The sequence below is a fragment of the Elgaria multicarinata genome, chromosome 10, assembly GCF_023053635.1.
Source record: "Elgaria multicarinata webbii isolate HBS135686 ecotype San Diego chromosome 10, rElgMul1.1.pri, whole genome shotgun sequence".
Classification (NCBI taxonomy): domain Eukaryota; kingdom Metazoa; phylum Chordata; class Lepidosauria; order Squamata; family Anguidae; genus Elgaria; species Elgaria multicarinata.
The window spans coordinates 13,336,652-13,480,830 of record NC_086180.1 but is presented as its reverse complement, the minus strand read 5'-3'; the positions used below and the strand labels follow the sequence as shown (position 1 = coordinate 13,480,830).

General features: G+C 45.7%; 1 protein-coding gene across 2 annotated transcripts; it reads left to right on the top strand.

Annotated features, from left to right (window-relative positions):
* Positions 1-71,028: 71,028 nt before the first annotated feature.
* CCNI (cyclin I) lies at positions 71,029-140,828 on the top strand. 2 transcript variants are annotated; one of them, XM_063135293.1, is made up of 7 exons: positions 71,029-71,653; positions 101,919-102,075; positions 127,334-127,468; positions 131,808-131,882; positions 136,453-136,593; positions 137,683-137,913; positions 138,902-140,828. In XM_063135293.1, the coding sequence occupies exons 2-7, from the start codon at positions 101,962-101,964 to the stop codon at positions 139,358-139,360; spliced, it is 1,155 nt and encodes a 384-aa protein (XP_062991363.1). In that variant the 5' UTR covers positions 71,029-71,653; positions 101,919-101,961; the 3' UTR covers positions 139,361-140,828. The 2 variants fall into 2 exon arrangements, with proteins under 2 accessions (XP_062991363.1, XP_062991364.1); XM_063135294.1 differs by lacking the exon at positions 71,029-71,653 and adding an exon at positions 92,554-92,689.
* The last annotated feature ends 3,351 nt before the right edge of the window (positions 140,829-144,179 follow it).

Below are 144,179 nucleotides of genomic sequence, written 5' to 3'. Positions count from 1 at the left end.
CCCTATGGGCAAGCGGTTTGCAATGAATCCCTATGGGCAAGTATGGTTTTTCTATGGAGAAGTCTGTCCCATGGATCCCTATGGGCAAGCGATTTGCAATGAATCCCTATGGGCAAGTATGGTTTTTCTATGGAGAAGTCTGTCCCATGGATCCCTATGGGCAAGGGATTTGCAATGAATCCCTATGGGCAAGTATGGTTTTTCTATGGAGAAGTCTGTCCCATGGATCCCTATGGGCAAGCGATTTGCAATGAATCCCTATGGGCAAGTATGGTTTTTCTATGGAGAAGTCTGTCCCATGGTTCCCTATGGGCAAGGGATTTGCAATGAATCCCTATGGGCAAGTATGGTTTTTCTATGGAGAATTCTGTCCCATTGTTTTCTATGGGCAAGGGATTTGCAATGAATCCCTATGGGCAAGTACGGTTTCTCTATGGAGAATTCTGTCCTATGTTTCCGTATGGACAAGCCCTTTTCAATGCATCCCTATGGGCAAGTATGGTTTCTCTATGGGCAAGTATGGTTTCCCTATGGGCAAGCATTGTCCTTTGTTTTAGTACGTCCCCCTTAAAACAGAGCTGCAGCACAATCCTAAGTATGTCTACACAGAAGTAAGCCCCACTGAGATCAGTAGGACTGACTCTGAGGTAAATGTGCATAAGAGTCAGCCTGAAAAAGAAGGGAGGGTGAAGTAAAAACAAGAGAAAAGGGTACCGATGAAGGCATTGTAGAAATAGAATAGCAAGATAGCTGTGGGATGTTTAACCATATTTAAAGAAAATAAGTACAGTAATGATTAGTGCCCTTAAAATTAGTGCCCCTCTCCTTTGTTCATGTGTAACTGTATTTTAGTCTCAATCAAATAATTGCAACAGTGAACCAGCTAGGTTTTCCATGAGAAAACTCTGTACCAGGTAACATAGGTTTTTTTTTAATTAAAAACATATCCTTTCCTATAACAAAATGGTGCTTACTCCTAAGTAAGCATGTTCCACTGCAAAAGGAAATCCTATTTGATTCCTATATTCATGCTAGTGTGGCATGATGAGTTAAAGGCACAATTTTATGCATGGTTAGGCAGAAAAAAGTCCTTCAACTCTTAGGGCATGCTGGCTAGGGTATGCTGAGAATTGTAGGACTTTTTTTTTCTTTCCAAGCATGCATAGGGTTGCACCTTAAATGAGTTTAAAATGTGAAACTCCTCACATGTGTTGAAACATGTTTTAAATGAGCCATGTATCCGCTTCTAAATCTTGTGGGGCCTTAATAGGAGCATGTACTTTGATCTTTTAAAATATTGTATAAACTTAATTATAGACTTTTTAAAAGTAATGTTTTAAGATTCATGTATCGTTTGTTTTTAACACATGTTTATTTTGTGTGAAATGGTCTGAAGACTTAGCCAGTAAACTTTTGATCGATTTTTTGATTGATATAATTGCTCTAGTATCAGGAATGTAGCAGCTGCCAGTGTGGAAGGTATATCTGCCATTTGAACTGAAGTGATACATTTTAAGATATAAAGGGGCCTATAAGTATCTAAAATTGCTAAACAACACCATTGTAAGCTACTACCTGATTATGCAGAAAGAGGTGCTCAGCCAATTACTGCACTTTGCCATTATAGACAGTGAGGGTCCTGGCAAGGGGAGGAGTGGGTGGACTGGCTTCTGCCATATTCAATGGAGTGCCAGAGGCCTTCTTTACCTGTTGCTTCTTCCAAGCTGCCCAGGCCCCTTATCTGGGTTAAAGAGACAGAAGTGGCACTGCAGCAAAAAGGGATGTGAGCAGCAACGTTTGGGCTAGGGGCAAGATAATATGTGGGTATGTAGTGTGGTTTGGCTTGAATTGCTTGTGTCTGGGTTTCCTTGGCTCTCAAAACATCTTTCTGGACTGTACCTGCTAGTTATATGATCCACAAGGCCAGGTTGTGGTATAGTCCTCCTTGGCAGGGGTTTGCACTTGCTAGAGAAAGGTGAACAGATGTTAAGAGAAGCATAGGGAACTCTTCTTCTTTTGGTTTCAAAAGCTATAAAGTGTCCTGTGACATCGTGAAGACTCACAACTTTATTAAGGCATAATAAGCTGTTGTCAACTGCCCTCAAGTGCCAAAATGACTTGACTGGCTTGTGCACTGTGACTTTTTTTGAGGGGGGGGCATCAAGTCATTTGCTATTCCACTTCGGGCAGCAAAATGTCTTCAGGCGGCCCTGGCCGAAGATGGCTGTAAGTTAGATACAGAACAACATGCATTGGGTTTCCTATCTGTACAGGGCCCAGGTGTCTCAGGCAGGATCTACACTACTGCTTTCATAGAAACATAGAATAGTAGAGTTGGAAAGGCCTCTAAGGACATTGAGTCCAACCCCGTGCTCAATGCAGGAATCCACCTCAAAGCATACCTGACAGATGGCTGTCCAGCTGCCTCTTGAATGCCTCTATTGTGGGGGAGCCCACAACCTCCCTAGGTAATTGGTTCCATAGTTGCACTGCTCTAACAGGAAGTTTTTCCTGATGTCCAGCTGGAATCTGGCCTCCTGTAACTTGAGCCTACACTCTGGGAGGATTGAGAAGAGATCCTGGCCCTTCTCTGTGTGACATCCTTTCAAGTATTTGAAGAGTACTATTCTGTCTCCCCTCAGTCTTCTCTTCTCCAGGCTAAACATGTCCAATTCTTTCATTCTCTCCTCATAGGGCTTTGTTTCCAGACCCCTGATCATCCTCATTGCCCTCCTCTGAACCCCCTCCAGCTTGTCTGCATCCTTCTTGAAGTGTGGTGCCCAGATCTGGACACAATACTCAAGATGAGCCCTAACCAGTGCCGAATAGAGGGGAACCAGTACCTTGCATGATTTGGACACTATACTTCTATTAATGCAGCCCAAAATAGCATTTGTTTTTTTGCAGCCACATCACACTGTTGGCTCATATTCAGCTTGTGATCTACAACAATTCCAAGATCCTTCTCGCTTGTAGTATTGCTGAGCCAAGTATCCCCCATCTTGTAACTGTGCATTTGGTTTCTTTTTCCCAGGTGTAGAACTTGGCATTTATCGCTATTAAATTTCATTCTGCTCCAGCCTGTCAAGATCATTTTGAAGTTATTTCTGCCTTCCAGGGTATTAGCTATCCCACCCAATTTTGTGTCAATTGCAAATTTAATAAGCATTTCCTGCACCTCTTCATCCAAGTAATAAATAAAAATGTTGAAGAGCACTGGGGAAAGGACTGAGCCCTGTGGTAACACCCCCCCCATTACCTCTCCCCAGTTTAAAATAGTTTATAACAGTAATGACAACTGTTGGGGCCCAGGACACACTACATGTACAGTTTTCAAACCATTTTTCAAAGTGTCATATCCTGCTTGGTGTAGATCTTGCCTCAGTTTGCTCTTACTTTCCTTACACTAGGAGTCTACCCTGTACTGGTTCAAAAGTAACTGTTTCCTAAAGAAAGTGTTCTGTCTGTCTAATCTGTATGTCAAGAAAATGTTTGTGTAGTGACTCTTAGCTTGTTTGAAAGCTTTTCTACTTACTGTAATTAGAATTTGGCTCATACATGCTAGATTAAAAAACAAACACCTACTGGGTAAATTAATCAATATATGACTTCAGAATATATGGTTAGGATAGCAGTTTTAGTGTGAGAATATACCATTATTTTTATTTCAGAGAACTTATGTGAGACACAGCCCGCTCACCTAGAAATATACTTTGCCCCTTCTGTGCCCCCCCCCCCCCCGGAGTTTCCTTTCTGGTGCTGCCACTGGCAGTCCCTCCCTGCAAGGGTGGGGGACCCATTAAGATGGTCTGTCCCCAGAGACTTATGAAATCCGAGTGGTTCCTGAATGCTTTGGGAGAATTTTCAGTAGCCAGAGCCAGCAATTCTGTCAAGGCCCTTGTCATGCTATGGAAGGATGCAGTGCGAAGGACCATTGACCCAATCACTCCTGAGTGCCCTTTTCAACACTGTAGGACTTGGAAGGTGCTGTGGCTTACTGGGGAGATCAGGGCAATGAAAAGGTCAGAAGATGGCTGGAGTGTAAGTGGCGTAAGACTAATCATGAAGGTGACCGAACATGCATAAGAGTGTATAATCATGCCTACTGCATGGTGGTGAAGGCAGCAAAGAAGGCTTACTTTGCTGCCTCCATTGCATCAAGCTGTTGTCTAGCTAAGCTTTTCAGAGTGGTTCAGGGATTACTTGCATCTAACCCACCCAATACTAGAACCCTCGAGGGCTCACTGTGATGAGTTTGCAAGACACATTGAGGATAAAATTGCTCACCTTCACGCTGGCTCAAATGCCACTATTGATTCAGTGTCTGTTGAGGTGTCCAGTGCATGGTCTTACCCTGTTTTGTGGGATCAATCCCAGTTTTGGGAGCCTAGGATGTGGACAAGACACTAGCATCGGTTCAACCCACCACATTTTCCCTTGACCCTTGCCTGTCATGGCTTATCTGAGCTAGCTGTACTGGCCTTCTCCTCCTGGCTGTACTGAATGGCAAATGAGCAAAGAATCCCTATTGAAATGCAGCTTCTGCTTGAGGGTCACCTGAAAACTAAGGTGTCTCTTTGGATATTGCAATTAGTAAGTTTTACCTTTTTTTTTTTTAGTCTTATTGTGTGTGTTTTGTTCTTGTACGTAATTGTACATTTTCACTTCTCTTCCCCAGCTTGTCTATCTGCTTGGTCAGCTTGCTTCAAAGAAAGGTAAGTGACTGGGATTTGATTTTATAACATGTTTTGTGGTTTGAATTGTTGGGAGTTGCATTTTACTTGGTCATGTATTTTGTGGTTTAAGAGTTGGTTTGTGTCATTCTTTAGCATTTATCACACAATCTTTTGTGTGTTTAATCAGAAGTAAATCCCAATGGCCCTGTTCAGAAGGCACCTTAAACCATGGTGGTTAAGGTTTTTTTGTTAACAAAAAAGCATTAACCACTGTGGTTTAAGGTGTTGGGTGTTTACTGAACAAGGCCAAGATCTTTGACTGTGAAATGGGAGGAAGCCAGGTTGGGGAAGGATGGTGTAGAGGAAGAACGGCTGGACGTGACAGGGTTAAACACACCTTACCAAGATTCCTTCATGGCTTTCTAATGGTGCTTTCGCATTTAATACTGCATTTTGTTTGTTGATGCATTTTGTGGATTGAATTGTGGATTGAATTTCATTTGATGATGCATTTTGTGGTTTGACATGTGGATTGAATTTCATTTGATGATGCATTTTGTGCTCTGAATTGTTGTGAACTGCCCAGAGAGATCAGTCGTGGGAGTTGGTTTGTGTCATTTTTAGGGTTTTATCACACACCTCTACATGTATTTAATTAGAAGTAAATCCCAACATCTTTAACTGTGAAATGGGAGGGTGCCAGGTTGGGGAAGGATGTTGTAGAGGAAGAACGGCTGGCCATAACAGGGTTAAACACACCTTACCAAGATTCCTTCATGGCTTTCTAATGGTGCTTTCACATTTAATACTGCATTTTGTTTGTTGATGCATTTTCATTTGATGATGCATTTTGTGCTCTGAATTGTTGTGAACTGCCCAGAGAGATCAGTTGTGGGAGTTGGTTTGTGTCATTTTTAGGGTTTTATCACACACCTCTGAATGTATTTAATTAGAAATAAATCCCAATGTCTTTAATTGTGAAATGGGAGGGTGCCAGGTTGGGGGATGGTGATTTAGGGGAAAACTGGCTAGCAGTGATAGGATTAAAAAACCCTTAACCAAGATTACTTCCTGGCTTTATAAATGTGCTTTTGCATTTTACATCATAATATATTTCGTGGTTTGAATTGCTGTGGATTGCATTTTATTTAAATTTATTTGCAAATATAAAACTTAAATATCAGCATGCAAGGAGTAAGTAGTAAATTGCAAATACTTCTTAAAAAAAGAAATAAAGTCAACTATAGAGTCCAACACTATAAATACACAATACAAATTTAACATTAGTTCTTGGGCAGATTTAAAATATAATTAACTAAAGAGAATAGGTCGCAAATCAAAAGGAAGGCTGTCAGTTTATTACTGTGTATTTTAATGTTTTCTCCTGAGAAACTATTGTAATGATAACCTATTAAAGACGTTTCAAAATCGTGTGGGTGCTTTCATTTCGTTTGTGCGTATAATAAAACACCGGCATTCTGTAACAAAAGTGTCATTTTTCTTTTCGCCTCTTAATACTCTCAGATGTTCAGTAAGTTTAGAGTTACTTAACATAATACATTGTACCATCTCCTTATGTTTAAACTTTCTGAGTACTTCGAACATTTGGCAATTAGCATTATAATTAATAATGTGTAATACGGTTTTAACAGTTGTTCTTAATTGTCCAAAGAACTTAGTTGTAAGACCTTGCTTGTGCTACCTTTGAAAATATTATGTTGCTTATTGCTTTCTCCCAGGTAAGTGTGAAAACGAATTATGAATTCACTTCTCACATGGTGAGAGTACAATTTGTAGGCATCCGAAAATAGAATCATGAAAACAAACACAGCAAACTTCCCATTCATGGGATGCCAGTTATTTAAAGTTACCCTGCCACCCGTTAAAGGTGACTAAAAACTGTGTTAGACACAGCTAGTGTCCCATTCATTGGGATGCCAGAGACTTAAAGCTACCCTGCCACCCATTAAAGGGCTGGTGGATTTAAAACTGTGTTAGACACAGCTAGTATCCCATTCATTCGGATCCCAGGGACATATAGCTACACTGCCACCCGTTAAAAGGTTGGCGGACATTAAACTGTGTTAGACACAGCTAGTACACCAGAGACTTAAAGCTACCCTGCCACCCGTTAAAGGGCGGGCTGAATTAAAACTGTGTTAGACACAGGTAGTGTCCCATTCATTGGGATCCCAGGGATTTATAGCTACCCTGCCATTCGTTAAAGGGTTGGCGGACATTAAACTGTGTTCGACACAGCTAGTGTCCCATTCATTGGGATCCCAGGGACTTATAGCTACCCTGCGACCTGTTAAAGGGCTGGCTGACTTCACACTGTGTTAGACACAGCTAGAACCCCAGGAACTTAAAGCTACCCTGCCACCCATTAAAGGGCTGGTGGATTTAAAACTGTGTTAGACACAAGGTAGTCTCCCATTCACTTGGAGCCAGGGAGTAATAGCTACCCTGCCAACCATTAAAGGGCTGGCTGACTTAAAACTATGTTGTTGTTGTTGTTATTATTATTATTATTATTATTATTATTATTATTATTATTATTTATTTATATAGCACCATCAATGTACATGGTGCTGTACAGAGTAAAACAGTAAATAGCAAGACCCTGCCGCATAGGCTTACAATCTGTTAGACACAGCTAGTACCCCAGAGACTTATAGCTACCCTGCCAGCTATTAAAGGGTTGGCGGCCATTAAACTGTGTTAGACACAGTTAGTGTCCCTGTCATTAGGATCCAAGGGACTTATAGCTACCCTGCCACCCATTAAAGGGTTGGCGGACATTAAACTGTGTTAGACACAGCTAGTGTCCCATTCATTGGGATCCCGGGGACTTATAGCTACCCTGCCACATGTTAAAGGGCTGACTGACTTAATACTGTGTTAGACACAGTTAGAACGCCAGGGATTTAAAGCTACCCTGCCACCCATTAAAGGGCTGGTGGATTTAAAACTGTGCTATACACAGCTAGTATCTCATTCATTGGGATCCCAGGGACTTATAGCTACCTTGCCACCCGTTAAAGGGCTGGCTGACTTAAAACTGTATTAGACACAGCTAGTACCCCAGAGACGTAAAGCTACCCTGCCAACCATTAAAGGGCTGGTGGATTTAAAACTGTGTTAGATACAGCTAGTATCCCATTCATTGGGATGCCAGAGACTTATAGCTACCCTGCCAACTATTAAAGGGCTGGCTGACTTAAAATTGTGTTAGACACAGCAAGTACCCCAGAGACTTATAGCTACCCCGCCACCTGTTAAATGGCTGGTGGATTAAAAGCTGTGTTAGACACAGCTAGTGTCCCATTCATTGGGATCCCATGGACTTATAGCTACCCTGCCACCTGTTAAAGGGCTGGCTGACTTAAAACTGTTTTAGACACAGATGGTATCCCATTCATTGGGGTCCCAGGGACTTATAGCTACCCTGCCACCTGTTAAAGGGTTGGTGGACATTAAAATGGGTTAGACACAGCTAGTGTCCCATTCACTGAGATGCCAGAGACTTATAACTACACTGCCAACCTTTACAGGGATGGCTGACTTAAAACTGTATTAGACACAGCTAGTACTCCAGAGATGTAAAGCTACCCTGCCACCTGTTAAAGGGCTGGTGGATTTAAAACTGTGTTAGACACAGCTAGTGTCCCATTCATTGAGATGCCAGAGACTTATAACTACACTGCCAACCTTAAAAGGGCTGGCTGACTTAAAACTGTATTAGACACAGCTAGTACCCCAGAGACGTAAAGCTACCCTGCCACCCATTAAAGGGCTGGTGGATTTAAAACTGTGTTAGGTACAGCTAGTATCCCATTCATTGGGATGCCAGAGACTTATAGCTTCACAGCCACTCATTAAAGGACTGGCTGACTAAAAACTGTGTTAGACACAGCTAGTGTCCCATTCATTGAGATGCCAGAGACTTTTAGCTACCCTGCCAACTATTAAAGGGCTGGCTGACTTAAAATTGTGTTAGACACAGCTAGAACCCCAGGGACGTAAAACTACCCTGCCACCCATTAAAGGGCTTGTGGATTTAAAACTGTGTTAGACACGGGTAGTGTCCCATTCATTGAGATGCCAGGGACTTATAGCTACCCCGCCACCCGTTAAAGGGCTGGCTGACTTAAAACTGTGTAAGACACAGCTAGTATCCCATTCATTGGGATCCCAGTACTTATAGCTACCCTGCCACCAGTTAATGGGTTGGTGGACATTAAAATGGGTTAGACACAGCTAGTGTCCCATTCACTGAGATGCCAGAGACTTATAACTACACTGCCAACCTTTAAAGGGATGGCTGAATTAAAACTGTATTAGACACAGCTACTACCCCAGAGACGTAAAGCTACCCTGCCACCCATTAAAGGGCTGGTGGATTTAAAACTGTGTTAGATACAGCTAGTATCCCATTCATTGGGATCCCAGGGACTTATAGCTACCCTGCCACCCGTTAAAGGGTTGGCGGACATTAAACTGTGTTAGACACAGCAAGTACCCCAGAGCTACCCTGCCACCAGTTAAAGGGTTGGTGGACATTAAAATGGGTTTGCCACCAGTTAAAGGGTTGGTGGACATTAAAATGGGTTAGACACAGGTAGTGTCCCATTTACTGAGATGCCAGAGACTTATAGCTACCCTGTATCAAAACTGTGTTAGATACAGCTAGTATCCCATTCATTGGGATCCCAGGGACTTATAGCTACCCTGCCACCCGTTAAAAGGCTGGTGGATTTAAAACTGTATTAGACACAGGTAGTGTCCCATTCAATGGGATCCCAGGAACTTATAGCTACCCTGCCAACTGTTAAAGGGCTGGCTGACTTAAAATTGTGTTAGACACAGCTAGAACCCTAGGGACTTAAAGCTACCCTGCCACCCATTAAAGGGCTGGTGGACTTAGAAATGTGTTAGACACAGGTAGTCTCCCATTCATTGAGATTCCAGAGACTTATAGCTTCACAGCCACTCATTAAAGGACTGGCTGACTTAAAACTGTATTAGACACAGCTAGTACCCCAGAGACGTAAATCTACCCTGCCACCCGTTAAAGGGCTGGTGGATTTAAAACTGTGTTAGACACAGCTAGTGTCCCATTCAATGGGATGCCAGGGACTTATAGCTACCCAGCCACCCGTTAAAGGGCTGTCTGACTTAGAACTGTGTAAGACACAGCTAGTATCCCATTCATTGGGATCCCAGGGACTTATAGCTACCCTGCCACCTGTTAAAGGGTTGGTGGATTAAAAACTGTGTTAGACACGGGTAGTGTCCCATTCATTGAGATGCCAGAGACTTATTGCTACCCAGCCACCCGTTAAAGGCTGGCTGACTTAAAACTGTGTAAGACACAGCTAGTACCCCATTCATTGGGATCCCAGAACTTATAGCTACCCTGCCACCCGTTAAAGGGTTGGTGGACATTAAAATGGGTTAGACACAGCTAGTACCCCAGAGACTTAAAGCTACTCTGCCACCCATTAAAGGGCTGGTGGATTTAAAATTGTGTTAGACACAGGTAGTGTCCCATTCATTGGGATCCCACGGACTTATAGCTACCCTGCCACCCGTTAAAGGGCTGGTGGATTAAAAACTGTGTTAGACACAGCAAGTGTCCCATTCAATGGGTTCCCATGGACTTATAGCTACCCTGCCACCTGTTAAAGGGTTGGCGGACATTAAACTGTGTTAGACACAGCTAGTGTCCCATTTATTGGGATCCCAGGGACTTATAGCTACCCTGCCACCTGTTAAAGGGCTGGCTGACTTAACACTGTGTTAGACACAGGTAGTCTCCCATTCACTGGGATGCCAGGGAGTAATAGCTATCCTGCCACCTGTTAAAGGGTTGGCGGACATTAAACTGTGTTAGACACAGGTAGTCTCCCATTCACTGGGATGCCAGAGAGTAATAGCTATCCTGCCACCTGTTAAAGGACTGGCTGACTAAAAACTGTGTTAGACACAGGTAGTGTCCCATTCAATGGGATGCCAGGGACTTATAGCTACCCAGCCACCCGTTAAAGGGTTGGCGGACATTAAAATGGGTTAGACACAGCTAGTGTCCCTGTCATTGGGATCCAAGGGACTTATAGCTACCCTGCCACATGTTAAAGGGCTGGCTGACTTAAAACTGTGTTAGACACAGTTAGAACGCCAGGGATTTAAAGCTACCCTGCCACCCATTAAAGGGCTGGTGGATTTAAAACTGTGTTAGACACAGCTAGTGTCCCATTCATTGGGATCCCAGGGACTTATAACTACACTGCCAACCTTAAAAGGGCTGGCTGACTTAAAACTGTATTAGACACAGCTAGTACCCCAGAGACGTAAAGCTACCCTGCCACCCATTAAAGGGCTGGTGGATTTAAAACTGTGTTAGATACAGCTAGTATCCCATTCATTGGGATGCCAGAGACTTATAGCTTCACAGCCACTCATTAAAGGACTGGCTGACTAAAAACTGTGTTAGACACAGCTAGAACCCCAGGGACTTAAAACTACCCTGCCACCCATTAAAGGGCTGGTGGATTTAAAACTGTGTTAGACACAGGTAGTGTCCCATTCATTGAGATGCCAGGGACTTATAGCTACCCAGCCACCCGTTAAAGGGCTGGCTGACTTAAAACTGTGTAAGACACAGCTAGTATCCCATTCATTGGGATCCCAGTACTTATAGCTACCCTGCCACCAGTTAAAGGGTTGGTGGACATTAAAATGGGTTAGACACAGCTAGTGTCCCGTTCACTGAGATGCCAGAGACTTATCACTGCCAACCTTTAAAGGGATGGCTGACTTAAAACTGTATTAGACACAGCTAGTACTCCAGAGATGTAAAGCTACCCTGCCACCTGTTAAAGGGCTGGTGGATTTAAAACTGTGTTAGACACAGCTAGTGTCCCATTCATTGAGATGCCAGAGACTTATAACTACACTGCCAACCTTAAAAGGGCTGGCTGACTTAAAACTGTATTAGACACAGCTAGTACCCCAGAGACGTAAAGCTACCCTGCCACCCATTAAAGGGCTGGTGGATTTAAAACTGTGTTAGATACAGCTAGTATCCCATTCATTGGGATCCCAGGGACTTATAGCTACCCTGCCACCCGTTAAAAGGCTGGTGGATTTAAAACTGTGTTAGACACAGCTAGTGTCCCATTCATTGAGATGCCAGAGACTTATAACTACACTGCCAACCTTAAAAGGGCTGGCTGACTTAAAACTGTATTAGACACAGCTAGTACCCCAGAGACGTAAAGCTACCCTGCCACCCATTAAAGGGCTGGTGGATTTAAAACTGTGTTAGATACAGCTAGTATCCCATTCATTGGGATCCCAGGGACTTATAGCTACCCTGCCACCCATTAAAGGGTTGGCAGACATTAAACTGTGTTAGACACAGCAAGTACCCCAGAGACTTATAGCTACCCCGCCACCTGTTAAATGGCTGGTGGATTAAAAGCTGTGTTAGACACAGCTAGTGTCCCATTCATTGGTATCCCAGGGACTTTTAGCAATACTGCCACCTGTTAAAGGGTTGGCGGACATTAAACTGTGTTAGACACAACTAGAACCCCAAGGACTTAAAGCTACCCTGCCACCCATTAAAGGGCTGGTGGATTTAAAACTGTGTTAGACACAGGTTGCTTCCCATTCGCTGGGATGCCAGGGACTTATTGCTACCCTGCCACCCGTTAAAGGGCTGGTGGATTTAAAACTGTGTTAGACACAGGTAGTATCCCATTCATTGGGATCCCAATACTTATAGCTACCCTGCCAAAAGTTAAAAGGTTGGTGGACATTAAAATGGGTTAGACACAGCTAGTGTCCCATTCACTGAGATGCCAGAGACTTATAACTACACTGCCAACCTTTACAGGGATGGCTGACTTAAAACTATATTAGACACAGCTAGTACTCCAGAGATGTAAAGCTACCCTGCCACCTGTTAAAGGGCTGGTGGATTTAAAACTGTGTTAGACACAGCTAGTGTCCCATTCATTGAGATGCCAGAGACTTATAACTACACTGCCAACCTTAAAAGGGCTGGCTGACTTAAAACTGTATTAGACACAGCTAGTACCCCAGAGACGTAAAGCTACCCTGCCACCCATTAAAGGGCTGGTGGATTTAAAACTGTGTTAGGTACAGCTAGTATCCCATTCATTGGGATGCCAGAGACTTATAGCTTCACAGCCACTCATTAAAGGACTGGCTGACTAAAAACTGTGTTAGACACAGCTAGTGTCCCATTCATTGAGATGCCAGAGACTTTTAGCTACCCTGCCAACTATTAAAGGGCTGGCTGACTTAAAATTGTGTTAGACACAGCTAGAACCCCAGGGACTTAAAACTACCCTGCCACCCATTAAAGGGCTGGTGGATTTAAAACTGTGTTAGACACGGGTAGTGTCCCATTCATTGAGATGCCAGGGACTTATAGCTACCCCGCCACCCGTTAAAGGGCTGGCTGACTTAAAACTGTGTAAGACACAGCTAGTATCCCATTCATTGGGATCCCAGTACTTATAGCTACCCTGCCACCAGTTAATGGGTTGGTGGACATTAAAATGGGTTAGACACAGCTAGTGTCCCATTCACTGAGATGCCAGAGACTTATAACTACACTGCCAACCTTTAAAGGGATGGCTGACTTAAAACTGTATTAGACACAGCTAGTACTCCAGAGATGTAAAGCTACCCTGCCACCTGTTAAAGGGCTGGTGGATTTAAAACTGTGTTAGACACAGCTAGTGTCCCATTCATTGAGATGCCAGAGACTTATAACTACACGGCCAACCTTAAAAGGGCTGGCTGACTTAAAACTGTATTAGACACAGCTACTACCCCAGAGACGTAAAGCTACCCTGCCACCCATTAAAGGGCTGGTGGATTTAAAACTGTGTTAGATACAGCTAGTATCCCATGCATTGGGATCCCAGGGACTTATAGCTACCCTGCCACCCGTTAAAGGGTTGGCGGACATTAAACTGTGTTAGACACAGCAAGTACCACAGAGCTACCCTGCCACCAGTTAAAGGGTTGGTGGACATTAAAATGGGTTTGCCACCAGTTAAAGGGTTGGTGGACATTAAAATGTGTTAGACACAGCTAGTGTCCCATTCACTGAGATGCCAGAGACTTATAGCTACCCTGTATCAAAACTGTGTTAGATACAGCTAGTATCCCATTCATTGGGATCCCAGGGACTTATAGCTACCCTGCCACCCGTTAAAAGGCTGGTGGATTTAAAACTGTATTAGACACAAGTAGTGTCCCATTCAATGGGATGCCAGGGACTTACAGCTACCCAGCCACCCGTTAAAGGGTTGGCTGACTTATAACTGTGTTAGACACAGCTAGTGTCCCATTCAATGGGATGCCAGGGACTTACAGCTACCCAGCCACCCGTTAAAGGGTTGGCTGACTTATAACTGTGTTAGACACAGCTAGTGTCCCATTCAATGGGATGCCAGGGACTTATAGCTACCCTGCCACCCATTAAAGGGCTGGCTGACTTAAAATTGTGTTAGACACAGCTAGAACCCTAGGGACTTAAAGCTACCCTGCCACCCATTAAAGGGCTGGTGGACTTAAAAATGTATTAGACACAGGTAGTCTCCCATTCACTGGGATGCCAGAGAGTAATAGCTACCCTGCCACCGGTTAAAGGACTGGCTGACTAAAAACTGTGTTAGAAACAGCTAGTGTCCCATTCATTGAGATTGCAGAGACTTATAGCTTCACAGCCACTCATTAAAGGACTGGCTGACTTAAAACTGTATTAGACACAGCTAGTACCCCAGAGACGTAAATCTACCCTGCCACCTGTTAAAGGGTTGGTGGATTAAAAACTGTTAAAGGGTTGGTGGATTAAAAACTGTGTTAGAGACAGCTAGTGTCCCATTCATTGAGATGCCAGAGACTTAGTGCTACCCAGCCACCCGTTAAAGGCTGGCTGACTTAAAACTGTGTAAGACACAGCTAGTACCCCATTCATTGGGATCCCAGAACTTATAGCTACCCAGCCACCCGTTAAAGGGCTGGCTGACTTAAAACTGTGTAAGACACAGCTAGTATCCCATTCATTGGGATCCCAGGACTGATAGCTACCCTGCCACCCGTTAAAGGGTTGGTGGACATTAAAATGGGTTAGACACAGCTAGTACCCCAGAGACTTAAAGCTACTCTGCCACCCATTAAAGGGCTGGTGGATTTAAAATTGTGTTAGACACAGGTAGTGTCCCATTCATTGGGATCCCACGGACTTATAGCTACACTGCCACCCGTTAAAGGGCTGGTGGATTAAAAACTGTGTTAGACACAGCTAGTGTCCCATTCAATGGGTTCCCATGGACTTATAGCTACCCTGCCACCTGTTAAAGAGCTGGTGGATTTAAAACTGTGTTAGACACAGCTGGTGTCCCATTTAATGGGATCCGAGGGACTTATAGCTACCCTGCCACCCGTTAAAGGGCTGGTGGATTTAAAACTGTGTTAGACACAGGAAGTGTCCCATTCAATGGGTTCCCACGGACTTATAGCTACCCTGCCACCCGTTAAAGGGTTGGCGGACATTAAACTGAGTTAGACACAGCTAGAACCCCAAGCACTTAAAGCTACCCTGCCACTCATTAAAGGGCAGGTGGATTTAAAACTGTGTTAGACACAGGTTGTCTCCCATTCGCTGGGCTGCCAGGGACTTATAGCTACCCTGCCAGCCTTTAAAGAGCTGGCTGACTTAAAACTGTGTTAGACACAGCGAGTATCCCATTTATTGGGATCCCAGGGACTTATAGCTACCCTGGCACCTGTTAAAGGGCTGGCTGACTTAAAACTGTGTTAGACAAAATTGTGTTAGACACAGCTAGAACGCCAGGGACTTAAAACTACCCTGCCACCCATTAAAGGGCTGGTGGATTTAAAACTGTGTTAGACACAGGTAGTATCCCATTCATTGAGGTCCCAGGGACTTATAGCTACCCTTCCACCTGTTAAAGAGCTGGTGGATTTAAAACTGTGTTAGACACAGCTATTGTCCCATTTAATGGGATTCCTGGGACTTATAGCTACCCTGCCACCCGTGAAAGGACTGGCTAACTAAAAACAGTGTTAGACACAGCTAGTGTCCCATTCATTGGTATCCCAGGGACTTTTAGCAATACTGCCACCTGTTAAAGGGTTGGCGGACATTAAACTGTGTTAGACACAACTAGAACCCCAAGGACTTAAAGCTACCCTGCCACCCATTAAAGGGCTGGTGGATTTAAAACTGTGTTAGACACAGGTTGTTTCCCATTCGCTGGGATGCCAGGGACTTATTGCTACCCTGCCACCCGTTAAAGGGCTGGCTGACTTAAAACTGTATTAGACACAGCTAGTACTCCAGAGACGTAAAGCTACCCTGCCACCCGTTAAAGGGCTGGTGGATTTAAAACTGTGTTAGACACAAGTAGTATCCCATTCATTGGGATCCCAGGTACTTATAGCTACCCTGCCACCTGTTAAAGAGCTGGTGGATTTAAAACTGTGTTAGACACAGCTAGTGTCCCATTTAATGGGATTCCAGGGACTTATAGCTACCCTGCCACCCGTTAAAGGGCTGGGTGACTTAAAACTGTGTAAGACACAGCTAGTATCCCATTCATTGGGATCCAAGGACTTATAGCTACCCTGCCAACCGTTAAAGGACTGGCTAACAAAAACTGTGTTAGACACAGCTAGTGTCCCATTCATTGGGATCCCAGGGACTTATAGCTAGCCTGCCACCTGTTAAAGGGCTGGCGGACATTAAACTGTGTTAGACACAGCTAGAACCCCAAGGACTTAAAGCTACCCTGCCACCCATTAAAGGGCTGGTAGATTTAAAACTGTGTCAGACACAGTTAGTGTCCCTGTCATTGGGATCCCAGGGACTTATAGCTACCCAGCCACCCGTTAAAGGGCTGGCTGACTTAAAACTGTGTAAGACACAGCTAGTATCCCATTCATTGGGATCCCAGGACTTATAGCTACCCTGCCACCCGTTAAAGGGTTGGTGGACATTAAAATGGCTTAGACACAGCTAGTACCCCAGAGACTTAAAGCTACCCTGCCACCCATTAATAGGCTGGTGGATTTAAAACTGTGTTAGACACAGGTAGTGTCCCATTCATTGGAATCCCACGGACTTATAGCTACCCTGCCACCTGTTAAAGAGCTGGTGGATTTAAAACTGTGTTAGACACAGCTAGTACTCCAGAGACGTAAAGCTACCCTGCCACCCGTTAAAGGGCTGGTAGATTTAAAACTGTGTTAGACACAGGTAGTATCACATTAATTGGGATCCCAGGTACTTATAGCTACCCTGCCACCTATTAAAGAGCTGGCTGACCTAAAACTGTGTTAGACACAGCTAGTGTCCCATTTAATGGGATTCCAGGGACTTATAGCTATACTGCCACCCGTTAAAGGGTTGGTGGACATTAAACTGTGTTAGACACAGCTAGAACCCCAAGGACTTAAAGCTACCCTGCCACCCATTAAAGGGCTGGTGGATTTAAAACTGTGTTAGACACAGGTTGTCTCCCATTCGCTGGGATGCCAGGGATTTATAGCTACCTGCTACGCGTTAAAGGGCTGGTGGATTAAAAACTGTGTCAGACACAGCTAGTATCCCATTCATTGGGATCCCAGGGACTTATAGCTACCCTGCCACCCGTTAAAGGGCTGGTGGATTAAAAACTCTGTTAAACAGAGCTAGTGTCCCATTGAATGGGATCCCACGGACTTATAGCTACCCTGCCAACTGTTAAAGAGCTGGTGGATTTAAAACTGTGTTAGACACAGCTAGTACTCCAGAGACGTAAAGCTACCCTGCCACCCGTTAAAGGGCTGGTGGACATTAAAATGGGTTAGACACAGCTAGTACCCCAGAGACTTAAAGCTACTCTGCCACCCATTAAAGGGCTGGTGGATTAAAAACTCTGTTAAACACAGCTAGTGTCCCATTGAATGGGATCCCACGGACTTATAGCTACCCTGCCAACTGTTAAAGAGCTGGTGGATTTAAAACTGTGTTAGACACAGCTAGTACTCCAGAGACGTAAAGCTACCCTGCCACCCGTTAAAGGGCTGGTGGACATTAAAATGGGTTAGACACAGCTAGTACCCCAGAGACTTAAAGCTACTCTGCCACCCATTAAAGGGCTGGTGGATTTAAAATTGTGTTAGACACAGGTAGTGTCCCATTCATTGGGATCCCACGGTCTTATAGCTACACTGCCACCCGTTAAAGGGCTGGTGGATTAAAAACTGTGTTAGACACAGCTAGTGTCCCATTCAATGGGTTCCCATGGACTTATAGCTACCCTGCCACCTGTTAAAGAGCTGGTGGATTTAAAACTGTGTTAGACACAGCTGGTGTCCCATTTAATGGGATCCGAGGGACTTATAGCTACCCTGCCACCCGTTAAAGGGCTGGTGGATTTAAAACTGTGTTAGACACAGGAAGTGTCCCATTCAATGGGTTCCCACGGACTTATAGCTACCCTGCCACCCGTTAAAGGGTTGGCGGACATTAAACTGAGTTAGACACAGCTAGAACCCCAAGCACTTAAAGCTACCCTGCCACTCATTAAAGGGCAGGTGGATTTAAAACTGTGTTAGACACAGGTTGTCTCCCATTCGCTGGGCTGCCAGGGACTTATAGCTACCCTGCCAGCCGTTAAAGAGCTGGCTGACTTAAAACTGTGTTAGACACAGCGAGTATCCCATTTATTGGGATCCCAGGGACTTATAGCTACCCTGGCACCTGTTAAAGGGCTGGCTGACTTAAAACTGTGTTAGACAAAATTGTGTTAGACACAGCTAGAACGCCAGGGACTTAAAACTACCCTGCCACCCATTAAAGGGCTGGTGGATTTAAAACTGTGTTAGACACAGGTAGTGTCCCATTCATTGAGATGCCAGGGACTTATAGCTACCTGCTACCCGTTAAAGGGCTGGTGGATTAAAAACTGTGTCAGACACAGCTAGTATCCCATTCATTGAGGTCCCAGGGACTTATAGCTACCCTGCCACCTGTTAAAGAGCTGGTGGATTTAAAACTGTGTTAGACACAGCTATTGTCCCATTTAATGGGATTCCTGGGACTTATAGCTACCCTGCCACCCGTTAAAGGACTGGCTAACTAAAAACAGTGTTAGACACAGCTAGTGTCCCATTCATTGGTATCCCAGGGACTTTTAGCAATACTGCCACCTGTTAAAGGGTTGGCGGACATTAAACTGTGTTAGACACAACTAGAACCCCAAGGAATTAAAGCTACCCTGCCACCCATTAAAGGGCTGGTGGATTTAAAACTGTGTTAGACACAGGTTGTCTCCCATTCGCTGGGATGCCAGGGACTTATTGCTACCCTGCCACCCGTTAAAGGGCTGGCTGACTTAAAACTGTATTAGACACAGCTAGTACTCCAGAGACGTAAAGCTACCCTGCCACCCATTAAAGGGCTGGTGGATTTAAAACTGTGTTAGACACAAGTAGTATCCCATTCATTGGGATCCCAGGTACTTATAGCTACCCTGCCACCTGTTAAAGAGCTGGTGGATTTAAAACTGTGTTAGACACAGCTAGTGTCCCATTTAATGGGATTCCAGGGACTGATAGCTACCCTGCCACCCGTTAAAGGGCTGGGTGACTTAAAACTGTGTAAGACACAGCTAGTATCCCATTCATTGGGATCCAAGGACTTATAGCTACCCTGCCAACCGTTAAAGGACTGGCTAACAAAAACTGTTTTAGACACAGCTAGTGTCCCATTCATTGGGATCCCAGGGACTTATAGCTAGCCTGCCACCTGTTAAAGGGCTGGCGGACATTAAACTGTGTTAGACACAGCTAGAACCCCAAGGACTTAAAGCTACCCTGCCACCCATTAAAGGGCTGGTGGATTTAAAACTGTGTCAGACACAGTTAGTGTCCCTGTCATTGGGATCCCAGGGACTTATAGCTACCCAGCCACCCGTTAAAGGGCTGGCTGACTCAAAACTGTGTAAGACACAGCTAGTATCCCATTCATTGGGATCCCAGGACTTATAGCTACCCTGCCACCAGTTAAAGGGTTGGTGGACATTAAAATGGCTTAGACACAGCTAGTACCCCAGAGACTTAAAGCTACCCTGCCACCCATTAATGGGCTGGTGGATTTAAAACTGTGTTAGACACAGGTAGTGTCCCATTCATTGGGACGCCAGGGATTTATAGCTACCTGCTACCCGTTAAAGGGCTGGTGGATTAAAAACTGTGTCAGACACAGCTAGTATCCCATTCATTGCGATCCCTGGGACTTATAGCTACCCTGCCACCCGTTAAAGGGCTGGTGGATTAAAAACTGTGTTAAACACAGCTAGTGTCCCATTCAATGGGATCCCACGGACTTATAGCTACCCTGCCACCTGTTAAAGGACTGGTTAACTAAAAACTGTGTTAGACACAGCTAGTGTCCCATTCATTGGTATCCCAGGGACTTATAGCTATACTGACACCTGTTAAAGGGTTGGCGGAAATTAAACTGTGTTAGACACAGCTAGAACCCCAAGGACTTAAAGCTACCCTGCCACCCGTTAAAGGGCTGGTGGATTAAAAACTCTGTTAAACACAGCTAGTGTCCCATTCAATGGGATCCCACGGACTTATAGCTACCCTGCCAACTGTTAAAGAGCTGGTGGATTTAAAACTGTGTTAGACACAGCTAGTACTCCAGAGACGTAAAGCTACCCTGCCACCCGTTAAAGGGCTGGTAGATTTAAAACTGTGTTAGACACAGGTAGTATCACATTAATTGGGATCCCAGGTACTTATAGCTACCCTGCCACCTATTAAAGAGCTGGCTGACCTAAAACTGTGTTAGACACAGCTAGTGTCCCATTTAATGGGATTTCAGGGACTTATAGCTATACTGCCACCCGTTAAAGGGTTGGTGGACATTAAACTGTGTTAGACACAGCTAGAACCCCAAGGACTTAAAGCTACCCTGCCACCCATTAAAGGGCTGGTGGATTTAAAACTGTGTTAGACACAGGTTGTCTCCCATTCGCTGGGATGCCAGGGATTTATAGCTATCTGCTACCCGTTAAAGGGCTGGTGGATTAAAAACTGTGTCAGACACAGCTAGTATCCCATTCATTGGGATCCCAGGGACTTATAGCTACCCTGCCACCCGTTAAAGGGCTGGTGGATTAAAAACTCTGTTAAACACAGCTAGTGTCCCATTCAATGGGATCCCACGGACTTATAGCTACCCTGCCAACTGTTAAAGAGCTGGTGGATTTGAAACTGTGTTAGACACAGCTAGTACTCCAGAGACGTAAAGCTACCCTGCCACCCATTAAAGGGCTGGTAGATTTAAAACTGTGTTAGACACAGGTAGTATCACATTAATTGGGATCCCAGGTACTTATAGCTACCCTGCCACCTATTAAAGAGCTGGCTGACCTAAAACTGTGTTAGACACAGCGAGTATCCCATTTATTGGGATTCCCAGGGACTTATAGCTACCCTGCGACATGTTAAAGGGATGGCTGACTTAAAACTGTGTTAGACACAGCTAGTGTCCCATTTAATGGGATTCCAGGGACTTATAGCTATACTGCCACTCGTTAAAGGGTTGGTGGACATTAAACTGTGTTAGACACAGCTAGAACCCCAAGGACTTAAAGCTACCCTGCCACCCATTAAAGGGCTGGTGGATTTAAAACTGTGTTAGACACAGGTTGTCTCCCATTCGCTGGGATGCCAGGGACTTATAGCTACCCTGCCACCCGTTAAAGGACTGGCTAACTAAAAACTGTGTTAGACACAGCTAGTGTCCCATTCAATGGGATCCCAGGGACTTATAGCTACCCTGCCACCTGTTAAAGAGCTGGCTGACTTAAAACTGTGTTAGACACAGCGAGTATCCCTTTCATTGGGATCCCAGGGACTTATAGCTACCCTGCCACCTGTTAATGGGCTGGCTGACTTAAAATTGTGTTAGACACAACTAGTGTCCCATTCATTGGGATCCCAGGGACTTATAGCTACACTGCCACCTGTTAAAGGGCTGGCTGACTTAAAATTGTGTTAGACACAGCTAGTGTCCCATTCATTGAGATGCCAGAGACTTATAACTACACTGCCGACCTTTAAAGGGCTGGCTGACTTAAAACTGTATTAGACACAGCTAGTACTCCAGAGACGTAAAGCTACTCTGCCACCTGTTAAAGGGCTGGTGGATTTAAAACTGTGTTAGACACAGCTAGTATACAATTCATTGGTATCCAAGGGACTTGTAGCTCCCCAGCCACCCGTTGAAGGGCTGTCTGTCTTATAACTGTGTTAGACACAGGTAGTGTCTCTGTCATTGGGATCCCAGGGACTTATAGCTAGCCTGCCACCCGTTAAATGGCTGTTGGATTAAAAACTGTGTTAGACACAGCTAGTGTCCCATTCATTGAGATGCCAGAGACTTATAGCTACACTGCCACCCATTAAAGGACTGGCTGACTTAAAACTGTGTTATACTCAGCTAGTGTCCCAGGGACTTATAGCTACCCTGCCACCCATTAAAGGGTTGGCGGATATTAAACTGTGTTAGACACAGCTAGTATTCCTTTCATTGGGATCCCAGGGATTTATAGCTACACTGCCACCTGTTAAAGGGTTGACGGACATTAAACTGTATTAGACACAGCTAGTATTCCTTTCATTGGGATCCCAGGGACTTATAGCTACCCTGCCACCCATTAAAGGGCTGGTGGACTAAAAACTGTGTTAGACACAGCTAGCATCCCATTCATTGGGATCCCAGGGACTTATAGCTACCCTGCCACCCATTAAAGGGCTGGTGGACTAAAAACTGTGTTAGACACAGCTAGCATCCCATTCATTGGGATCCCAAGGACTTATAGCTACCCTGCCACCTGTTAAAGGACTGGCTAACTAAAAGCTGTGTTAGACACAGCTAGTGTCCCATTCATTGAGATGCCAGAGACTTTTAGCTACCCTGCCAACTATTAAAGGGCTGGTGGATTTAAAACTGTGTTAGACACAGGTAGTGTCCCATTCATTGGGATGCCAGGGATTTATAGCTACCTGCTACCCGTTAAAGGGCTGGTGGATTAAAAACTGTGTAAGACACAGCTAGTAACCCATTCATTGGGATCCCAGGGACTTATAGCTACCCTGCCACCCGTTAAGGGGCTGGTGGATTAAAAACTGTGTTAAACACAGCTAGTGTCCCATTCAATGGGATCCCACGGACTTATAGCTACCCTGCCACCTGTTAAAGAGCTGTTGGATTTAAAACTGTGTTAGACACAGCGAGTATCCCATTTATTGGGATCCCAGGGACTTATAGCTACCCTGGCACCTGTTAAAGGGCTGGCTGACTTAAAACTGTGTTAGACAAAATTGTGTTAGACACAGCTAGAACGCCAGGGACTTAAAACTACCCTGCCACCCATTAAAGGGCTGGTGGATTTAAAACTGTGTTAGACACAGGTAGTGTCCCATTCATTGAGATGCCAGGGACTTATAGCTACCTGCTACCCGTTAAAGGGCTGGTGGATTAAAAACTGTGTCAGACACAGCTAGTATCCCATTCATTGAGGTCCCAGGGACTTATAGCTACCCTGCCACCTGTTAAAGAGCTGGTGGATTTAAAACTGTGTTAGACACAGCTATTGTCCCATTTAATGGGATTCCTGGGACTTATAGCTACCCTGCCACCCGTTAAAGGACTGGCTAACTAAAAACAGTGTTAGACACAGCTAGTGTCCCATTCATTGGTATCCCAGGGACTTTTAGCAATACTGCCACCTGTTAAAGGGTTGGCGGACATTAAACTGTGTTAGACACAACTAGAACCCCAAGGACTTAAAGCTACCCTGCCACCCATTAAAGGGCTGGTGGATTTAAAACTGTGTTAGACACAGGTTGTCTCCCATTCGCTGGGCTGCCAGGGACTTATTGCTACCCTGCCACCCGTTAAAGGGCTGGCTGACTTAAAACTGTATTAGACACAGCTAGTACTCCAGAGACGTAAAGCTACCCTGCCACCCGTTAAAGGGCTGGTGGATTTAAAACTGTGTTAGACACAAGTAGTATCCCATTCATTGGGATCCCAGGTACTTATAGCTACCCTGCCACCTGTTAAAGAGCTGGTGGATTTAAAACTGTGTTAGACACAGCTAGTGTCCCATTTAATGGGATTCCAGGGACTTATAGCTACCCTGCCACCCGTTAAAGGGCTGGGTGACTTAAAACTGTGTAAGACACAGCTAGTATCCCATTCATTGGGATCCAAGGACTTATAGCTACCCTGCCAACCGTTAAAGGGCTGGTGGATTAAAAACTCTGTTAAACACAGCTAGTGTCCCATTCAATGGGATCCCACGGACTTATAGCTACCCTGCCAACTGTTAAAGAGCTGGTGGATTTAAAACTGTGTTAGACACAGCTAGTACTCCAGAGACGTAAAGCTACCCTGCCACCCGTTAAAGGGCTGGTAGATTTAAAACTGTGTTAGACACTGGTAGTATCACATTAATTGGGATCCCAGGTACTTATAGCTACCCTGCCACCTATTAAAAAGCTGGCTGACCTAAAACTGTGTTAGACACAGCTAGTGTCCCATTTAATGGGATTCCAGGGACTTATAGCTATACTGCCACCCGTTAAAGGGTTGGTGGACATTAAACTGTGTTAGACACAGCTAGAACCCCAAGGACTTAAAGCTACCCTGCCACCCATTAAAGGGCTGGTGGATTTAAAACTGTGTTAGACACAGGTTGTCTCCCATTCGCTGGGATGCCAGGGGCTTATAGCTACCCTGCCACCCGTTAAAGGACTGGCTAACTAAAAACTGTGTTAGACACAGCTAGTGTCCCATTCAATGGGATCCCAGGGACTTATAGCTACCCTGCCACCCGTTAAAGGACTGGCTAACTTAAAACTGTGTTAGACACAGCGAGTATCCCTTTCATTGGGATCCCAGGGACTTATAGATACCCTGCCACCTGTTAATGGGCTGGCTGACTTAAAATTGTGTTAGACACAACTAGTGTCCCATTCATTGGGATCCCAGGGACTTATAGCTACACTGCCACCTGTTAAAGGGCTGGCTGACTTAAAATTGTGTTAGACACAGCTAGTGTCCCATTCATTGAGATGCCAGAGACTTATAACTACACTGCCGACCTTTAAAGGGCTGGCTGACTTAAAACTGTATTAGACACAGCTAGTACTCCAGAGACGTAAAGCTACTCGGCCACCTGTTAAAGGGCTGGTGGATTTAAAACTGTGTTAGACACAGCTAGTATACAATTCATTGGTATCCAAGGGACTTGTAGCTACCCAGCCACCCGTTGAAGGGCTGTCTGTCTTATAACTGTGTTAGACACAGGTAGTGTCTCTGTCATTGGGATCCCAGGGACTTATAGCTACCCTGCCACCCGTTAAATGGCTGTTGGATTAAAAACTGTGTTAGACACAGCTAGTGTCCCATTCATTGAGATGCCAGAGACTTATAGCTATACTGCCACCCATTAAAGGACTGGCTGACTTAAAACTGTGTTATACTCAGCTAGTGTCCCAGGGACTTATAGCTACCCTGCCACCCATTAAAGGGTTGGCGGATATTAAACTGTGTTAGACACAGCTAGTATTCCTTTCATTGGGATCCCAGGGATTTATAGCTACACTGCCACCTGTTAAAGGGTTGACGGACATTAAACTGTATTAGACACAGCTAGTATTCCTTTCATTGGGATCCCAGGGACTTATAGCTACCCTGCCACCCATTAAAGGGCTGGTGGACTAAAAACTGTGTTAGACACAGCTAGCATCCCATTCATTGGGATCCCAGGGACTTATAGCTACCCTGCCACCCATTAAAGGGCTGGTGGACTAAAAACTGTGTTAGAAACAGCTAGCATCCCATTCATTGGGATCCCAAGGACTTATAGCTACCCTGCCACCTGTTAAAGGACTGGCTAACTAAAAGCTGTGTTAGACACAGCTAGTGTCCCATTCATTGAGATGCCAGAGACTTTTAGCTACCCTGCCAACTATTAAAGGGCTGGTGGATTTAAAACTGTGTTAGACACAGGTAGTGTCCCATTCATTGGGATGCCAGGGATTTATAGCTACCTGCTACCCGTTAAAGGGCTGGTGGATTAAAAACTGTGTAAGACACAGCTAGTAACCCATTCATTGGGATCCCAGGGACTTATAGCTACCCTGCCACCCGTTAAGGGGCTGGTGGATTAAAAACTGTGTTAAACACAGCTAGTGTCCCATTCAATGGGATCCCACGGACTTATAGCTACCCTGCCACCTGTTAAAGAGCTGTTGGATTTAAAACTGTGTTAGACACAGCGAGTATCCCATTTATTGGGATCCCAGGGACTTATAGCTACCCTGGCACCTGTTAAAGGGCTGGCTGACTTAAAACTGTGTTAGACAAAATTGTGTTAGACACAGCTAGAACGCCAGGGACTTAAAACTACCCTGCCACCCATTAAAGGGCTGGTGGATTTAAAACTGTGTTAGACACAGGTAGTGTCCCGTTCATTGAGATGCCAGGGACTTATAGCTACCTGCTACCCGTTAAAGGGCTGGTGGATTAAAAACTGTGTCAGACACAGCTAGTATCCCATTCATTGAGGTCCCAGGGACTTATAGCTACCCTGCCACCTGTTAAAGAGCTGGTGGATTTAAAACTGTGTTAGACACAGCTATTGTCCCATTTAATAGGATTCCTGGGACTTATAGCTACCCTGCCACCCGTTAAAGGACTGGCTAACTAAAAACAGTGTTAGACACAGCTAGTGTCCCATTCATTGGTATCCCAGGGACTTTTAGCAATACTGCCACCTGTTAAAGGGTTGGCGGACATTAAACTGTGTTAGACACAACTAGAACCCCAAGGACTTAAAGCTACCCTGCCACCCATTAAAGGGCTGGTGGATTTAAAACTGTGTTAGACACAGGTTGTCTCCCATTCGCTGGGCTGCCAGGGACTTATTGCTACCCTGCCACCCGTTAAAGGGCTGGCTGACTTAAAACTGTATTAGACACAGCTAGTACTCCAGAGACGTAAAGCTACCCTGCCACCCGTTAAAGGGCTGGTGGATTTAAAACTGTGTTAGACACAAGTAGTATCCCATTCATTGGGATCCCAGGTACTTATAGCTACCCTGCCACCTGTTAAAGAGCTGGTGGATTTAAAACTGTGTTAGACACAGCTAGTGTCCCATTTAAAGGGATTCCAGGGACTTATAGCTACCCTGCCACCCGTTAAAGGGCTGGGTGACTTAAAACTGTGTAAGACACAGCTAGTATCCCATTCATTGGGATCCAAGGACTTATAGCTACCCTGCCAACCGTTAAAGGACTGGCTAACAAAAACTGTGTTAGACACAGCTAGTGTCCCATTCATTGGGATCCCAGGGACTTATAGCTAGCCTGCCACCTGTTAAAGGGCTGGCGGACATTAAACTGTGTTAGACACAGCTAGAACCCCAAGGACTTAAAGCTACCCTGCCACCCATTAAAGGGCTGGTGGATTTAAAACTGTGTCAGACACAGTTAGTGTCCCTGTCATTGGGATCCCAGGGACTTATAGCTACCCAGCCACCCGTTAAAGGGCTGGCTGACTTAAAACTGTGTAAGACACAGCTAGTATCCCATTCATTGGGATCCCAGGACTTATAGCTACCCTGCCACCCGTTAAAGGGTTGGTGGACATTAAAATGGCTTAGACACAGCTAGTACCCCAGAGACTTAAAGCTACCCTGCCACCCATTAATGGGCTGGTGGATTTAAAACTGTGTTAGACACAGGTAGTGTCCCATTCATTGGGATGCCAGGGATTTATAGCTACCTGCTACCCGTTAAAGGGCTGGTGGATTAAAAACTGTGTCAGACACAGCTAGTATCCCATTCATTGCGATCCCAGGCACTTATAGCTACCCTGCCACCCGTTAAAGGGCTGGTGGATTAAAAACTGTGTTAAACACAGCTAGTGTCCCATTCAATGGGATCCCACGGACTTATAGCTACCCTGCCACCTGTTAAAGGACTGGTTAACTAAAAACTGTGTTAGACACAGCTAGTGTCCCATTCATTGGTATCCCAGGGACTTATAGCTATACTGACACCTGTTAAAGGGTTGGCGGAAATTAAACTGTGTTAGACACAGCTAGAACCCCAAGGACTTAAAGCTACCCTGCCACCCGTTAAAGGGCTGGTGGATTAAAAACTCTGTTAAACACAGCTAGTGTCCCATTCAATGGGATCCCACGGACTTATAGCTACCCTGCCACCTGTTAAAGAGCTGGTGGATTTAAAACTGTGTTAGACACAGCTAGTACTCCAGAGACGTAAAGCTACCCTGCCACCCGTTAAAGGGCTGGTAGATTTAAAACTGTGTTAGACACAGCTAGTACTCCAGAGACGTAAAGCTACCCTGCCACCCGTTAAAGGGCTGGTAGATTTAAAACTGTGTTAGACACAGGTAGTATCACATTAATTGGGATCCCAGGTACTTATAGCTACCCTGCCACCTATTAAAGAGCTGGCTGACCTAAAACTGTGTTAGACACAGCGAGTATCCCATTTATTGGGATTCCCAGGGACTTATAGCTACCCTGCCACCTGTTAAAGGGATGGCTGACTTAAAACTGTGTTAGAAACAGCTAGTGTCCCATTTAATGGGATTCCAGGGACTTATAGCTATACTGCCACCCGTTAAAGGGTTGGTGGACATTAAACTGTGTTAGACACAGCTAGAACCCCAAGGACTTAAAGCTACCCTGCCACCCATTAAAGGGCTGGTGGATTTAAAACTGTTTTAGACACAGGTTGTCTCCCATTCGCTGGGATGCCAGGGACTTATAGCTACCCTGCCACCCGTTAAAGGACTGGCTAACTAAAAACTGTGTTAGACACAGCTAGTGTCCCATTCAATGGGATCCCAGGGACTTATAGCTACCCTGCCACCTGTTAAAGAGCTGGCTGACTTAAAACTGTGTTAGACACAGCGAGTATCCCATTCATTGGGATCCCGGGGACTTATAGCTACCCTGCCACCTGTTAAAGGGCTGGCTGACTTAAAACTGTGTTAGACACAGTTAGAACCCCAAGGACTTAAAGCTACCCTGCCACCCGTTAAAGGGCTGGTGGATTTAAAACTGTGTTAGACACAGGTTGTCTCCCATTCGCTGGGATGCCAGGGACTTATAGCTACCCTGCCACCCGTTAAAGGACTGGCTAACTAAAAACTGTGTTAGACACAGCTAGTGTCCCATTCAATGGGATCCCATGGACTTATAGCTACCCTGCCAACTGTTAAAGAGCTGGCTGACTTAAAACTGTGTTAGCCACAGCGAGTATCCCATTCATTGGGATCCCGGGGACTTATAGCTACCCTGCCACCTGTTAAAGGGCTGGCTGACTTAAAACTGTGTTAGACACAACTAGTGTCCCATTCATTGGGATCCCAGGGACTTATAGCTACACTGCCACCTGTTAAAGGGCTGGCTGACTTAAAATTGTGTTAGATACAGCTAGACCCCCAGGGACTTAAACTACCCTGCCACCCATTAAAGGGCTGGTGGATTTAAAACTGTGTTAGACACAGGTAGTCTCCCATTCACTTGGAGCCAGGGAGTAATAGCTACCCTGCAACCCGTTAAAGGACTGGCTGACTAAAAACTGTGTTAGACACAGCTAGTGTCCCATTCATTGAGATGCCAGGGACTTATAGCTTCACAGCCACTCATTAAAGGACTGGCTGACTTAAAAACTGTGTTAGACACAGCTAGTGTCCCATTCATTGAGATACCAGAGACTTATAACTACACTGCCGACCTTTAAAGGGCTGGCTGACTTAAAACTGTATTAGACACAGCTAGTACTCCAGAGATGTAAAGCTACTCTGCCACCTGTTAAAGGGTTGACGGACATTAAACTGTATTAGACACAGCTAGTATTCCTTTCATTGGGATCCCAGGGACTTATAGCTACCCTGCCACCCATTAAAGGGCTGGTGGACTAAAAACTGTGTTAGACACAGCTAGCATCCCATTCATTGGGATCCCAGGGACTTATAGCTACCCTGCCACCCATTAAAGGGCTGGTGGACTAAAAACTGTGTTAGACACAGCTAGCATCCCATTCATTGGGATCCCAAGGACTTATAGCTACCCTGCCACCTGTTAAAGGACTGGCTAACTAAAAGCTGTGTTAGACACAGCTAGTGTCCCATTCATTGAGATGCCAGAGACTTTTAGCTACCCTGCCAACTATTAAAGGGCTGGTGGATTTAAAACTGTGTTAGACACAGCTAGTATCCCATTCATTGGTATCCCAGAGACTTATGGCTACCCAGCCACCCGTTAAAGGGCTGGCTGACTTAAAACTGTGTAAGACACTGCTAGTATCCCATTCATTGGGATCCTAGGACTTATAGCTACCCTGCCACCCGTTAAAGGGTTGGTGGACATTAAAATGGGTTAGACACAGCTAGTACCCCAGAGACTTAAAGCTACCCTGCCACCCATTAAAGGGCTGGTGGATTTAAAACTGTGTTAGACACAGGTAGTGTCCCATTCATTGGGATGCCAGGGATTTATAGCTACCTGCTACCCGTTAAAGGGCTGGTGGATTAAAAACTGTGTCAGACACAGCTAGTATCCCATTCATTGGGATCCCAGGGACTTATACCTACCCTGCCACCCGTTAAAGGGCTGGTGGATTAAAAACTGTGTTAAACACAGCTAGTGTCCCATTCAATGGGATCCCACGGACTTATAGCTACCCTGCCACCTGTTAAAGAGCTGGTGGATTTAAATCTGTGTTAGCCACAGCTAGTACTCCAGAGACGTAAAGCTACCCTGCCACCCGTTAAAGGGCTGGTGGATTTAAAACTGTGTTAGACACAGGTAGTGTCCCATTCATTGGGACGCCAGGGATTTATAGCTACCTGCTACCCGTTAAAGGGCTGGTGGATTTAAAACTGTGTTAGACACAGGTTGTCTCACATTCGCTGGGATGCCAGGGACTTATAGCTACCCTGCCACCCGTTAAAGGACTGGCTAACTAAAAACTGTGTTAGACACAGCTAGTGTCCCATTCAATGGGATCCCATGGACTTATAGCTACCCTGCCAACTGTTAAAGAGCTGGCTGACTTAAAACTGTGTTAGCCACAGCGAGTATCCCATTCATTGGGATCCCGGGGACTTATAGCTACCCTGCCACCTGTTAAAGGGCTGGCTGACTTAAAACTGTGTTAGACACAACTAGTGTCCCATTCATTGGGATCCCAGGGACTTATAGCTACACTGCCACCTGTTAAAGGGCTGGCTGACTTAAAATTGTGTTAGATACAGCTAGACCCCCAGGGACTTAAACTACCCTGCCACCCATTAAAGGGCTGGTGGATTTAAAACTGTGTTAGACACAGGTAGTCTCCCATTTACTTGGAGCCAGGGAGTAATAGCTACCCTGCAACCCGTTAAAGGACTGGCTGACTAAAAACTGTGTTAGACACAGCTAGTGTCCCATTCATTGAGATACCAGAGACTTATAACTACACTGCCGACCTTTAAAGGGCTGGCTGACTTAAAACTGTATTAGACACAGCTAGTACTCCAGAGATGTAAAGCTACTCTGCCACCTGTTAAAGGGTTGACGGACATTAAACTGTATTAGACACAGCTAGTATTCCTTTCATTGGGATCCCAGGGACTTATAGCTACCCTGCCACCTGTTAAAGGGATGGCTGACTTAAAACTGTGTTAGACACAGCTAGTGTCCCATTTAATGGGATTCCAGGGACTTATAGCTATAGTGCCACCCGTTAAACGGTTGGTGGACATTAAACTGTGTTAGACACAGCTAGAACCCCAAGGACTTAAAGCTACCCTGCCACCCATTAAAGGGCTGGTGGATTTAAAACTGTGTTAGACACAGGTTGTCTCCCATTCGTTGGGATGCCAGGGACTTATAGCTACCCTGCCACCCGTTAAAGGACTGGCTAACTAAAAACTGTGTTAGACACAGCTAGTGTCCCATTCAATGGGATCCCAGGGACTTATAGCTACCCTGCCACCTGTTAAAGAGCTGGCTGACTTAAAACTGTGTTAGACACAGCGAGTATCCCATTCATTGGGATCCCAGGGACTTATAGCTACCCTGCCACCTATTAAAGGGCTGGCTGACTTAAAACTGTGTTAGACACAACTAGTGTCCCATTCATTGGGATCCCAGGGACTTATAGCTACACTGCCACCTGTTAAAGGGCTGGCTGACTTAAAATTATGTTAGACACAGCTAGACCCCCAGGGACTTAAACTACCCTGCCACCCATTAAAGGGCTGGTGGATTTAAAACTGTGTTAGACACAGGTAGTCTCCCATTCACTTGGAGCCAGGGAGTAATAGCTACCCTGCCACCCGTTAAAGGACTGGCTGACTAAAAACTGTGTTAGACACAGCTAGTGTCCCATTCATTGAGATGCCAGGGACTTATAGCTTCACAGCCACTCATTAAAGGACTGGCTGACTTAAAAACTGTGTTAGACACAGCTAGTGTCCCATTCATTGAGATGCCAGAGACTTATAACTACACTGCCGACCTTTAAAGGGCTGGCTTACTTAAAACTGTTTTAGACACAGCTAGTACTCCAGAGACGTAAAGCTACTCTGCCACCTGTTAAAGGGCTGGTGGATTTAAAACTGTGTTAGACACAGCTAGTATACAATTCATTGGTATCCAAGGGACTTGTAGCTACCCAGCCACCCGTTGAAGGGCTGTCTGTCTTATAACTGTGTTAGACACAGGTAGTGTCTCTGTCATTGGGATCCCAGGGACTTATAGCTACCCTGCCACCAGTTAAATGGCTGGTGGATTAAAAACTGTGTTAGACACAGCTAGTGTCCCATTCATTGAGATGCCAGAGACTTATAGCTACACTGCCACCCATTAAAGGACTGGCTGACTTAAAACTGTGTTATACTCAGCTAGTGTCCCAGGGACTTATAGCTACCCTGCCACCCATTAAAGGGTTGGCGGATATTAAACTGTGTTAGACACAGCTAGTATCCCATTCATTGGGATCCCAGGGACTTATAGCTACACTGCCACCTGTTAAAGGGTTGACGGACATTAAACTGTATTAGACACAGCTAGTATTCCTTTCATTGGGATCCCAGGGACTTATAGCTACCCTGCCACCTATTAAAGGGCTGGTGGACGAAAAACTGTGTTAGACACAGCTAGCATCCCATTCATTGGGATCCCAGGGACTTATAGCTACCCTGCCACCCATTAAAGGGCCGGTCGACTAAAAACTGTGTTAGACACAGCTAGCATCCCATTCATTGGGATCCCAAGGACTTATAGCTACCCTGCCACCTGTTAAAGGACTGGCTAACTAAAAGCTGTGTTAGACACAGCTAGTGTCCCATTCATTGAGATGCCAGAGACTTTTAGCTACCCTGCCAACTATTAAAGGGCTGGTGGATTTAAAACTGTGTTAGACACAGCTAGTATCCCATTCATTGGTATCCCAGAGACTTATTGCTACCCAGCCACCCGTTAAAGGGCTGGCTGACTTAAAACTGTGTAAGACACTGCTAGTATCCCATTCATTGGGATCCTAGGACTTATAGCTACCCTGCCACCCGTTAAAGGGTTGGTGGACATTAAAATGGGTTAGACACAGCTAGTACCCCAGAGACTTAAAGCTACCCTGCCACCCATTAAAGGGCTGGTGGATTTAAAACTGTGTTAGACACAGGTAGTGTCCCATTCATTGGGATGCCAGGGATTTAGAGCTACCCTGCCACCCGTTAAAGGGCTGGTGGATTAAAAACTGTGTTAAACACAGCTAGTGTCCCATTCAATGGGATCCCACGGACTTATAGCTACCCTGCCACCTCTTAAAGAGCTGGTGGATTTAAAACTGTGTTAGACACAGCTAGTACTCCAGAGACGTAAAGCTACCCTGCCACCCGTTAAAAGGCTGGTGGATTTAAAACTGTGTTAGACACAGGTAGTATCACATTAATTGGGATCCCAGGTACTTATAGCTACCCTGCCACCTATTAAAGAGCTGGCTGACCTAAAACTGTGTTAGACACAGCGAGTATCCCATTTATTGGGATCCCAGGGACTTATAGCTACCCTGCCACCTGTTAAAGGGATGGCTGACTTAAAACTGTGTTAGACACAGCTAGTGTCCCATTTAATGGGATTCCAGGGACTTATAGCTATACTGCCACCCGTTAAAGGGTTGGTGGACATTAAACTGTGTTAGACACAGCTAGAACCCCAAGGACTTAAAGCTACCCTGCCACCCATTAAAGGGCTGGTGGATTTAAAACTGTGTTAGACACAGATTTTCTCCCATTCGCTGGGATGCCAGGGACTTATAGCTACCCTGCCACCCGTTAAAGGACTGGCTCACTAAAAACTGTGTTAGACACAGCTAGTGTCCCATTCAATGGGATCCCATGGACTTATAGCTACCCTGCCACCTGTTAAAGAGCTGGCTGACTTAAAACTGTGTTAGACACAGCGAGTATCCCATTCATTGGGATCCCAGGGACTTATAGCTACCCTGCCACCTGTTAAAGGGCTGGCTGACTTAAAACTGTGTTAGACACAACTAGTGTCCAATTCATTGGGATCCCAGGGACTTATAGCTACACTGCCACCTGTTAAAGGGCTGGCTGACTTAAAATTGTGTTAGACACAGCTAGACCCCTAGGGACTTAAACTACCCTGCCACCCATTAAAGGGCTGGTGGATTTAAAACTGTGTTAGACACAGGTAGTCTCCCATTCACTTGGAGCCAGGGAGTAATAGCTACCCTGCCACCCGTTAAAGGACTGGCTGACTAAAAACTGTGTTAGACACAGCTAGTGTCCCATTCATTGAGATGCCAGGGACTTATAGCTTCACAGCCACTCATTAAAGGACTGGCTAACTAAAAACTGTGTTAGACACAGCTAGTGTCCCATTCATAGGTATCCCAGGGACTTATAGCTATACTGCCACCTGTTAAAGGGTTGGCGGAAATTAAACTGTATTAGACACAGCTAGAACCCCAAGGACTTAAAGCTACCCTGCCACCCATTAAAGGGCTGGTGGATTTAAAACTGTGTTAGACACAGGTAGTGTCCCATTCATTGGGATCCCAGGACTTATAGCTACCTGCTACCCGTTAAAGGGCTGGTGGATTAAAAACTGTGTCAGACACAGCTAGTATCCCATTCATTGGGATCCCAGGACTTATAGCTACCCTGCCACCCGTTAAAGGGCTGGCGGACATTAAAATGGGTTAGACACAGCTAGAACCCCAAGGACTTAAAGCTACCCTGCCACCCATTAAAGGGCTGGTGGATTTAAAACTGTGTCAGGCACAGTTAGTGTCCCTGTCATTGGGATCCCAGGGACTTATAGCTACCCTGGCACCTGTTAAAGGTATGGCTGACTTAAAACTGTGTTAGACACAGCTAGTATCCCATTCATTGGGATGCCAGGGACTTATAGCTACCCTGCCACCTGTTAAAGGGCTGGCTGACTTAAAACTGTGTTAGACACAGCTAGTATCCCATTCATTGGGATGCCAGGGACTTAAAGCTACCCTGCCACCTGTTAAAGGGCTGGCTGACTTAAAACTGTCTTAGACACAGCTAGTGTCCCATTCATTTGGATCCCAGGAACTTTTAGCTACCCTGCCAGCTGTTAAAGGGCTGGCTGACTTAAAATTGTGTTAGACTCAGCTAGTACTACAGAGACGTATAGCTACCCTGCTACCCGTTAAAGGGCTGGTGGATTTAAAACTGTGTAAGACACAGCTAGTATCCCATTCATTGGGATCCCAGGACTTATAGCTACCCTGCCACCCGTTAAAGGGTTGGTGGACATTAAAATGGGTTAGACACAGCTAGTACCCCAGAGACTTAAAGCTACCCTGCCACCCATTAAAGGGCTGGTGGATTTAAAACTGTGTTAGACACAGGTAGTGTCCCGTTCATTTGGATGCCAGGGACTTATAGCTACCCTGCCACCCGTTAAAGGGCTGGCGGACATTAAACTGTGTTAGACACAGCTAGAACCCCAAGGACTTAAAGCTACCCTGCCACCCATTAAAGGGCTGGTGGATTTAAAACTGTGTCAGACACAGTTAGTGTCCCTGTCATTGGGATCCCAGGGACTTATAGCTACCCTGGCACCTGTTAAAGGGATGGCTGACTTAAAACTGTGTTAGACACAGCTAGTATCCCATTCATTGGGATGCCAGGGACTTATAGCTACCCTGCCACCTGTTAAAGGGCTGGCTGACATAAAACTGTGTTAGACACAGCTAGTGTCCCATTCATTGGGATCCCAGGAACTTATAGTTACCCTGCCAACTGTTAAAGGGCTGGCTGACTTAAAATTGTGTTAGACACAGCTAGAACCCCAGGGACTTAAAGCTACCCTGCCACCCATTAAAGGGCTGGTGGATTTAAAACTGTGTTAGACACAAGGTAGTGTCCCATTCATTGGGATGCCAGGGATTTATAGCTACCTGCTACCCGTTAAAGGGCTGGTGGATTAAAAACTGTGTCAGACACAGCTAGTATCCCATTCATTGGGATCCCAGGGACTTATAGCTACCCTGCCACCCGTTAAAGGGCTGGTGGATTAAAAACTGTGTTAAACACAGCTAGTGTCCCATTCAATGGGATCCCACGGACTTATAGCTACCCTGCCACCTGTTAAAGAGCTGGTGGATTTAAAACTGTGTTAGACACAGCTAGTACTCCAGAGACGTAAAGCTACCCTGCCACCCGTTAAAGGGCTGGTGGATTTAAAACTGTGTTAGACACAGGTAGTACTCCAGAGACGTAAAGCTACCCTGCCACCCGTTAAAGGGCTGGTAGATTTAAAACTGTGTCAGGCACAGTTAGTGTCCCTGTCATTGGGATCCCAGGGACTTATAGCTACCCTGGCACCTGTTAAAGGTATGGCTGACTTAAAACTGTGTTAGACACAGCTAGTATCCCATTCATTGGGATGCCAGGGACTTATAGCTACCCTGCCACCTGTTAAAGGGCTGGCTGACTTAAAACTGTGTTAGACACAGCTAGTATCCCATTCATTGGGATGCCAGGGACTTAAAGCTACCCTGCCACCTGTTAAAGGGCTGGCTGACTTAAAACTGTCTTAGACACAGCTAGTGTCCCATTCGTTGGGATCCCAGGAACTTTTAGCTACCCTGCCAGCTGTTAAAGGGCTGGCTGACTTAAAATTGTGTTAGACTCAGCTAGTACTACAGAGACGTATAGCTACCCTGCTACCCGTTAAAGGGCTGGTGGATTTAAAACTGTGTAAGACACAGCTAGTATCCCATTCATTGGGATCCCAGGACTTATAGCTACCCTGCCACCCGTTAAAGGGTTGGTGGACATTAAAATGGGTTAGACACAGCTAGTACCCCAGAGACTTAAAGCTACCCTGCCACCCATTAAAGGGCTGGTGGATTTAAAACTGTGTTAGACACAGGTAGTGTCCCGTTCATTTGGATGCCAGGGACTTATAGCTACCCTGCCACCCGTTAAAGGGCTGGCGGACATTAAACTGTGTTAGACACAGCTAGAACCCCAAGGACTTAAAGCTACCCTGCCACCCATTAAAGGGCTGGTGGATTTAAAACTGTGTCAGACACAGTTAGTGTCCCTGTCATTGGGATCCCAGGGACTTATAGCTACCCTGGCACCTGTTAAAGGGATGGCTGACTTAAAACTGTGTTAGACACAGCTAGTATCCCATTCATTGGGATGCCAGGGACTTATAGCTACCCTGCCACCTGTTAAAGGGCTGGCTGACATAAAACTGTGTTAGACACAGCTAGTGTCCCATTCATTGGGATCCCAGGAACTTATAGTTACCCTGCCAACTGTTAAAGGGCTGGCTGACTTAAAATTGTGTTAGACACAGCTAGAACCCCAGGGACTTAAAGCTACCCTGCCACCCATTAAAGGGCTGGTGGATTTAAAACTGTGTTAGACACAAGGTAGTGTCCCATTCATTGGGATGCCAGGGATTTATAGCTACCTGCTACCCGTTAAAGGGCTGGTGGATTAAAAACTGTGTCAGACACAGCTAGTATCCCATTCATTGGGATCCCAGGGACTTATAGCTACCCTGCCACCCGTTAAAGGGCTGGTGGATTAAAAACTGTGTTAAACACAGCTAGTGTCCCATTCAATGGGATCCCACGGACTTATAGCTACCCTGCCACCTGTTAAAGAGCTGGTGGATTTAAAACTGTGTTAAACACAGCTAGTACTCCAGAGACGTAAAGCTACCCTGCCACCCGTTAAAGGGCTGGTGGATTTAAAACTGTGTTAGACACAGGTAGTATCACATTAATTGGGATCCCAGGTACTTATAGCTACCCTGCCACCTATTAAAGAGCTGGCTGACCTAAAACTGTGTTAGACACAGCGAGTATCCCATTTATTGGGATCCCAGGGACTTATAGCTACCCTGCCACCTGTTAAAGGGATGGCTGACTTAAAACTGTGTTAGACACAGCTAGTGTCCCATTTAATGGGATTCCAGGGACTTATAGCTATACTGCCACCCGTTAAAGGGTTGGTGGACATTAAACTGTGTTAGACACAGCTAGAACCCCAAGGACTTAAAGCTACCCTGCCACCCATTAAAGGGCTGGTGGATTTAAAACTGTGTTAGACACAGATTGTCTCCCATTCGCTGGGATGCCAGGGACTTATAGCTACCCTGCCACCCGTTAAAGGACTGGCTCACTAAAAACTGTGTTAGACACAGCTAGTGTCCCATTCAATGGGATCCCATGGACTTATAGCTACCCTGCCACCTGTTAAAGAGCTGGCTGACTTAAAACTGTGTTAGACACAGCGAGTATCCCATTCATTGGGATCCCAGGGACTTATAGCTACCCTGCCACCTGTTAAAGGGCTGGCTGACTTAAAACTGTGTTAGACACAACTAGTGTCCAATTCATTGGGATCCCAGGGACTTATAGCTACACTGCCACCTGTTAAAGGGCTGGCTGACTTAAAATTGTGTTAGACACAGCTAGACCCCTAGGGACTTAAACTACCCTGCCACCCATTAAAGGGCTGGTGGATTTAAAACTGTGTTAGACACAGGTAGTCTCCCATTCACTTGGAGCCAGGGAGTAATAGCTACCCTGCCACCCGTTAAAGGACTGGCTGACTAAAAACTGTGTTAGACACAGCTAGTGTCCCATTCATTGAGATGCCAGGGACTTATAGCTTCACAGCCACTCATTAAAGGACTGGCTAACTAAAAACTGTGTTAGACACAGCTAGTGTCCCATTCATAGGTATCCCAGGGACTTATAGCTATACTGCCACCTGTTAAAGGGTTGGCGGAAATTAAACTGTATTAGACACAGCTAGAACCCCAAGGACTTAAAGCTACCCTGCCACCCATTAAAGGGCTGGTGGATTTAAAACTGTGTTAGACACAGGTAGTGTCCCATTCATTGGGATGCCAGGGACTTATAGCTACCCTGCCACCCGTTAAAGGGCTGGCGGACATTAAAATGGGTTAGACACAGCTAGAACCCCAAGGACTTAAAGCTACCCTGCTACCCGTTAAAGGGCTGGTGGATTAAAAACTGTGTCAGACACAGCTAGTATCCCATTCATTGGGATCCCAGGACTTATAGCTACCCTGCCACCCGTTAAAGGGCTGGCGGACATTAAAATGGGTTAGACACAGCTAGAACCCCAAGGACTTAAAGCTACCCTGCCACCCATTAAAGGGCTGGTGGATTTAAAACTTTGTCAGGCACAGTTAGTGTCCCTGTCATTGGGATCCCAGGGACTTATAGCTACCCTGGCACCTGTTAAAGGTATGGCTGACTTAAAACTGTGTTAGACACAGCTAGTATCCCATTCATTGGGATGCCAGGGACTTATAGCTACCCTGCCACCTGTTAAAGGGCTGGCTGACTTAAAACTGTGTTAGACACAGCTAGTATCCCATTCATTGGGATGCCAGGGACTTAAAGCTACCCTGCCACCTGTTAAAGGGCTGGCTGACTTAAAACTGTGTTAGACACAGCTAGTGTCCCATTCATTGGGATCCCAGGAACTTATAGCTACCCTGCCAACTGTTAAAGGGCTGGCTGACTTAAAATTGTGTTAGACTCAGCTAGTACTACAGAGACGTATAGCTACCCTGCCACCCGTTAAAGGGCTGGTGGATTTAAAACTGTGTAAGACACAGCTAGTATCCCATTCATTGGGATCCCAGGACTTATAGCTACCCTGCCACCCATTAAAGGGCTGGTGGATTTAAAACTGTGTTAGACACAGGTAGTGTCCCGTTCATTTGGATGCCAGGGACTTATAGCTACCCTGCCACCCGTTAAAGGGCTGGAGGACATTAAACTGTGTTAGACACAGCGAGTATCCCATTCATTGGGATCCCATGGACTTATAGCTACCCTGCTACCTGTTAAAGGGCTGGCTGACTTAAAATTGTGTTAGACACAGCTAGTACCCCAGAGACTTAAAGCTACCCTGCCACCCATTAAAGGGCTGGTGGATTTAAAACTGTGTTAGACACAGGTAGTGTCCCGTTCATTTGGATGCCAGGGACTTATAGCTACCCTGCCACCCGTTAAAGGGCTGGCGGACATTAAACTGTGTTAGACACAGCTAGAACCCCAAGGACTTAAAGCTACCCTGCCACCCATTAAAGGGCTGGTGGATTTAAAACTGTGTCAGACACAGTTAGTGTCCCTGTCATTGGGATCCCAGGGACTTATAGCTACCCAGCCACCCGTTAAAGGGCTGGCTGACTTAAAACTGTGTAAGACACAGCTAGTATCCCATTCATTGGGATCCCAGGACTTATAGCTACCCTGCCACCCGTTAAAGGGTTGGTAGACATTAAAATGGCTTAGACACAGCTAGTACCCCATAGACTTAAAGCTACCCTGCCACCCATTAATGGGCTGGTGGATTTAAAACTTTGTTAGACACAGGTAGTGTCCCATTCATTGGGATGCCAGGGATTTATAGCTACCTGCTACCCGTTAAAGGGCTGGTGGATTAAAAACTGTGTCAGACACAGCTAGTATCCCATTCATTGGGATCCCAGGGACTTATAGCTACCCTGCCACCCGTTAAAGGGCTGCTGGATTAAAAACTGTGTTAGACACAGCTAGTGTCCCATTCAATGGGATCCCACGGACTTATAGCTACCCTGCCACCTGTTAAAGAGCTGGTGGATTTAAAACTGTGTTAGACACAGCTAGTGTCCCATTTAATGGGATTCCAGGGACTGATAGCTACCCTGCCACCCGTTAAAGGGCTGGTGGATTTAAAACTGTGTTAGACACAGGTAGTATCACATTAATTGGGATCCCAGGTACTTATAGCTACCCTGCCACCTATTAAAGAGCTGGCTGACCTAAAACTGTGTTAGACACAGCGAGTATCCCATTTATTGGGATCCCAGGGACTTATAGCTACCCTGCCACCTGTTAAAGGGATGGCTGACTTAAAACTGTGTTAGACACAGCTAGTGTCCCATTTAATGGGATTCCAGGAACTTATAGCTATACTGCCACCCGTTAAAGGGTTGGTGGACATTAAACTGTGTTAGACACAGCTAGAACCCCAAGGACTTAAAGCTACCCTGCCACCCATTAAAGGGCTGGTGGATTTAAAACTGTGTTAGACACAGATTGTCTCCCATTCGCTGGGATGCCAGGGACTTATAGCTACCCTGCCACCCGTTAAAGGACTGGCTCACTAAAAACTGTGTTAGACACAGCTAGTGTCCCATTCAATGGGATCCCATGGACTTATAGCTACCCTGCCACTTGTTAAAGAGCTGGCTGACTTAAAACTGTGTTAGACACAGCGAGTATCCCATTCATTGGGATCCCATGGACTTATAGCTACCCTGCTACCTGTTAAAGGGCTGGCTGACTTAAAATTGTGTTAGACACAGCTAGACCCCTAGGGACTTAAACTACCCTGCCACCCATTAAAGGGCTGGTGGATTTAAAACTGTGTTAGACACAGGTAGTCTCCCATTCACTTGGAGCCAGGGAGTAATAGCTACCCTGCCACCCGTTAAAGGACTGGCTGACTAAAAACTGTGTTAGACACAGCTAGTGTCCCATTCATTGAGATGCCAGGGACTTATAGCTTCACAGCCACTCATTAAAGGACTGGCTAACTAAAAACTGTGTTAGACACAGCTAGTGTCCCATTCATAGGTATCCCAGGGACTTATAGCTATACTGCCACCTGTTAAAGGGTTGGCGGAAATTAAACTGTATTAGACACAGCTAGAACCCCAAGGACTTAAAGCTACCCTGCCACCCATTAAAGGGCTGGTGGATTTAAAACTGTGTTAGACACAGGTAGTGTCCCATTCATTGGGATGCCAGGGACTTATAGCTACCTGCTACCCGTTAAAGGGCTGGTGGATTAAAAACTGTGTCAGACACAGCTAGTATCCCATTCATTGGGATCCCAGGACTTATAGCTACCCTGCCAACCGTTAAAGGGCTGGCGGACATTAAAATGGGTTAGAAACAGCTAGAACCCCAAGGACTTAAAGCTACCCTGCCACCCATTAAAGGGCTGGTGGATTTAAAACTGTGTCAGGCACAGTTAGTGTCCCTGTCATTGGGATCCCAGGGACTTATAGCTACCCTGGCACCTGTTAAAGGTATGGCTGACTTAAAACTGTGTTAGACACAGCTAGTATCCCATTCATTGGGATGCCAGGGACTTATAGCTACCCTGCCACCTGTTAAAGGGCTGGCTGACTTAAAACTGTGTTAGACACAGCTAGTATCCCATTCATTGGGATGCCAGGGACTTAAAGCTACCCTGCCACCTGTTAAAGGGCTGGCTGACTTAAAACTGTGTTAGACACAGCTAGTATCCCATTCATTGGGATGCCAGGGACTTAAAGCTACCCTGCCACCTGTTAAAGGGCTGGCTGACTTAAAATTGTGTTAGACTCAGCTAGTACTACAGAGACGTATAGCTACCCTGCCACCCGTTAAAGGGCTGGTGGATTTAAAACTGTGTAAGACACAGCTAGTATCCCATTCATTGGGATCCCAGGACTTATAGCTACCCTGCCACCCGTTAAAGGGTTGGTGGACATTAAAATGGGTTAGACACAGCTAGTACCCCAGAGACTTAAAGCTACCCTGCCACCCATTAAAGGGCTGGTGGATTTAAAACTGTGTTAGACACAGGTAGTGTCCCGTTCATTTGGATGCCAGGGACTTATAGCTACCCTGCCACCCGTTAAAGGGCTGGCGGACATTAAACTGTGTTAGACACAGCTAGAACCCCAAGGACTTAAAGCTACCCTGCCACCCATTAAAGGGCTGGTGGATTTAAAACTGTGTCAGACACAGTTAGTGTCCCTGTCATTGGGATCCCAGGGACTTATAGCTACCCAGCCACCCGTTAAAGGGCTGGCTGACTTAAAACTGTGTAAGACACAGCTAGTATCCCATTCATTGGGATCCCAGGACTTATAGCTACCCTGCCACCCGTTAAAGGGTTGGTAGACATTAAAATGGCTTAGACACAGCTAGTACCCCATAGACTTAAAGCTACCCTGCCACCCATTAATGGGCTGGTGGATTTAAAACTTTGTTAGACACAGGTAGTGTCCCATTCATTGGGATGCCAGGGATTTATAGCTACCTGCTACCCGTTAAAGGGCTGGTGGATTAAAAACTGTGTCAGACACAGCTAGTATCCCATTCATTGGGATCCCAGGGACTTATAGCTACCCTGCCACCCGTTAAAGGGCTGGTGGATTAAAAACTGTGTTAAACACAGCTAGTGTCCCATTCAATGGGATCCCACGGACTTATAGCTACCCTGCCACCTGTTAAAGGACTGGCTAACTAAAAACTGTGTTAGACACAGCTAGTGTCCCATTCATTGGTATCCCAGGGACTTATAGCTATACTGCCACCTGTTAAAGGGTTGGCGGAAATTAAACTGTGTTAGACACAGCTAGAACCCCAAGGACTTAAAGCTACCCTGCCACCCATTAAAGGGCTGGTGGATTTAAAACTGTGTTAGACACAGCTAGTATCCCATTCATTGGTATCCCAGGGACTTATAGCTACCCAGCCACCCGTTCAAGGGCTGGCTGACTTAAAACTGTTTAAGACACAGCTAGTATCCCATTCATTGGGATCCCAGGACTTATAGCTACCCTGCCACCCGTTAAAGGGTTGGTGGACATTAAAATGGGTTAGACACAGCTAGTACCCCAGAGACTTAAAGCTACCCTGCCACCCATTAAAGGGCTGGTGGATTTAAAACTGTGTTAGTCACAGGTAGTGTCCCATTCATTTGGATGCCAGGGACTTATAGCTACCCTGCCACCCGTTAAAGGGCTGGCGGACATTAAACTGTGTTAGACACAGCTAGAACCCCAAGGACTTAAAGCTACCCTGCCACCCATTAAAGGGCTGGTGGATTTAAAACTGTGTCAGACACAGTTAGTGTCCCTGTCATTGGGATCCCAGGGACTTATAGCTACCCAGCCACCCGTTAAAGGGCTGGCTGACTTAAAACTGTGTAAGACACAGCTAGTATCCCATTCATTGGGATCCCAGGACTTATAGCTACCCTGCCACCCGTTAAAGGGTTGGTGGACATTAAAATGGCTTAGACACAGCTAGTACCCCATAGACTTAAAGCTACCCTGCCACCCATTAATGGGCTGGTGGATTTAAAACTGTGTTAGACACAGGTAGTGTCCCATTCATTGGGATGCCAGGGATTTATAGCTACCTGCTACCCGTTAAAGGGCTGGTGGATTAAAAACTGTGTCAGACACAGCTAGTATCCCATTCATTGGGATCCCAGGGACTTATAGCTACCCTGCCACCCGTTAAAGGGCTGGTGGATTGAAAACTGTGTTAAACACAGCTAGTATCCCATTCAATGGGATCCCACGGACTTATAGCTACCCTGCCACCTGTTAAAGGACTGGCTAACTAAAAACTGTGTTAGACACAGCTAGTGTCCCATTCATTGGTATCCCAGGGACTTATAGCTATACTGCCACCTGTTAAAGGGTTGGCGGAAATTAAACTGTGTTAGACACAGCTAGAACCCCAAGGACTTAAAGCTACCCTGCCACCCATTAAAGGGCTGGTGGATTTAAAACTGTGTTAGACACAGCTAGTATCCCATTCATTGGTATCCCAGGGACTTATAGCTACCCAGCCGCCCGTTCAAGGGCTGGCTGACTTAAAACTGTGTAAGACACAGCTAGTATCCCATTCATTGGGATCCCAGGACTTATAGCTACCCTGCCACCCGTTAAAGGGTTGGTGGACATTAAAATGGGTTAGACACAGCTAGAACCCCAAGGACTTAAAGCTACCCTGCCACCCATTAAAGGGCTGGTGGATTTAAAACTGTGTTAGACACAGGTAGTGTCCCATTCATTTGGATGCCAGGGACTTATAGCTACCCTGCCACCCGTTAAAGGGCTGGCGGACATTAAACTGTGTTAGACACAGCTAGAACCCCAAGGACTTAAAGCTACCCTGCCACCCTTTAAAGGGCTGGTGGATTTAAAACTGTGTCAGACACAGTTAGTGTCCCTGTCATTGGGATCCCAGGGACTTATAGCTACCCTGGCACCTGTTAAAGGGATGGCTGACTTAAAACTGTGTTAGACACAGCTAGTATCCCATTCATTGGGATGCCAGGGACTTATAGCTACCCTGCCACCTGTTAAAGGGCTGGCTGACATAAAACTGTGTTAGACACAGCTAGTGTCCCATTCATTGGGATCCCAGGAACTTATAGTTACCCTGCCAACTGTTAAAGGGCTGGCTGACTTAAAATTGTGTTAGACACAGCTAGAACCCCAGGGACTTAAAGCTACCCTGCCACCCATTAAAGGGCTGGTGGATTTAAAACTGTGTTAGACACAAGGTAGTCTCCCATTCACTTGGAGCCAGGGAGTAATAGCTACCCTACCACCCGTTAATGGACTGGCTGACTAAAAACTGTGTTAGACACAGCTAGTGTCCCATTCATTGAGATGCAAGAGATTTATAACTACACTGCCAACATTTGGATTCCTGCATTGAGCAGGGGGTTGGACTCGATGGCCTTGTAGGCCCCTTCCAACTCTGCTATTCTATGATTCTATGATTCTAAAGGGCTGGCTGACTTAAAACTCTGTTAGACACAGCGAGTATCCCATTCATTGGGATCCCAGGGACTTATAGCTACCCTGCCACCTGTTAAAGGGCTGGCTGACTTAAAACTGTGTTAGACACAACTAGTGTCCCATTCATTGGGATCCCAGGGACTTATAGCTACACTGCCACCTGTTAAAGGGCTGGCTGACTTAAAATTGTGTTAGACACAGCTAGACCCCCAGGGACTTAAACTACCCTGCCACCTGTTAAAGGGCTGGTGGATTTAAAACTGTGTTAGACACAGCTAGTCTCCCATTCACTTGGAGCCAGGGAGTAATAGCTACCCTGCCACCCGTTAAAGGACTGGCTGACTAAAAACTGTGTTAGACACAGCTAGTGTCCCATTCATTGAGATGCCAGAGACTTATAACTACACTGCCGACCTTTAAAGGGCTGGCTGACTTAAAACTGTATTAGACACAGCTAGTACTCCAGAGACGTAAAGCTACCCTGCCACCTGTTAAAGGGCTGGTGGATTTAAAACTGTGTTAGACACAGCTAGTATCCCATTCATTGGTATCCCAGGGACTTGTAGTTACCCAGCCACCCGTTAAAGGGCTGGCTGTCTTATAACTGTGTTAGACACAGGTAGTGTCTCTGTCATTGGGATCCCAGGGACTTATAGCTACCCTGCCACCCGTTAAATGGCTGGTGGATTAAAAACTGTGTTAGACACAGCTAGTGTCCCATTCATTGAGATGCCAGAGACTTATAGCTACACTGCCACCCATTAAAGGACTGGCTGACTTAAAACTGTGTTATACTCAGCTAGTGTCCCAGGGACTTATAGCTACCCTGCCACCCATTAAAGGGTTGGCGGATATTAAACTGTGTTAGACACAGCTAGTATCCCATTCATTGGGATCCCAGGGACTTATAGCTACACTGCCACCTGTTAAAGGGTTGACGGTCAGTAAACTGTATTAGACACAGCTAGTATTCCTTTCATTGGGATCCCAGGGACTTATAGCTACCCTGCCACCCATTAAAGGGCTGGTGGACTAAAAACTGTGTTAGACACAGCTAGCATCCCATTCATTGGGATCCCAGGGACTTAATAGCTACCCTGCCACCTGTTAAAGGGCTGGTGGACTAAAAACTGTGTTAGACACAGCTAGTATCCCATTCATTGGGATCCCAGGGACTTATAGCTACACTGCCACCTGTTAAAGGGTTGGCGGACATTAAACTGTGTTATATGCAGCTAGAACCCCAGGGACCTAAAGCTACCCTGCCACCCATTAAAGGGCTGGTGGATTTAAAACTGTTAGACACAGTTAGTGTCCCATTCACTGTGATGCCCAAGACTTATAGCTACCCTGCTACCCATTAAAGGGCTGGTGGATTTAAAACTGTGTTAGACACAGTTAGTGTCCCATTCATTGGGTTCCCAGGGACTTATAGCTACCTTCCCACCTTTTAAAGGGCTGGCTGACTTAAAACTGTGTTACACAGCTAGTATCCCATTCATTGGGATCACAGGGACTTATAGCTACACAGCCACCCGTTAAAGGGCTGGTGGATTAAAAACTGTGTTAGGCACAGGTAGTATCCCATTCATTGGGAACCCAAGGATTTATAGTTACCCAGCTGCCCGTTAAAGCATTCCTTTCATTGGGATGTTAGGGACCTAAACCTACCTTGATGCCCATCAGGCAAGAGATCTCATGGTCCAGCTGACAGCGCTCCACAGAAATTTAGAAGAACAGCTTGGCTCCTCCAATGTTGTTCTCAGATGTCCCTATGTGCAGGAAGCAGACCCAGAGATGCTTCATCTGTACAGATGCCATAGGTTCAGATGTGAACAGTCGAAAAGGAAGAAGCCATAGCTTGGCGCCTCCTTTGAAAGTAACATGCTAACTCAATTAGCCTGCTTTGCTTCTTAAGGACCAGGTATAAATCAGTCCAGCTGGAACCAGATCTCTGCTGCAGTCACCTGTAAATTAACCTCAAGATGTCGCCTTGCTTCTCTGGACCCTGCTGACTCTTTGACCCTCAACAATCCATATGGACCATCCTCCTGCACAGCAGCTTCTAATCCTGAAGGATGAGTTCATAAAGTATTTAGTTAATTCTTCCAGAAAAGAGTCACGCAAACGGAGTTTCTTTACTCTGTAGTATAAAATTTTTGCTGCCGAAATGAATGCTGTTGCTAATGTCTTTGTCAGTGCCTTGGAAATCCATGACAATACCTGGATTCCTTGTCTGGGAGTCGACAAGGCTCGTCAGGACCAGATCGGTAGAAGCCCTTTGGGGACCACCATCCCAGTGTGCACCAAGGTAAGGGACCTTTTGAAATCCCTATTGGCTTGGCCTCCCCATCGGGTGGAACTGTGGGTCCGGAGCACGCTAGAATCCCAACTCAGGAATTCTGTGAGACCAAGCAAAACAGGAAAGTGGACCTGACTGCCTCTGTAAGTAAAGAATGTAAAGTTTATTACTCACCCCATAGAGCATGTCTTGATACCCTAAACGTATTGTGACCTTGTTGCAAGGCATGATGTGGCCTTTTCCTCCTTTGGAGGCTGGTTTGAGTTTCCTGACTCCTCTTCATGAAATCCCAACTTCCAGCCTGATCACCTGGGGGTCTTGGAATTTAATGAAATCTCTTTTTGCATTTAAGAAAAGGGAATATTGGGGATATAAGGACACACCATGTTTCAGAGGAGAGGAAAACCCGTATCTTCTGGGTATTTTGAGCCATATACAGAGTGGTTTGCCAGACTGAGCTAGTAGATGAACTGCTGTCTGACTATTGCAAGAACCTAATGAAGTGTGTTCAAGCTTCTCATTCACAGGTAGTCAAAAGATTGCATCAACTACTAGAGCCTGGAGATTGAATCTCCAGCCTGGAGATTGGATCTACATCAAATTGTTTCAAAGGAAGAACGTCCTGCAACCGAGGTGGAAAAGTCCATATCAGGTGCTTCTTGCGACCAACGCCGCTGTTAAGGGTAATCAATGCCATAAGTGTGAGGGCTACAACGGCTGGGTCTACTTCTCGCACTGCAAAAGAGTGACTGCCGACGCCAGTCGAGATGACACCAAGGGACAGAGACAGCGATTCCCAACGGAGCGATGCAGGCTGCCCAGCCCAGAAAAAACTGACTGCAGTTGCGGATGGCTTTCTCATGACCATCGGATGGACTGCTAACCCCTCGGGAGACTTCAAAGTGAAGCTGAAGAGACTGAACTGACAGGATTTGCCCTCAGTGAAAACTGGTTTAGAAACTAGTTATTCATGGGTTCAGCCACGCTGGCCTTACTTAGTGTGCTTGCTTTTCACAGTCATTATTATTGTTACTATAATTCTGTTGATAGAATTCTCATGAAAAGATAAATCCTATTAGTCTTCCCATTTGTAACCCCTGTGAGTTCCTTCTACTAAGGCAACACTTTCCTCCATCATGTAAAGCAGATAGAACAAGACTCTCAGAACAAGACCCACTACTGGGTCTGTTCTCACAGGCCCAAAGATGCCAAAAGTGGCCTACCCATATTTTCAGTCCTGGCCAGTCATGAGTGGGATGGGGAAAATGTCTCCTGGATGTAGGCCCCAAGTAACGAAAACTTTTTACCCTCTAGCACAAGTGGGTACCCTCCCCATATGCTAATAGTACCCAAATATATGCTCAGATGAGCCAAGGGAAAAGCAGGAGTCTGGCAGATCCCTTCCAAGACAGTCTGACCAATGTGCAGATTATATTTGTCTATGCATATGCAGCTGGAACATTTTGGCAATGCAGAGAGAGTGTCCACAAAATGCTTCCGTGCAGTGACCCTGGCTTGTGTTCCCTTTCATATATTTCCTCCTCTGGGAGAACCCTGAAATCCTTGCCAGCTCCCCAGATTCACAATTATCTCAATGCTAATGGAGGAGCAATAATAGAAACGTACCTCAGAGGAGCTGTTCCCTGAGGTACGTTTCTATTGAGGCAGGTGCCTGAGGCAGGTGCCAATCACATGGATATTTTAAAATTATCCTCAGCCCTAGAAGAACTGGGAAACTCTATGGCCAAAGCCCTCGGAACCATGAGTTCTGAAATGGGGCCAGTAAGGAAATTGTCCCTACAAAATAGAATGGTTGAGGGAGCCCAATGGAACTTTTGGGGACCACTATGCAATTCATCAAGTAGTTCAGGGAAGAAGATACTCATAGCTCTGGGTTGTATGTTTGTGTTTTGCTTGCTTCCAAATGTCCATTTGCTGCTTCAAGTTGTACGTTGGGAAGGCTGCCAAGGCCATCAGCACATGGCTGACTTAGAACTGTGTTGCACGTAGCCAGAGTCCCCTTCATGAGGATGTCTCAGCTAAGCAATGATGACCTAATAGAAGGTGGCTTAATGATGGGGCATCGTGATGGATCCTTCCTGGAAATGTAGCTGAGTGTGAGGAAACCTCCAAGGTGAAAAGCCCAGACATATTGAATGAGTTTTCATATTAAATTAGAATTCTTGTTTGAGCGACTACAGGAAAACAACAATTTCACCTGAGGCACATCTTCCCATCACTAGTTTATAGAGCACAACCTTTCCCCAACCTAGTGCCCTTCAGAGGTTTTGGACTATGATCCCCAGCATTTCTGACCATTGGCTGTTCTGGCAAGGGCTGATGGGAGTTGAAGTTGAAAACATTAGGAGGATACCAGGTTGGGGATTGCTGACATATCAATATATGTGGAGTTTTATGGAGTAGGTGCCAACAAAGGTGAGCCAATTCAATTGTACCTGCCTAGGCTTCCTTTCGGGTACAAACGGGGATGGCAGAGGGCAGCCACCTCACATTGGAATTGCATAAAGGCAGAAGAAGCATATTTATTGGGTTTTTTTTAATGTATGTTGTGTATGCTGCATGTTTTTATGGTTTCAAATGTATGTTGTGTATGCTGCATATTATTATGGTTTTAAATTGTATATGTTTTTAATTTTATGTCAACCACCCAGAAAGCTTTGACTATGGGGCAGTAGAGAAATGTAATAAATAATGATAATGAAGCAAGGATGGCTGGAGCAGAAGGTTGTTGCCTTGATGTGTCATGTTATTCTACCCCTTCAATAGACAAAAATATAGCCCACGTATGCTTTCATCTTATCACCAAGAATGTAGGTGTTACTGAAGAGAGATGAGATGCTTCAAAGGGGATTAGCTAAATGTGGTCCAATTTCAATGGTGTGGTTGGCTGGGATGCAAAATTAGGTTTGTTCTGCAACACTCAGGTTATTCATCTCCCTCATTGCTTCCCTCCCTTTAGCTTTAGACATTCTATTAAGACTTCTTTTATTACTATTTCACTTACCTTGGGCAGAACAACATCAGTTAAAATTATGTCCAGGGAGGAGATATGCTGCTGCAAGATTGTCTGTCATGTCCTTGGCCTGGGAAGGGAAAAGGAAAGCCTGCTGTCAGAAAATACAGAGGGTAGTCTCTGGCTTGCCCTTTTTGCCACAGCCTGCTCCCAATGTGAAAACTGACACTAGATAATCCCAGGGTAGTGGTACAGGGCTCACAAGTAGGCCATGTTGGTACATTGTTTATTAGCTGGGATGCTGACATCTTCCACTATCTCCACCCTTCAGAATGTCCTATCCCCTTTGAGCTTAGCTGCAGTCTTCACAATAAGTGGGGGTGAAATTGATTTTCCCAAGGACACTGCATTACAGTAGGGCCTGGAACTCTACTGAGAACCCCTGTTAGACTACAGCTTCATATACCATGATGCACCTTTGGGGGATGGGCGATTAGCTCCAATGTAGCCATTCATTTCCTTCAGGTCAGGAAGTTCGTTGAGGTTGTTTTCAACATTTTATTTGGTATTTTGAGCCACATGCCTAACAGAACGGCTCGGGCAAAGGCGTATGAAATTAATATGAAGAAAACAAATTACGTCAATAAGTGTCAACTGGTAGAATTAAAAATATCTTTATAAAACACTAGAACTAGCCCAGCCTTCCAAAAGAGCAAGATTAAGCAGTTTGCAAAAGAAGCTGCCAGGTAGACCGTTTTCCCTGGAGAGTAAGTAAGAGGGCCGTGTCACCACAGATCAGGGCTGGGGAGCCTATGGCCCTTCAGATGATGTTGGCCCTCAAATCCCATCAGTCCCTCCCAAGATGAGAGTTATTTCCCTTGGAGCCAGAGTTCAGGCACTCCTTGCCTAGGAGAGGATTCTCAGAGGGGGACAGGGCTCCTTCAGATGAAACTGTGCTGGGCAAGTTATTTTCTTATCCAAAACCCTCCCCCACTTTGAAAGAAATCCCACTTAAACTCACTTTCAAGATAGTATTAAGATCATAGGTGTTATGGAGTTATAGAAGAGGGCCACATTTATGGCATGCATTTGACTTCTGGACTTTGGTCACTGGTGATTACATCAGCATAGGATTGGCTGGTTTGGACAATTGTGCTTGATAATTACTTCCACAAATTAATTCTTATTAAATTCTACCCCAGTTTTCTATTTTTTTAAAAAAAAACACAGCACTGAGAGCCAGTGTGGCGTAGTGGTTAGAGTGTTGAATTGGGAGTTGGGAGATCCGGGTTCTGGGCGCTATTCAGCTGTGGAAGCTCACTGGGTAAGTTTGGGCCAGTCCCAGACTCTCAGCCTAATCTTCCTTACAAAGTTTTTGATGTGAGGATAAATAATAATAATAATAATAATAATAATAATAATAATAATAATAATAATTGAGAGAATGAATACGTACGCTGCCTTGAGTTCCTTGGAGGAAAAAAGGTGGGATATAGATACAATAAATAAATCATTTTATGAAACACACAAAAATAGCAAACAATGCAAAATGATAACAAACCAAAAAACCCCAAAACTAAAGGCTTTAAAACAGCTGCCAAGGAAAAGCTTGGCAGTGCCTTAAAGGCTAGACCTGGAAAAAGTTCATTGCTCCAGAATTTGTTTCGATGTGGAGCAGTATATAAATGTCGTAAATAATTATTTCATGGCTCTGATGTGTCCCTTTCATGTTATGTGGTACATTTGCACATATGCATCTGTAAGCCTGTATGCGTTTATCTATTCATGCCACATGAACTCCGTATACTATTTGTTTCACCAGTTGAATGAATAGTCAAATAGATAGCCCAAGCTGGGTTCCCCTATCATACCCTCCCCAAGCCAGTGGACCCCATGAAATTGATTGGGTTGCCTGCCCCTAATTTCCATCCCTGGGGGATAATTTGAGGGGGATTATTCATTCAGCCCTGTCCACCACTGGAATGCTGCCCACAAGAGCTTCTCCAAAACAGAACTCAGTCCTCAGGCATAAAGAAGTTCATCACCCCTGAAATAGATGAGTCCTTCAAACAGAAAACTCTTATGATACTCCTTCAATTAGCCCACTGTCCTCAGTAAAGCAGGGCACCTGGCCACCATATGCAAAGCTGCTATCCAGAATTACTGGAACTGGAATTCAGGATGTGCCAATTTTGTTATTTTCTCTGGGTGACCTTGGGCAGGTTGTTTTTCTTCATTGAAAACCAGCCCTCCTTCACCTTACAGGTGTGACAGCCTGGCATCTTGTGAACCGCCCAGAGAGCTCCGGCTATTGGGTGGTATAGAAATGTAATAAATAAGCTGAAACCATCTGTGGCTTCTTCTACTCCCCTCTTTGGTGCATTGATAGAACTGGGTGGCCAAATACCTGTACCAGGAAGTGGTGGTTGATTTGAAGAACTATCAGTGATGATGCCAGTGGCAGAAACTCTGCTGCAGCAAGAGACCTGCCTCTCCTGTGAAAGACTGCAAACAAGACCAAAATTTTAACACATTTATTTCTTTGTTATGTTTCTAGCCTGCCTTTTCCTGTAAGGAGATTGAGGCAGCATCTGGTGCCTCGGATAGCTGCCAAGGCCCAAACACTCTGACCAGGCCCACCTACCTGCCCTGGACCCCTTAAGAAACATATTCTGGCCTCATCCTCAAAGCCCCACCAAGCAGCTGGGCCTAGCTGCTGTTCTAATTTCTCACGACGCCCTAGAATGAGATTATTTCCTTCACTGCTATTTGCCCCCGAAAGTGCTGTTTGCAGTAAATTGTTTGCAGTAACCAGCACCATCTGGGGTAAATAGCTTGTTCAGCAATTTTGGGTAGGAAACCAGAACAGGTCCCAAACCAGTTCAAGAACACTTTTTGGATCAGGGCTCTCTGGTTGTTTTTTCTTCAAAATAAAAGTGACCTCCTTTTGAAAACATGTTTATCATAACATGTAATTTGTTACTCAGTTCCTTAGGTCCAAGTGACTCTTAGGCCTACTAAGACAATGGTCCTGGGTGAAGAATCCACAATTGTTAAATAAGTTTTTGTTGGAGAAGAAAATGTATTTCCTACAAAATGTTTTTCCACTCTCTGTCCTGCATTAGTTATATCATATTTCTGCTAAATGTTTGCATACACTATGGATCTGTTCAAACTGTTTTGCACTTTTTTTTTGTCTTCATATTTGGCCAACATAACTATTTAAATGGCAGGTGCAAAATCAGTTGGGGACCTTTAAACAGAAGCTGTGGGTGAGGGCGGCTTCAAGAAACCTGGTGAAGCAATTTTCCAAGATTTGTAGGATTATTGTCTACCTACTGAGGTGGTCTGGGTTCAAATCCTCACTCAGCAATGAAGCTCACTAGGTGGCAAGGAACAGGTCTTGACTTGGCATAAATTTACAGGATTACGCTGCTGCTCTGAGCTCCACTGTTATCTTTGATTTGATTGAATCATATTTTATTTATTTATTTTGTTTTTATGTATACATTAAAAAATATGATTGATTGAATCATATTTTATTTATTTATTTATTTTGTTTTTATGTATACATTAAAAATTTAGCCATTGTTCCTGGCTAAATATTTAAAAGAATGATACTTACTTCAGACGCCAGTCTTATGCATACTTATCTAGGAGTAAGTCCAACTGAACTCAGAGGGACTGACTTCCAATTAAACATATATAGGTTCGGGATGACATTCATTCCCCTGAAGCAAAAGAATTTCAAAAAGCCCAATTCTGTTCGCTGTGATTGAGGGGTAAATTCCTATTCGTGGAATTTCTGTTCAAGTCCATAGAATTCAGTAATGTAGATACCAGAACAATCTGCTTTTGTGCTTTTCTAGTGGCTGTTTGCCTTCTATGCAAGTTAAATTGTCTGAAAGTGAACTGTATGTTTCACTAACTCTGTATCTCGCCTACACAGGACAGCATAACTTGCAGCCTGCATAAAGGCCTCCTGAACCCCACCCTTTTTTTTTTACCTTTAAACAAATACTATGGTTTGTCACCTGGGGGGTTTTCAAATATTTTTTAAACAGGCTGTTTTATTTGATTGACAAGATTACATCAGTCAAGTGCGTTGTTGTTTTAACTATGCCGTAGGGAAATGTCTGCATGCTTTCCGATACCTTATAGAAACAGAACAGTGTGCAATCCAGTTGAAATTATAGTAATTAAATACAGACGTACTTACATACACACCCTCGTTATACACAAATATGAAAATGTAGCCATATCTGTTGTCTTAATGATCTCTCATATTTTGGTCTCCAGTTGCAGCCGGAGCACACTGCTCCACTAGGCTGCTAGTACCAAGGTACATCAGGTTCGGATGCAGTGATCAGTCAATTTCCCCTGCTTGTTTTTGTTTAGGGAACAGTGGCTGCAACCACAGGTAAAAGGTGTTTTACTAACGATGCAAAACTTGGGTCCTTCACTGGACATCAACTTCCTTTCTTCTATGCTGCTGCACTGATGCCTGCTTGCGAGCTTCCCATGGGCATTTGGTTGGCCAGTGTGGGAACATGCTGGACCAGAGAGACCCTTGGGGGCATGTCTACACCATGCCTGTATCCGTGGATCGTCTCCAAATCATCCCTGTGCATCAAGATGATGCACAGGGGATCCTGGGGGCAATCCGGGATGACCAGGGACTTTCCCCAGGATATCTTGGACCCCGGATTTACCCATTTTTCCGCAGTCCCGGGACCATCCCAGGGAGTGCGGGGCATGTGGCCACCACTCCCGGATCGTCCCTTCTTTCCTTCTAATAGTGGGGCCGGGCACGGAGCTGCACAGGGTGGCTCTGTGCCCATGGGAGTGGGTGGAAGCAATTTTGCCATCCCTGGGATGGCGTGTGTGTGTGTGTGTTGGAGGAGTTTGGCAGGTGTGTGTTTTTTACTCACTTTTTTGCCGCGCATGCTTGCGGCTCTTCATTTTAAAAAAATGGCACCCACAACATCCCTCTTCCCTTCCAGGAAGTCGCACCACCATCAAGACACTGGGGGAGGATCACAGAAACAGATAAGTCCGCAATCCTCACCCCTCCCTCCCTCCCTCCCTCCCTCTACACCCTTAGGTGTAGACAAGCCCCTGGTCTGATCTAGCATTGCTCTTCTTATCTTCTTCACCCTATATATCAGGAGTCCCCCATATGGACCAATGGCACCCATGAAACTCCTTTCCCACCCTTAAAACATTTTTTTTTTAAAGAAAAACCTTGGCAAATGTTAGGGCAAGCTTCTTTTGTGGTGAAACAGCAGTTTCTCAAATCCCTAAATGTGCCCACGGTCCCAAAAAGGCTGGAGACCCCTGCTAAATATGTTTACTCAAGACTCACCAAGGTCAATATCAGTTCAGGCAGGGAGGAGTGCATAGAAGAGTCCATGCACAACTGATGCTGGCATTCTCTAGAAAACATGTATGTGGTATGCATGCTTAATGCCATCTTGGGAGGCACTTCCCTGCCACAAGAGGCTGGTACTGGTGACCTAAAGGCCCAGTGGCTGCATATTTTGGACAAAATTTGCCAACCTTCAATTCTGTTCCAGGTTTGGCACCTGAAGAAGGGCCATCAGCTTGTCTCACAATCCAGTATCCATGGGGCAGTGATTGGGTAGCTCCATTAGATTCCTGACTGGAACCCAGAGCGAATTCACCATCCCTCTGACACCGGAGCCACCAGCTACCACTGCTCACACTCCTAATGATGTAAAGGAAACACACACAATGTACAATGGGCACAGAATGTGTAGGGGAGGAATTTATCCCCTCGCCTCTCTGCCTAAACCATCCCAAGACTCCAATGTGCTAAATCCATCCAGTTCTGTCCCCTTCGGGGACGCAGGGGCCTCTCCGTGTTTAATACAGGGACAAGTACATTCTTGGCACTTTTGAAAGAAGTCACTGCAGGCCACATGTTTCTCATTCTTATCAGGATGTACAAAAGGATGTAAACAAGCTGCTGTAGAAGGCACAGTTGGAAGAAAGAACGATCGAATGAGTAGTCCGTTTAGAAGAGTCGTTTCCCCAGCAACGATAACAAATATCATATGCCAACTGAGCAGAGGAACAAAAGCAAAACAGCCAGTCTTACTCAGGTACCTAGTGATCTCTTCCAAGGTGCCGGAGTGGCAGGGGCGAGGGTGAGAAACAACTGAATCATTGTGACTCCTGATTTAATCTGGCTCTCTTTGCCATCTATGGTACACTGACATCTACTTGTCCTACCAGTCGGCTGCAACAGCAGTCAGTTTCGGTGACGACACAGTCCCTGCTGTTTAAGGGCCATGATCCAGACCCATTTATTCCTATCCTACGCACAGCACGAATGCACCCATGCAGTGCCTTTACCGTTCTAGCTACATGGTCTCCATGAACCCCCAGGGACAGGCAGCTATTTAGGCTGTGGTGTTCCAAGAATGCAAAGAACTCTGCTATCTACGTGCCAACAATACCATCAACTCGGAACCTCCAGAAATTAGACTAAAGTTCACAGGGTTGTTGGAGAGCAGACAAGAGGGCCAAAGGTGGCAAATCTCTCAACACAGCAGCACATGGAACTTGTCACCTAGCTAGTGTACAGCTATTGTCATAATTTCTACATCTTTCGGTTAAAGGTGGACGCGCCTTTACAACGCTTGCGTCATGCGTTCGCACAAGCCATCCTTATCTTTTACCGAAAAGGAGAGGTGGAAAAAGAATCTTGCCTCGTGCTAGTCTCTGATTTGAACCTGGAGCAGAGGGCAATATGGGACCATTGCAAGGACTGGAGCATGACCGTAATTGGATCTTATCAACCCTGTTGATCGCAGACACTCTGCATGTGTCCATTTCCAGGTTCAGGTCCAAACCACATGTTACAACCGGGGCGCAGAACTTCTTTCAACCAGAGGGCCAAATTCCATTTTGGCGACGCGGTCGAGGGCCGCATTCCCGTGGTGGGCGGGGCCAAGGGCAAAATGGGGTGGGGCCAAAACTACCAGCGTATTTTAGCTTAACGACATTACCGCCAGTAACTCAGCCATAGGAAGAGGCATTTCGGCCTTTTAGTTTATTTATGTGTTTCATTTCTCTACTGCCCAATAGCCGAAACTCTCTGGGTGGTTCACAAAAATTAAAACCATAAGGTATTACATAAAATATAAAATATGGGAGCTTAAAACCACAATGCAGGTGCAATCAGAATACAGGTACAAGCAGTATAAAACCAAGCAGCAATGGAGAGGTTTAAAATGTAGGTTTGAAACAGCAGAGCTAAAAGACTATGATACTGACATTTTAAAATACCAGGGAAATAAAAAAAGATCTTCACCTGACACCCAAAGGAGTAGATGCCAGGTGAACCTCTCCAGGGAGTTCTGTCATGGCCGGGATGTCACAGCAGAAAATGCCCTCACTTTGGCCAAGGATCCTGAAAAAGGGCCCATTTTAGAATGGTGGAAAAACTGCACAAAAGCTCAGAAACCGCACAACGATCTATGGTTCGTGTCTGCTTTCAACTTTGTTCAGAGATGCGAGGAAGTGAAGTCTGGCTGCTACATTTGCCATGTAGTTATGGAATGGTCTCCTCAGGAAAGCCCACCTGCACCAACACTGTCACCTTTTAGGTGCCAGTCAAAGACATTTCTCTTTTCCCAGGCAGTTGGGTAGCTTAAGTGCCTGGCTTTGGTGGTCACTCCTGTGCTGGATGAGGGATTATTATTTTTTGTATATTACTATGATTTAAATGAATATGATATAGTATATTGTATTTAATGGGATTATTATTATTTCTTGGTAAATTGTTTCAGGACTGCTTTTGGCTGCGTGCAGAGGAGGCTGGTGGCTCCAGTGTCCAAGGGGCAGTGAATCCACTCCGGGTTTCAGTTAGGACCCGTCAAAACTCTTCACACCTTTAGAGTTCTGATTGAAACTGGGAGTGGATTCACTGCCCCATGGGCATTGGAGCCGCCAGCCTCCACTGGTCATGTGACATGATACATACATTTAACAAATGAATTACTGTCAGCTCCAGGTTTTGAGGGGGACTGAACAAGATGCATGTATTCTTCCTCACAGAGGAATTCCTCTGAGGGGGCCTGAGCAAGGATTCCTCCCCATAGAGCCTAACCTCATCCTCATTGTTGCTCCTGTCCCATTTCTTTTCCCCTGCCTCTCTGGGCACAATCCATACCACTACCCAGAGGAAGGAGATAGGACCAGTGGAGGCCACTCATCCTATCTCCATGCTCCCTCAGGTGGAGGCACTCAGGGAGGAGGAGCTTGCAGAGACAGCCCAAGCCTCCATGGGCTGGATGTGGCTTTGGCCCATGGGTCAGCAATTCCCCATCCCTATAAAGCCCTTGTAGCCAAGCCAGCTCCTCAGTCTGTGCAAGCTGAGGAGCAACACCAGACTCTGAGGGCATGTCTACACCAGGTGATATCCCGGGGATCGTCCTGGGATCATTCCTGTGCACCCACACAACGCACACAGGATCACAGGATCAGGGAGGGATGATCCCTCCATTTCCGAGGGCAGGATCTACACTGCTGCTTTATAATGGTATTGACAACTGTTTGGGCCCATGACACATTCAATATATTGTTTTCAAACTGTTATGTCCTGCTTGGTGTAGACCTGGCCCTGGGCTATTGCCATACAGTTTTTTCACTTTTTCTCGTGGTCCTGGGACGATCCCGAGGACCGCAGGTGGTGTGGCTGGCTGTCCCGGCTTCTTCCCTCTTCCCTGAGAGTAGCAGGGGTCATCAGAGGGAAGAAGCTGGGCTGGGGGGAATCCAGGGCCATCAGGGTGGGGAGTGGGGTCACGGCTCTTTTATTAAAAACTTACTTTATCGCTGCAGCGCAGATGCGCTCCAGCTCCTGTCTTTTTTTTAAAATGGTGGGCATTATGTCCTGCTTCCTCCCTGGACATCGTGTGCCACTTGTGAACCCAGGGGGAGGATCTCATGATCAGCATATCACGAGATCCTCCCCCTCCCCCGGTGTAGACATGCCCTGAGAGCCCTACCTGTCCACTGCCTTTCTCTGACCACACCTATGCCCCCTTGTCCTGACCCTCATCCATTTCCACCTGAACTGAACCCCAGCTGCAGTCTATCTTGGGGCTAGGCTGAGCCTGACACACCATAAGCAAAGAAAGGTGCAGAAATGCTGCTGCACAGCCACCATAAATCCAGATTTCTGCCTGGACAGAGGCTACATTTTGCTGTGTGTTTGCTTTCCCCTCTTGGAGAAGTTCCTCAAGACAAAAGCCTGCACACTTCTTTGCCCAGGCCAGGAGAAATCAGTTGCCATCAGTAAAAAGGGGGAACTACTTCAGCAGCAGCATAGATCCTGTACTGTGCCTTTTAGAAGGCCGTTGTAAACATCCGAACGGAACATTTTGCTGTGTATTGGTATAAAGCTCTCATTCCTTGTGGTGAGCAGCTGTGCATGAAAGACATGTCACGTGGTAATAACCCCCACAAAGCCATGCTTTAAAGCGAACACTACATGTTAAGTATGATCAGTACAACAGTCAAGGTGCAGTGTAACTAAAAATGTCCTGTCCCTTTGTGACGTGATTGCCCTTTTCAAGCCAAGAACTCCAGAGATCCCCATACTGGATGCACCATCATCATCATAGCTTTTACACTTCGTCATGAATTGTACACAGCCCGGCCGCGCGCCTGTGCGTGTAATTGTAGGAATCTTAAATATAGCCTTTAGGGACATCGAACATGAACCTACCTGTCTCTTAGGGGTGAGACTAAACTGCTCTGACGCGCCCAGTGCTTGGCTTGTGCTCGTGGTCTCTCTGAAGCTGCAAGAACAATTAAATGTAGGCAAATAGTGATTAAAAATAATTAAATGCATTAGATTAGATGGTTCGGCCAAATCCGATGACTTGGTTAAAAGAATTTACCTCCTGAGAAAGAATTTACCTCCTGAGAAAAATATGTTACATTCTGAGCTGCAAGATGGCACGGAGTGCTTTTTACCAAGTCCGGTTGGTGGCCCAGCTACGCCCCTATCTGGACAGGGATAACCTAGCTTCAGTTGTCCATACTCTGGTAACCTCCAAATTAGATTACTGCAATGCCCTCTACATGGGGCAGCCTTTGAAGACGGTTCGGAAGCTGCAACTTGTGCAGAATGCGGCGGCCAGATTGATAGCTGGAACAGGGAGGTTTGAGCATAACACCGATTCTGGCCCGCTTGCATTGGCTGCCTATACGTTTCCGAGCCCAATTCAAGGTGCTGGTTTTAACCTATAAAGCCCTACATGGCTTGGGACCGCAACACCTGATGGAACGCCTCTCTGGGCATGAACCTACCCGTACACTGCGCTCAACATCTAAGGTCCTCCTCCGAGTGCCTACTCCGAGGGAAGCTCAGAGGATGGCAACAAGGGAGAGGGCCTTTTCGGTGGTTGTCCCCCGACTGTGGAATGATCTCCCCGATGAGGCTCGCCTGGCGCCAACGTTGTTATCTTTCATGCGCCAGGTCAAGACATTTCTCTTCTCCCAGGCATTTAAGAGCATTTAACAACGCTAAGTTTGTTTTCTAACAGACTCCAGAACTGTTGTTTTTAAATGGATACTGATGTTTTTATACTGTTGTTTTTTTATGTCTCTGGTGATTTTTAAATTTTGTATACTTTTTAATGTTTACTGCTTTAACTTTTGTGAACCTCCCATTGAGCTTCGGCTGTGGGGCAGTATATAAATGTAATAAATAAATAAATAAATAAATAAATAAATTTGGTGGAGCTGTAGAGGAAGTGGAATCAAAATGTATTGTGACAAATGCTATAAATTGTTGAAACGGGCAGATGTATTGAGGTGAGCCTTTAAACATATGCACTGCTTACATGCACCCTGTTTTGTTTGTTTGTTTGAACAGTGGGTGGAGTTTTATTTCATTCCTGAATTTATCTGCTTGCAATGAAAATGGAATTCGTCAAACAATATATCGGTTTGGTCAAACAATACATCTTTGACCAGGACTAACCCTTAAATCAAGGGTGTTGAATCTCTTTCAGTTCGAGGGCCATATTCCATTTGGGGGAGTCACATTCCAGCGGTGGGGGGGGGGAAGGCAAAAGGGGGTGGAGTGAAATATATGACCATATTTTAGCTTAAAGCGCAGGATCTACACTACTGCTTTAAAGCGCTTGATAACAGTTATAAAGCGCTTTAACTATAAAACTGTTATAAAGCGCTTTAAAGCAGTAGTGTAGCGCTTTGGAATGGGGAAAACCAGCATAAAACCTCGAGATCTACCAAACAATTGGTGGTGGAGCGAAAGGGGCCATCCAGAGAACCCAGGAGGGTTGGATTTTGCCCTTGGTTCTACACCCAGCTTTGGATCAAATCAGTGGAAGGCTGGATGCTTTAGCTGGAAAGTGATGGACCCTGTGTAATGCTTTGAACAGCAGCTATTCTTGAACATCTTAAGTTCCTCTTTCATAATGTACAAACCAATACCCAACACGCTAACCACTGCTCATCAGCCCACCAGGGGCTTTAATAAACTTCCTGTCTCTTCTTCTTCCTCATTTTTTTCTTGCCTGGTTCATTGAATCCTTGGTGGTTGGGAGCTGCATTTGGCTTGGGCAGGCCTCTCTTAAGTCCTTGTTTCACACTCAATTTACATTTTAAAGAGGTTTCAAAAGCAACTGTGCCTTCAGATGGCCCTTGCATGTGTCACATCAAAGCATTCAGATTTATTTATTTATTTATTTATTACATTTTTATACCACCCAATAGCCGAAGCTCTCTGGGCGGTTCACAAAAATTATAGCTGTAATAAAACAACCAACAGGTTAAAAACCCAAATACAAAATACAGTATAAAAAGCACAACCAGGATAAAACCACGCAGCAAAATTGATGTAAGATTAAAATACAGAGTTAGAACAGTAAAATTTAAATTTAAGTTAAAATTAAGTGTTAAAATACTGAGAGAATAAAAAGGTCTTCAGCTGGCGACGAAAAGAGTACAGTGTAGGCGCCAGGCGGACCTCTCTGGGGAGCTCATTCCACAGCCGGGGTGCCACAGCGGAGAAACCATAGTGCCAATTAATCCACCATGTTGGCTTAATCATCTCAGCCAATGAGGCACACTGTAGAATCATTAGTAGAGTTAGAAGGGGCCTATAAGGCCATCGAGTCCAACCCCTATCCCAAGGATTTGAATGTTACCCACAATTTCTTGAAAGTAAAGTATATTCTTAGGCCTCAGTTATGATTCTTTGGAGAACGATGGCCACAGGAAAAATGTAAGCTGGCCTCCTGAAGGAACATATAGATGATAATATAACTATAGCGCATACAATGATAGAAACAAATAGAGCGTTTGATTCACGGAATAGGGCGGACCATATAAAATTAACATGGGAGCAGTCAAATTCTGGTGGTTGGCTTCTCTTTTTGGATGAGGAATTCAAGATCTGTAACGGGTAGTTTGAGAAAGGGATATGCTATTGAATTATAAATCCACACACCCTGTGCTAGTGAAAAGGCAGGTGGTAAAGAACATGATTCAGAAAGCTGTTGGGGTGTATGCTGCTAATTATTCTGAGGAATCAAAAGAAAAAGGCAGTAAAACTGGCAGAGGCGAATGGCTATATGTACCAGTCCCAGTTGTCAGGGGTGTAAGGTATACTACAGGACTGCCTGTCTTGAAAATCCCATTGGTGACTGATAGATTCATTTGAGAAGCCCAAAACATTCTTGACTGCCGCAACATCAATGGTAATATTGTCTGTACTGTCCCGATAACATTGAAACAACATCTTGTGAAGTTATGGCTGTATGACAACAGATGCTGGACACAGGAATGCCCTATATGAGTGAATAGTAAGGGTGAGCGTAGAGCTAAGGGGGTATTTATACAATTGAATGTTTGGAATGCAACTCCGTTTACATTGGTGTAACTGGAAGACCTCTTCTATAAAGATATAAGGAGCACTTGGCTGATATTCCACATCATGAAACACATGCAAGACCTTGATCCCTTCATATAAGGGAGACGCAACGTTAGTGGAGATCTCTCGGCTAGTAGTGGAACAGAACCTCTAAAGGATAAAGACAATGTTTACTGATAAGCTGAAATCTGATATCAATGTAAAGGGCGAGATGAAACAAGCTGCGATGTTTATTAACGTGGTTTGACTGGCTGCTGAATACAAGTGTTGATTGGTAATCCGTGTTAAATCCATGTTCCCTCATTGAGGTTTGGTATCCAGCTCAGGTTATAAGTGGCATTGTAGCGTACTCTTGTTTGTGACTGAAGCTGGTGTTGTTATGCCGAAATGTTTCACATTTTGAAATTTGCGTGTACATGTTTAAAAATATTAAAGCTATACAATTTTAAATTTTAGAATTTTCACAATTTTCAAATCTATAAAAAATTAGAAAATGGATGTGCTACTAGTGGTCTTTTGTTTTGTTTTTGGATCTGAGGCCCGCTGTGGTGTAGTGTTGGAGTGGGCAACTTATTTATTTATTTATTGCTTTTTTATCCCGCCTTTCGCCCCCAAGGAAGCGTACATAATCCTCCTCCACTCCATTTTATCCTCACAACAACCCTGTAAGGTAGTTTGGGCTGAGAGTCTGTGACTGGACCAAAGTTACCCAGTAAACTTCCATCGCCGAGTGGGGACTAGAACCCGGATCTCCTGACTCCCAATCCTACACTCTAGCCACTACACCATACTTGTGGCCTTGTAGATGTTTTGGGCTACAAAAGCCCTAGCCCTAACCAGCACAGTGAGGGATCATGGGAGTTGTGTGGCCCTCCAGATGTTTTTGATCTACATTGCCTATAGAGGATAGACTATAGGATTTGGATGAGGGAGGCTTAGGATCATATCCTTGCTCATCCTGGAAGCTTGGAAAGTGACAATCAACTATTCGCTGTCTCTCAGCCAAACTTACCATACAAAGTTGTTCTGTATAGTTCAGAAATGTGTATAAATGGGCAAGTTCCACGCCTGATACTGAAAGATACGGCTCCACAGTACTCCACAGAATTGCCACCATTCCATAAAATCTCCTAATGAACATGCAAGTGCACACATATCATCATCGGCTCACATTAATGTCCAAACTGAATACAATCGTGAGCAAATGCCTAATAAAATATAATGGCAGGTTGTTGTTTTTTTTAAAAAAAGGTCACAATTCCATCAGAATCATACCTGAAAGAATTTAAATAATAGAATCAACATTTCAATACCCCCCTCCCCAAACATCTCATATGACAATATCCAATGAATTCAGCATTGTGCCACATGAGACATCATTTTGACAGCTTTGCGCCTCTGTCGTTTTCTTGCTCCTTGCTCCCTCCTTCTCATCCCTGCCTCTTCGGTCAGCATCAGCTGCCTCACTGGAGCGCATGCGCACACAGCTCTCAGTTGAACTGGGAGGAGGAAAGGGAGACATCGCAGCTCACAGCTGCCGGCTACCTACGTCTGATCCTTCCGCTTGGGATGAACAAAAGAAGTCCCTTCTCAGCAGCGCACACAATAGGATTCTGGTGGGACAGTAGAAAAAGCAGGACTCTCATAATTTGAAACTGCTTTCATCGATCAAATGGATACAGCTCATGCAAGCAGCAAATCAGGCAATGTTGATCTATTTAGTAGAGGGGCCGTAGCTCAGTGGAAAAAGACATGCTTTACATGCAGAAAGTCCCAGGTTTGCTGTCCAGCCACTCAAAGTAGGGCTAGGAAAGAATCCTGTCTGAAACCCTGGAGAGCTGCTGCCAGTCAGTGTCGACAATACTGGGTTTCAGGGACCAACTAAAACGCAGTTTCCTATGCTCCTAATAGATCAAGATTACTTGATTTGCTGCTTACATGAGTTGTTATTATATGTAACATGTCAACATCAGCACTGCAAAATTCTTCACCTCCATCCACCCGTGCCAAGTAACACTTCTATTGATTCATCAATGAATGTTCAAAAACCACAGGGCAGGCAATTAGGACTAATGAGCATCTCACAAAATAGTGAGCAAGCTTTATAGTTCAATGAATATAGAGCTGGAAGAATGAAAAATCATATGATGGTCATTTTCATATCTGGTTTGGAATGTCTATTATGAAATAATAATCATCATTTCTGTAGCATTGAGCAATGTATAGATGGGAGCCAGTGTGGTGTAGTGGCTAGAGTGTTGGACTGGGAGTTAGGAGATCCGGGTTCTAGTCCCCACTTGGTCATGGAAGCCCACTGGGTGACTTTGGCCAGTCACAGATTCTCAGCCCAACCTACCTCACAGGATTATGTACGCTGCCTTATGTTCCTTAAGGAGGAAAATAGGGAGGATATAAATGTAGTAATAAAGAAATAAAATTATCTTATTTCCCCTTATCTGGTTAGCCCATGAATTAAAATATATATGCCTCTGCTAATCGGTTCTATAAAGCATGCAATCCCTTTATAGATGTGTATTATTTCCTATTGTGTCAGGGATAAGTGTATCTATTGCTCAGCAATACAGGATCATTACGTACGCTGCATACAACTGTTCTCTCAGATGTCTGACATTGCCCTTTGAAATCATTATATTTTATTTATAGCCACAGAGCTGGTGTAGCGGAGCACCTGGGAAGTCCTGCCTTAAATCTCACCCCTCCCAGCCCCTATCTCCCAGCTTTTGCTCCCCACCTGCAATGTGAAGACGGATGATACCAATCGACCTTACAGGGTTGTTGTAGAGATTACTTAGATCACGTATGCAAAGTGATTTGAATAACCCACTCTGGTGGAATGGAAGGGCCAAGGAGGGCCTCTTTAGGCATGGCCACAAAAAAAGGCCTTCTCTCTTGTCTCAATCAAGCGTAAATTTAGGACACACAAGATCCTAAGATTATCTTGAGACGCTCTACACCAGGTGCTCCCCACAACTGAAGTAAGAGAGGACCTTTTCAGCGGCTGTAACTTTTCAGTGGTGGTACCCAGCTGTGAAATGCCCTCCCCAGAGGCTTGCCAGGCACCTACATCATGGTCTTTACAGTGCCTGGAGAAGATCTATATATTCTCCCAGGCATTACAGTCCTTTGGTTTTTATTGTCTTTAAAATGTGCCATTATATTTTTAGATCTTTACACTGCAAATCGGATGTCTAGTCTCTGCAAGGGGGACCCCCACAGATGCGAATACTGCAGCTAAACTGCATCTGCGTTCCTCTGGGTTTTCCCAGTCCATGATCCTCATTATACTCTGAGGTCCCAGGGACAAGTCTAGAACCTCCTTATCAGGAGTCTTTGTCTCGGGTGTTAGATTGAGAAGTTCCTCAGAGTTGATGGGAAAAAAGTTAGTGATTTTTAATTGTTTTTGGGCCTTGGTATAGGAGATCACATCTTTAGTGACTGGAACCAGACCTAGTTGTTTATATCCGCCCCTGGTGAGGACCATTGTGCTCTTTATGATGTTACACACTATTAACCAGGAAGCAGGAATAAGCCCAGCAAGACACAGGAAGTGGTATCCAATAATCAATGGCCAATGTCTTTCTGGTAATTCCTTTTGCTGTTACATCTGAATGGCCGTAGTTCTTTTGATTCCTGGTTCCCTTAGTTCTTGTTTGGTTCTTCCCCCTCCTCTGCACACCCTGAGAGGTTTGGTATGTGGGGGAGCTTCAGTAGCAACATCCAAAGATCACTGAATCTCCAGGTTGAGTATTGTGGATTGTTACTTCAACTGTCCGTAGACCTCTAGGTAGCGGCTTCTCGCCCTTCGGCTCGGACGTTGAAGGCTTTAGTACCTGGGGAAAGAGCACAGGTTGCTTGCAGCTGCTGGGGAGGGAGGGCAACAGCAAACACTCACAGGACTCCTCCACTGCAAACCCAACCCTCTCCTCTCTTTACACTGCTGTTGGCTTTTATTTTGGTTTTATAATGAAGATTTAAACTTTTAAGAATTTTATATTATGTTTTACATGTTGTTGCAGTTTATAGTTTTAACTTTTGTGATCCATCCAGAGAGCTTTGGCTACTGGGTGGTAGAGAAATCAATTATGTGCCTTCTATTTATAATCTTAATATAGTCATTATTTATCAAGACTTTGTGGCAATATATATCTCCACAGATATACTGCCATCGATCCATAAGAAGAAATACTACAGCCTCTATCCTCAAACCTCTGTCTACACCAGCCATTTATCCTGGGATTGTCCCAGGATCATCCCTGTGCATCCAAATGCCACACAGGGGATCCCGGTAGGAGGCAGGGACGATCCCTCCATTTTACTGGGATAATCCTTAGATGTAGAAAGGGCCTTGGGGCCTTGCTAGACCTACCTGAGAATTTGGGCGTGTGGAGGGGCCAGCCCGCACTAGAAGTAGCGCGGGCTGTCGCTCCTTTCCACACGTCAGATGCGACGGGCTGCATGAAAGCCACATTGCGTCCACCATTTTTTTTTACTTAAAGGGGACGATGCGCACGAACGCTCATGTGCTGAGGTGAGTCTTTTTTTAAAAAATTGTGCTCCCCGCTCCCCCCAGCTCTGATCCCCCCCAGCTCTGCTCTTCCCGCCCCTGGCTCCGCTCTTCCCCCTCTGCCCCCGGCTCCGCTCTCCCCCCCCCGCCCTGCCCCCAGCTCCACTCTTCCACCCGTGCTCCAATCTCCACCCCCCAGCTCTGATGCCCCCCCCCGCCCCTGGCTCCGATCTCCACCCCCCCCGGCTCCGATGCGCGGCTTCTCCCAGCTACTTGCGAGTAAGCCGTGTAGCCGGGAAAAGCCACAGAACGGGCTAGACTTTCTGTGGTCCCGGGCTCAGCCCGGGACTGCGGAAATACCAGGCCCAAAGTGGTGCCCGTTACCCCGGGGCCAGGCAGGGTTGACCTCTGCCTGACCCCGGGAGCCCCTGTGCATCATCTGGACACACAGAGGTGAGCCCGGGCCTCGCACCGGGCTAACCCCTGGTCTAGCAACGGCCTTGGTCTCTTTACAATACAGCATCCTCTAAACTGTCATGCTGATTTCAAAGCAAAACATGCACAATTCTCTAGGCAGGCTGGAAGCCCTTCTATGTGATGCATAAATGTATCCTTGCACATTTCATACACCCATACCCAATATTACAGACACTAAGACATGCAATGACGTACTTAATGGTATGCTTATTTCAAACCAACTGCGCCTTTAACAGTGACACAGCACAGAAATTAAGTGGATGAAGTTTAGCCTATCGCATATTACTATGCCAGGAAAGGCCTCACATGCTAACAGTGGGCCTGTTCAGACAACACGCTAAGCTATAGTTAGGCCGCTAACCCTTTTGCAGCAAATGGTTAGTGAGCGTGTTTAAACCATGGTTATGTAGCCATCACGGTTAGGAATGGTTCACACAACACACTCAGCTATAATGTTTAGCTCACAATGGTTAGCCACCATGGCTTCGTGTGTCCTCTGAACAGGGGTACTTTGTGATTTAAACTGCAGTTAAAAGCATAGATAAAGGACAAGTTAAAATATGAAATTCTAGAAGCAGGTGCACTGGATACATTAGCATACACAAGACAAGAGAGTATAAAGGTCCATGGATTTCCAGTTTTGAAAAGCCTGCTATATTCTCTCTTACCCACATCTCATTATTGCACCAATCCAATGCTTTTTCACATGGTCTGCTACGTAACCAGGACAAAAGACCAGAATCAAAGTATTCCCAAGTATGAGTCTTTGAATCAGTTCTTATCTGTTAAGTGCCCAACAGAGTTAGGCAGAATGGTTTAGAGCTACAAGTACAAATTCTGCAATCTTATGAACTCTTGCTTGGAGCTAGGACCAATTCAACAAAGTGGGACTCAGAAGTAAGTGGGACTTACTTCTGAGTAAAGTTGCAAAGGACCCCAGCTCTGAAGCTGCAGTTTTGTAAACCCAATGACTTAATTCCAAGTAAACATGACTAGGATTGCAGTAGTGCAAGCTTGCACATTTATTTACTCAGAATCAAATCCCACACTGTACAATGGGGCAATCAAAACACGTGGAAACATAAGATAACATCTAAACCATTAAGGACACAATCCTATACACGTTTAGACAGAAAAAAGTCCTACAACTCCCAGCATCCCTCAGCATAGGATCGTGCCTATAATTAATTAGGTTCACACCACACCTTTCCCCAAGCCGGCACCATCCAGATGTGTCTGATTACAACTCCCATCATCCCCGTTATCCTTGCCCCATCGCACATTTCATCCTCACAACAACCCTGCGAGGTAGGTGAGGCTGAGAGACGGCATTCAAACCACCAGAGGCGCGATCCGATGCATGTGTTTACACGGGGGTGGGTGGGGAACCCTACCACTCCCAGCGTTCCCTAGCTGGGGAATATTGAGAATTGTACTCCCCTCTCCCTGTCCAAACATGCGTCGGATTGCGCCCTAAAAGCCACTGAAAGGGCCCGATCTCTTCCTCTTCTTCTGCATCTACCATATCCTTTCCACGACGGGGAGCCCAGAAGGGCTGATACAGCACTCCAAATCCAATCCCCCCCCCCGGCTCTTGGCTGCCTGGGGTGCAGGGCAAAGCGGGTACCAACAGCGGCTGCTCCGTCGTCTCCTCCCTCCCCGGGGTGTCCGCGAGTGCCCCAGCGGGCGGGCCGGCGGGTGAGCATCGCTGAACGAAGAGCCCTCTTCCTCCTCCTCCTCTTCTTCCTCCTCTCAGCCCCGGCACGGTCTGCTTTGCGCGCAGGCGGAGAGGAGGAGGAGGAGCGGCAGCAGCAGCGGCAGCAGCGCCAAGCCGGAGGAAGAGGCTGAGCCGCCCGCTGCCGGCGCTTCTTTCCTTCTCCTGCTCCCCCCGGGAAGCGGTTCGCTCTCTGCCGCACTCGCTGTGTCTTGTTTTTGTTTTTTCGCCCCCCCTTTCCCTTCCCTCCCCTCCTTTTTTTTTCTTCCTCTCCTTTTTTGTGGGGGCGCTTCTGCTTTGCATTTCCCCTTCTGCCTCCTTCTCCCCTTCCCTAAGCTTGCAAGGCGCTTTTCTCTGCCCTGGGGGGAGCAGCAGCGGCAGCAGCAGGAACCACAACAATAGGGCCAGGTCCTCCCCCTTAACTCTCTCCTTGAACAGAGGGACGGATCCCCCCCTCCGCCCCCCGGTTCCTTTCTTCCCTCCTCGCGCAACACACGACCAAGAGCTCTCCAAACCTCCCACCATGGAGACATGAACGATTCTGCTGGCGGCAGCAGCAGCAATCGCGGTCGCCGCTTCTTCCCGGCCTAACATGGAACAAGCAGGAAACTAAACAAAGAACCACCAAGCAAGCATCTTTCCCGGTCGGAGCCACAATCATGGTGTTTTAATGGCCCGAATGCTGGCCAATTGCAGCGGTGATTTCTACAGCTTTGAAGGGGAGGTGAGCAGATACATCAACAAACCAAAATTTTTTAAAAAGTGTGTGTCTTTGTGTAGGCTTCGCCGTGTTTCTCCAGTGGGACTCTTTTGCAATAGATGGGTGTGCTACGATCCGCGTAACGGCATCATTTTGCTTTTATTTTTATTACGCGAACTTTTCGCAGATCCTCGGGGCTGCACGCCGATCTGGCATCAAACGATGTTCCGTATGGGGAAATCGAACCCAAGCGAGATTCCTTTGTAAACAAAGAGTTAATCCTGGCATTCTTAACGGCGTGCATATGTAGGCATTCTTGTCCGGGCTTGTATTTGCACCCTTGACCCGCGCGCAGAAACGTGCAGTTCGCAAAACCTTTTGCCTGGCGTAGGCCCCCGCCGGACTAAGCAAGTTCAAGTATGAATCGTCTGGTTAAATGGTTTTCGGGGTTATGGGTATCCGAATAATGAAATGCCCCCTGTGATTTCTATTTATTTATTTATTTATTTATTTTGCAAAGGCCTTCCCGCAAATATAAGTTCATGCTGCATTGTGAAATCAATTGTGTGGCGTGCACTTTAAGACAGAGGTGGTGCTAAACGATCGCCCGTGTTGTTGTTTACATAATGCATGCGGGGACCCTTCGCAGTCGCGCTACGGTGCATGAGCGCGCGCGCGCTTTTATGGTGCTGCAATATGATTGTTTCCCCCCCATAGAAACGATGCACGCGGTGCGTTTGCAATAATGCTGCAGAAAAACGTTCCTTTGCACCGCGCGTTCAGGTTTTTTCTTTTTTTCTTTTGGCTTGCTAAAAGAAAACAGGGCCATAGCTAGATCTAAGGTTTATCCCTGGATCGTCCAGGGGTCAAACCTGTTCATCTAGGTGACACACAGGGGATCCAGTGCTCAGGCAGGGGCGAACCCTGGATGATCCCAGGATAAACCTTAGGTCTAGCTGTGGCCCGGGACAGCACTCGCTTTGCTTCAGACTCTGAAGGTGAATAGGATCTGGCTGGCTGCACACACTTTGCATTTCAACCGAGTTCAGTGGTGCATGCACAGTGTAGGCCTCTGGGGACCGAAAACAGTTGCGGCGACAGCAGTGTCGCTTCTGCAGAGAGCGCTTTGTGCAAGGCCTGTTCCTATATGCCTCTTGAAACGCTGCACATTTCGCCATGATGAAGAGGCAGCCCGTGCGTTTATTCCAACTACCCGATCCCCAGTCGAGTGCCCGTTTTGGAGAAGGCTTTTTATATCGGCCGAATCCTGGTGCTGACGCTGTGTGTCTAGTTTCTGTTTTAGATGGGCGCTTGTTTACGTCCAGCAGTCCACCGGCGCTTCTCTCTGCCGGTTACGTCATGGTGGCTGACAGAAGCGTTGCAAAATAGCGGAGCTGCGTTTCAAATGTTATCGGGGGCCTCCCTAACTCCGTTGCAGCAACTGCCCAGCAAACAGCGGGCGACAGCTACAGTGACTATTCTCCCACCCCGATCCCATCGGATTCCTTTTGCATGTTTAGATTGTCATAATGTAAGAAGAGCCCTGCTGGATCAGACCAAGGGTCCATCTAGTCCAGCACTCTGTTCACACAGGGGCCAACCAGCTGTCGATCAGGAATCCACAAGCAGGTCATGGGTGCAACAGCACCCTCCCACCCATGTTCCCCAGCAACTGGTGTATATAGGCTTACTGCTTCTGATACTGGAGAATCTGGGAGGGAGAAAATAGCATCCTTCCAAGGCTTACTGCCTCGGTCTGCTGCCTGTGTAAAGCACAGGGGGGCTTTGCATTGCAGTAAAATATCCAGGACCGTGTCCTGGTGCAGCAGCTTGGGTCAGTGCAGCTACGTAAGGCTTTGCATCAGTCAGATGTGGGCAGAGAGGGGCGTGGCAAGGGCTGGCTGGGGGTGTGGCCTCTTTGCAGAGTCCTAGCCCTGCGAATAGCGGGCTAGGGATCCCCTTTCACCCGTATCTGTTGCAACCACATAGCAAGCAAATATTAACTAAAAAAAGAAAGCCTGAGTGTCCAGAGACCTGTATCCCAAACTGATTGCTGGATAGCAAAGGCTGATTTATTATAGCTTCTTCGTGACTTGCATGACACTTACCAGAGTGAAAAGCAAAGGGATCTCTGCCCCTGAGGAGCTTACAGTTTTAAACAGAGGTGACCAGTGCAAACTTGTGTGATGTGCTACCGCAGAGCCCATAGGCTCAGGCTGACAAGTTAAATGAAGCCAGAACAGATAGTCCAAACGTATACGATTGTCTTGGGCAGGGCGGTGTGAATGTTATAGATCAGTGGTTCCCAAACTTTTTCAGGTAACCGCCCCCTTGGTTCCACAAACTCATGCCCAGTGCCCCCTACCCTACACTATAAAAATCATTATTCAGAATAGTGGTTTTCAACGACCCACTAAGGAAGATAATAACAATAAAATTCAAAACAGTAACAATTGAATATTTACGCAAAATCCAATTACTTTTTTTTAGTTTATTCAATTAAACATAATTGATGAACTTGATCCAGTGATATCATCTTTTCAAAGTCTGAAAGTCATTTAGAAGGAATATTAGATATCACATTTAGTAATATCTAAAATGTGATTTAGATATCACATTTTAGATATCTAGACACGCTGGCTGCAAACAGAGGCGTTCGCAAGACTGGGGTGGGTGCTTCCTATTTAAAGCGGCCGCGCTCCTTTGGATCCTGCTGGTCTGGGCATCCGGGCTGAGCAGCGGTGGTGGCCGGGCAGAGGAGCTGATCTGAGGAGCTGAAAATAAAAAAGGGAAGCATCCGCCCTAGGCCTGCCGAGAGAAGGAGGGAAAAGAGAGCGAATGCCTCTGTTTTGCAGCCGGCGTGGCGGGGCACACCAAGCAGGGTATGTCTCTCCATTAGCGTTTTGGTGCTTTTAAAACATTTCAATTCATTGTTAAAAGGTATTAATACATGTGTGGATTCTTCACCTATATGGCTTGGGACCAAACTACCTTCTCCCATAAAAATGTCCGTGGGTTTTAAGACCTTCTGGAGAGGCGCTTCTCAGAAAAGACCACCTCAAGCACCCCCCTGCCACCCCTTTTGCCTCTTAGCGCCCACCTATGCAATTCCACTGTCCCTAAGGGGGCGGTACCGCCCACTTTGGGAATCACTGTTATAGATCCACAGAAGCACAAAGGAAACCAGAATGTGACACTGCTCATAGATAGAATTCAACTTTCTGTGAATCTCAACTTTCACCTTTTTTAAAAAAATAAAAAAGCAAGTTTGTAGCCCATATGCAGAAGACATGCTTGAAAGTGTATGTCCAACACCGGCTGAAATCTCAGATGCCTGACAGGGGTGGGGAGACTGAATAATCTAGCAGTTTGAGCTGGGCTCAATCTAGGTGAGCTTCAGTGCCCAGCAAAATGTCCTGCTCCTCCCTGTGATTGACAAAACCGGAATAAATTTTACAAACCACTAAAAGTTTGCAGAACAAATCATGCGAAGAAGCAAGAGACGGAGAAAGGTTTTGCACAGAGAAAGTCCCACGTTCTTTCACGTGTGTAATTCAGCTGGGCTCAAAGGATTCCATTTTCTTTTGCGGAGGATTTTAAACTTAACGGCATTGGGTCATTTTTCATAAGTGACACATGGAAACGTTTTAATGGAAACCCTCCTCGACTGGAAAATGGCTTTTTTTTTCAAAACAAAACTAAAAAGCATGACTTGCTAGACTGCAAAGCTCCTTCTGAGGTTGCTTTTAAGAATACTTAGTGGTGTGTGGGTGTTCAAAGTGTTTCCCGTTCATTAGCTTACTACCATCATTCAGCCAATCCTATAAGACAGGTCAGTATGATTATCCCCCTATTGCAAATGGGGTAGGGCTGAGGCTGAGAAATTATTCTTAACAAGTAAGTCCCATTGAGTTCAATTTGATTTACTCACAGGTAACTATGTATAGGATTGCAGCCATGATTGCAGTTTGAGGCTGCAATCCTATACATACCTGCCTGCCTGGGAGTCAGTCCTATTGAACTCAATGGGTCTTACTTCTGAGGACTCACTTCTGCATTGTGTGGCCGTAGCTAGACCTAAGGTTTATCCCAGGATCATCCCGGGTTTGTCCCTGCCTGAGCGCTGGATGCCCTGTGTGGCACTTAGATGAACAGGTTTGACACCAGGACAATCCTGGGATAACCCTTAGGTCTAGCTACGGCCTGTGTCTCTTATACAGACTACACCAGGGATGGGAAATGTGTGGTGTTTCCGCTCCCATCTATCTGTAGCTATGCTGGCTACAGGGATGGCCGTAACTCAATGGTAGAGCACAGATTTTGTATACAGAAGGTCCCAAGTTCAATCCCTGGCATTTCTGGATAGAGCTAAGAAAGAACCCTGCCTGAAGCGCTGGAGAGCCATTGCTGCCAGTCAGTGTTGGCAATACTGGGCTAGACTGAGCAATGATCAAATTCCATGAAAGGCACCTTCTATGTTCCTAGGGATGATGGGAGTTACAGTCCAATGAAATTTGGAGGGGGCCACACATTCGACACCATTGCCTTATGTCATGCCAACTCTTAATATCAATTAGAAGGGACATCTGGCCATGCAAAACCCGTTGGAAGGAGTGTGTTTGCTGTTCTCTTGCTGCATAACCCGAAATGTCTTTTCCTGCAGTTCAGAAGACAGCCTGCAGTCCATGGAGGGTGGGCAACGTGTGGCCCTCCAGATGTTTCAGCCTACAATGTCCATGAGCCTTAACCAGCAGAACCAATAGTGAGGGATCATGTGAGGATCAGGCCTGTTTTCCCTAGTGTAGGAGACAAACTTTTGGAGCCTCAATCGGATTTGGACAGTGAAGAAGAAGGAGACATACACCAGCAAAGACAGGAAGTGGGGGAAGAAATTCTCCAAATCTCTCTAGGAGTCAAGGAGGAATCTTTCTAGGAGTTTATCGAACAGGAGGCCCAGGCTCAGAGATCACCCTTCCCACCCCCTAGGAACTCAGTCTTTGTCAGAGGGGGAGGAAACATTGGAGTTGATAGACCTCAGTAGACTCAAGTGGGCAGAGTTGAGAGGAGGTGGGAGGTGGTCCATTAGGGTAACTACTCGGTAGAGGCTTCACCTTGAAGACCCTCCCTGAAGTAAAAGCCTGTCAGGCAATGTGGGAAACTGTTGATTTAGTTGATAGGCAACTGCCTCGCTTTGTTAGGCTAATTAAGCTTAGAGGATAGTTCCTAGCAGGACGGCTTGGAATCATGACAGATCATGGGAGTTGTAGGACAAAACATCTGGAGGGCCACAAGTTGTCAACCACTGGGTTAGGCACTAGGGCTCTGTTTTCCCTTTATTTATTTATTTAGAATATTTATATACCGCTCCCCATTGAAAAATTTCGGAGCGGTGTACAAGATAAAATGAAAATAAAAACAGAAAACAGTTGAAACAAAATTTAAAATAATTTAAATTTGTGTGTGTGTATCTTTAGGCAACCTATTCAGAGGTTGATATTGTACAAGGCCTTCTTTGAAGTTCTCTTTCCCTTGGTTTCTTTCATGTTTTCAGCTGTTGTAGCGATGACTTGGTTGTTGGCATATGCAGTCTTTAGGTTGGATATCGCTATTTACAGTGCTTATGTTTTCAATCTTCTTGGAGGGGGGAACTGTCCCTGTGGGCTGTAAGTTTTTGTGTGTGCATGTTTTTGTAGTGTGCGCCTGGACTGAAACAGAATTCGCAAAGCAACTGTGGAGAATTCCTTGCCATCTTGAGGGATTTCCTTGTAGATCTCTGTGATGACATTTTCTTCTGTAAAATATTTTGTGAAGATAAAATGACATCCCTTTAACTTCCCATTATCTGAGCCCCACCGTCAGGTAGGAGGTTTGTCCTGAAAGACACTCTGGCTGCGTTTGGACAACACAGTAGTCAGTGTTGGGTTAACAATCAATTCCATGGTTGATTATTGAGGGGTTAATCAATAATCCCCACATGACATGATTATAATCAACTGTGGTGTGGATTAAGGCCAGTGTCAAGTTGACTATTAGTCAGTGGTGTTTTTGATTGACATATCCCCTGCTGTCACTCCCTCCCAGTCCTCCCGCTGGTATCCCATCAGCCATTGTGAGTTCTGCTGGCTGGACTAGAGCAGCAGCCACTCCTTTGGTCGCTCTTGCCAGGGAACTCTGTAGTCGCCGAAAATAACCAACTGTGTGCCACGAAATTTTTATTTATTTATTTATTTATTTATTACATTTTTATACCGCCCAATAGCCGAAGCTCTCTGGGCGGTTCACAAAAATTAAAACCACAGTAAAACACCCAACAGTTTAAAACACAATTACGAAATACAGTATAAAAAGCGCAACCAGGATAAAACCATACAGCAAAGTTGATATAGGATTAAAATACAGAGTTAAAACAGTAAAATTTAAATTTAAGTTAAAATTAAGTGTTAAAATACTGAGTGAATAAAAAGGTCTTCAGCTGGCGACGAAAGCAGTACAGTGTAGGCGCCAAGCGGACCTCTCTGGGGAGCTCGTTCCACAACCGGGGTGCCACAGCGGAGAAAGCCCTCCTCCTAGTAGCCACCTGCCTCACTTCCTTTGGCAGGGGCTCATGGAGAAGGCCCCCTGTAGATGATCTTAAGGTCCGGGTAGGTACATATGGGAGGAGGCGTTCCTTCAGATAACCTGGCCCCAAACCGTTTAGGGCTTTAAATGTTAATACCAGCACTTTGAATTGGGCCCGGACCTGGACTGGCAGCCAGTGAAGTTGTAAAAGGACTGGCGTAATGTGATCTCGCCGGCCAGTCCCTGTTAATAACCTTGCTGCCCTGTTTTGCACCAGTTGAAGTTTCCGGACCGTTTTCAAAGGCAGCCCCACGTATAACGCATTGCAGTAATCCAAACGAGAGGTTATCAGAGCATGGATAACTGTAGCTAGGCTATCTCTGTCCAGATAAGGGCGCAGCTGGTATATCAGCCTGAGCTGATAAAAGGTGCTCTTTGCCACTGAGTTCACCTGTGCCTCAAGTGACAGTTCTGGATCCAAGAGCACCCCCAAACTACGGACCCGATCCTTTAGGGGGAGTGCAACCCCGTCCAGGACAGGGCAAACATCACCTCGCCGGACAGAAGAACCACCCGCTAACAGTACCTCCGTCTTGTCTGGATTGAGTCTCAGTTTATTAGCCCTCATCCAGTCCATTACCGTGCCCAGACACTGGTTCAGAACAGCCACTGCCTCACCTGGGTTTGATGAAAAGGAAAGGTAGAGCTGGGTATCATCCGCATATTGATGACACCTCAGTCCACATCTCCGGATAACCTCCCCCAGCGGCTTCATGTATATGTTAAACAGCATAGGGGATAAGATAGAGCCCTGTGGAACCCCATGGCTTAGGTGCCACGGCACAGAGCAATAATCCCCCAGCACCACCTTCTGGAATCGGCCATCCAAGTAGGAGCGGAACCACTGCAACGCAGTACCTCCAACTCCCAGCTCAGACAACCTATCCAGAAGGATACCATGGTCGATGGTATCGAAGGCCGCTGAGAGGTCCAGGAGAACCAACAGGGTCGCACTCCCCCTGTCTCTCTCCCGACAGAGGTCATCCCACAGGGCGACCAAGGCAGTTTCCGTTCCAAAACCAGGCCTGAAGCCCGATTGAAATGGATCTAGATAATCCGTTTCATTCAAGAGTGCCTGGAGTTGTCCTGCAACCACCCGCTCAAGCACCTTGCCCAGGAAAGGGATATTAGCCACCGGCCTATAGTTGTTAACATCCTCCGGGTCCAGATTAGGCTTCTTCAGGAGTGGTCTAATTACCGCCTCTTTTAAAGAGGCCGGCACCACTCCCTCTCTCAAGGAGGCATTTACAACCTCCTGGACCCAGCCGGCGATCCCCTCCTTATTTGATGTAATGAGCCATGAGGGGCAAGGGTCAAGCACACAGGTGGTCGACCGGACTTGGCCAAGCACCTTGTCCACATCCTCGGGCCTCACTAACTGAAACTCATCCAATAAAACTGAACCGGACGGCGCTCTGAACACCTCTACTAGTGGAGCTGCATTAAGTGTGGTGTCCAATTCATGACGAATCTGAGCGACTTTATCTTCAAAGTGCCGTGCAAATTTGTCACAGCGTGCTACCGAGGGTTCCACCATCTCTCGCCCTGGCCCAGAGTGTAACAGGCCGCGAACCACCCGGAAAAGCTCCGCCGGACGACACTGAGAAGACGCAATGCTGGTGGAAAAGAACTGCCTCTTTGCCACCCTCACCGCCACAGAGTAGGCTCGATAGTGAGCTCTAACCCGTGTTCGATCAGACCCAGCACGAGTCTTCCTCCACCTGCGTTCTAGCCGTCTCCCCTCTTGCTTCATCGCCCTCAGCTCAGGTGTATACCAAGGAGCTGACCGGGCTCTGCTCAGAGGGAGAGGACGCTTGGGCGCGATCGTGTCAACCGCCCGAGTCATCTCTGCATTCCACAGAGCGACCTGGGCTTCGACAGGAGCACCGGCCATACCAGCAGGAAAATCCCCCAGAGCCCTCTGGAATCCATCGGAGTCCATTAGCCTCCGGGGGCGGACCATTTTAATAGGCCCCCCACCCTTGCAGAGGGGAAAGGCCGCCGAGAGTCTAAACCTCAGTAGGAAGTGATCTGACCATGACAAGGGGGTAGATGTTAGTTCCCCCACTTCCAGATCACCATCCTCCTGCCCAGTCGAGAAAACCAGATCAAGCGTGTGTCCCTTTGCGTGTGTTGGGCCGATGACATGTTGAGACAGCCCCATGGTTGTCATGGCAGCCATGAAGTCCTGAGCCGCTCCAGAGACAGCAGCCTCGGCATGGAAGTTGAGATCCCCCAGAACCACCATCCTGGGGGTTCTCAACACCAGGTCCGAGACAACCTCCGTCAGCTCAGGCAGGGAGACTGTGGGGCAGCGGGGTGGACGGTACACCAGCAGAATCCCTAATCTGTCTCGAGTACCCAACACACAGTACAGACACTCAAGATCAGCACTCGACTGAACAGGAAGCCTAGAGAGGGAGATTGTATTCCTATAGATCACGGCAACCCCCCCTCCCCGGCCCTCGAGTCTGTGCTGGTGCTGCACCGAGTACCCAGGAGGGCAGAGCTGGGTGAGAGCAACCCCTCCCAGTTCCCCCACCCAGGTCTCAGTGATGCATACCAGGTCAGCCCCCTCATCCACAATCAGATCATGGATGAGAGAGATTTTGTTTTGGACTGACCTGGCATTCAGCAGCAGCACCACCAGACCCGAGAGCAAGCTGATAAGGCCGCCAGGAACCATCTGGTTGGGGGAAGGACTAGAAGAGGGGACAGCTGTAAGGAATCTGTCAACGGTGCCTGACACATGACACAATAACAAACAGTTGTTCAAATCGTCAAGTCTGCACAGCGTTGGTTATTTGCGTTGCTTATTTCAGCCAAATAACCAATTGTGGTGTGAAAAAGTCCCGACAGATGATGCAATAAACAACCGTTGACTATTTAACCCACCATTGATTATTTAACCATTGGTTATTGTGTTGTCTGAACCCAGACTGTTTTTTTCTATTTGCCAGAAGAAAGCTGCAAACGAAGAATAGGAAACCATTAAATGTCCCTACGTACCAGCACCAAATTTCTAGGAGCTAGGGTGACCAGGTGTCCTGGATTTTCCAGTCCCAGTTTAAACATTTCTTGCATGTTTATATTTTGCCTCCTCTATTCCCAAACTGAGATCTATAGGAGATGTGGACATGAGTGGGAGGAGAGAGAAGAGAACTTTACTACTGAAAGGAGTGGGATGTGATACCAACTAACTGAGTGAGGGGTGGAATTAGATGGAGATAACCCAGGTGGTTATATATGGGAGGAGATGGTCTTTCAGGTAAACTGACCCCAACTCATAGAATCATAGAATAGTAGAGTTGGAAGGGGCCTACAAGGCCATTGAGTCCAACCCCCCTCTCAATGCAGGAATCCACCCCAAAGCATCTCTGACAGATGGTTGTCCAGCTGCCTCTTGAATGCCTCTAGTGTGGGAGACACCACAACCTCCCTAGGTAATTGGTTCCATTGTCGTACCGCTCTAACAGTCAGGAAGTTTTTCCTGATGTCCAGCCAGAATCTGACTTCCTGTAACTTCAGCCCGTTATTCCGTGTCCTGCACTCTGGGATGATCGAGAAGAGATCCTGGCCCTCCTCTGTGTGACAACCTTTTAAGTATTTGAAGAGTGCTATCATGTCTCCCCTCAATCTTCTCTTCTCCAGGCTAAACATGCCCAGTTGTTTCAGTCTCTCTTATAGGGCTTTGTTTCCAGACGCCTGATCCCCTCTTTAGGACTTTAAAAGGTAATACCAGACATTTGAATTGGGCCCAGAAATGGACTGACAATTGTGACTTGCCCTAAGAGTTACGAAGACTGTGTGTGTGTGTGTGTTTGTACGTGCGTGTTTTGTCTCTCCACCCCACACAGTATGTATCCTAAACGCAGGCAGCGCAAAATACTCTTTCTTTTGTTGAAATCTATCATGAGAATCTCTCCCCAGGCCAAAGATCATTATTTCCAAAGCTGTTGAAATCACGTATTTTCTCCTCATTTGAACTTTGGAGTCGGGGAGGCAGGCAGGCCGCGAGAGAGAGGCGAGCAATTTTCTTTTCATTTGATAGTTACGTGTGTTGTCTTGCCTCAGCCATTTCCTTCCATTTTGTGGTCTCGGCCAGTCTGGAACAGAGAATTTGGAGTGGGTAATAAGATTTTTAAAAAGTGTGCACACATAATAAAAAATGAGAACAACACCTCAAAGCCTGCATAGTCAAACAGGGAGCGGAATTAGGCCTTTGGCAAGTCTTCAGAATTCCCCAGCCCATATTGGCCTCCAGCATTCAAAGCAGAGGTGAGCATTTGCAGGGATGTGCTTAACCCTTTCGTCACCTGGTGCAGTTCCCCCCTGCAACCCTTTCTCCTGGCTCCCCCCCCCGCCCCCCGCCACTGAGACTGGGTTTTCCTGGTCAAGCGTTGGAAAGCTGCTAAGAGCGGTTGGGGAGGCACACAGTGGTAGGGCAAGGGTTAAGAACAGAAGTGCCATGCTGAATCAGAACCAAGGATCCATCTAGTCCAGCACTCGGTTCACACAGTGGCCAACCAGCCATCGACCAGGGACCAACAAAGCAGGGCATGGTGCAACAGCACCTTCCCACCCATGTTCCCTAGAAACTGTTGTGCACAAGCTTACAGTGGCCTGGTTCAGACAACACACTAAACCATGCTGCTTAACCACAAAATGGTTTAGGGAATGCATTAACCTGGTTTAGCGTGTTGTCTGAACCAGGCCTGCCTCGAATACTGGAGATAGCATCAGGGCTAGTAGCCATTGATAGCCTTCTCCTCCTCCAGGAATTTATCCAACCCCCTTTTAAAGCCATCCAAATTGGTGGCCAGCACTACAACTTGTGGTAGTGTGTTCCATAATTTAACTATGTGCTGTATGAAGAAGCACTTCCTTTTATTTGTCCTGGATCTCCCACCAATCAGCTTCTTGGGATGACCCCGGGTTCTAGTATTTTGAGAGAGGGAGAAAAATGTCTCCTTATCCACACTATCCACACCAGCCCCCCTGCAGTTTCTCTCTCCCCGCCCCCTGCCACACACACTCAGATGTTCCTGTGTGTTTGCATGTCAGACAAACCTAGGGCATGTCTAGTTCTAGGCCTCAAGCAGCCAGAGTTTGCATTGTTATTGAAGATAACCCATTCCGTTGTGTGTGTGTTCCCCCCCCCCCTTCCGCACATGTGATCTGCAGTCAAATACTCTCCCTGAAGCATTGTAAAACTGTTGTCAGAATGACTGAGAGCATTTTATTGCAAGATGGAGATATGAAAGCTTGGGGGGAAACTGAGGGGGGAGAAACTAGAAAAATGATGTGTTTTCCAAAAAGTTTCCAAAAAAATCTCCAGAAAAAATGGATTATTTCTTCATTTTTCTAGTTTTCCTCCCTTTTCCCGTGATCCCCCCCCCCCCCCCCCCGGCCATCACATCTCTTCTGCAGGATGCATATAACCAGCTTTCCCCAACCAGATTTACACCAAGCAGGATATTGCACTATGAAAGTGGTATATAAAAGGCAGGAGCCACACTAGTGCTTTATAGCAGCATTGAAGTGCATTGACAACTGTTGGGGCCGATTGACACCTACCGTATACCGCTTTCATAGTGCTATATCCTGCTTGGTGTGGCTCCTGCCTGCTTTCATACTGCTTTCGTAGAGCAATATCTTGCTTGGTATAGATTACGGTAGTGTTTTGAAAACTGTATATGGAGTGTGTCCTGGGCCTCAACAGTTGTCAAAACTGTTATAAACCGTTTTAAAGCAGTAGTGTAGGTCCTGCCCTGGTGCCCTCTAGTTCTGTTCAACTACAACTCCCATCATGACCAGTCAGCATGGCCAACGCATCTGGAAGGCAGCAGGCTGGAGAAGTTGGTGTACAATCATGCTTCTTGAGAAGAACCTTTATTTGCAGTAGACCCAGAAGCCCTGCTCTGTGTCCTGATCTTCATCTTCATTGGAAGAGAGACAGCTCATTGCCTTCTCCCAGCTGCCAGAACTGAACATGGCATGAGCTGATCCACGCACTTGGAGTTTTGGGAATGGTCCCTGTTGACAGCAGGAGAATCCAGAATACTGTCTTGCAATGTTATCCAGTTTGACTTGTACTTTAGAGTGACCATATGAAAAGGAGGACAGGGCTCCTGTATCTTTAACAGTTGCATAGAAAAGGGAATTTTAGCAGGTGTCATTTGTATATATGGAGAATCTGGTGAAATCTCCTCTTCATCACAGCAGTTAAAGCTGCAGGAGCTATACTAGAGCGACCAGGTTTAAAAGAGGGCAGGGCACCTGCAGCTTTAACTGTTGTGATGAAGAGGAAATTTCACCAGGTTCTCCATATATACAAATGACACCTGCAGAAATTCCCTTTTCAATGCAACTGTTAAAGATACAGGAGCCCTTTTCATATTGTACTTAGGCCAGCCTTCATGCCTCCTGTCTCTGAACAGGCCAGCCAGATGCCCCTGGGGAACTCACAACACCTCTTTAGCTCACATTTGACTAGCCAGGCCCCCACGGCAGCCATGATGTGACCAGCCACATCCTCCATGGGAGCCATTTTGTGATGGTGTCCACAGCAGTTTTTCAAATCCCCAAATGGGCCCACAGGCCCAAAAACGTTGGGGATCCTTGCTCTAGTGTGACCAAGTAACAAAACACTAGATGGGGTTGGGAGAATTTTTAAATTTGCAATGTCTGGAATCACCAGTAGGGTCGAAATAAGAAATTACCCATCTGTCCTTATATATAGACCCTCCTAACATGCATACCCCACCTATCTTAATGATATGCATTTTGGTAGTTACCAAAATGAATAAAGAGTTATCTGTATGAACCCTGTATTTATGTGCTTGTGAGGGGAGATGTTATGATATTAAACCCATGAAAACAATTTTAATATTTCAACCAGTCCTTGATGTGAGTTCCTTTTTTTTAAAAAAAAAAATCGGCCTTTCCTAACATGCTGGCTGGGGATGATGGAAATTGCAGTCCCAACACATTTGGAAAGCCACACGATGGGGAAGGCTGAATTAGTTTCATGTATTGCACGGCCGACAGCGGCTGTCTGTTTGTGTGAGGAACACAGTTCCGCCTCAGGAAGACCGTGCACGCAAATATGCCAAAAGCCTACAAAGTATACATAGTGTTTACTTTAAAAGTTTGACGCTTTTTCTTGGGACAAGACTGCTCTCTTTGGGGACATTTGAGGCAGGGGAAACAACAAGCAGAAGTATCAAATGAATGCCAGGGTTGGTTTTTTGGGTTCTTTTTGGGGGGGGGGGAAGCAGAAGTGAAACCTTGCTGGTTTGCGTCTGTAAGCGGAGAAAGCTGCCATCTGTGGCTCCCTCTTGGGTCCTGCCTGCCCTTCTTGTGTTCTATTCAGTGCCAATTTCACAGTGACGGAGTTTGTAGCCAGAGCGTCCTTGGCCCCATTTAAAAGTCAGAAGGGCTTGAAAGCGCTGGGTGTCTGGGAAGCTTCTGCTTGCTTTTATGTTCAATTTGCTACAGTAAACTTTATGAAACCTGCTCTGTCCTCTCTTGACTTCTGTGAGATCTTCAGCCTAGAAATCTCATGGGCTATACCTCCCCTGTTCAGACAACATAAGAGGAGCCATGGTGGATCAGACCAAGGGTCCATCTAGTCCAACACTCTGCTCACGCACTGACCTACAAGCAGGACACTGGGCAACAGGACCCTCTCGCCCATGTTCCCCAGCAACTGGTGCACACAGGCTTATTGCCTCATACTGGAGGTAGCACATAGCCATCAGGGCTAGTAGTAGGGTGACCATATGAAAAGGAGGACAGGGCTCCTGTATCTTTAACAGTTGCATAGAAAAGGGAATTTCATCAGGTGTCATTTGTATATATGGAGAACCTGGTGAAATTCCCTCTTCATCACAACAGTTAAAACTGCAGGTGCCATGCCCTCTTTTAAATCTGGTTACTCTAGTATAGCTCCTGAAGCTTTAACTGTGGTGATGAAGAGGGAATTTCACCAGGTTCTCCATATATACAAATGACACCTGATGAAATTCCCTTTTCAGTGCAACTGTTAAAGATACAGGAGCCCTGTCCTCCTTTTCATATGGTCACCCTTTACTAGTAGCCATTGATAGCCTTCTCCTGCAGGAATTTATCCAACCCCCTTTCGAAGCCATCCCAATTGGTGGCCATCGCTACATTTTGTAGTAGTGAGTTTCATCATTTAACTTTGTGCTGTGTGAAGAAGTAACCTCCCGGTTTCATTTCTCCTGCCAACCTGATAGTTCACCTCTCTGTGCTACTTTACTCCTCTGTCTGGCACGTAAACCACTTTCTGCTGATCCAGGGTGGCAACTTAATGAATCGCCAAAGAAGAGGAAACACACCTGCCCTCCCCCTGTCTAAAGGACACACATTTACATGTGCTAATATATATGTATAGATGCCATTTTAGAAATAATTATTATAATTCAAATAGAAGTATCCTAAATCTCACCATCGTGTTGAAGACTGTTTCCAGGTGACCTGTACGCCTGCCTGTGCAGACTGTTGTCCAGGTGCTAACAGCTGATGCGTAAGAGGTCTTTATCTTTAAAGATAACGTGTTGGTAGCTGGCCCCAACATTGCCATCTTTTCAGCGCCAGGTTTATGCCACTGTTTGAACAGCGCTGGCATTTTATTGAAATTGTTTACATTGTTTTTAAATTTTGTATTTTTATATTTCATCCTGTGAATTGTTGTGAACCTCCCAGAGAGCTTTGGCTATTGGTTGATATAGAAATGAAATTTAAATTTAAAAAAATCTGAATTGGACAAAACTGCCCCTCAAATAGAGGACGGTCCTCTGTAAAAGAGGATATATGGTTAGCCTACATCCTGCAAGTACAGTTTCCCTGTGATGCATTTTCTCCTGCCTGCAGCTCTGCTCCGCCCGTCGGTGATCTCTGTGGGCTTGGGACCCACATTTTGGGAAACCCCAAATTGTGGACTGTTAATAGGCCTGTTGCCAGGAAAACACAAACATTTGACATGCGCTGCCTCAGTGGCAAATCCTAAGCATTATATGAACTCTTTAGTTCATATAACGTAATAATGCTTAGGATTTAAACACACTAACCATTTGCTGCAAAAGGGTTAGGGCCTTAACCATGGGTTAGTGTGTCGTCTGAACAGGCCCAATGTTTCCAGTGACCTTCACCCTTCAAAGCAGACTAGGTTTTGGTTGGTCCAGCTGCTTCAGCTGAGGATACGGAGCGAGAGCTCTCCAAAAAGGGAGATTTCATACCTGGGGAACCCACTTTTGAAAGATCAACTTTGCTGAAGTAGAAAAGCCTGCTGGACTTGGGGAAACTCTGATAACTTGATGTAAACATCCTTATTAATGGTGAGGTATTGCCAAAATATTTTACCGGTGTTCTTTAGAGCAAGGCTGGCGGATGAGTCATCTGAACAGATGGCAGGAGGGTTCGTTTTGTGTGCCAATCTAAATAATTGCTTCCTACTTCGTGAACCTAAGTGACATCTGAAGACACCGGCTAAATTTTCAGCAAGTGGATGCTGAAATAGCTCTTGTTTTCTTCAAGCAGAAATATGACGTTTCATAGGAACATAAGGGGGTAAGGATGCATATGTTTGTAATGAATACGCCATTTTACTACTACTAGATTAGTGCCTAAAATGTTTTTAAGAGTGCAATGCTATGCATGTTTACTCAAGAGTAAGCTCCATTGTGTTCAGTGACGTGTACTCCCTGGTAAGTGTGCATAGGAATGCAGCTTAAATTCCTTATTTATCTATTTATTTATTGCATTTATATCCTGCCTTTTTTCCTGTAAGGAACCCAAGGCAGCGTACATAATCCTCCTCCTCTCCATGTTATCCTCACAACAACAATCCTGTGAGGTAGTCTGGGCTGAGAGGATGGGTTTCCATGGCCGAGTGGGGACTAGAATCTGGATCTCCTGACTCGTAGTCCAATACCTTAGCCACTACACCACACTGGCTCTCTGGTTATATCCTAACCAGTTCATTGTTTAGCCCACAGAGCTAATGGTGTAATAATTAGGGCAGGGTTGGGCAATATGGTGCCCTACAGATGTATTGGACTATAAGTCCCATAAACTCCAGCCAGCACGGCCAACATCTGGAGAGTACCAAGTTCCCTGTGTTAGAGTGTTGGATAATGACTGGAGCAGCCCAGGCTAAAATCCCCACTCAGTCATGTAGCTTATTGCTTGGCCGTGGGACAGTCACTATCCCTCAGCTGCACCTACCTCACAAGGTTGTTGTGAGGACAGATTATGGGGAGGGCAGGGCAGGAATAACAAATTCTATGTGAATTTCTTAGAGTACTCTTTCCCAAGCTGGACTGCAACAAACATCATTCCCTGGCCAGCATGCTGGGTGAGGATAATGGGAGTTGGAATCAGACACATCTGGATGGTGCCAGCTTGGGGTCAGGTGTGATGTAATTAATTAAAAGCACAATCCTAGGGATGTTTAGATATACAAAAGTCCTACAACTACCAGCATTCCCAGACAGCAATGCTAGGAGTTGAAGGAACTATTTCTGTCTATAAATACGCATAGGATGGCGCCTAGATTAATTAGATGGGTGTGTATGCACACATTGGTGCCCCATTTCCTCTGTCTTGAATTGTTTATTTTTTTTAAGAATAAGAAACTTACCAAAACCCTCCCACCACATGTAATTTTAACTATTCCTGTTTCCCTAATTGCAACATAACCAACTTATTCAGTACGCTTGTTTACATCACTTGGACCATTGGCCTGGATTTCTTCTTTTTGCTGTTCCACAAATATTTGTCTTTGTCATTTGTGGCACGTGAGCAGCCTGAAAGAAGAGAGGATCCAGCTTTTTATCTCTGCTTCCACTACCCCTTCCTCCATTTTTGAAAAACTTGATTGCCCCGAGGCAATGCTTATTTGCCGTATCCAAGCAGAGTCTGGCTATGTGCAAACCGGTTTTATTCCGGTTTAATACTGGTTTCCTTCTGGCTTTTCTTCTAGTTTTTATATCTGGTAGGTTTAGATGATAACATACCAGTTATTGTTGGATTTTGCTTTTTAAAAAACTTGCTGCTTTTGCACAATTTTGGTACAGTGGCATATCATTTTTTAATACTAAAAAATAAAGTAATCTAAAAAAGAGGAAAATAAGTAGTTAAGAGTGTTGGACTGGGATTAAGGATATCCAGGTTCAAGACTGCACTAGGCCATGGAAGCTCACTGGGTGACTTTGGACCAGTCACGGACTCTCAGCCCAACCTACCTCACAGGGTTGTTGTTGTGAGGATACAAAGGAGAGAGGAGGATTTTGTATGCGAAAAAGGCAGGATATAAATGTAATACAAAAGTTATGTAACATTACTATTTCCTAAGATGCTTTTTTCCTCTCCTCCTCTTCCTCTGCCCCTGGCTGTTCACACACACACACACACACACACACATAAACCAGTTCAGCCATGGACACGGAATTAGGGCAAATCCAGGATCGGCCAAATTTAAATTGGCACATGTATAACCTCGGAGGCACCACATTGCATGGGGCAACCTGAAACTCCCCACCATTTTCCTAAAACACTTTAAAACACTTGTCAAACTTTACACTAATGTTAAATGCTCTTGATGTGTCCGCCTCCGTGTGTATCTGCCGGGTGTGCTTTCAGTGCTCTTGTGTTGTTATCTTTTTTGTAAACGCATGTATCAGATTAAAATCTCTCTCTCTGTGTGTACACATTTCCGTGTGTGTGTGTGTGTGTGTATGGAAATTAGTTGCAGCCACTTGGCAAGCAACCAGGATGACTTTTTGGTGCTGCAGAGCCTCTGTTCTGCTTCGACTTGAAAGTGTCCCTTTTAAGTGCTTGCATATTTATGGGCTGCATTCTCCCCTCCGGCCTGTATTATTTTCTTAATACAAAGATGAATCTTTCTCGGTGTCTTACATTTGGCAGATGTTCAATTAAGATCCGTGTCCAAGATTAACATGGCTAGATTAAGAGGGGTTGAGATAATGTTTCTCTCTCTCTCTTTATTTTTTGTGTGAGGGAGATACGGGGCCTGGGATTATATCCAAATTGGGGAAAGTGCCCCTCGGTTGTTTGCCGTCGCTGTCAGTGCTGAGACACATCTGCCCCCTCTGAATACTTGAGGTGGGTGGGGGAGATAGACTCAGCAGCTTGTCTCCGGATCAGTCTTTAATCCTTGCATCCCATGAGCGGATTTTTCCATGTCCAGCTGAAGGCATCTCAGAAACAAAGAACAACCTGGATTCTCTGAGTATAAGTACAGAAGTACCTTGCAGCAGTACAGAACATTTTGGGGGATGGAAAAAAGGCATAGGTGAAGAATCTACCTACTCACCTACAAATAACCCAACAAGGAGTGAGTGGTCAGGGGCCACAGAATGCTTACTGACTTGGGAAAAACTGCAAAACCAGGGGGGAATTGGGGAAATACATATTTAAACTATGTAGTGTGGAGCTTAGCTTTACTTCCTTTTTTTATTTACATGTAAATACATGTGGTCCTGATCCAGATTTAAATCACCACACCATGGGTAGGTTAGATTTCCCCCCTGTTGGTCACTTGTTTTCCTATTAGTTAGTAAAAAAAAGACAGGTTAAACTGTATGCTACATATTTAATGCATTGTGTTGTTTAGCCCTACAGTATGCTAGCGTTAGGGGTAGTAATTTGGAAAAGGAAAATGAGTTGTAACCTTCTGAGCAGTGTATGTATTACCCAGAATATCTGAAAATTGATGAATGTCAGCATTCACATAGGAACTTGACAACCCCAGACAAATGTTGCACGTATTTTTACTGGGTTATGTTCCTTCATGTTGGACATAAACTGGTGAATGTTGTCAATCCCATTGATCTGACTGTCAGCACAGACTCCTGTATCTCTGAGCTTTGGGATATTCATAAGGTTTGTCTAGGATTGTCAATTACATTCATCAGATGTCAGAGCGTGCTGTGTGCTCCTCTTTTGCAGTGTTCTAGACCTTGAAAAGTATATAGATCATTAGCTTGCTACGTTCATGCAAGTGAGATTCAATGTGGTGTAGTGGCTAAAGTGTCGGATTGGGAGTCAGGAGCTCCGGGTTCTAGTCCACGCTCGGCCATGGAAACCCACTGGGTGACTTTGGGCCGGTCACAGACCCTCAGCCCAACCTACCTCACAGGGTTGTTGTTGTGAGGATAAAAAGGGAAAGGAGGAGGATTATGTATGCCGCCTTGGAAAAAAGGTGGGATATAAAATAAATAAATAAGTAAATGCAGGGGAATAGCTGAGAGGAATAGTAGGTGGGATATTACAGACCCGTTTCCTGCATTTTAAGTTTAGAATGTATTTATTTATTTGTGTTTGTTTAAAAATATAAGTGTGTCTATGCCTTTTACCTGCAGATGTAAATGTAAAAATGTGTCTCCAGTGTTCTACTTGAATGGCTCAGCAAGAAAGAAGAAGGTCTGTTCTCAGCTTCCTAGGTTCACATTAATGAATGCCAAGGTTCTGGGATGATAAACCAGCACTTAACCAGACACATTTTAATCATTTTATTAAAGTATAACTTTATTGACGGAGCAATCTTATGGTGACTGGGAGACTAGGATATGACGGATCACCCACCCAAGGCTGCAAATACAGCGATTGACTCAGGAAGAGCAATCCAAGGCCCATGCTGGGAGTTCTAGAACTTCTTTTATGTGTAAACATGCATAGGATTGTGCCATCAATGCCTTCAAACATACTTTCCAAAGCTCTAGCTACAAATATGAACATCTGTCAATTATCTTTAAATTAGTTCTCCCTCGTCAATTTCCAGTTTGATGTCATCTGTTCTAGATAAAAATCAGCAGAACGCAGCTTTGCCTTGATAGGTTTTTGCAGTGGCAAAGCTGCAAAATTGACCGGTCCGCCTTTTCATATGGTCACCCTAATTTTGCACTTCGCCCACATGCAAACCCAGATTTGCCACCAAATGTACACATTTGATGGGACATGTGGCCCAATCCTTTGTTCCTCACGGGTGTTCCTCATATGTTGCATGTGTTTACACTTAAAAGAAAATGGCAGAAGTAGTCCTGAGTCTTTATTTATTAGACCAGCCCCCATTTCCTTTTTACTGCTGCAAGAGCCAGGGCTCTTTGCATCATGTGAGGAACCGGCCAAGGTGGAGAATGGTGATACAGCAACTTTTCTCCCCACTGTGAGTCACTTTATCTATTGCTTTTGCTTTTGGTTGCGTCACTGAAAGCTACTTCCTTTTCCCCTCGTACACAAAAGCAAAATTGCCAGATCTAACTTGAGAAGTGGCAAGAACACACAGGTCACAGCAGGAAAGGCCGTGCTGAGAACATGGGCGGCCCAAGAGACACCCATGCGTAGCAGGTCTTAGGAAGGGGAGGTATGGACCACAGCAGTTTAAAGGAAGCAAAGGTGAGTGGCTGTAGAAAAGCTCCTTAGACTGATAGCTTCATCCCACGTACCTGTTTCCCTCGAATTATCCCCTACAGCGTTTAGCTGTCGGCGTTGTTGTTGTTGCTAGCTAAATCGCACCCCGGGCGGCAGCACTCCTAAGATCCTTTGCATACCAGGAAATGGGTTTGAGGGGGGAAATGTAAAAAATCGTAAAAAATCAACAGATGACCCAATCTGATTCAAATTTGGTATGCTTAAAGCTCTCCTTAATATCTATTACTGTGTCAATTTTGATGTCTTTAGCTTTAAAACTTACGCAGATGTAAGCATTTGTTTAATTTTTGTTTAAACATATCAAATCCTGCTCCTGCATCCCCAGTGGCCGCTCGGAGAACAAAAGATTCGCTCCAAAAGTAGTAGTAAAATAGGGGCGGGTCTTTTGCCTTTGAAGCACAATTAAAGCAGGATGCATGGGAGTACTTCATAGTCAAAGCAGATTATAAACTGGAAAACTTCAGAATCCTTTGCACGCAATTCGCAGTGATTGCACAGTATAACCCTGGTGTGATAAAGCTCCGAGTCTAACCAGTATTCCGCCAAGCCCAGTGCTGTTTACTTTTACTGACAGCAGTTATTCAGGGACTCAGCCAGGGTTCTGTTATCTGACATGCTTTTAACTAGAGTCTAGTCCAGGGATGCACAACCGGCGGCCCTCCAAGGCTTTTACCCAAGGGTGCCCTGACCCACCCACCCCCAATTTCCCTGCTGCCTGTACTCGCCACTCCCTCCCCAAGAACTCTTTACACTGATCTGTTTTTCCCTACCACTTCTAGCAGGAAAGAACAGGGATACACTAATAGTACAATCCTAAGCATGTCTATTCAAGAATTAAGCAGCATTTTGTTCCATGGAGCTTCTTCCTTGGTAAGTGTGCATAAGATTGCAACCAAAATAAAGCCGGTAAAATTTAAGGGCGGGGAATAATAGTTGCCAACCAAGGCCATCTCTTTTTATTTATGGGCTCATCTACACCAAGCAGGATATTCCATTATGGGCATGGCTATACGACGGGGGTGGAGGGGGACAATCTCACGATATGATGATCGCGAGGTCCGCCCACTCAGTGTACACGTGCCGTGCGACATCCCAGGAGGAAGAGGACGTTGTGCCGCCATTTTGGTTTTGTTTTTTTAATCGGAAAAAAGCGCAGGAGTGCTCCTGCGAAAAAGTGAGGTGGTGGTGTTTTTTTTTTTAAAAATCCTCCTATTCTCCCCACCCCACCCCTGATAGGCACGGAGCTCCATGCCCCATGCCTGGTTCCCGGCTCCTCGCTGTTACTCGCAAGGAGCCGGGATTAAACCTTGGGCAAGCTTATTCAATCTCATGGTCTCCAATATCATCTGTACGCCGATGATACACAACTATATCTGTCATCTCCGGAACTTTCTCCTGATGTTCACGATCGTATCTCGGCATGTCTTTCAGATATCTCAGCTTGGCTGCTTCATCGTCGCTTGAAGCTTAACATGGCAAAGACTGAATTGCTTGTTTTTCCTCCTAAACCTTCTCCTCATCTCTCATTCTCTCTTACTGTCAATGATGTTACGCTTACTCCGGTCAAGGAAGCTCGTAGCCTTGGCTTTATCTTCGACTCCTCGCTCTCCTTTATTCCTCATATTGAGGCAGTAGCTAAATCTTGTCGATTTTTCCTGTATAATATTGCCAGGATTCGATCATTTTTGTCTGTCTCTTCTGCCAAGACGCTTGTTCATGCACTGGTTATTTCACGGTTGGACTACTGCAACCTTCTTCTCTCTGGCCTTCCTTCTTCTCACATCAGCCCGTTGGTTTCTGTTCACCACTCTGCCGCAAAGATCATCTTCTTAGCACGCCGCTCCGACCATGTTACTCCGCTTCTGAAATCTCTTCATTGGCTTCCAATTCACTTCAGAATCCAATATAAACTTCTCCTGTTAACCTTCAAAGCTTTTCACGGTCTAGCTCCTTCCTATCTCTCCTCTCTCATCTCACACTATTGCCCCGCTCGTGCTCTTCGCTCCTCTGATGCCATGTTTCTCGCCTGCCCAAGGGCCTCTACTTCCCTTGCTCGGCTTCGTCCATTTTCGTCTGCTGCCCCTTACGCCTGGAACGCTCTTCCAGAACATTTGAGAACTACAAGTTCAACCACAGCTTTTAAAGCTCAACTAAAAACTTTTCTTTTTCCTAAAGCTTTTAAAACTTGATGTTGTGCAGACTTCTACTGTTACTTTCTACTGTTAGTTTTTCCCTACCCTGTGCCTGCTTACCCTTCCCTGTACCTGTTGGCATTCTCTTCCCCTCCTTATTGTTTTACTATGATTTTATTAGATTGTAAGCCTATGCGGCAGAGTCTTGCTATTTACTGTTTTACTCTGTACAGCACCATGTACATTGATGGTGCTATATAAATAAATAATAATAATAATAATAATAATAATAATAATAATAATAATAATAAACCGGGACAGCCAGCCACAGGTCCCGCAGTCTCGAGTTCATCCCGAGACTGCAGGAAAAGTTGGGATTAAGGGTAGGGCAATATCCCGGGGAAAGGCAGGATCTTCCCTCCCTGCTCCCAGGATCCCCTGTGCGTCATATGGATGCACAGTGACAATCCCGGGACAATCCCCGGGATATCGCCCCGTCTAGACATGCCCCATGAAAGCAGTATGAAAGCGGTATATAAAAGACAGGAGCCACACTACTGCTTTATAGTGGTACTGAAGTGCACTGAGAAATGTTGGGGCCCATGATGCATCTACACCAAGCAGGATATAACACTATGAAAGTGGTATGAAAGCGGTATATGGTTTGTGTCAGTGGGCCCCAACAGTTGTCAGTGCACTTCAATACCGCTGTAAAGCAGTAGTGTGGCTCCTGCCTTTTATGTACCGCTTTTATACCGCTTTCATAGTGGGATATCCTGCTTGGTGTAGATGATCCCTATGTGTGAGACTCTGCATGAGGCAAAATGAATCATATGAGTTTGGGTTGCTTAATTAATTAAATTATAGGTTAAATCTGCCTGAATTTGTATATGAGAAATAACCAGTACTGGCTGGCAGGGAAGACGGTCATGCTGTCTTAACATAATTTGACAGGTGCATATAGAAACTATGCTCTACCCATCTTGTGTACATTAGAGGCAGTGGGACTTTTGGTTTCAGTTGGATGTCCATTCCGATTTCAGTTGGGTTTTTACAGCTCTGCAGTTCTGTCAACATCCAGAAGAATCTATTTGGATAAGGAAGCAAGAGCAAAACCAAAACAGGTTCTTTTTATGACGTGAAACAAACAGTAAAGGGGTGGAAAGTACCTTTCATTTCCAACTAAATCATGCCAGGGAACAAGCCAATGGGAATCCCCTTCCCCTTTTGCAAAATAAGGAACTTAGGCCATGGCTAGACCAGCTGATATCCCGGGGATCATCCTGGGGATCGCCCCAGGATCATCCCTGTGCATCCACATGACGCATAGGGCATCCCGGGAGCAAGGAGGGATTATCCCTCCCTTGGCCCGGGATATTGCCCTACCCATTTCCCCAGTTTTTTCCGTGGTCTTGGGATGATCCCAAGACCACGGAACATGTGGGCAGGCGTCACGGGTTGTCCTGGCTCCTCGCGAGTAACCGGGGAGGGCAAGTTTTTTTAAAAACAAGAACAACTTAACTTACATTCAAGCGGTCATGCTCTCCTTTTCCTTTAAAAAAAAATCAAAATGGCAGCCACGATATTGGGCACCATGTGTAGACGAGGGCGACGATCTCGCGATCATAAAATCGTAAGATCGTCACCCTCCAACCCCCTTGTCTAGCCATGGCCTCAGTTCTTTCTTTTTCTTTTTTCCTCTCACATTTGCAATTTTACATGGATGCTCTCAAACATCCCAAACGGCACGTTCCACAACTTGCAGATGCGTTGGGTGAGCTGCTTGGACAAGTAAAATTCAATAGAAAAGGGCCAAAAGCCAATAATGTGTTATGAAGATATTTTCAGAAGTGTGAAGATATAAGTAACCCAACTGAACAGGATTGCATCAGCTGGCCCTACACCCAAATTCCAGGTATTCAAAGTCCTGTTTGCTAAGGAGCTTACCGTGTGATCTGTACCTTGCAAAAACGGAGGGTATGCATCTTGTGTAGGGAATTTACGACGTGTTCAGGTATATGTAAGCAGGCTTTTGTGTACATGGACTCATAGAATATTTGACTTGCAAACTAGCTGGTCTGTTACGATCTGCTGGAGGGGCTTAGGCTGGCCATGGCTCCACTTTTACAAAGGGCAGTCCTCTGTTTGAAGGCTAACCAGAGGACTGGCCCATATTTGAAGTTCTCTGTCTGAAGGGTTGGCCAGTCCAATCCCAGTTTAAGATTAAAAAATAAAATCTTAAGAACTGCTGCCCAACAACATTTAGCACCTGGGCAGCAATCTAAACTGGCACACACCTAGGTCTTCTGGGCTGTGGGGTGGGATGTACTGTATTTCTGCTTAAATTATACTTGTTATTTCTAAATTTGTGTCTCTACGTATGAATTAGCATATGCACATTTTATGAAAATGAGTCTCCAATTTTGTCCTCCTTTTTTGGTGTTGATGCGTTTCCTATTTTTTGGTGATTCATCAGTAACTACCCAATAAGTGCTCTTCTTGAAGACCGTTTCTACACGAGGCATTTATCATGCGCTGATGATTGAGCACTCACGGAAGTTCGCAAGTCATTTTCAGGGTGTTGTCAACCACGAGTGTCTCGACCGTCATTTTTAAGCTTTGTTCAACCATTTTATAAATCGCAAAAAATGCAGTAATAAATATAAACCGCAATCAAAGAGATGGTGTACTTCTGGAATTCGTGGCATATCACAGCCCCATCTATTGGCTTTGTAAATGAAATATATAGAACCTGGCATGTGTATTGTGCTGATCGGAATCCCGCAAAGATTCCGGTGCAGGATTTTTCTTTCAGGGTAGAGAAGCCCAGTGTCTCCAGCTCAGATTGCCTAAGGACATTTTAAAAACCCTTGTCCCTGCAAGGTTATTTTAATTCACTCTATAAAGGTGTAACTAGATGGCTTGGAATGTACTTTGTGGAAGTTAAACATTGGTTTTAAAAATATGGCTGAGCTAACCTTTGCTTCCTTTGTGGTACATTTGCCTGGAAACAAGCAGGAAAAAAGGCTACCTTGCTTGCAGTTTAAATCCCACAGATTCACACAGCCGCCTCATAAATCTCACGATCCCAGACTTTGTCAACAGCTTGGCCAAGGAGCTGGCCAACATCCACGGTGTCACGTTTCAGATTTCACAATCAGGCAGAAGCTGAAATGCTTTCCCATGGACTCAAGCCTGCAGCAGAAATGGTTTTTAACCAAGGTATGGGATCAGGCAGGCAGGCTGGTCTAAACAACAGGTGGGTCAGGAGCAGGCAGCCTTAAGTTGGCTTCTGAAATAGACTTAGGGCACAACCCTATGTATGTTTAGACAGAAAAAAGTCATACAACTCCCAACATGCCCCAATCTAGGATATTTTTCCTGTCTAAACAGCTAGTAGTGTAGTGTAGTGGGAGAACCAGTGTGGTGTAGTGGCTAAAGTGTTGGACTGGGAGTCACGAAATCCGGGTTCTAGTCCATGTTCAGCCATGGAAACCCACTTGGTGACTTTGGGCCGGTCACAGACTCTCGGTCCAACCTACCTCACAGGGTTGTTGTTGTGAGGATAAATCAGAGAGGAGGAGGAGGATTATGTACACCGCCTTGGGTTCCTTGGAGGAAAAAAGGCAGGATATAAATGCAATGAATAATAATAATAAATAATCATGCATAGGATTGCACCCTCAAATAGTTTATTTTATTGGTACTTTGTTTTTAGAAATGTCTAAGGGCGCAACTGGAAACCTCCGAAGCTGGAAAACTCTGTGCGCCTCCCATTTTGCATTTCAGCTGAATGGGCTTTTTTGCCCATCCACCATAAACTTCCAGAGTGGCCAATGCAATCCCCCCCAACCTTTTGAAATTGCCCGCTCATCACACCATACCCTTGTTAAGGAGGCTTGACTATGGTGTGGTGTGATATTGGAGTTGACACATCAGGGTTAGTGACTGGCTAGCAAATCATCATTAGAATCTATTTCTAGTAGTGACTTAGGAAACCATGGTTTGTGCTAACCACGGTTGGTGCAGTATCTGAATTGACAAACCAAGGTTATGGCTATTGCTCTGCCTCCAAAGGCTGTTGCATGGTGGAGGCAGAAGCAAATGTACAAAGTAGAGTGTTGTGGATACTGAAGACGAAGCTTCTCTGAAACCTGATATGAGCATTGTTAGTTTGGAACCTCAAGCTAGAGTTTGGCATGAGGATTGAATTAAGCCTCTGAATAAGCAAAGGATAAGATAACATTTTTTCTCGTCAGAATCATAGTAGGGATTTAACATTCAGCGGGTGATGGTTAGTCCTGAAATGTTGGAAAAATAGCTTTTGTTGCCCCTTTTGAATTCTGCTTTTCGCCAGACGAAAAGCTCAACTTGTTTTGTCCTGTGAGCCCAGAGGTGCTTGTCCCATGGAATATTCCACCTGCTGACATTTGAAACCGCATTCCAGCTTGCTGGTTTTAGCAGTATCGGATTAAAAGAGAGGATTTTCAGAGAAGCCTGTGGCCGGCCTTCTTAACGCACACACAAAATGATCAGTCAGTGGCAAAATGGCATAATGTTGCATGCCTTCCCAGACCTGCGTAACCTGGGCAGAAATTAAATATGGCAAACCATGTGTTTCTATGTCATAATTTTATTTTGCTTACTTTATTTTGTAATTTATATCATGATTTTCCACTTGCAAATATAGAAAAGTAGTTACAGAAATGAAGATTAAACATATCTAGCTTTTTTTAAAAAAGGATTGGACCTGTGTACAACAACCCAGAGCTCTTTGCACACAGTTTCTGCAAGCCTGGGTTTCCCCATTCATTTCAATGGAAGATGCAGTCTTGCTTAGGGTGACCATATGAAAAGGAGGACAGGGTTCCTGTATCTTTAACACTTGAATAATAAAGTGAATTTCAGCAGGTGTCATTTATATGTATGCTGCACCTGGTGAAATTCCCTCTTCATCACAACAGTTAAAGATACAGGACCAGTGCCCTCCTTTGTATCTGATCAAGAGGGCAGGGCTCCTGCAGCTTTAACTGTTGTGATGGAGAGGGAATTTCACCAGGTGCAACATGCATACAAATGACACCTGCTGAAATTCGCTTTCTTATTCAACTGTTAAAGATGCAGGAACCCTATCCTCCTTTTCATATGGTCACCCTAGTCTTGCTCATATACAATTCTTTTATGTCAAAGAGAGCCTGAGATCACACAGTCAGGCCGAAATGGACCACTACAATATGGACCCAACTCTCAACTATTCCAGATGACTGGTAAATTTGACTCTAGTAAGAAAAGGCTGCTGAGAGATCCAAAAATATGACCTGCTTCTTGTGTCTAATTTGTCCAGTGTTAGTCCTATTTAGAGTAGTCCTACTGAAATGGATGGAACATGTTGGACCAAGGTTGGATATAACCCAAAGATCACTGAAATGAATGAGCCGACCCAGGAATTCCTTGATTTCATTAGAACTTGGCAGCTGCTAAAGATAATTGGATTTTGGCCATCAATAATCTTAGCTCATTAGTTTTGCTCAGTGATACTTTTGGGGAAATTCCTAGTGGGAAACAAAACACTCTTGTGAAGTCATTTATCTTCTTATCTGTAACAGCGTTTCTTAGAAACCAGTGCAAATTTTAGCCACCAAACTGTTTCATTTCAACTGCCTGCAAATGTAACTTTCAATCTTAGGAACAGTTCAAATTGCCACGGGAGGAATTTTATGCAATGCTCAGGTCGCTGACGCCAACCTGTTTTCCTGGCAGGATTTGCTAGACCACAGCTCCGTCTGGCAGTCCGTTGTTTGCTCTCTTCATTGCACATGGGGAAATCTGTGTTGTGGTTAGCGCAGGGGTGTGTGTCTCCAACACGGCACATGAGGAGACCTCCAGCAAAGCTCTCCGCTCCTTGACCCATTCAAAAAAAGAGTGTTAAGAAAAAGCCTTGGAAAACGTTGGGGCATTCTTCTTTCTCTCGCTTTCTAGGCCAAATCTACACCAAGCAGGATAGGACACTTTGAAAACGGGTTGAAAACTGTCTATGGAGTGTGTCCTGGGCCCCAACCATTTTAAAGCCATTTTATAAACCATTTTATAAACCATTTTAAAGCAGGAGTGTAGATCCTGCCTTAGCCTCTAGCTTTGCTCTTTCTCGTTCCTCCACCCCTTTGCTTTGCTATTTTCCCCCTCCCCCAGGCTCTAGCCTTGTTATTCCCCCTTCTTTAGCTCACTGTTTCTCCTCCTCTAGTCTTGCTCTTTCTCTCCCCTCCGCCTCTTTGCCTTTCTATTTCCTCCTCCCTCCCAGCCAATGGCCTCACCATTACTCTCCTCCTTACCACTTCTTTAGCTCACTTTTTGACTAGCCTGGAAGGAAGCCATTTTGTGGTGGTGCCCACAGCAGTTTATCAAATTCTTAAATGTGCCCACAGATCCAAAACAGCTGGGTTAGCAGCTCAGACTAGGCCCAGGGAAAGCCAGATTCAAATCTCCACTCAGACATGAAACGCAGTGGGCGTCCTTGGGCCAATCACTCCGTGTGTTTCAGCAAAACCCACCTATCAAGGTTGTTGTGAAGATAAAGGAAAGAACAGTATGTGCCACCTTGAGCGTACACCCAAGGATGTGCATTAAATAAGTTGTATCGATGCAGCTAGCCATAACAAATATTCTTCTCTAATGCGGTTAGCCATTAAAATCGTGGGCCGTTGAGATTGTGCTGCTTCTTCTGCATGCAGCAGGAGATAGCGGCAACTTCCATCTTTAAAAATACGTTGGACTTAACTGGGTTTTTGTTTTTTTGTGGCACGAAGAAGGCTAGAAAGGGCGGGAGGCGTGCGGGGGGGCAGACGACATTGTTAGAAGGAGCCGCGAAAATCCATGAGTGCCCAGTAATCAGCGTGCAATAAAACACTCGCCTGATGGAGCTCCCAGTCCGACACTGTCACTATATCACGCTATACCACTGTTGCAGGTTAAAGATCAGAAGAAGGAGGCGGCGGCGGCTTCTTTAAGAAATGAGCCTGGCATTGCCGAATCGCTCACTTTCTTTTCTTTCCCCCTTTTTGCAGGTAGCTGTAACCAGTTGGGCGGCAGGCAGACTCGAGGGGTACCATGAAGTTTTCGGGACCCCTGGAGAGCCAGAGGCTGTCTCTCCTCCTGGAGATGGCCATCTCTAGGGAAGCTCAGATGTGGAAAGTGCATGTGCCCAAAATTCAGCCCAATCAGGTAAAGTTCATTCATTTGTCCTTTGAGTTTGTTTGTTTGTTTGTTTAAGCCAGAGGTGACGCTTAATCTAGAACCAAATCTAGAATTCCCCAGATGGCCGCATCCCCTCCCACAATCGTTTGGTGGTTTCCCAGGTTTTGTGCAGTTCCCCCCCCCCCCCCCGCCCCGTTCCGAAAGGTTGAAGGGCCTCTTCTGAAGTGTCTTTATTGGCAGTAAGAGCTACAGGCTAAAATACGCTGGCATTTTGGTCCCTCCCCTTTTACCTTGGCCCCGCCTGCCACTGGAATCCAGCCCCTCTGAAGTAGAATTCGGCCCTCAGGCTGGAAGCAGTTCAACACCCCTGGTTTAAGCAGTGTGCAAATGGGAAACTGGAGCAGGGTGACCCTATGGAAAGGAGGACAGGGCTCCTGTATCTTTAACAGTTGCATAGAAAAGGGAATTTCAGCAGGTGTCCTTTGTAGGCCTGCAGCACCTGGTGGAATCCCCTCTTCATCACCACAGTTAAAGCTGCAGGAGTTATACTAGAGTGACCAGAAACAAAAAGAGGGCAGGGCTCCTGCAGATACAAAAGAGGGCAGGGCTCCTGCAGCTTTAACTGTGGTGATGAAGAGGAGATTTCACCAGGTGCTGCATGCCTGCAATTGACACCTGCTGAAATTCCCTTTTCTACACCACTGTTAAAGATACAGGAGCCCTGTTCTCCTTTCCATATGGTCACCCTAAACTGGAGTGATGGAGTTCACCTCACTTCTCAGCAAATAGCTGGACCCATTCAGTTGGAGGTTCCAACAATTTGTGTTTGGGTTGGAGCCAGTCTTTTAATTCAGCTCGATGAGTAATGCTTTGTTTCGGGAGCAGATGTGTGAAATCCAAAGAACATACTGTGCTGTACATGCTGCAGTTGTTAAATCACGGCTTCAGAAGCCTGCTTGTGCAACAGTGTAGATGACATCTACTTCTGCCATTCTTGTGTTTGCTAAAATGCACACTTAGATGGTTGTCAGCTGATGGGCAGCTCCTTGGAGAAGTGCTTTATACTAGGGTGACCATATGGAAAGGCAGACAGGGCTCCTGCATCTTTAACAGTTGTCTAGAAAAGAGACTGAAATAACTGGGCATGTTTAGCCTGGAGAAGAGAAGACTGAAAGGAGACATGATAGCACTCTTCAAGTACTTGAAAGGCTGTCACACAGAGGAAGGCCAGGATCTCTTCTCAATCATCCCAGAGTGCAGGACACGGAATAATGGGCTGAAGTTACAGGAAGCCAGATTCCGTCTGGACATCAGGAAAAACTTCCTGACTGTTAGAGCAGTACGACAATGGAACCAGTTACCTAGGGAGGCTGTGGGCTCTCCGACACTGGAGGCATTGAAGAGGCAGCTGGACAGCCATCTATCAGGGATGCTTTAGAGTGGATTCCTGCATTGAGCAGGGGGTTGGACTTGATGGCCTTAAAGCCCCCTTCCAACTCTACTATTCTATGATTCTATGAAAAGGGAATTTTCATAGATTCGCTCTTCATCACAACAGTTAAAACTGCAGGAGCTCTGCCCTCTTTTGTATCTGCAGGAGCCCTGCCCTCTTTTTGTGTCTGGTCACTCTAGTATAACTCCTGCAGCTTTAACTGTGGTGACGAAGAGGGAATTCCACCAGGTGCTGCTTGCATACAAATGATACCTGCTGAAATGCCCTTTTTTCTACAACTGTTAAAGGTGCAGGAGCCTTGTCCTCCTTTTCATATGGTCACCCTACTTTATACCTAATTTGTGCAGAAGAGTCCAAGGACACAACCCCCTAGAAAGTCTTCCTGTGCAAACCCCACCACAGTGCATGGGAGCTCTGCCAAGAGCAAAGAGGAGTGTGTCTTCAGCCTCTTGTAACCTTCCGTTTATGTTTCCCTGTACAAAAGCTTTGCCCCATGTCTGTAATTGCTTGTTATAATGAAAGTAGCTTGCTGAAGGTTCAAAGCACATTTACACAGTGCTTCATCTGCAACAAAATGGTGCAGTGAAGAATGTTCTAGCCAGCTGTACCCTCTGTTCAACTTCCCTCCAATAGTCATCCAGCATTTCATGGCCACTTAGCCATGTTTGGGGCTGTTGCTTTTTCCTCCCTTAGAGTTGTTCTTTCCTACTGAAGAATTTTTGTACTTCTGCAAACCTGGTTCCCGCCCCCCTCCCCGCAAGCCTGCTGATGCTTCCCTCTTGGGTGTGGATGATGCTATACGGTTACATAATGGTCCGCACTAACCCCTGAACATCAGAAATAGACTGAGCGAGCCTTGCAAGAACCGTATAAAGAATTCATATTGTCATGTTGCAGATTGTGCAGTGGGGTGGAGATTAAGACAGACACTCCTTGCAGACATTCAGCACGTGTTCACTGAATGCATGGGGAGGAGGAAGGAGGGTGGTTGTGGGTGCTGTTCTTGTCCTTCACACCTTCAGTCAGAGGTCAGAACTGAGCCAAGTGCTTTCTCCATGTGATCAGGAGCCTTGCTTCCCCCCTCCAGTTTCCTGACAGGTAGATGTGTTACTCTCGTGCAGCAAAAGACAACAGAGGGCTTTGTGGCACCTCAAAGACTAAACAAACCTACAAAAATGGGTGAGCATCCAAAACAGACCCACAAACACAAGAGAAATGTCTCAGGGTATGAGCAAAGTTATTTTGGGGAAAAAGAAAAGAAAAAAAGCCCAAGGGCATGTCTACACCAGGGGAGGGGAGGGGGAGGATCTCACGATATGCTGGTCGTGAGATCCTCCCCCTGGGTTCACATGTGGCGCGCGACGTCCAGGGAGGAAGCAGGATGTTGCGCACACATTTTTTTTTTAAAAAAAGACAGGAACTGGACCGCACCTGCACTCCAGCGAAAAAGTAAGTGTTGTTGTTGTTTTAACCCCCCCCCCCCCCGATGGCCCTGGACTCTCCCAAGTCCAGTTCCTTCCTTCTGATGACCCCTGCTACTCGTGGGGAACTGTCCCGGAACTGGAAAAACCCATAACGAAAGGGTACGGCAATATCCCGGGGGAATGGAGGGATCATCCCTCCCTGCTCCTGGGATCCCCTTTGCGTCATGTGGATGCACAGGGATGATCCCAGGACGATCCCCAGGATATCACCTGGTGTAGACATGCCCCAAGGCATTTCAGCCAGTGAATTTTACTAGGAGATATTTATTATAAGAATTTCTGCAGACCTTTTTATAACCCCCTGAAGAAGGCCTTAAAATACAAATAGGCTGAAACGCGTTGGGCTTTTTCTCAAATAAAATCTTTGTTTCAGCATGCTAAGACACTTCTCTTCTGTTCGTGACCTTAAAGACAAACAAAGGTATTAAAGCGTGCATGAATTGGAGTCTGTTTCAGCAGATGCACCTAGTGCTATCCTAAGTTGAAGTTGTATAATGTACAGGGGAGTAGGTTTGTAAGTCATATGTCCATAGGGAAATTCAGCCACTGTCCGCACTCAGCAAGCCGGGCATGTGGTTGGATTTCTTTTTCTTTTCGAACGTTTGATTGAGCTGGGGCCAGCCTTTGCCAAGGCACGGAGCAATCTTGCAGAAGCAAAGCGGGTAAAGGTTGCGCTTTGCCTCCTTTTGCTGGGCTGAATCCTTCCTGGCTTCATATGTGCACGAGGTCGAGCAGTTTGGGATTGCTGCTGGCTGGCTGCCAAGCACAAAAGACGTGGGCGTGAATACCTTTTGAGCTTGCTTCAAAACCATGGAAACGGTTCTGCAAATGACTGTCGCATCTGTGGGACTCACACGAGATTCTCCTTAACGTTTCTGAATTGAGGCTGGGTTAGTGGGCGGAGTTATGGTGCGACACCGTGTCAGTTATCAACATGTGATGGCAGATTTTATTTTAGCTAGCAAAGGGTTTCATCTCCAGGTGAGCCCAGCCGGTGCCTTTTAACTGGATCAGCTTCGTTGGTTGAATAAAATGGGGAGCTTTAGATTCACACAGAACTTTGCCTGTTTAAAGAAGAGCTCTGTGCCCCTAGCAGTGTGGTTGCACTGCTCTACTGATCCATTTGCTCCAATAGAAATGCCTTCTATAGCAGGAGAAGGGAACTGACTTAGGGAGGGGGCTGGATGCCCCAGGCCACGGCCGTATGTCACGAGTGCATACAATGACATCAGGTTGGACTTCCAGCTGACACCTCATGTCACCTCATGCTTTGCTTGTGCCACATTCTCCCTGATGGGGAAAGCCCAGCAAGGGCAAAGCAGCTGGAACCGCAGCTGGTGTACGCCAGCTATGACCTCAGCTGTGGCCACTTTGTCCCTGTTGTGCCCACCTTGATGGGAGAAGGCACAGAGCGGGCAAAGCCCTTGATGGGAGAGGGTGCTCACTCTCCCAATTGGCATGCTTGACACCCACCCTGTTATCTTCAATAATTCATAGAATCATAGAATAGCAGAGTTGGAAGGGACCCACAAGGCCATCGAGTCCAACCCCCTGCTCAACGCAGGAATCCACCCCAAAGCATCCCTGACAGATGGCCGTCCAGCTGCCTCCCAAAGGCCTCTAGTGTGGGAGAGCCCACAACCTCCCCAGGCAACTGATTCCATTGCCGTACTGGCCCAACAGTCAGGAAGTTTTTCCTGATGTCCAGCTGGAATCCGGCTTCCTTTAACTTGAGCCCGTTATTCCGTGTCCTGCACTCTGGTAGTGCACTCTGGTAGTGCACTTTTGATAGGAGATAACAGAGATTTCTCTCCTCAACTCCAGGGGGCTGTGGGTGGGGAATCCCTATTGTAGGATCTGTAAGGTCTGACCAATAATCCATCTCTCCCAGTATCTTCAGTGCATTTCCAGTGTCTTACCCATGGTTAAGAAATCCAGAACAGGTTTGCATGCCTCCTCTCCTTTCCTGCGCAAATTTATCTCTTCCTTTCCTTCTCTTGTAAGAGTTGACCATTAAGCCTGCACCAGCGCTCACCATGCTGCATTTTAAGCAGAATCTAGTTGGCTAACTTTGGTTAATGGTAACCATCATTAGTGCCAGCACATGGTTAAATATTGGCAAGTGGAGGAAGGAGTTTGCAAAGGGGATGAGAAGAGGGAGCATGCAAGGCCATTTCTGATTGCTTGCTACTTAATCTGGAAGCATTATCTCTGCAACAGGCCCGTCAGTAACACTCCAGGGTGGGTCATCGGGAAGAGATCTTTCTTACCCCTCCCATGACATGGGATCCTTTAACTTGGAGATACAAGGGATTGAGCTCCATACCTGAGAGGTGCCTTCCATAGCCCCTCCTTCTAAAAGAGCTCCATATAAATATTCTGACCGGTGCTCCAAACCTGGATCAGAAACAGTTCCCATTTAAGTCTGAGTCTGCTTCTTCTTACGGGGTCAGCATCTGTGCTTGGAAGCAAGTTGCATGTATTTTTAACACAGTGTTTCCAGGGGATGTGTTTCCAGCAGATTAGCAAGTTTTTTCCATTTTTGCAATTGCGCCGTCTGGTATGGATTCAAGCTTGATTTTTAGAAGCTGCAATTCTAGTAAATTGCTTTGACCTGATATAAATTGTATGGCTTTTCTTTGTTGTTGTTTATAGCACAGACTGTTTTAAGCAGGTTGGAATTTTTGAGTGTATCTTGGGAGTGGAGATGGGTGGGAGAACATTTCAGGTAATTGGACCCAAGGAAATAAAAATGCCAAATATGTCACCACAGAGAAATATATTTGTCTTGTATAGTCTTTGAGTGTTTGACAATCCCAGGTTTATGGCATAGATATAAAACAATTCGTCCTGGTACGCACACAAAATATATTGCAAGAGACTCTGGACTTTCATGTTGACATAAGTCCTTTTAGCTTAGCCTTGGTTGTTGAGTTTTTTTCCCCAGTCAGAGCTCAGCCAGATCCCAATTAGGATGTTAAGTAATATCATCTCTGCAGATAAGATACTATGTTAATAAACACCCCACTTGCGCTGTGCGTTTCCATCACTTCAAAGCTGGAGTGAGGGACCTCTTTCAGTCCAAGTGGCCGGTGCTGAAGGCAATGACCAAAATACCAAAACCTTCAGCATATTTTAGGTTAAAGCTCTGCCTGGCAGTAAATAAGCCTTAGGAGAGATCGAGGTCTTGGCCATCTCAGTAATGCCATGTTAGTGACAGATGTAGTCTATCTTGGTGAATCCTGTCGTATAGCTGTGGTTTTCAGTACTGTGGGTTGATGGTAAACTTTGCATTAGATTTTTATTATGGTTCTACTTTTTAATGTACATGGTGTCAAAGCCACCGTGTTCTTCCTGCGTACAAGATGTGCTGTTTTCAGATATATTGTGAAACTACAAGGAGCTTGTGTCATTGCAAAGCAGTGTGTGTGTGTGTGTGTTTTACTCTCCTGTAATTGTTTTGCAACTCGCTTGGAAGCTGACAAGGCAGGCAGCATCAGCGATTCTAAGGGACCTTCCAGCACCTCTGCAGTTCCTTTGGAGAAGGCGCACAGGGTCTTGCAAACACACGAGGCCCCTTCTCAGAGAACTTCTCTGGCTCAGCCCAAGGGTGTAGCATACAGTGACTTGTACTGAAACTGCCATTTGATCAGTCTGGAAAATACAGCTATGAAAACTGTCTGCCCACACTCATGTTACGTCATGGGTGGCAAAGCCAAGCCCTGCCAGACAGAAAGAGCTAATGCTGTTCGAGTTAGTTTTCCTGCTTGGTCATCTCAAGGTGATTTCAAGTCACCACGGGTGACTAGGTGTGTGCTTTTTTTACAAGCCTGCATTAGGTACCAGAGAATGAATCAGGATGGTTTCAAACCAGTGAGTCGGCCACCTCCTCTGCTTTTGTATAGCTACTCTGGAAGGCATTCTTGCACTGGCACAGGTCCTGGGCAGGTTTCCTGTGCTGGCATGATGCCGGAATGCGGGGATCACTGCTGCTACTATTACACAAATTCCAGTCATTATCCTAGATTTCCTGATCCCGTCGGCGCAGACGAAAGGAGAATGGGTGGTCGGCACAGCTCAGGACCACCAAGGCAGCTCTTAACCACAATCTGCAAGATGCAGTGGGATCCAGCAGCTCATTTCCAAAAAGGAAGGCATGTTACTGTGGATTTTATTACATAGAAGTGTTATGGGTCTGCTCATGATGGGAGATTTAAGGGAAGTGTTAGTTCTGTCGGCATTCTGGTCCCAGACAGGGCCAGCCCTACCATGAGGCAGAGGCAGAGTGAGGAAGTTGCCTCAGGGAGCACATTGTGGGTGTCATAAAGGGCAGCAAGTTATTTATGCTGTGGCACCCCAGTTGTGGAACGAGCTCCCCAGAGAGGTTCGCTTCACACCTACATTGTTTTCTTTCCGTCGCCAGCTGAAGACCTTTTTTATTTTCTCAGTATTTTAACAGCTAATTTAACTTAAATTTAAACTTTGCTGTTTTAATCTCATATTTTAACCTATATCAATTTTTGCTGTGTGGTTTTATTCTGGTTGTGCTTTTTATATTGTATTTTGTATTTGTGTTTTAAATTTCTTGGTTGTTTTTATTCTCTTCATGGTTTTAATTTTTGTGAACCGCCTAGAGAGCTTCGGCTATTGGGCTGTATAAAAATGTAATAAATTATTTATTTATTTATTTATTTATTTATTTAAAACATTTGTATCCCGCCCTATATCACTAGGATCTCAGGGTGGCGTACAGATAAAATCACACAATATAAAACAATAAATATACAGATAAAAACAAATTAAACCAACTTAAAACCGGTATATAATTTAAAAGCAGTAAAAACAAACAAAATCGTTAAAACAATGTGCAAGCCATGTGAATTTAACCATTAAAGGCTTTGTTAAAAAGCCATGTTTTTACTTGGGGCCGGAATAAAGTCGGGCCTCCAAGGGGAGGGCATTCCACAGTCGGGGTGCCACCACAGAGAAAGCCCTCTCCCTTGTCCCATCATAGCGTATGTGTTGCGTTGGTGGGATGCGGAGGAGGGCAGGCACATATAAGGAGAGGTGCTCCCTCAAGTATCGAGGTCGCAAGCCATTTAGGGCTTTAAACGTCATTACCAATACCTTGAATTCTGACCCGAAGCGTATAGGCAGCCAGTGCAATTCCTTTAAGACCGGTGTTATGTGGTCTCTGAAAGATGTGTCTGCCAGCAGTCTAGCTGCTGCATTTTGCACTAGCTGCAACTTCCGAGTCATCTTCAAGGGTAGCCCCATGTAGAGTGCATTACAGTAGTCTAATCGGGAAGTTACCATTGCATGCACCACTGTGGCTAGGTTGTGCCTGTCCAGGAAAGGCCATATCTGGTGGACACACTCTGTAAGATGTGTCTGCCAGCAGTCTAGCTGCTGCATTTTGCACTAGATGCAACTTCCAAGTTATTGTTGTTGTTGTTATTATTGTTGTTGTTGTTGTTGTTGTTATTATTATTATTATTATTATTATTATTATTATTTATATAGCACCATCAATGTACATGGTGCTGGAGTTGTCTTCAAGGGCAGCCCCATGTGGAGTTATTTACCTAGTCGTTACTGTATTTCTACTGCCTTGGAGGGGAAAAGATGCTTATAGCATTCTCAGCCACATGTACCAGCATAATTCAGCTAACTTTGAGTACTATGCATCTTGACTTGGGTGGAAGTGGGGGGCACCATTTGATGCTCTGATTCAGACGGCAAAATATCTTGCAACGGCTCTGGGCCCAGACCACGTAGAGCAGGGTTGGGCAATCTTTTTGACCCCGAGGGCTGCATTTCAGGGGTGGTAGGTCAGGGACCATACCACCCTTGTGCAGGCACACATGCTCCCCCACACCCATCTCAGCGCACAGGGGTTTATTTATTTATTTATTTATTTATTTATTTATTACATTTTTATACCGCCCAATAGCCGAAGCTCTCTGGGCGGTTCACAAAAATTAAAATCATCATAAAACAACCAACAAGTTAAAAATACAAATACAAAATACAATATAAAAAGCACAACCAGGATAAAACCACGCAGCAAAATTGATATAAGGTTAAAATACAGAGTTAAAACAGTATAATTTAAATTTAAGTTAAAATTAAGTGTTAAAATACTGAGTGAATAAAAAGGTCTTCAGCTGGCGACGAAAGGAGTACAGTGTAGGCGCCAGGCGGACCTCTCTGGGGAGCTCATTCCACAACCGGGGTGCCACAGCGGAGAAAGCCCTCCTCCTAGTAGCCACCTGCCTCACTTCCTTTGGCAGGGGCTCACGGAGAAGGGCCCCTGTAGATGATCTTAAGGGTTGAGAGGTTTATACCTGCCTTCCTGACATGATGAAAGTCCTTTGCAATCGGCTGGTTGTGGGGAGGTGCTGAAGTTAGGTGGAGAAGGCAGTGGACTGTGTGTGCCCTTCCCCAATTAAATCATGCTCCAATCATCCTGCCCAACGACGGGCTATTGGGAGCCCAATTGCGTTAGAGAAGAGGGCACATAGGGATGACGGTCTTTGCAGGCCCTCTTCCCCTGCAAAATGGCAAGCTGTAGGACCACCAAACTAGGCCGGTGGCTCCAATTTTAGTGGGGTGGTGAATCCGTTCCAGGTTTCAGTCGGAATTCTAACAGAGCGATCCACTGCACCTTAAATAGTTCCTTTAGAGTTCTGACTGGCTCTGACTGAAACCTGGAGTGGATTCACCGCCTCACTGACATCGGAGCCACCAGGCTCCACTGCACCAAACAGAGTCAGGGCGCCCCCGTCCCCAGCACTGTCATGAGGGCAGCAGTGTAGAAATTTGGGAGGCAGCAGTGGCAATGTGCACTTGCACAGGAGGCCTCCAAGGGCCATGGTGGGCCTGTATGTGAGGTAAGACTTTGTAGGCAGGGCTGAGTGTGCTCCACGCATTTTTGTTTTAATTAAAATTTCGAATCCAGAAGATCCTGCGCCAATAAAATTGGGAACTGCCCTGAGAGCTTCGGCTGTTTGGCAGTATAGAAACGTAATTTACTAATTTTGAGAACTGTATAAATTAAGAAATTAGAGTAATGATTCATTAATTAATGATTTGTTTTAAACTTTGTAAGACCGCCTTGAGGCCCAGTATAGGGCAAAAGGCGGGATACAAATAAATATAATAATAATAATAATAATAATAATAATAATAATAATAATAATTTTCTCTCTTCTGCCATTTTTTACTATTTGACATACCGTATTTCTTCGATTCTAAGATGCACTTTCCCCCCATATAAACATCTCTAAAAATGGGGTGCGTCTTAGAATCGCGGGTGTGTCTTAGGTTTTTTTTCTCTGTTGGTGGTACTGAAATTAGTGTGTGTCTTACAATCGATGGTGTCTTACAATCGAAGAAATACGGTAGTTTGTTTTGGTTTTGCTTGTCATTGGGTGGAACAAGGAAGGATGCAGAGCACAGAAGCCCCGTCGACCATTCAGAGGATATCTTTTTCATCCTCCACTCTGGCTTCTGAAATTTCAGCAGGCGTGACCTACACAATTTTTAAAGATATCTTCATAGCCATAAGGGCTAAAAACTTTTTTTAAAAATGGAAATCAGATTCTCAGGAGGTTCTCTGTGTTCAATACCATATTCTGTGCTTCTTTTGTGTTCCTGTGGAGTTACAGAATTCACATGGTCCCGTTTGTAGGCTGCAGGAGCCCTGCCCTATTTTGTATCTGGTCACCAGGTGCTGCACACATACTTTTCCTATATAACTGTTAAAGATACAGGAAGCTTGTCCTCCTTTTCATATGGTCACCCTAAACTGTCCTAAAGGCCCTTTGGCTTTTGTTAAACCATCTATGTAGACATCAACCATGGGGCTCCTTCTGTTAGTGCATTTGGAATGCAAAAATGGTTTTTCAAAGCTTTGCTTCTGGATGCCTGCCTTCAATGTGTGAACCGCCCAGAGAGCTTTGGCTATTGGGCGGTATAAAAATGTAATAAATAAATAAATAAATGTGATATTTTTCTGAACTAATCCTTTAAGCAGCTTGAAAACCTTTTAAGGCCCTTGCAGGCTGCACAAACGTGGTTATAATTTTATGTTTGTCTTAGTATCCTTGCACTGCGGGGAAATTCTGCTCTTCCATGACCTGGATCAACACCTTTAGGTCTTTCTCTCACCTAAAGGTAACAGCAAACAAAATGTAAGGTTCAAAAATACATTGTTTGCACTGCTTTTTCTCTCTCCAGAGATGGGGACCTGGTGCGTGTACAGCTCCTGTGGCCCACATATGATCCAGTCCTCAGCCTTTGCTAGATTTTTCTGCCTCTCCAAATTGCATGGGAGTTGTAGGCCATGTTTTCTTCACAACGCAGTAAGAAGGGTCAACAGCTTGTGGCTCTCCTCCTTGTTTGCTAGACAATTCTTTCTCGTGTTGGGTTGGGTTACAGCCTGGGTGGAGAAAGGATTTTCCTTACTAGCGGGCCCTCAAAAGAATTATGGATAGGCTGCTGTGAGTGAGGCTGAGCGTCCTAGTTTTTCCAGCTGCTGTGGGAGTTTTTGTGCCCTGTTGACAAGGACTCCTCCCTTCAGTCCACCCCTCAGAAAACAATTAAATTATTTATTTATTTCGTTTTTATACTGCCCAATAGCCAAAGCTCCTTGAGTGGTTCACAAAAAATGAGATGCTTTGGATTTTCTTGCCCAGGAACAAAGAACTCAACAAAATCCTTGTGAAAACCATAAGAACACAAGTGGGGGAGCTGTGAAACCAAGCAGCCTTTCACATGGTGAACAGTTTTTACTGAGAACTTTTTTAAAAAATTAATGCAACTAGTTTATTTGAGGGGGGAGAGGAAAAAGGAGGAAAACAAGGGAAAGCAACAGTGACACACACACACTGCATTCCAAATTAAAAAAAAAACTCAATCTAATTTAGCTGGTTACACAATACTTTCTAGAGTAGAGTTTTGGGTTCCAAATCACATGCAGAGTTCATTGTAGGGAGGATGACCTAAGAGACAGAGCATCTTGGCCTCCGATTAGCTATTATTAGGAAGGCCCAAGCAGAGTAAGCAGCTTCTTAAATTTATGGGATTCTTGACTTCAGTAAGAGCTGTCTGCTTAGCAAAGATTGCCTCTTCTTTTGTCCGCTCATGCAATACCCTCTATTTCTGGTGTCAGTGGTTTAGCCAGCATATCAGAAAATTACTTAGTGGCCTGACTCCTCTTACTGATAACCATAAACATGAGTGATAAAGGAGCTGTCCAGTTGTATCTGGACAAAGTGTTGTGAAAAAGAACTTAATTTTTGGATGAGTATCGAGAAAGAAAGATACGCCTACATTTATTATTATTATTATTATTATTATTATTATTATTATTATTATTATTATTTCTTACCCGCCTCTCCCTTTGGATCGAGGCGTGGAACAGCATTAGTTCAATACAGTATAAATCAGATACATAAAATTAATTAAAAGAGCATATACAATCAGTAGAGCATCAAAATAATCTTAAAAATTCTTGGTTTAACATTCATCTGGGTAGGCCTGCTGGAAGAGATTAGTCTTTATGCCTAACTTAAACTCGGAGAAAGTATTAAGGCAACAAATCTCCTCCGGCAGGCCATTCCATAGTCTGGGGGCGACAGAAGGAAAAGTCCTTTGGGTAACAGTTGCCAGAGTAGTTTTGGCTGACTGAAGTAAGTTCTCCCCAGAGGACCTGAGTATGCGGGGCGGATTATACAGGAAAAGGGGATCCTGCAAGTAACCTGGACCCAAACCATGTAGGACTTTAAAGGTAATGACTAACACTTCGTGTTTCGCCCGGAAACTAATTGGCAGCCAGTGGAGTGATTTTAATGTTGGGGTCCAGCTTGGTGCCAGTTTACTCGTCACTCAGGGGGGTGGAGTTGATCTACATGAGAAACATTGGTTTGACTGTAAGTCCCATTGGCCCTAACAAGCTTAGCCAATGAAGGATGATGGGAGTTGCAGTTCAACAAAATCTGGAGAGCCACATGTAACCTGCTCTAAAGCAAAGACAGTAATAGTAGAAACTGGCATACAAACCGGTGAAGCTGCCTTTAACCAAATGATTGCTCCATCGAGTAGTATATAATCCGACCTGGCAGGGGTTATTTCCCAAGTCTTCAGGTGAAATTGCCCTGGAGTCATCTCCATGCGAGGTATGTGGTCTACCTCTGAGCTATGGCCCCTCCCACACCCATGTGCTCCAAGGCTTCTTCCAGACAGACAGGTTTTTTGGGTGTCAGGATTTGGCACATCTTGCTCCCATCCGCCACATGGGAATGGAGGCCCCGGTACTGATCCTCATTCTGATTGCTGCAGATCCAAATGACAGTCTAGGGCTCAGCAAGACCCAAAGCAGGATCTGTAGGTTGAACACTCTGCTCTAGTTGGTGCAACTTCCTTGAGGTCCCTTCCCAATTCCCAGAAGAAAAACTAGGTCCGGGAAAGCTACCGTCTGGGCTTAGCTGACTCTGGAAATCAGCCGTTGATAGCTGTAACTTTCTCCATGTGTAAGGGAACAATTTCCCCTTGCCCTTCTTGTCCTTTTCTCATTGCTTTTGGCCAGGCAAGACATCACTCAAGATATGCGACCGAATGAAGGCCAGCATCCCAAATGTTTACATTGATTGTTAGAAACTGCTTGCATGTTTACATGAACGGAGCTGCTTCTGGCCTGGCCCAAAATCTCTACTTGGGGCAGGATGTACCGACCATTCTTCACCACTGCAAAACATGAGATTGCACAGACATTGTAATCTCATGGTTTGGGTTGGTGTGCAGTTGTCAGCACACCCTGTTCTGGGCACGTCTTTTGAATCAAGCCATAAGCTGCACATTGCTGGGAGTTGCTTTGGGGAGCATGGGGCGGGGGAAGGGTTGCTGTATACACTTTCCTGCTCCTGTTGATTGACATGTCACTGTCTTGTTCTGTATGCTGCGTACTGTGCAGATTTCCTGGCAAGAACCCAGTCCCTGGCCTCAGGGGCGCTGGATGCCAGAATCCACAGAGCTGTGCAACTAGTTCTGCTTGCCCAAGGGGACTTTGGGATCACATTTCTTAAACTGCCGCCTCCACATTCTGCACGGAAAACCACTTTTGGAATGGAGAGGAATTTTGAAAACAGACCGGGTCAGCCTTCCCCATCCTTGTGCCGTCCAGGTACATTGGACTACAACTCCCAGAATCCTGGATGGGGAATTCTGGGAGATGCAGTCCGACATACCTGAAGAGTACCAGGTTAGGGAAGGCTGGTCTGGGATAAGGCTTGGTGGGATGTCTACTGTTGCAAGGGGAGAATCCTATGTACAAATATTCATACACACCTACAATAGCTCTTTGTATCACAACTGGAGTTAGGAGTGTAGGACACCTGTGTGTTTGTCTGTAGTTGGGATGGGGGTGGTGGAACAAATTAAGGTCTACAAAGGTTGGTGAGGGCGGTTCAGATTGATTTTTGGTAAAGTCTTTCTCTCACAGTTTGCCATGATTATTGGGTTTGGCTGATGTTGTTTTTATCTGTCATTTTTAACGAATTGGCTTATACAGCACTTTGAACAACTGAAAAACTAAATGCTTTAATAAATAAAATAAGTACCAACAATGGGAGTGGCAACCATCCTTGTAGAAAACAGGAGCAGCGTTTATATAGGGTGACCATATGAAAAGGAGGACAGGGCTCCTGTATCTTTAACAGTTGCATAGAAAAGGGAATTTCAGCAGGTGTCATTTGTATATATGGAGAACCTGGTGAAATTCCTTCTTCATCACAACAATTAAAGGTGCAGGAGCTATACTAGAGCGACCAGATTTAAAAGAGGGCAGGGCACCTGCAGCTTTAACTGTTGTGATGAAGAGGAAATTTCACCACGTTCCCCATATACTGTATACAAATGGTACCTGCTGAAATTTCCTTTTCAATACAACTGTTAAAGATACAGGAGCCCTGTCCTCCTTTTCATAGGGCCACCCTAGTTTATAGAGTGTTCAGATTGCTCAGCGGTTCTGTTCCTTGTTCAGCCATGAAGCTAACTGGGCTGGCTTTCAGCAGGTTACATTCTCACATCTCAAAATTGTGACAGGCCTGTACTTTAACTGCAAGCCTGCTCCAATTTCGTAGAGACCAAAGTGGCAGTGAGGGAACCCAACGTGAAAGAGCAAAGGGAGCAGAGTGTGTCTGCGTATGAGAGAGAGAGAGAGGTATCTGTGTGGAACCTGCCTCTCCTACCCACCACAGCTTACCTCTCAGCAGTTTCTTCTGCAAGGCCAGGGGTCTTTTAGGGTTGGTGGGCACATTTGGAATTTTGAGAGGGTGTTGTGGGTGCTGTCACAAAATGGCTGTTGTGGGGATCATCCATTAAAATGGTTTGTCATGGTGAACATGGCTGGTCACAAAACATCCATTTCCCAGAAGGCAAACTGATGAGGTTAAAAGAAAAATAACTTGGCCAGGTACCAAAGTACAAGGAAGTACGGGGGGGGGGGGGTAGTTTCAAAACACAAAACCACTCTATCCACCCAAATACAGATGGCACTGGACAGCAGCAATTTGCTTTGCAGCATGTCAGTTAAAAAAAATAAAATCTTTTAGATTTTTTTAAAATCTTAAGATTTTTTTTAAAATATCAGGGCAGAGAGCCTTGTGGTTACCAAGAAAGGGCTTTGGGTTGCCCATATCCATTACGTTGGGGACCCCAGTGATAGACACTTCTAGGTCCGAGGAACATTTAAGATAATACTCTTGGACACACTCAAAACAATTGTTTCCTAAATCAATTTAAGCCCTATATTGGAGGCCTTTTGCTGCTTCCTTCTAGGGTGACCAGATGAAAAGGAGGACAGGGCTCCTGTATCTTTAACAATTGCATAGAAAAGGGAATTCTAGCAGGTGTCATTTGTATGCATGCAGCACCTGCTGAAAGCTGCAGGAGCTGTACTAAAGTGACCAGATACAGAACAGGACAGGGCTCCTGCAGCTTTAACTGTTGAGATGAAGAGGGAATTTCACCAGGTGCTGCATGCATACATATGACACCTTTTCAATGCAACTGTCAAAGATACAGGAGCCCTGTCCTCCTTTCCATGTGGTCACCCTAAGACTCTTCTCTCTTTGCAAGCAGCGTTTTATCCTGCGCAAGAGATTCCAAAAGCTCTGGTCATGGATGGTTAAGGCGAAACACATTTGACTGGCATCTCACTGCTCCAGCTAACACTCTGGTTCAGCAGGTTTCAAAAATCACCTGAGGGGAAGTCGTTCTCTGCAGTGCCAGGCAGCTGAATGTAAATATTTCAGCAGGCCAAGTCTTCGGGTACAAGCAGGACAGAACATTTTTAAAAGCAGCGGCAGCAAGGGCTGTATTTAGGCCTGGGATTCTGTTCCTCTCCCAGGGGCACATAATTTCAGGGAGTGAGGCGGGATGCGGGGGAAAGCTTTCTTAGGACAGAAATTTTCCACTCCGCTCATGGTCAAAACCTCTGTGAGTTTTGTATTTTGAAACTTTCCAGTGAAACATTTCAGGGCCTCTCTAAGTTAAATGAGAATATCTCATTCAAACAAGAGCAGATCAGTTGCATTTCTTTAACGTACACGAAAACAGTGTGGCTTGTATGGTAGGGTCAGGGAAGGCCCTACATCTGGGTCAGAGTTCAGGTGGGGCAGCTGTGTTCCCATACCGGGTCCTTTGATTTCCTTCTGTCTGGCCAGATGCTGAATCTTGGCCAACCAGTCCATGATGTTCAGTTTGTCCCAGGGGGTCCGAAACCCCACAGGGGCACATGTGGAGGATTCTAGCCTCCAAGGGCTTTCTCTTCCCCACTCATTTCTTAGATGCCTTCCTTAATTCTCATTCTCTCGGTCTCTTTCTCTCCCACTCTCTCTCACACACACCTTAGATATCCTGCTTAACAGCTTAATTTTCTCTTGGAGTACTGACTATGCAAATGAGAGTTAGGGCTATTTTTATGTTGATGTTGTTGTTGTTGTTGTTGTCATGCCTTTATTTTACCCTGGAACTTAAGACAGCATACATATGGAGAATGTGGACAGGGAGACATTTTACTCCCTCTCTCAAAATACTAGAACCCGGGGTCATCCCATGTACTGATTGGTGGGAGATCCAGGACAAATAAAAGGAAGAACTTCTTCACACAGCGCATAGTTAAATTATGGAACTCACTGCCACAGGATGTGGTGATGGCCACCAATCTGGATGGCGTCAAAAGGGGGTTGGATAAATTCCTGGAGGCAAAGGCTGTTGTGGCGATACCCACCTTTCTGTCCCTTAGGTATGTCTGGGGTTTGTATGTCTAGTGAGTGCAGAATGTTTGACTGAGTGGGTGTGGCTAGTGATGCAGTGAGAGAGGGGAAGGGAGGAGTATAAATAGGTTGGCTGAGGAGATAGTTTTAGTGAGTTTTGTTTGTTTGGTGGAAAGTTTGGTTTTAGTCTAGGAGTTTTAGTCTAGCTTGTGCTTCGTGAGAATGTTCGATGTGAGGAGTGAAAATTTTAAGGGACTTGGGATTGTTATTTTGAATATAAAAATACGCAGGTTTGATTTAAATTGAAATACTAAAGATTTGTTAAATTTCAATAAACTTTGCTTTGTGATCTGTTACCACAAACCACGTGTCAGCTCGGAGTGATTACCTGCTATATTACACAGTGTAAAAACATCTAAAAATATACTTGCTGTTCCGTACCTCAGTAATAGAACTTATTTGCCAAAACCCTTTACCTTGTTCCCTCACATATAGGGGAGAGGTTGTGTTGTTTTTACCCTTTCCTCGGGCTTTTCAAGAGGTAGTGCTTGGGTTGAGAAGGGTGTGCTAGGCAAGGCCTTCTGTATAAGGTCGGTGCTTTCACAGTTATCAATGGCTACTAGCCCTGATGGTTGTGTGCTATCTCCAGTATTCAAGGCAATAAGCCTGTGAGCACCAGTTGCTGGGGAACATGGGTGGGAGGGTGCTGTTGCACCATGTCCTGCTTGTTCATCCCTGGCCGATGGCTGGTTGGCCACTGTGTGAACAGAGTGCTGGACTAGATGGACCCTTGTCTGATCCAGCATGGCATTTCTTATGTTCTTATGAAATATTCCCAGGCAATCTCCCAACCAGGCACTGACCCATCCCAGATGGGCTTTGCTTCCGCAAGGTTGCTGCATCTTGTGCCTTCAGTCCATGCTGTGGAACTTCTCACACACAGACAACATTTCCTGGCAGGGAAAAGTGCACACGTCATAGGAGCACCATCCCATGGGATGAACCCACACGTCTATATTTCACCATGGATCCTAATAATAATTTTCAAAATTTATATACTGGTTTCTTGAGTGTTCCGAGCACTTCGGCCATCTTTAAAACAGGCCTGTAAGGCTGGTCAGTATTATTTTCCCCCAGGCTGAGGATAATGGCTTACTTAAACTACCTGACCCAGGGGCAGAGGTGAGATTTGCACCTGCAGCTTCCTGGTTCATTCGGGCTCAGCGTCCTAGCTAGTGTGCTGCCGTAGCTCTCATTTACATGGGGGAATGCACACATAGGAAAATGGTCGTGTTTGATGTGGCCTTTCGGGTTTTTGTGGAAAATCTGTATTTGAGTGGGAAAACTACAGTTGAGTTAGTTTATTTAATGAAGCATTAGTCTTAGTTTAAGGAAATGCCAAGGAGTTATGGGTTAACATAGTTTGCTGTGGCAGATCTCACTGGTTTTCAGTTTGAACATAATGAACTGTAGATGGCCCTGCACCAAGGCTATTGATGCTTAACTCCTCTAGGAGCCAAAACACATAAACAGCTGGATAAATCTTTATGGAATTCACAGAACCATATATGTGTGGTTAGGTTGAGGCAGGGACATGAGAGCCACTCCCTCTTCCTGTCCTAAAAAAGAAGCCGGCATAATATCTTGAAATGAAAAGGGCATTATTATTATTATTATTAGTAGTAGTAGTAGTAGTTGTAGCAGCAACAGCAATAACAGTCACTGTTTGGAATACAATCAGTAAGAGGTTAAATAGAGAACTTTATGCATGTTTAGTCAGAAAAAGTTCAAAAACTCCCAGCATGCCCCACTGCCCAGCCAGCAAAGCATGTTACACTTAAGGAGTGTGGAGAAGAATTTGAAAAACTAGGGGGGAAATTCCCTGGTTTATAAGAGTTCAGTACAAGTGTTGGGTCGAGCTTACAGTGGTCAAAGGCTAACAAATAAAATGTAAACTTTTTCCCCTATCCGAAGAAACGATTCAAACATACTCTCTATGCCAGCCATGCCCTCTTTGAGGAAACTCCATTCCATTCTCCTCTCCTCCTCCCCAAGAAGTCAGTCAGCATTCCATGCCCAGTCCTCATTGAGCAGTTTTTGCCTCCTTTTAGATGCATCCTCTGGAAGGATTTTTTTGCAGTCCTGCAAACCTTGGGCCTTTCCCAATCCTGCTGATATCTCCTTTTTGTGCATGGGTGGTGCGGTATTGGCTACATAAGGATCCACATTCAGAGAATGTGTTTCCTATTACTATATACATGTAGGATGAATCTGGCAGTGACACCAATATAATATAAAATATGAGATTGTATTACAGGTTATTGCTGTCCTCCCCCCTCCTGTGTGAAATTTTATTTTATTTTGAAATAAAGTTAACAAAATAAAGACAACAAAAAGAAGAACATAACCCTGTTTCCTGTCAGGTGATGTCTGCAGACCACAAGGAACAACAGAGGCGATTTTGCCTCCTGTTCCTCCTCCCTCAAACATCTAGAAGGTCTTCTGAACCCATTTAGCTCATTTAGGGTATGTCTACATTCATTTATCCTAGAGTCAGCTTGAAGTCGTCCCTGTGAGTCCAAATGACACACAGCTGATCCTGGGGTCAACTGGGGACGATCTCTCACTTTCCCCGGCATAAAATGTACGGCATTTATCCCGGTATTTCCCACTGTCCCGGGACAACCCCAAGGACCATGGGTGGTGTGGGGCAGGCTCCCGGGTCTCCCTCCTACCTGCGAGTAGTGCAGATTTGCAAATGGGCACGGAACTGCATGGGGGGGGTGTCTCTGTACCGGGGGTGGGGGGCAGCAGTTTCACCATCCCCAGGATGGCTACTGGCACTTTTCGGTGCTGAGTTTGGGGTTTGTTTGGCCTTTTTAACTTACATTTTGTACAGGATTGCTCCTGTGCAGTTGCGTGACCAGCTCCTGCTTTTTTTAAAAAACAACAACAACACCAAAAACCTGGCACAGGAGCGTCCCTCCTGAATGTCACGCTGGCGTGTGCACACTGGGGGACGATCCCAGAAGTGGGAAAGCCCGGGATCCTCCCCCCCCATGGCCTGGATAGCCCGAAGATGTAGATATGCCCTTACTGACAGTGGTCAGGGACAAATGATAGAGAGGCTGTAGGATTCTGCAGTTCCCGGCCTCTCCTCTCCCCACTCCTTCCCCACCCATTGGAACACCTGCTTTTCAACCCCAATAATAAGAATAAGAATAAGAATAAGAATTATAATTTACTTCTTACCTGCTTCTCCGATCGGATCGAGGCGGGGAACAACACGGTTCTTTCGATATTGCCACGGTTCTTTCGATATTGGATTCCACCTCCTGAGATCATAACAGTGTCTATGGCCTCAGGAGGGGGAATCCAAAATATTACGTGGCCCCTGGTTCACTTGGTTTCCAGGGAACATTCGATTGCGCCCTATTTGCAGTAACTTAATCATAAAGCCCAGTCTTCTTTGCATGTGGCAGATCATAAGGCAATAATATGCAATTGGATTAACTGATGGTTGTTATTGGGAACAATAGTAAACATTAAAGCACAAGAAATTAAGGGCTGAGTAAACACACATGGTTAGCTTCCTTTTGAAATCCACAAAACCATGTTTGTTTGATTATTTATTTATTTATTACATTTCTATACCGCCCAATAGCTGGAGCTCTCTGGGCGGTTCACAAAAATTAAAACTATTCAAAGTATAAAACAACAGTATAAAACCATAATATAAAATACAATATAAAAGCTCAACCAGATAAAAACAGCAGCAATGCAAAATTACAAATTTAAAACACCAAGTTAAAATTTATTTATAGACTGTTAAAATGCTGGGAGAATAAAGGCATATAATGTAGGTGCCAAGCGAACCTCCTTAGGGAGCTCATTCTACAGCCGGAGTGCCACAGCAGAGAAGGCCCTCCTCCTGGTAGCCACCTGCCTCACTTCCTTTGGCAGGGGCTCACGTTTTGGAAATGAGAAGAAACTATTGTGGGCTCTCCCACACTAGAGGCATTCAAGAAGCAGCTGGACAAACATCTGACAGGGATGCTTTAGGTTGGATTCCTGCATTGAGCAGGGGGTTGGACTCGATGGCCTTATAGACCCCTTCCAACTCTACTATTCTATGATTCTATTGAGGCACAGAGGAGCTGAAGTAATGAGAGGTGGAAAGAAAGCTGTACCTGGTTTAGAGGTGGCTGCTGCAGGAAATTGGGAATCTTTCCAAAGGGCATCTTGTTCTGGGACAAGGAGTTCTTAAGAGCTGTGCCAAGGAATGACTTCAGTAGCAATAATACTTGTCCCTTCAAATAAAAGCCCAACCATATAAATTACCTGTTGCTTTTTGCAGTTTCCGTGGGACGCCTGAAGTTCGTCCAAGCTCTAAGGGTTGTTTTTCATTCCCACAGCGAGATCTCTTCTCAGCCCGACTCGAAAGAGAAGGTCTCCAGTTACCCCCAGATAAATAGCCATAATGGAAGCTTTTGAAAGAAATTAATTCAAGTCAGGGGTCACGGCCTCGCCGTCAGATGAGATTTTTTGAAAAGCAGATTGAGCGTTTGCGGCCTCATTGGGCGTTCTGTGGTTTTCACAGCAGTACTGCTCCTTTAAAAGGCTGGCTGACTTGTATTTGGGTGGACTGAATGCCTCTGTCTTAACTGGGCTTTCTCGAAAGCAATTGTCATTCTATTTTGGTGGAACCGTAGTTTAATATTTTGGGAAAGTGCTATATAAATACTGCAGCACAATCCAACCCAAGCAAAGCCCATTAAAGTCCGTGGAATTCAATGAGAGAATTATACAGCCTATCAATTGACATAAACGGGGGCTTAAAAGATCTAACCTTTTCCTGGGCTGTGTCTGATGTGCTGGGAGAGTTACATCCATGTGTTCTTGTCAGTTTGTACACATCTTTAGTGTGGTGTAGATATGCACCCCCCCTTAACTGTAGGTGTGCCCTCCCTCCGTGTAAGCTCATGTTTTAGGGCTAGATCAAACATTGCAGAATTCCTACACTGAAAGTACATCCCTTTAGCAATCATCATGCAACCTCTGTATAGATCATCATGTGGGATGCTTGTATATGCTTGCATCTCAGTGCATTCTCACATGGTGGGAAGCCAACATTGGCTGCAGCTTCCCACCTTATGCAGACTTAGTGAAATATGTGGTGGTTGGAACATTATTATTATTATATTTATTTGTATCCCGTGGAGGAACTAACATCTGTGTACTCTGGCAGCCGTTTCTGGGCTGGGTTCATTTCCTCTAAGAAATGCCCAGAGATTCAGAAGCAGAGTGGCTGTTGAAACATCTGAAGACTGGGAGAGAGGAGACAGGTGGATGAGTTTAGCTTGTATACGCTTTTGCCCCCTCCATAGTAACTCTTGTCTATTTGATTAAATATTTTATTTTATTTCTTTACCACCCAATAGCCAAAGCTCTCTGGGCAGCTCACAAAAATAATATAAAAACTTAATTTAAAAACAATGTAAACATCTCAAAATAAGAACATAAGAAGAGCCCTGCTGGATCAGACCAAGGGTCCATCTAGTCCAGCACTCTGTTCACACAGTGGCCAACCAGCTGTTAACCAGGGATGAACAAGCAGGACATGGTGTAACCGCACCCTCACACCCATGTTCCCCAGCAACTGGTGCACACAGGCTTACTTCCTTTTATTTGTTCTGGATCTCCCACCAGTCCACTTCATGGGATGACCCTGGGATCTAGTATTTTGAGAGAGGGAGAAAAATGTCTCCCTATCCACATTCTCCATACCATGCATAATTTTGTACACCTCTATCATGTCTCCCCTTTGCCTCCTTTTTTCCAAGTGAAACAATCCCAGTTGATATAACCTTATCTCATAGGGGAGATGCTATAGTTGAGATACAATGAGATACTGGGATCTAATGAACCACTGACCTTAAAACCCGCATCTTGTGCCGTCAAACACCTGAGAATAGAGGACAGTCTTAACCTAGCACTGAAAAAGTGACAGTGTTGGCGCTGGGCAGACCCGCAGCGGGGAAATCATTCCTCCGTCAGGGGGCAGCCACTGAGAAGGCGCTCTCCCTCGTTGCCATGTAAGCCTCATCGAGAACGTCATTTAATTGGCGGGATATGAAAGTGCAATGTGTAAATTGTCTGGCATGAAACTCCACATTGGTTGCATGCTTATTCTTCAATGTGGGAACACCGTAATGTCTTCTCTGGGTGCCGTCACCCTCATTGGATTGCGAAGAATGGTTAACAAGGAAAGAGCCTTCCTTCTCAGGAAAAGCCGTGTGCTGTCTTCATTGAATACATTTAGGGCCTTCCTAGACGAGGCCTTAGCGCACTTTGTGGGCCGGTTTCCCTGCTGTGCGTCCAGATGACGCACAGGGGAATCCGGCGCCAGGCCGCACTGAGGCCTTCTGTAACGCGCCATAAGCGAAGTCGCTTATGGCGCGCCTTTTTCACAGCCCCGGCCTCAGGCTGGGGCTGCGAAACGTCTAGGAAGGTCCGTGGCTTTTTGCGGCTACTCGCTTACTCGCGAGTAGCCGTGAAAAGCCACGGACCTGGCACAGCGCTCATACGAGCGCTGTGCCCATCGTGCCGGGGGGGGTGTGATCCGGGGGGGGAGATGGGGGAGGGAAGGCTGGACCGGCAGGAGAGGGGATGGCGGAGGGCGACGACCGGGAGACGGCAAGGGGGGGCAGAGGGCGACGACTGGGAGACGGCGAGGGGATGGCAGAGGGCGACGATCGGGAGATGGTGAGGGGATGGCAGAGGGCAACGACCGGGAGACGGTGAGGGGGGGCGGAGGGCGACGAACGGGTGACGGCGAGGGAGAGCGGATGGGGGGGCTTAAATAAAAAAAACCCTTACCTTCTCCGGCGGCTTCGGGCCCCACATGGCCCCTTTAAAAAAAAAAAAAACATGGCCGATGCTGCAGGGCTTGCGTCGTCCCTACGCGTCGGCCGTCTAGGAGGCTGGGCAGCGCGCTTTAAAGTTAGCGCGCCGTCACCCCGCCTCCCTGCCGGCTTATCCCAGCAGGTCTAGCAAAGCCCTTAGATGCCAGGTGAAGACTTCCCTCTTCAAGCAGACATATAATCTTTATCCTGTTGCTCTGATTATTAATTTCACTATTAAATGTTTTAAATATATAAATATAATTTAAATATTTATATATTTAAAACATTTAATATTGTATTATTTTGGTACTTCTCTTGTAACTTTGTGGGTGGTTATTTTGCCACTGTTGCTTTGGCTTTATCGTTGTAGCATTCTTGGGTGGTATACAGTGGAGGCTAGTAGCTCCGATGTCAGTGGAGCGGTGAATCCACTCCAGGTTTATTTATTTATTTATTACATTTTTATACCGCCCAATAGACAAAGCTCTCTGGGCGGTTCACAAAAATTAAAACCATCATAAAACAACCAACAAGTAAAAACACAAATACAAAATACAATATAAAAAGCACAACCAGGATAAAACCACGCAGCAAAATTGATATAAGGTTAAAATACAGAGTTAAAACAGTATAATTTAAATTTAAGTTAAAATTAAGTGTTAAAATACTGAGTGAATAAAAAGGTCTTCAGCTGGCGACGAAAGCAGTACAGTGTAGGCGCCAGGCGGACCTCTCTGGGGAGCTCATTCCACAACCGGGGTGCCACAGCGGAGAAAGCCCTCAGGTTTCAGTCAGGACTGAACAGGAGCTATCCAAGGTGTGAAGCAGGGTGAGGGGATGCAAAGCACCTTGGAGAAACTCCTTTCGAGTTCTGACTGCCCCACTGACGTTCTGCAAATCCAACAAATAAGCAAATGTTTGAAGTGGCCCTTGGGCTTACGTTGACATTCTGTACACCTGCTTTCCCAACCCGGTCCCCTCCAGATCTTTTGGATCACAACTCCCAGCAGCTGGCTGGGGCTGGTGGGAGTTCGCCCAACACATCTTGGAGGGCAGGGGATTGGGAAAAGGCTGGTGACTTGCGGTATTTCTCTTTCTGCATGTGTGTTTGAAGCTACATGGCGTTCTCATTGGGGTTTTCCTGTTTGTTTTGTTCCTCTGCAGGATATAGGCATTTCTCCAACCCAGCGGGATGAAGTGATTCAGTGGCTGGCCAAACTGAAGTGCCAGTTCCACCTTTATCCAGAAACGCTGGCCCTGGCTGTCAGTCTCTTGGACAGGTTTTTAGCTGCAGTGAAGGTAAGGGATCTATAGACCCAACTCAACCGCTTTCACAAAGTCATTTGCTTCTCCCTTCTCCCTGGATTTCGCCCCTTCCCTCTTTTTACCCAGGCTCTGTCTTCTGCCACTCTCACGAAACTCTGATTTCACCCCAAGTCCTCTGTGTAAAGCATCAACCTGCCCCTGTGTCTGGTATATTTAACATCTGAACTCCATTTACTTGTCAGTTATTTGTTTGCTTGTTATTTAAGGATTTTTATGCCACCTTTCCAAACATGTTCCCAAGGTTATTTAAGGATTTATATGCACCTTTCCAAACATTTTCCCAAGGTAGCTGATAATGGGCCTCTTCAGACAGTACACTAAGCCATGGTTCAGTCGCTAACCCTTTTGCTATTTTATTGTTTTACTCTGTACAGCACCATGTACATTGATGGCGCTATATAAATAAATAAATAAATAAATAATAATAATAATTTTGCAGCAAATGGTTAGTGTGTTTAAACCAAGGTTATGTAGCCACCATGGTTAGGAATGGTTCACACAACATGCTAAGCCATAATGCTTAGCTCAAAATGCTTAACCACCTTGGCTTAGTGCATCCTCTGAACAGGGTCAATCAGTATCATCAAACATTTTAAAATCAAATCAGTACCTAAAGTTTTATACTAAAATACCAGCCTAAAACCATTCCTGAACCAGACCAACAGATGAACAAAACAAACATTATCACAGTATTAAAAACAGAAAGCAACCACACCTTAAGATCCAGCCCATCATTCTAACCTAAGCCCGATGGAAATATAAAGGGTTTTAAACTCTGCTTAGGGTGCAATCCTATGCATGTTTAGACAGAAAAAGTCCTACATCTCCCAGCATTCCCTAGCCAGCCATGCTAGGGAATGCTGGGAGCTGTAGGAGGTCTTTTCCTTCCTAAACATGCATAGGATTGCACCCTTAAAAACAAACAGGGAAGGAACCAAACTTGCCTCCCTTGGGAGGGAGTTCCATAGATGTGGGCCACCACTGACAAGCTCCTGTTTCTCGCACCCTTACCTTCATGATCTACAAATGACTTCTGTGGCTGATCTTAAGGCCTGGACAGCTTCGTTGAAGGGAGTCCTTCATTCAACATGGTCTCAAACAATTTAGGGCTTTAAAGCTCAATACCAGCACTTTGTTCCAGAAGTGAAGTAAACCTTGTTGAACCTATTTTCTGTAGGTTTTTTTTTCCAGATCTTTTTAAAAGCTATCTTGCGATGGTGGTGAATTCCGTAAATCCATTGTGTCTTGTGTGAACTAGTACTTTCTTCTGTCTAATAATAATAATAATAATAATAATAATAATAATAATAATAATAATTTAAAAAAAAACACCATTGCCAATTGGTTTCAATGAATAGGCCTAGTTCAGTGTTTTCTTTCTTTGCTGTCTCAATACCATTCATAAATTAATAGACCTCTATTATGTCCCTCCTTCGTCCATCTCCTCCCACAATTATTTATTTATTTAAGACATTTTAAACCTGCTTTTCATTATAAAATAATAATACCAAAGCCATGGACAAGCAGTAGAACACAGTAAAATAATACAACATTGAGCCCCAAAATGCCATGCATGAAGGCAGGTTTGAGGTTCATACCAGTGAGTGTTAAATGTCAGTCTATAAATATCTGTTTAACCCTGCAACCTGTCTTCTTCTTTTTTTACCAATCTCATCAAGTAATCTTTGCTGCACAGCGTGCTGTAGATCCAGGGCTCTACCATCTGGCAGGCTTTAATCTCCCAACGATTTCAGGCTAAAGATGGAGTTTTGCTCACTCAAAATCTTTCTCTCTCTATTTTTATGGCTCCGGTCCCCACAGCATTCCTGGAATCCCTTTATCATTGTTATATTCCGAAGGATCATATATGTGCAGATAAGAAGAGACGAGCATCATGAGACACTTAATTCCTTCCTGCCTAGAAGTTTCCTTGTATTTCCAGTGTTCAATTCATGGTTGCCGTTCCTTATTTGCATGCAGGAAGGTCCAAGTTCAATCCCCAGCTTCTTTGGTGAAGGGATTGTGAAAATCAGGGGCTACTGCCTGACTGAACAAACATCACTGAGTTAGATGTGCCTGGCTCAGCATAAGAGAGCTTCATTTTCTCTTCTTTCTGTTTCTTTGGGCCTGTTTAGAAGAAGACACCTTAAACCATGGCTTTAACCATGGTGGTTAAGCAAGAATGCCAGGTCGTGTTCAGAAGACACCTTAAACCACAGCTTTAACCACGGTGAATAAGGCTTTTCCTTCCTTCCTTCCTTCCTTCCTTCCTTCCTTCCTTCCTTCCTTCCTCTCTCTCTCTTTCATTCTTTGATGTTTTCAGACCTATGCTAGAAGAATTGTGTGTGAGAGAGGCAGACAGACAGATCCTCCTGCTCAAAGAGGACCTTCTCTTACGCATGCCCACCCGTCTCCGACTCAAGTTTCCCTCACTGAGGGTTATTACCTGTATTTTTCAGGCACCCACCTGCTCCTTACCATCCTAATACCGTTTCTGAAGCATAGGGTGAAGCTGGGCCGACAGTCTAGAATCGTTGGGCCTTTGGTCTGTCTTCATATTCAGCAGGTCCCCATGTCAGCTGCTGCAGCCTTGAAAATAAGTCCACAAACTTTCTACCAGCCTGTTCCTTTCTGAAACATTTGTGGTGCATAAGGTGGCCAGGAAGGAAGGGAGCTAGCTAACCTCCTTTCTTCTAACTTCCCAAGGTTTCTCTGCCCGCCATCAATGCTTACTTTTGATTTATGTCCTAGTTGCCATTTTGGGCCAGGACTGGTTTTTCATGATCATGGAGGGGAAATACACCATGGTGGCTTATTTCCCCTCCCTATATGTGCTGTTTTGGGGATTAGCATAATTACCTTTGAAAGCACAGCTTGTTGTGTTGTGCAAACCTGTGGCTAACAAGCCACCCAGAACTTACGCCTGCCATGATCATGCAAACCAGGTCAAAGGCTGTGTGTGTCTGTGTCAGAGTGGGCCTAGCCCCCTTACCTTTTGGGATTACCCCTTTTATTGGCTTCAGGACAGGGAACATGTGGGCCCTCCAGATGTTGGCCTACAATTCTGGTCAGCTCTCACCATTGACTATGACCCTGTTCAGACGACACGCTAAGCCACGATGGTTAAGCATTTTGAGCTAAACATTATGGCTTAGTGTGTCATGTGAACCATTCCTAAACCTTGGTGGCTACACAATCACAGTTTAAATGCGCTCACTAGCATTTGCTGCAAAGGGTTAGCAGCCTAACCACAGCTTAGTGTGTTGTCTGAACAAGCCCTGTGTATCTGGGAAAACTTCTGCAGGACCACGCATTCCCCGCCCCTGTTTTAGAAGGTTATAGGAGAGTTAGCACTTCTGGATTTAGTTCAGGGCCTTCTACTTTTCCACCCTTTAATTTGAGCAGTGGCCCAGATATGCTGTGATCTGTCATGATGCCCATTCTTTCATTTGGCCTCCCTCCATTTACTTTCTCAGTAATCCTTTCTTGTTAGGATTGAGCCACTGCCTCCACTCCAGCCCCAGTATTCTTGAGCCGCACTGGGTGCCAATTATAATCATCATCTTGGTGGATTCTAGGTTTGCTTTCTGAAATGGAGTATACACACACATGCACACCTTTGCTGTGGCTTCCTGCAAACAGCTAGGAAGAAAGAGAGCAGTCAAGTCCATGGATCCTGGTTTATGACAATTGGCATCCAACTATTTTCATTTCATTTCATTTACTGCATTTCTATGCCACCCAATAGCCAAAGCTGTCTGGGCGGTTTACAAAAATTAAAACTCTTAACAATACAAAATTGGTGTTTTTATTTGTGTTGTACCCCGCCTCAATCCAGAGGGAGAGGCGGGTAACAAATAAATATATTATTATTATTATTATTATTATTATTATTATTATTAACGATACAGTATTAGAATAAACACATGCACACACATACATATCTACACAACATCCCATGACCTGAATTAAAAACCTGCCCTGTGCTGCCAAGTGCTTGGCACCAAAAAGGCAACAATATTGGCGCCAGGCAGGACTCTCTGCAGAGTTCATTCCATAATTGGGGGGGGGGCACCACCGAGAAGGCCCTGTTCCGTGTTGCCAGCCTCCTTTGGAGGAGGCACCTGGAGGGAGGAGCTTAGACGATGAGCATAGTGTACAGATAGGTTCACTCTGTCGCGGTGAGCTGTGGTGTTAGACCAGCCTCCTCCAACCTGGGCCCCCCCAGATACGTTGGGGTACAGCTCTCAGCATCCCTAGCCAGCACGTGGTTTGCACTCCCCTCTCCTGATTTCTCCTCCTTACATTGCAGGCCCGTCCAAAGTACTTGAACTGTATTGCGATCAGCTGCTTCTTTCTCGCTGCCAAGACCATTGAGGAAGATGAGGTACGTCTTCTTCTCCTCCTCCCCCCTAAAGCAGGGGTGGGGAACCTCAGGGGGACAAATCAAGCCTTCATGGGGCTCCTCTCTCACCGTCTTAGGGTTCTCAGACAGCTGCACACCCTTCCCTAGGCCCCACGACTTTGCCCCCAACCAACAAGCGTTTGGTAGCTTCCTGGCTTTTGTACCATTTTTTCCCATTCTGAAAGGTTGAAATGCCTCTCCCAAGGCTTTAGCTTAAGAGCTTTGAGTTAAAATGTGGTGGTACTTTTTGGAATTTTGGGCCTCACCCATTTTCCTTTCGGCCCACCATTGAGTGTGGCCTTGGGTGACCCTATGAAAAGGAGGACAGGGCTCCTGTATCTTTAACAGTTGAACAGAAAAGGGGATTTCAGCAGGTGTCAATTTGTAAGCATACAGCACCTGGTGAAATTCCCTCTTCATCACAACTATTAAAGCTGCAGGAGCTCTGTCTTCTTTTGCATCTGGTCGAAAGGGCAGGGCTCCTGTAGCTTTAACTGTTGCGATGAAGAGGGCATTTCACCAGGTGCTGCATGCATACAAAGGACATCTGAAAGTCCCATTTCAATGCAACTGATAAAGATGCAGGAGCCCTGTCCTCCTTTCCATAGGGTCACCCTAGTGTGGCCTCTGAGAGCTTCTCCAAAATTGAATTCAGCGCATGGGCTGAAAGAGGCTCTCCAGCCCTGGCCTAAAGGGTGCCAGAGGAAGGGTGTTGTTAAATTAGACTCCTACCTTACGAAGCTGCAGTAACCCGTTTGAGATCACCACTGCTGGCCGAGGCGGGAGTGAGGACGCGTTTGCTTCTGTTGTTGCATTAATTTGGCACAGTAGGGATGGTGGTGCGTCGTCTCTCCCCTTCCACCTGGTGGTTTTGGAGCCCTGTTTTGGGTTTGTGGGCCAATAGGGTGACCCTATGAAAAGGAGGACTGGGCTCCTGTAACAGTTGTATTGAAAAGGAAATTTCAGCAGGTGTCATTTGTATATATGGGGAACCTGGTGAAATTCCCTCTTCATCACAACAGTTAAAGCTGCAGGTGCCCTGCCCTCTTTTAAATCTGGCCACTCTAGTATTGCTCCTGCAGCTTTAACTGTTGTGATGAAGAGGGGATTTCCCAAGGTTCTCTCTCTATACAAATGATACCTGCTGAAATTCTCTTTTCTATGCAACTGTTGAAGATACAGGAGCCCTGTCCTCCTTTCCATAGGGTCACCCTATGGGCCAACTGGCAAATTGAGACCGAAACTGCCATTTCTTCTGCTCCATCCCTTCCTGGATGGTTGTTGAACGAGAAGGATTTCCTCTTCTTTTGTTCCAACACTTAGTAAGCCCACTCAGTACAACAGACTTAGGACAGAAAGAGCTACTTGGAAAATCTTTTGTTGACGTTTTCAGTTATCCTCGCAATAACTCCTGTTTGCGAGTGGAGGCTGGTAACTTTTCCCAGACCGCTCACTGCGCTTCTCGCCTGAGCAGGGATTTGAACCTGGGTGAATGTACTATACTCCACACCCAGGAAAGCTACATTTTTACCTTCCCCTTGGGACTTGCAGTCCACCACGTAACCACGGCCAGCATGCTGACGCAGAGCAAGCCCAAGTCGTGGAGAGGACGGAGTGTGGGGCTGAAGTTGCTTCATGGCCTGTTCCCCACTTGAAGCAGACTCAGATTAGGGGCATTGACAGAAGCTTATCTTGCAAAATGCCAGCTACAGTGACTGCTACTACTATTAAATTTTTGTTTCACTAAAGCGTTTTTGACTCTTTGGCCAAAAAAGACTCCCAGAACAGCTTACAAAGATCAGCCATAAGACAGTCCCTGCTTTCAGGGTTGCTTTCAATCTGAAGGATGTAAGTACATAAGGAAAAGAGGATGAGGAGGGAAGAGGAAATTAAACGAGCTCATGCACCAGTTCTTTGTGGCAAAGTTCAGCAAGTAATAATTTTGCTGGATCTGAGCAAAGTGGAGGAGCTGCTACTACTTCCTCTTCCTCTGGTGGTCTCAAAGAAGGGCTATTGGTAGCTGGAGGCCCCCCGCTGGAGTTGTATGTAGGCCTAATGAAGGGTGCCAGACCTGCTGCTGTGGCTCCCCCTGGTGGCCACAAACATGGCAGGTGTGAGCTGGAGCTGTCTGGCTCCATCTAGGGTGTCTGGCTCTCCCCCTCTTTCTCTTCCTCCTGCTATTAGTAGTAGTAGCAATAGATACTACTATTATTAATGTGGTGGCATCAATGCTCGTGGCATTTTATACAGTACAGGTCTTGTAGTGGGAGTTGTAGACCAGTGTATTTGGAGGATGCCAGGTAAGGATGTCCGTTGTTTGCAAATGTAGCCTTTTTTGGGTCCAATGGATTCCTGCTGCCCACCCAGCTCGGCTTGCATTTAAGAGCCAACCCACAGGCTTTCCCCAAAAACCAGAACCGTTCCCCCCCCCCCCCCCAATAAATAGAGAGTTGCACAAATTTCAGCTGGAATTTTTGTAATTCATGCAAATTTCGGCCACAGATTGTTTAATTTGTGCAAATTTTGGCCAGAATTCGTGCAACTTTCTGTTTACAAAAGACAAGGAAATCTGCAGAACGAGTTGGGCCAGCTTGCAGGGAAGCCAGCCGAAGTCCAGGGGCTGAGTAGATGACGGTGGTTTCCTCTGACATCCCTAGTGCCAAATGGGCAAAGTCTGCAGTTGAGCATGGGACCCAGCAAGCTATGCAAAGGCTTCACGGAAGAGGGAATTTTTGATGTACGACTACTTGGTAGAAGTAAGAGAGGAGGCATCACCTGGCAGTTGGAGACCGTTCTGAGGAACGGCCAGGATCTCTTCTTGATCATCCCAGAGTGCAGGACATGGAATAATGGGCTCAAGTTACAGGAAGCCAGATTCGGGCTGGACATCAGGAAAAAACTTCCTGACTGTTAGAGCAGTACGACAATGGAACCAGTTACCTAGGGAGGCTGTGGGCTCTCCCACACTAGAGGCATTCAAGAGGCAGCTGGACAGCCATCTGTATGCTTTAAGGTAGATTCCTGCAATGAGCAGAGGGTTGGACTCGATGGCCTTATAGGCCCCTTCCAACTCTACTATTCTTTGATTCTATGAGGATTGCTGGAGTCGTTTGAGGAAACTGGAGGTCTTTGGACAGCAGCGGGTGATTGAACTGGAGGAGTGAAAGATACGGGCACGGATGTAGCAGCCCTCCGTGGCACTGCCCCCCACCCCACCGCCATCCTCTGCTTATACTTTCTGCTACACAGCCTATGCGGCAGGGTCTTGCTATTTACTGTGTTATCTGTACAGCACCATGTACATCGATGGTGCTATATAAATAAATAATAATAAAATAATAATAATCCATAAACATCTGTCTAAACATGCATAGGAATGCAGTCTAAGAATTATTATTATTATTAATGTTTATGATGATGTCATTTTCATTCTTTCATTTATTATATTTCTTTACACCCCAATAGCTCAAAATTTGGGGGCCATTTGCAAAGATTATTATTATTAATAATAATAATAATAATAATAATAATAATAATAATACATTTTAGATTATGTAATTTGGCTACGTTGCAACAATGATCTCGTTTCACGTCACACACTTTGTTCTCTTGCTATCTTGACTGAAGTCCCTGATGGAGGACAAGTCTCAAACCCTGCTGGGTGGATAATACCGGCTATGAGTTGGGTTGTTGCTGGCACCCCCTTTTGCCCCTGGCTCAGAAGAGGGCTCAAGTAGTAAAGAGTAGAGAATTAATGCTATTTTGGGCTGCATTAATAGAAGTATAGCTTCCTAATCACGTGAGGTACTGGTTCCTCTCTATTCGGCCCTGGTTAGGCCTCATCTAGAGTATTGTGTCCAGTTCTGGGCTCCACAATTCAAGAAGGACACAGACAAGCTGCAGCGTGTTCAGAGGAGGGCAACCAGGATGATCAGGGGTCTGGAAACAAAGCCCTATGAAGAGAGACTGAAAGAACTGGGCATGTTTAGCCTGAGAAGAGAAGATTGAGGGGAGACATGATAGCACTCTTCAAAGACTTAAAAGGTAGTCACACAGAGGAGGGCCAGGATCTCTTCTCGATCCTCCCAGAGTGCAGGACACGGAATAATGGACTCAAGTTAAAGGAAGCCAGATTCTAGCTGGATATCAGGAAAAACTTCCTGACTGTTAGAGCAGTACGACAATGGAATCAGTTACCTAGGGAGGTTGTGGGCTCTCCCACACTAGAGGCCTTCAAGAGGCAGCTGGACAACCATCTGTCAGGGATGCTTTAGGGTGGATTCCTGCATTGAGCAGGGGGTTGGACTCGATGGCCTTGTAGGCCCCTTCCAACTCTGCTATTCTATGATTCTAAGTAAAACATCCACCTCGAACACCGAGTTCTGTTGCAATCCTGGAGAGCCAATGCCAAGAAATACCGTGCTAGCCTAGATGGACTACCGGTCTACGTCCGCATAGGATGGGACCGCCTCCTGACCCCGTCGTGCTTTTGAAGTGCCAGTTCAAGGCCATTTTTCATCCCTTATTTGCTTTTCTGCTTCAATTTTTACAGAAGATTCCAGTGCTGAAGGTGTTGGCCAGAGACAGCTTTTGCGGCTGTTCTCCAGCTGAAATTCGCAGAATGGAGAAGATCATTCTCGACAAATTGAACTGGGACCTTCACACCGCCACACCACTGGATTTTCTTCACATTGTAATTATTCCTGCCTTTGCCTGTGATCCTTAGTTGGCGGCTGTGAGGGAGAGAGCAAGATGTATTTTTTGATGGCGGGGAGGGAGGAATTGTGGTGATGGGAGAGAGTGGACCCCATCCAGAGTGCTGAACTTCAAAACTGGGTCAGGGAGTAGCCAGTGCCTTCAGGCCCAACTATTTGACGTATGCTCAGATGTATTATTACCTAACCTGAGCATTTGAGATTGAGTTAATTAAAGCCAAACATGATCTATAACAGCTTCAACAATACTACCTTGCAAATGTAGTAACTGGTATTTAGCACAGAATTCATTAGCCTGAGAATCTCAGCTTTCTTTTTTTCCTTCAAGGAGGATTTCTAGTTCTTAAAAGTTATAGAACTAGATGTCAAAATGTGTGGGCTATGCCTGGTAAAAATGTCAGAAGCCAGGAAAGAAGGAAGGATTTTGATTCTGTGTAGCTTTCTTTGCCCCTTCCCGCAGAAGGAAGTAGGCAGAATTGGCAGAATTTAGACAGGTTGCAGAATCCACTTTTCTGTGCACAGAACGTCTTAAAGGAACGCGTCTGTGAAATGATCTATTTGACATAAAATCAGAAACCCCAAACTCCCTTGTGACTAGGACATGCCTTTGGAACTTAAAATGGCTTTAGACCCCCTTTGGCTATTGCGGCTCACAAGCAAGGAACCCTAAGGATTTGGGTGGGTGGGTATGTGTGTGCTGAAGGGCTAGAAATCTCTAGCAAAAAAACCTGGCAGTGGCTTCCCAAAACAGACTCTCTGGCTAAATTGGTTTAAAGAAGGAACGGGTAACTTGTGGCCCTCCAGATGTTTTGGCTTGCAACTGCCATCAGCCTTTGCCAGCCTAACCAGTGTTATGCATAACCAGTGTTATGCTTTAGGGTGGATTCCTGCATTGAGCAGGGGGTTGGACTCGATGGCCTTGTAGGTCCCTTCCAACTCTGCTATTCTATGATTCTATGATAAGCAATCATGGGAGTTGCAGGCCAAAACATCTGGTTTGGAGGTGGCTTGGAAGTGCTCCCTTTTGAGTGACATGATCCTGTTGTTTCCCCAACCCTCCAATCCAGTTCCATGCGGTCGCCTTGTCAACCAGGCCTCAGCTGCTGACCACCTTACCCAAGGTGAACCCATCCCAGCACGTGGCTCTGCTCACCAAGCAGCTGCTGCACTGCCTGGCCTGCTACCAGCTCCTTCAGTTCAAGGGTTCCATGCTGGCCTTGGCCATCGTCAGCCTGGAAGTGGAGAAACTTATCCCTGATTGGCTCGCCCTCATCATCGAACTGCTCCAGAAGGCACAGGTAGGCCTGGTGTGCCTCATTGGGCAGCCCAAGACCATGGAAGCCAGGTTCAAAGGGAGGAGCTGCTCTTTCATTTGAGGTGCCTGCCCGGGAGTTTGCAGAGACGGGAGCTTTTTTGCTAGGGAGTCCGGGGTGGGGTGGGCGGCAGGATGGGGCCAGGAGCTCCCCAAATGACTAAAATAACCACAAGCAAAGAGGTAGACTAAAAGGATGTTTAATTCGATGAAAACAATGGAGACTGTTCCAACGGGTTTCAGACCACATCCAGGTCCTTCTTCAGGGCAATTTAATATAATGTAACGTGTGTCGTTTGCTCCTCAGACGTCATAGGAGACTGGGTCTAAAATTACCTTGCTGCACAGGATGGGAGTGGGGTGGGGGAACAATCTCTAGGCCTAGCAGTGAGAGAACAGGATTCTTTGTGGGAATAGCTCTTCCCTGCCTCCTTTGATGGAAGTCCCAACGACAACCTAGAACTGCTCAAACTATCCAACTCAACCCTTCGTCTCCTTCAAAGAAGACCCAACCGAGGCTCATCACCTTGGGACAGGTGGTAATCAAGCAATCCGCGCATTGGCGGTCTAGTTCCATGGGATCCTTCAAAGCTGCCTTAGACCATTGGTGGCTGTGGAGGCTGGTGGCTCCAACATCAGCGGTTGCACCTTGGAGAGCTCTTTTAGAGTTCCGACTGAAACCCGGAGCGCCTTCACCACCCCACTGACATCGGAGCCACCAGACTCCGCTTCATCTCGCCCAGCATGTTCGACACCAACTGGCAGACGCGGCTCTCCGGGGTTTCAGACAGTAGTTCTTCCAGCCCTGCCTGGAGATGCTGCGGATTGACCTCCGGGCTGTCTGCGTCCCATGCTGGTGCTCTGCTGTTGAACCGCGGCCCCGCCCTGTTTCGGCAAAGGCAGCTCTGCAGCGGCTCGTTTCCCTGATGCCTGCTTCCTGATGCTCTTCTCTCTGCTTCTCTCCTCGCATCCAGATGGACAGCTCCCAGCTGATCCACTGCCGGGAGCTCGTGGCACAGCACCTTTCCCCTCTGCAGCCTCCCCTGCTGCCCAACTCCGTCTACGTCTACAGCCCCCTCAAGCACAACCTGGTGACCTGCCACGCGGGAGCCTTCCCATTCCGCCCCTCCTCCGTCCCGGGCCCGGATTCCAAGGCCAGGAGCAAACCAGAAGTGCCAACCCAAGGCTCCGTGGGGCTCTACCAGCGCCGGCCGGCGCCCAGCCGGTGCAAACAAGCCACGGCCAAGCGCAAAGTGGAAGAGATGGAGGTGGACGACTTCTACGACGGGATCAAGCGGCTCTATAACGAGGAGAACGCTCCGGAGGGGGCGGCCCCGGAAAGCAAGGCCGCCTCCGCCTGCAGCGCGGACGTCGCGCGGCAAGAAGGGAGCGTCTCCCCTTGCCCTCCGCTGCGGCCCGTTTCCGTCATGTAGTCGGGGGTCTGCACGGCACCTGCGGAGCAGAAGTGGCGACATCGCGCATGCGCGTCACCGGGCAACCCTTGGCCTTTCGGGCCAGCAGATTGAAGGCTGTACCTTACAGGGTTAAGTGGAAGGGAGCTCAGTTATCCTTTTAAAAGAGTCCCTGCCCTCTCCCCGCCTTTACTTGTGCGGCTAATTATAGTTCAGCTATGATTTTTAAATACTTAAAAACCAAAAAAAGTATAAAAAAAACCTCTTAAAAAAAAAAAGACCCCAAAACCAAACAAAAAAAAAGTAGCAAAAAATTGTTTTTTCTAGTGTTGTCCGCTCCACTCTTTCAATCTGTTGTTGTTGTATTGTCACCCCCCCCCCAGTCCATCATATTGGAGAGTTCACACTAAGTGTGCAAAGCCCTTTCCAAATTTCTAGCTTCATCACCTCTTCTTCTTCTGAGTTTCCTTCAGTCGGAGAACTCTCTTTAACCGATCGTTCCTTTTTTTCTTTTTCTTTTTTAGCTTTCTGGACGTCTAGTGCATGACTTCCTGTATTGTTGCACTTTTAATTGAGTAGCGTTCCCTTCATTTCCTTTCTCTGCAAAGAAAACGGGAACTCCCCCCCCCCCTCCTCTTGTTTTCTGTCATTTAGCACTTTGGTGTTTTAAATGTGATATCTAAAACTAGATCTGCATTTAAAATGAGCAAGTTTAAAAAAGAAGAAGAAAAAAACAAAAGGATGCTTGTGACTCTCGCATCCAAAAACAGAACCGTGCCGTTGGACACCTGAAAACGTATTAGAGCAGCCTTCCTCAACCTGGGGCGCTTCAGATGTGTTAGACTACATCTCCCAGAATGCCCCAGCCAGGCTGGGGCATTCTGGGAGTTGTAGTCCAACACATCTGGAGCGCCCCAGGTTAGGAAGGCTGTATTAGAGAGTGTTTGCATTTCGTTTTGGACAGTTAATCTGCAGGGGAAAGAATGAGCATTTTTAATTTTATAGAAAAGTGGAAAGCAATCTTTGTGACTGCCGTTAAGACTGACGAAACCAAATGATAACACTTTTGTTTAATGTGATTTTACACGCACATAAGCTTTAATGAACATATGCATCAAATGCAAGATGTAATTAAACAAAAACTTAGCTGATGGTGACAGTGCTGGTGTGTGTGTGCTAGGGCAGCTTTATAATCCTGAGTTTTCATTTTGTGTACATGCTCGGCACGGATTTCTCCCCCTATTCTCCTTCTGCCCCCTCCCCTCTACTCCTTCAACTTTTACGTTCATGTAACTTTTTAACATGAAGCAGGGGCAAAAAAAAAAGGCCTTTGAAGATCTTGTACTTCACTGTTTAAAGCTCGGCTTCTTAAAATAATCTCTCCTTGATTTTAAAGCTCCCTTCACGACCCTTTGGAAGGTATTGCATTCAGTGGTCATCCTGAGGAAAGCCTTCTGGTAGCAATAAAAACAAAACATGTTGTCCTTTAGCTTGTGAGTCTTGTATTTGTTTCAGATTACTGGGCAAAAGTGTGTGTTGGGGGGGCGGGGGGGGGATTCCACCGAATGGATTGAGTTCCCTATTCTTTAGCTACTCCTATTTGTGGATTCAACTCCCATTCTTATGTTTCTTTTTAAGCCAAGGAAGTGGAAGGAAGTATTCTCACTTTGCAATGTGCTTTGTCCACTCATCCAAGGTTTCCTATTTATATGCTATTTTTTTTTTTTTATGAAAACACTTAGGAACAGATGAATCCACCTTAAACAGACTTAGAACAAGGAGCCCATTTAGCTCAGGGACTCATCAAGGTTGCCAGCAAGGTCCTTCCCAGCTTCCGCAACCACATCATCGCCAGCATTTATGGTATGAAATTTTGGGCCTGTTCAGACCACACGCTAAACCATGGTTAGGTAGGGTGACCCTATGGAAAGGAGGACAGGGCTCCTGCGTCTTTAAAAGTTGTATAGAGAAGGGGATTCCAGCAGGTGTCATTTGTATACAAGTGCGAAAAGAAGGAAAACCCTGTAGGGGAGCAAAAAAATAAGCCAAAGGCAAGGGCGAAACCAAGGAATCTTCTACAATAATATTATTAGTAAAAGGTTTATTAAAGTGCCAGGTGCCTACGCGTTTCGAACGCGATTGCGTTCTTCTTGAAGGCTTTATAACGTTAGTGCCTAGCAGCTTCTGCAGACAACTGCACTAATTTCATAAAGCCCTGAAGACGAATGCAACCGCGTTTGAAACGCGTAGGCACCTGGCACGTTAATAAACCTTTTACTAATAATATTGTAGAAGATTCCTTGGTTCCGCCCTTGCCTTTGGCTTATTTTGTCATTTGTATACATGCAGCACCTGGTGAAACTCCCTCTTTATCACAGCAGTTAAAGCTGCAGGAGCCCTGCCCTCTTTTGTATCTGGTCACTCTAATTATAACTCCTGCAGCTTTACCTGTTGTGATGAAGAGGGGTTTTCACCAGGTGCTACATACATGCAAATGAATCCCCCTCTTTATACAACTTTTAAAGATACAGGAGCCCTGTCCTCCTTTCCATAGGGTCACCTAATCCTTTTTCAACAAATGGTTAGTGAGCATGTTTCAGCCCTGGTTATGCAGCTGCCATGGTTAGGAATGGTTCACACGACACACTTAAGCCATAACGTTTAGCTCAAAATACTTAACCACACTAGGCTTAGCATGTCATCTGAAAAGGGTCAGTAAGAGACGCTGGGATATTTTAATTGGAAAAGCCAGGAGTTGCCCCCGGGGAACCAAACACTCAGCCACTGCTGAGTTATGGGCCCCTCCTCATTATTCTAGTCCTGCAGCCAGATAGATGGATATAATTTCCTCCCAATGCAAGCCATTCTTCAGTCTCTTTCTTCCCCTAGAACGGAGCGCTTTATAGCGGGAATTCCTGTTTTATTCAAAGCCTTCTTTCTACCCACAGAGAGGAAGCCAGAAGCATGATTGCAATCCTATACCCAGTTATCTGAGAAGATTGCAGCTTTTGAAGTCTTGTTTCTCCAAGACATGCTTGTTCTGAGTGTGCAAACAGACACCAGGAACCCAGGAAATGGCAACTAAACACACATTGTTACAATGATGTCGGCCTCTAGCGCCCTCCTGTGGTCCCGCTCACCTGTATCTTACTCCAAATGATTTCAGACTGAGAAATTAATTTTATTTGGAAAGGGGACAGGAGGTGAAAGGCAAAACACAGTATTTTAACTATTGGTAGACCGGGAAGAAATTACACTATTTCGACTGCTAGGTTCTCAAGTTTTGGCATGTACAAATTTTACAAAGTACTCCTTTTGTCCCCCATGACCTGAACAGACGGTCTTGGCCAGTAGTCTAAGAGAAGACACACTCAAAGGAAAGAGAATTAAAAATATCAACAGTTCTTTGCTAATCAGAATCTTCATAAGAGCTGAGCTGAATCAGACCAAAGTCCTCTCTACTCCAACGCTCTGTTCACACGGTAGCCAACCCGATGCCCATGGGATGTCTACATGTAGGGCATGAATGAATAATAGAATCATAGAATAGTAGAGTTGGAAGGAGCCTATAAGGCCATCAAGTCCAATCCCCTGCTCAATGCAGGAATATGCCCCAAAGCATAACTGACAGATGGCTGTCCAACTGCCTCCTGAAGGCCTCTAGTGTGGGAGAACCCACAACCTCCCTAGGCAACCGGTTCCATTGTCATACTGCTCTAACAGTCAGGAAGTTTTTCCCGATGTCCAGCCAGAATCTGGCTTCCTGTAACTTCAGCCCATTATTCCGTGTCCTACACTGGGATGATCAAGAAGAGATCCTGGCCCTCCTCTGTGTGACAACCTTTCAAGTATTTGAAGAATGCTGTCATGTCTCCCCTCAATCTTCTCTTGTCCCTGCTAAACATGCCCAGTTCTTTCAGTCTCTCCTCAGAGCTTTGTTTCCAGACCCCTGATCATCTTTGTTGCCCTCCTCTGAACACGCCCCAGCTTGTCTGCATCCTTCTTGAAGTGTGATGCCCAGAACTGGACGCAATACTCAAGATGAGGCCTAACCAGGGCCTCATCTTGAGTATTGCAGTAGCACCTTCCTGTTTGTGTTCCCTAGCAGTTGTTATTCAGAGGAATACTGACTCCGTTACTGGAGGTCATATATAGCCATCATGACCAGTAGCTACTGGGCCTGGTTCACATGATTAAATAGCCCACCATGGATGATTTCATTTACAGAAGGCTGCGGTGCACATGTGCAGCCATTCTGAATATTCAAGCCACAAATGTGGCTTGTGTCAGCTGAACCCAGCGAAGGTGGGTTGTTGCCATGGTTAACAAACCACCTCAAACCATAAAACAGCCCATGGGTTCTGGGTGGTTTCTTAACCATGGCAACAGCCTACCGTCACCGGGTTCAGATGACATAGGAAGCCGCAGTCACAGGTTGAATATCCAAACGCCACCTGGCACGCACTGCAACCCCACCATGGCTTAAATAATGCGGCGATCGTGCGAATCCAGTCACTGTCTCCTTCGTGGAGACAGGATGCCTCTGAATACCAGATGTCAGAGGGGAACAATAGGGAAAGGGGATTACCGGCAGGGCCGGCTTAAGAGCTCCCAGAATGCTATTGTGTGCCAAGTGCTGGTTTAGGTGGACTTTGGTCTGATCCATCAGGGCAAAGCCTGCGTTCTTCGTCTCGGGGAACTGGGAATATCGCCAAGCCCCCGCCGCCGTAGTGACTCAAGAATGCAAAGGGTAAGCGATCCCTTGCTGTTAAGAAGAGACAGCGAGGCTTAGAGAGGAAGGCAGCTGTGCCTGGAATGGTATAGATGAGAAGGAAGGGGT

Bases quoted from the DNA above. Each gene is read 5' to 3' on its own strand.
- CCNI (XM_063135293.1), top strand. From the start codon at position 101,962: ATGAAGTTTTCGGGACCCCTGGAGAGCCAGAGGCTGTCTCTCCTCCTG. The intron at 102,076-127,333 runs GTAAAGTTCATT...GTTCCTCTGCAG, and splicing joins CCAAAATTCAGCCCAATCAG to GATATAGGCATTTCTCCAAC. The intron at 137,914-138,901 runs GTAGGCCTGGTG...CCTCGCATCCAG, and splicing joins AACTGCTCCAGAAGGCACAG to ATGGACAGCTCCCAGCTGAT.